Source organism: Canis lupus, chromosome 24, assembly GCF_048164855.1.
Source record: "Canis lupus baileyi chromosome 24, mCanLup2.hap1, whole genome shotgun sequence".
NCBI classification, from domain to species: domain Eukaryota; kingdom Metazoa; phylum Chordata; class Mammalia; order Carnivora; family Canidae; genus Canis; species Canis lupus.
Window position 1 is genome coordinate 3,605,264 of NC_132861.1, and position 121,896 is coordinate 3,727,159.

Below are 121,896 nucleotides of genomic sequence, written 5' to 3' on the forward strand. Positions count from 1 at the left end.
GTCTCTTCTTGAGACAATGGCTAATCTCAGAACTAAAGCACCACAAAAGCAACTTCCTTCTCCCTGCAGTTGTGGATATGTCTGTGGACAAAGAGCAAAATATTAGAAGATGGAAGCAAAGACAAATTCAACATCAAAGAATAGCCTTGTCATTTCTTTAGAACCCATGCCATGACTCAGGTATGCTCAAGGAATGCCTTCATGGAGCTAGCCAAGAAACACCACGACTGAAAGGAGTTGTTGACTCATCAACTTCACAGTTTAGTTTCTCTATCACTGGGTTCTTTATCACACACACACACACACACACACACACACACACACACACTACAATTATTCTTGTTACAAGAATTGTCCCATGAAAAATGAAGTGCTATATTCTTCTGGCACCAATTATTTGTCTGTCACTTTTCTATAAAGTGGTAATATCAAAATGAAAGAGCTTCACCCCCAGAAGTGCTGAAGTTTAAAGAAAGTCTGTGGAGAAGTAGAGGGTGCTGGCATGGGAAAGTGAACTGAATTACCTTGGGGTATTGACTGTGCTTTATGGTTTGACCCTTAGTTGCATAAATCCAGAAATTCAATTTTCAATTCCCCAGAGTTCATCAGGCTCAAGTTGACTTAATCATGTAGGATACTTCATGCTGCAGTATAAGCAGAACGCTAATATATTAATTTATAAAGAGAAATACTGCTGCAGGATGACTCCAAAAGTTTAATTAATGGGATAGCCTAATGATGCATCCCTTTCCACAGCAGGGAAATTCCTTCTAGAGGTTGGATAGGGCAAGTCCATGGGAGGAAGAACTCTGTTCTTTTTTACTAATAGAATTATTAACCATTCTTCTTTTATTCAAGTTTGTATACTTAATTGCTGATTACTTTGCTTCTGTTGTTATAAACTGTCTTTACATTTGTTACTGCCACTTACGCAGGGTAGATGTTCCTTGAGTCTTTTTCTTTCCATATTTTTTCTTGACTTTTTAGTCCCAATGGACATTTCATATTTAAAATACTTTTGCAAATGTTTAATCTGTGGCTTCCAGTTAGTATGACAGATCATTCATCCCAGAGATGCTCTAAAAAAGTGGTCCCACTGTCAAAGGGTTTGGGAAATCCTGTGCTAGGATTAGTAATCACAGTGATCATTAGTAACAGTGAAGGCTCTGACAAACTCTATGCCGTAAGTACATCTATATGAGTTTGTTAACCTAGTGTTACCCAAACTCCCTGTCCAGGGAAATCTTTTGTCTTATAGTATCAATGAATATCTCACAGGAAACACTAATCATACCTGTTGTGAGTTTCCCTAATCAATTAACTCTCAATCAGAGTTTTAGAAATGATATGCTGAAATTTCAATGTATCTACTCTATAGATAGATCAGTATAAATTAGTTTAGGAAACAACAGTCCTGATAAATCCCTAACTTTTCTTTCAAACTCCAAATCCATATCCCCAATTTCAAAATATTATCTATCACCATGTGCTATTTGTTTCCTTCCTAAATATTTATTGAGTTTGGTCCTCCTTTACCCTACAGCCACCGTCTTGTTTTAGACTCTCATTACTTCACAATTTGACCTATTCTGTGCTGTGAACTGAAGGCTTATGTCCCCCAGAATTCAGGTATTAAAGCCTTAATCCTGATCGCTATTAGAAAATTCTAGATGAATTAGAAATTTATCGCTATTAGAAATTCCCATTTTCTAATGGCTTTGGGAGGCCATTAGGTCCTGAGAATGGAGACCTCTTTGTGAATGGGGTTAGCGCCCTTAGAAGAGAAGACACTACAGAGATAATCTCTCTTTCCACCAAATGAGGATGCAGCAAGAAGGTGGCCATCTGCAAACTGGGAAGGAGGCCTTGACCCAGAACTCAACCATGCTGGCATTCTCACCTCAGACTTCCAGGCACCAGAGCTGTGAGAAACAAATTTCTGTTGGTTAAGCCACCCAGTCTCTGTTACAGTAGCCTGAATTGTCAGGCATTCCTTCATCTGACTCTCCCCAAATTTATCCACATTTTTTTTTTTTTTTTACCAAATGATCTCTTAAATTTTCTTTACCATTAAAATATTTTAAATCATTTTAGTTAATTCAGTCAGAACTGATATAGATACAAAGAAATTAAAAATAAACCATTAATTACACCATATAGAGAAAACATGTTAAGGTTTTCTTTTGTGAATTGTTAATTTGTGTCCTCTGTCCGCTATTGGAATGCTAGTGCTTTTCTTAACTGGTTGAAGGCATTACTTTACATATTAATAATATTAACCCATGTATTTTATTTGTTGCAAATATTAGTCTTAGCTTTTATTTGCTTATCCAATATTTTTATTTTTTTCCATTAGGTACTTTGTTATTAATTTTATAATTAATTCTTTTATAGGGAAATAATATACAAAAGTGATCATGTCTTTCCCTCAGGAATAAACCTTCAGTAACTTCCCAAGTGACTCATATGGTGGTATCTTCCTTTCCAGTCCTCTCCATAGCCCTTCCCTCTCTATGTGTGGGGATTTGGCCTCTCCTAACTATGTATAATTTTCTTAAAGTGATCTGCTTCCATTCAGACTGAGTCCTCTCTGCCAAAAAAATGTTCACCCAATTCCCAAACTGGGAAACTATCATTTGTCCTTTAAGACTTGGTTCAAATTGAATGCCCCACTCTCTTTCCATAGCACTCTGCTTCTTTTGTAGTATAGAAGTTAAGGCACTGTATAATAATCACTGCTTATTTCTTTCTCTTTTCTGCTGCTCTAAGACAGCAGGACATGTTCTTATATCTACAGTACCTGACATATAGTAGACTTCAAGAAGCAACTGCAGAATGAACGGATGAGCTAGTGTAGGTATCCAGAAGAAAGTGTGACTAACTCTGCCTGGAGAAATAAAGAGAGGTTTTACAAGAGAAGGTGATATTTGCAGAAGCTTAGTGAAGCAGGAGTGCGAATTTGATAAAAAATTTTAAAAGATGAAGAAAAGACACTTCAAACATAGCCAAAAGTCAGAACCTACCACTTGCTTTTTCACTGAATTAGAAGCAATGCAGAAAAAGATTCTCTTGGATAAATATTTTTAATGCAGATATTTGAGGCCATGGTGCCACTCTACGATGAGAACAATTTTTTTTAAAGAGGCAGAAAAACTGAAAACTACCAACCCCCCAAACGGAAAATATATCTGGATGGGTTAGAGGATCTGAAAGAATTCACTGGAGGTAAATTTAAAAGAATGAAAGATGACAGCCTGGCTGAGTGATCCGACCAAGCTTCTGTCTTAGCCTCTTAAGTAACCACATGTAGCCTTTCCAGAAAGCAGTTTAACATCAAAGGAAAGTTCTCCTTGAAGCAAGATGAGATGAGTCAAGCAAGATTGGAAACAGGTCCAAGAAAAATATTTTAAGGCAATATGAAAATATTTGGGACATTTGTGATAGGATAAAAAAGAATTAATGAACTGTTGATGAACTAAGGGAAAGTCAGTAAAGATATTAAAGGAAATATCCTCGTGAAGTTAATTCTAAAAGTGATGTGATAAGCTATTGAGCATGCTCAGAGAGCAACTGTGTGCTACCAGAGCATGCGACTGAATAATTTAAAGCAATGACTGCATATACATGTGTGTGAGCATTCGCTGGCTGGCAGAAAATAAAGCACATTTGCCTGATCTCTGTTTGATTTACTCCATGAGTTTCCATGATCTGTGATGACCTGATCATGTAAAGAATGCATGACCTCACTGGCCAGAGCTATCCAGACTTTGTAATAGAAATTGTGGTGCACTACCCAGATGCTCCCTATCTCTATAGGAATATAGTCATTCTGGATTCATTACCCCAGCTTCCAAGAGTGTTGGCTTCTGCATTCCTCTGATACTTCAAAGTTGCACCCTCTGCCTGTGTTGATGCAGAACTCAAAGGCCTAGTTCCCGATTCTGAATTTGGACAGTTAAGCATGGCCATCTCAGCTCAGAGCACCCATGTTCTTTGCCTGGATTTAATTTGAATCTGTGTTATAGTTCAGCTTCCCCCTCCACCCAATTTTTGATTCCATCATTTTTATATGTGTTATTTCTGAGTGCAATCTCCAGCAAACTTCCTATACACAAATTTTCTTCTCAGATAGAATCCATTTCCAGGAATTTAAAACACAAAGTGGTGAAGTGGTCCTAGAAAGCAGAATTTAAAGTGAGGTTTTGGAGCTGCTTCACCCCTTGGCCAGATGACAACAAAGACCCTTTTGTGGATAAAGGAGTCCTCTCAGCCCTTGACTTGCTACATGTTATAGCTGTGTAGTTTGTTAAGACTTTCACTGATGGAGAAGTGAAAAGAAATACCAGTAGAAGTAAAGATGCTAGCTGGCATAATATCTCAAGCGTTTGAAAGGTATAAGGGAAGAAGTAATTATAAAGGCTATGAAACTGGATCTAGCTACTAAGTGCTACTGTGCACCGCATAAAGATAATGGAAGGTTGAGAGTGATTGTCCTTGTATCTACTGCTCTATAACAAACCAATCTAAAACTTGGTGGCAACAATGAAAACATTTATCTCATTCACAAATCTGTAACTGGGTAGGGCCCAGGGAAGACATCTCATCTCATCTCCCCTTAGAATCAGATGGAGTGGTTAAAACACTAGAGGTTGGAGTCACCCAGGGGTTTATTCAATCATATGTCTTGTGGTTGATACTACCTACCACACTTACATGTGACCCTTCCAGGCAGTTTCTTGTCTTTTTCATAGCATGGTAGCTGGTTCTCAGGGCAAAAGTGCCAAGAGGGGATAGAGAGGCAGGTGGAAGCCATATTGCTTTTTTTTTTTTTTTTAAGATTTATTTATTTGAGAGAGAGAGACAGAGACAGAGACAAAGAGAAAGACTGAGCACAGAGCTGACATGGGGCTCTATCCTACAACCCTGAGATCACAACCTGATCCAAAACCAAGAGTCTGACACTTAACTGACTGAGACACCCAGTTACCCTGAAGCCATATCGCTTTTTATGGCTTGGCCTCAGAGGTCATGCAGTGTCAATTCAACTACATTCTATTTGTTAGATATGAGTTACATAGACTGTCTAGTAGGCTGTCAAAATTTGCTGATATGTTTAAAACCACCAGAGTGATTAGTCAGTAATATAAGGTGAATTGTAAAAGACTGAAGCCTCATTTATCGTATATAAAAGATACTCATCTCCTTTACCAATAAAGTACAGCAAAAACTGAGGATTAGTTTCAGGACTCCAGAGATTATTAAATCCTCAACTTCAGCAAGCCTGACATGCCACAGTCAGGCAGGGCCTTGATTAGGAAAGATGAAGAAGCTGAAATTTGGAATGGGGATATCTGGGTCAATGTACTCAAGAAGCTTGAAACCTCAGGTCATCCTGAACTCTCTGGGTCTGCAAAAGTGGCCCACTCTCTTCTTTTAAAGGATAGCACTCCTTCCCATCCTTTGAGGACAAAGCAGAGTCATCTGTCTTACAGCACTGACTCAGCTAGATAAGTAATGACTCTATCAAGGGAGGAAACAGACTATGCCCTGAAGAAGCTGTAAGACCAAGTAAATACAGACCACAGGAGCTGAAAGAGTATTGTGGGATCGAACCCAGACAGTGCTGAATCAAGGAAGGCTAAATAATGAAATCATACAAAAAAGAGCTTATCAATGTACAAGTACTCTACTGAGACACAGAATATAAGACCCTGGCAATGTGTGTAAATATGCAAGTAGTATGGCTCTTAAAAGCCAAGAAAACATGATGGCCTACACTAAAGGATGTAGGATGCCAGAATGGTTTTGGCAAATGGTGGTAAGCTCAAAAGGCTCAGAGAAGCAGGCATGTTAGAGAGAACACACCATATAAAAAGCAAACCCCACAAACTCTGTACAGTGGGAGGGCCTGGAGGCAACTGGCCTCACTGAGAAACTCCATGGTGTCTGTCTTTCAAAGGCCAAGCTAATGATAGGAGATGCTGTTAAAGGACTGTGTTTCTGACAGCAATGAAGGTGATAAGATATTGAAATAATGGAGGCCAGTTGATAGTGCTTAACAACCAAAGTCAGTGCATAGAATTGTCATAATAAGTGCCAAGGTCAAGTGGTAACTAGGTGGGGATTGACTAGTGGAGAGCTATGGGGATGGTTAATAGAATTACGGGATCCCTAAGGACAAGATAGATGGACAGCCAACAGCTGTGCCGCCCACGCTATAAAACCAAAAGAAACCAAGGAAAAATATTAGGAGGCAGAAGCAGCTGTCTCCATAAAACATTATGATCCCTTGCCCAGGTTCTGGACCTGAGCCATAGCCAGAAGAAGAAGTAAGGAGGCCCCAACCCCTGTGGCACTGGCTACTATTATATCACTGCTTCTCTTTCAACTCACATCTGTTGCTGCATATGTGGGTCCCCAGCTGACAGAGAAGGAAAAGGCCAAACTTGGTTTAAGAATGAGTTGCCTTGGTATGTAAGTACAGGCCAAAAATAAACTTTTGTTCTCATATAACTCCATGCCTGGGTGGTGTTGAAAGACACAGGTGAAGGAAAATCCTTCCAATTACCAAGGAAGTATCCCTGAGCACACTTTATGGAGAAAGAGAAGTAGTCTGCCATAAATATAAACAGAAAAATATATATAATTGTGAATGGTTTGGATTTTGGTCAGGAGTCTGGAAGGAGACAGCCAGATAGAAAGAAGTCTGGGAAGAAGCATTCGGATGTACCTGTGGAAGCAGGCACAAGGTGTGAAGACCAGTGTGTTGGGGAAGGTCATCCAAAAGACATGACTGCCAGTTGACTCATAAGCTAGACCCCAGGCACTCAGAGGCTCCTCATCCCCTCTCCCACTGTTGGAATGTAGGTTCCACTTACCTTTCCCACTCTCAGGGGCTGCTCCAAAGATATAGCCTTCAAATAATGATACGGTGTTGAGAACACCTATGCGCGATATGTGGCTGAGTCCAGTTAGGGCTTCTTTTTAAACTTTTAAAAGTTGGAGGGTGGGTGTGGGGATTCACTTGTCTTGTTGCCCAAGACAATCTCCTATGTAGGTTCCCTTTGCTTATTAAACCTGCCACCTACCAATCAGGAGGGCCTCCTCTTTCTTCTGTCTCTCCCTACCTTCCACATATGGGGGGTGAACTTCATATTACACCCAGGGAGCTCCCAAGAGGGTTGTGAACCAACACTGTGCCTGGCAAATTAACACCCAGATGAGAGGATCTACCATAGAAGAGGAACCAGACAACCAAGTAGACGGAATGCCTCAATTGGTTGATGTCAGCCAGTGCCTGTCATCAGCAATCCCAGTTTTGGCCCAAGACAGCCATGACATCAGAGAAGAAGGCCGTATATGGTTCCAATGGTATGAGCTCTCACATAAGGTTGATTCGTTTCTGCCTTTCCGAATGACCAAACTGCCAGTGACTTGGATCAACACTGAGTGCCTGATACCTTATTCCTAGAAGGAACTATCCTTAGAAGGAACAGATCAGCCATTTGGCAAATTGACGACATGGGTCTCTTCCATCCAGGAGGGGCAATGGTTTTGACTGTTAATTTTGACTGGAAAATTAACACACTTGAGACATGAGTTTGCCTTTCCTGGTCCCAGGATCCCAGTCACCATGAAGAACTGAAAACTTACAGAATGTTTGATCTGCTGACATGGGTTAATGCACAGCAGCACTTCCTACCAAGAGACCTAACTTCTACCAAAAGAGGTACAGCTGCAGGCAATTGGGATCCGCTGATCCTATTATATACCACACCATCCAGAATCTACCAAGTGCATAAGAATGACGGAATGCCCTTTTATAGATAAAGTCAAAGCACCAATTTGAAGCCAAAACCTTGCAAGAATAGGGTGTTGGCTTTCAGGAAGATGATTATACACAAAGCTAAAAGACCATTACATGGTGCTGTGACTTTAATAGGTATACTATATGGGTCCAAGATCCAAGGGGATTGAAGTAGTAGTGGCCTTGCTCACCAACCTGCCTACTTTGGGACTGGGTACTTCGAGTGAGTCAGTCAGGGAAGGATAGCTTTGTTCTCAGGGGCATGTCTTGAAACGTTGCTCTCAATTTTAACAGTAAATGCGACAGATTCAGCAGTCACAATGTGAGAAAGGCACAATGAGTAGGAGTCCAAAGTCCTCAGGGAGAAGGTAAATATCACACCATACAGAAAGCCACTGAGACCAACAGAGCTGTTAGCCAAGGGTGAAAAGAATATAGAATGGGTAGTAGAAGAAGAGATGATGAGAGTCAGTGGTGACCTCAAAGCCAGTTAGAATGATGGTCTGTAGCTCATCCCACTACCCTTCCTCTTGTGGCTCTACCTAGGAAATGAGACTATTCGGAATCCTAGGGAAGCTGGTTCCAAGTGGGGGCAAACTTACTATAAGAGGCCAATGGTGTAAAGAGGGGATACGGTGGCACTTGGTCCAGATTGCACCCTTCAGACCAACACGATCATTCTTCCAGGTGCCAGGAGTGTTAACTGCTAATGCTTCATAGTTGGATACCCCTCTGAGGGTTTTACCCACCAAAGGGAGTTCCTTACCCGAGTTCACACCCCCTCCCCAGAGCAGCCACAGGAATGAATGATTGCTGAAGGGTGCAAAAACTTGGCTTCTTTGTCATACTTTGTAACAATTTGGAAAGCCCCTCGGGAAGTGCAATAGCTTCCTGTGGCAGGGCTCAGTCTGGTAAAATAGCATCGCCTTGAACTTCTCGGTTTGCCCAGTCCCGCCTCCCTCACTTTCTTACTGGTGACGTTTCTGTGAGCACACTCCCTAATAAAACACCTGCACACAGATCTCTACCTCAGAACCTGTTTCCCAGGGAACTTGCCTTACTACGACTCTAAACTTCATCCCTCACTCAGAATGAAATGCTGGAGAGAAATAAATGAGTTTGCTGTGTTGTTTGCAGATTCTACGGTGGCTCTGTTTAGCTCAATATTTCCAGGAAGCTATCTTCATTCCCATACCCAACCTGCTCTTCCCATTTCCTATCTTTTTGGTTTGTTTTATTCACATTTATTTATTTTTTACTTAGGGATAAACATAGTGAACTAATAACAAGTATGCAATTTGATGATTTTTTATGCATGCGTATATTCCTGTAATCACTAGGCAGGTCAAGATACGGATCATTTCTGGCACCCATAAGTGTCCCTCGAGTCCCTCCCCACTCTGCATCCATCTTCCACGTCCAGAGAGAATTGCTCTTCTGAATTTTACTATCATTGGCATCAAATAGGATTTTTGTGTGTGTGTCTAGATGTTTGAGGTCACTATGTATAAACTGCTCTGAATATAGTCATGCATGTATTTTTGTGGACAAATGTGTTCCATTCTCTTGGTGTGAATTGCTGGATCATGAGATAGGCCCTGTCGGTTTTAGCAGAAATTGTCAGTTTTCCACAGTGCTCGTGCTTTTGACATTCTAGCTGGCAAATTCCCGTTGCTTCACATCCCTGTGCACACTTGGAATTGTCAGACTTTTAAATTGCTGCCCTTCCGACACTTGTGCAGACATCCTTGATTCTGGTTTTAGTCGGCATTCCCCTGCCAACTCAAGAAGGTGCGCATCATTTCCTATGCTTGATGGCATTTGATGTTCTCTTTTGGGCGCTGTGTCTGCCCATGTGTGCCCCGCACTATTGTTCCCTGCTTATTCCCCCTTACTAACATAGGCTTAAAATCACCCTACAATTCTCAAACCACTATCCATAGGTAAAATCACTGCAGAGATGTAAAATACAAACACTGGCTTGAAAATTATTTTCCAAACAACATAATAAAATATCCTTTTAAGATTTGAAGTTCTGGAAGAAGCTGGGAGGTCTAGCCTGCTAATTCTAGGATAGAGCATTATATCCCACTGCTCCCCCATTAGACACGCAGGTTTGGCCTTCCTCTAGCTTCCTGTCAGCTTCTAGAGTTTATTTCTGCTTCAAAGAGCAGCCAGCTCCTTTTCTCCAAATGTTGGCAGGGCAGAGGAAAATCAAATCCACAGCCTTGGTCGGCCTGGCCAGCACTGCGTGCCCCTTAACCTACCTCACGTTGGCCTCCCAGTGTTCTCTGAAACTTGAAAGCTGACAGATTCCGAGGTACATTTCTTTCAAAGTCTGCGTTCCAAATCCAACTGGAAATTTAACAAGTGTCAGCCTTGTCATCTGCCAGGGGGGCGGGGATAAGAAACCCTTAACTATTTATATTCATTTGCCATATTTCTCCTCCTCAGAGGAAAATTTAGAATGAAGACAGATTTATATGCCTGTTCCTAAAAGCAGACATGTTCAGATGGCTTTTCTGGCATAAATTTTTAGAAAGTAAGTAAAAGATTTGATTGTTTGTTAAAAGTGTTCTGTTTAGGAGGGCACCTGGGGAGCTCAGCTGGGCATCCGACTTGATTTTGGTCCAGGCTGTGAATTCAGGGTCATGAGATAGAGCCCTGCCTTGGACTCCACGCTGGGTGTGGAGCTGTGTAAGATTCTCTCTCTCCTGCCCCACACCACCCCCCTCTGCTCTCTCTCTCTCTCTCTCTCTCTCTCCCTCTATCTATCATCTCTAAAAAATAAGATTTGTGTTTAAATCCAAGAAATAGTCTTACTTTTTTACTGGTCATCATCCTGTGCTGTTTTTATACCTGCCAACCTGTCCCACAAGAGAAATGAGTGCTGTTTCTAAAGTACATAGTACTCAGGATAAAAATACTCAATGTTAATGGAAGGACTTTTCTCTCCCTGGGCTTGCTGTGCCCTATGCTCAACCACCCACCTAATCATTCAAGAGGGAAAACCCTATAATTAGACAGATGTGGTTTGTGCATGACATAATAATAACTAATACTGAACCTTGGCTGCATGCCACATACTTTACATAAGACTATTTTATTTAACTGATAGGGGTAGAACTGTTGCTCTTTCCATATGATTGAGAAAGTTGATCCAGGATGGTTAGGTCACTTGCCCAAGTTTTGCCAGCTGGGAAAGGGTGAAGCTCACCTTCCAACACAGACAACCTAATTCTGAAAGGTCAATAACCCATTAGATATCCTGCTTCTTACCCTCCAGTGTCAGTTAATGAAGAGAGTTTTGTAATGTGACTCATTGCAAAAGCAGGGCAAACATCTCTTAGTGTATGGAGTCCTGAGTATTCAGTACAGGCTAGAAGAAAGAAAGAAAGAAAGAAAGAAAGAAAGAAAGAAAGAAAGGAAGGAAGGAAGGAAGGAAGGAAGGAAGGAAGGAAGGAAGAAAGAAAGAAAGAAAGAAAGAAAGAAAGAAAGAAAAGAAAAAAGAAAGGGGGAAAAAAGGAGGAGGGTCCAAAGTTATGTTACAGGCAGACTATGCATTTCTCTGTACACTAGATGAAGTTTTTAGAAGGAAATCGATCTTCACTGTGGTGAGATGCATCTGACTTGGATACTGTGAGAAAGGAGAAGCTGCCACCAGAGGGCAAGGCTTCTTCTTGCAGCCCGTTGGCCCCCTACCCGCCCAGAAAACTAAAAGTCATTTTCCGATTTTTCCCAGGGGCAAGAAGGCACATCTAGCCAGAAACTACCCACATCTCTTTCTGGAGAAGCAGTCATGAGATGGAGGAGAAGCGTAATTACAATCCAACACCACAGGTGGCAAACTGTGTTAAATACAAAGAGAGAGTTGAGTCAGAGAGACCCTGACTCTAGAGGATGGGGATCCAGAGATGATCAGAGATGGGGGCCAGGAGGGCAACAACGTTAAAGGGAGAGTGCTTTACAAGATGGAAAAGAAAGCCACGAGAGGGTAAGGAATCAGAAAGTAAGGAACAAGAGAGTAAGGGACCAGGGAGTAGGAAATGAGAGATGTCCACGGCAGAAGAGCGGGCAGGAGACCTGGGAGCATTTGCATGGGACTCTTGGCAAAAAGCCTAGACAGTAAACCTGTAGCTGTGCCACAAGATAACCGGTAACCAGACCAGGGGCACAAAACCCATATTCTCTCTCCTACCACTCTGACCTACCACTCATTTACCCCTCCCGTAAGCCTTTCAATAAAGAGCTGCTGCACCTTCATGAAGGTCACCGGTATTCTCCTAGGGAAAGGCATGTGGGAAGCTAAGCTGGTCCCAACACAACAGCTCCACAGGGGCATCCACAGATACTCCCTGCGGGGCTCAGAAAAGGAGGGGTTACCATAAGGCTCAAAACTGCAGCCCTGGGGCTCCTGGGTGGCTCAGTGGTTGAGCCTCTGCCTTTGGTTCAGGGCGTGATCCCGGAGTCCTGGGATCAAGTCCCACATCCGGCTCCTCTTGAGAGCCCGCTTCTCCCTCGGCCTGTGTCTCTGCCTCTCTCTGTGTCTCTCATGAATAAATAAATAAAAATCTTATAAAAAAAAAGAAATCCGAAACTACAGACCTCCTTTTCAGTACCACCACCCCACTCCCATTGTCTAAGTAAAACTTAATTTTTTTTAATTGTGAAATTTAGGATAACATTTCAAAGAGTGAACAAACATCTCCATATATGTTAAAGAGTAACAGTAATATGAATATCCATGTAATAATCTCTAGCCAACTTAAAAAAAAACAAAAGATAACCGGTACTTTGGATGCTATTGTTATGGCTCTTATGAGTTCCTTCCCTCACCACCCCCATTCAATCACTGTTCTGATGTTTAATTAATCATTATGCTCTTGTTCTTTGTAGTTTAATCACTCTAATTATCCTTTAACTATATATTGCTGAGTTTTTTTTACTTTAAATAAATGAAGTATATTGTAGGTTTTCTTCTGAAATTACTACTTTCATCCAATGTCTTGCTTTTGAGGGTCATGAATGATGATCTGAGTAACTATAGTTCATTGATTTTTTTCACTAATGTAGAGTATCCCAATAAATAAATACAAACAAACATATTTATCTCTCCTACTATTAAGAAACATTTAAATATTTCCAACTTATATCACAATGTCACTATGGACTTACTAGGTCTTGTCCCCATAAAGAGTTGCTTTGTGTTATAGCCCCAGGAATAAAATGTCTAGCTCAGAATACACGTATTCATTGAATTTTACTAGCCAAGGCTGAACTGTTCTCCAAAAGATTTATTTTCACTGGGACTTAACACACATGTGTGAGAAATCTTTGTTTTTACATTCTTACAGCAACTGTTCTTGTCAGACTCTAATTTTTGCTAATTTGGTGAATACCAAATTGTGTCTAATTTTTTAAACTTCCACTTTACTGAATACATATAACATTAAAGATATTATATTTATAAGCTTTTTATGTTTCTGTGAAATTCTTGCTCATACGTTTGCTCACTTCTCCATTTTTTTCTTACTGATTCATAGGAATTCATTATATATACCAAATAATAGCCCTCTGATGAATATGCATAAAGTAAATATCTTCTTTTAGTTTATGACTTGTTTTGAAATCTCTTGATGATGTCTTCTGATGAATACTAGCCTTAATTTTAATGTCGTTGAATTTTTCCAATATAGTCCATCAACTCATATGTTTGGTTTTGGCAGTTACTTGTCATTGTTTTTGGCTTTACAGCATCTAAGCACCTGCCCTTGACTTTTAACTTGGGAACGAGTGATTCAGAGAGGCAAAGGGTTCTGTCTCACACAGTGGTAAAATTAGTATAAATGAGGAGTGCAGGGTAGCAAGGGAGAAGTACTCATAATGGTGTCCTTTGGCCACTGTCCAAGTTTCAGGGCCAACAACATTGAATGCACAGGATGCATAAGCTAGCAACAAGCTCAGATGCATGCTTTGGGGACTGTGTGTGTATGTGGTATGTGGCTGAGTAACCTCCAAGCCACATTCTCTAGCCCTGTTGCTATTCTGTGAACTACTCAGTGTCTTTTTAATAAATTTCACTTATGTGTGAATCAGTCAGAATAGGTTATCATTTGCTTGTAACAAAGAACTCTGGCCAACATGGTCATTAGAAGACTGTTGCATTACAAGCCATCTTTTTGCTTGGCTTTCCCTTGCCCTATTTCCTGGAAAAGCTCAAGTATAACAACCTCAGTGAGGGAGTAAAATAACTAGAAAAATGGCCAGTAAAAATTGCCATTCTCATTCTTTCTATCTACCCATTTTGTGCAGAACTTTTGTTTCCTTCTTTATTTCTCGACGTTTTCCCTTCCCCAGCCTCTTGTCATCTCCTTACTCCACCACATCCCTGCCTGTATTTTGTGGGTCCCAATTTGAAAGCCTTAATGGGACCCACTCTTCTTCACATTGATGCCTTCGATTCTCCCTTCTCCCCAGTAGATGTTCAGGTTTCTGATAAGCATACTCATATGCTTATCAACATTCATTCATTCAACAAAATTGCTGTGTAAGTTCTATGGCAATAACATTGGTAAATGTGGGAACAGCTAGTGAAAATATTTTAAGGTGACAGATTGATAGCAGCTTTGCAAACAGACTCAGAAATTCTCTCAGACATATTATTCATGCACTGATATTTTTAAAGCACTTCAGTACAGCTTTATTTCAATCCAAGTCTTATAATCAACAGGCATGCAGAATATAGCATGGAAAGAAAGGATTTTTGCAGAAAGCCTTTTATGATCAATTTAATGGATACAACAAATACACTAAAAAATGAGGTGGTTTTGAGGTAAATTGAATCACTTTAGCTCATGATTTAAAGCAACTGTCAGCAATTTTTGAGTTAATCAATTTTACTATTCAGAGTGTTGCTTAATACAATTAACTATCTATTGAACAGGTGCTGAATGGTAAGTGCTAAAAGAGGCCAGGTATGCGATACAAGGCAGCCCGTGGAGGAGCACTGCGTCTTCCCAGAAGTTGAAATGAAGACAAGGAGGAAGGTAAAAAAAGTTGGAGGTGAGGGTGGAGATCTGTCTCAAGTGGAGGGAAAAGCACTAGAAGAGAGAGAGGAGATGGTGTTTGGGTGGTTCGGTGTGGCTGGAGGGAACAGTAGCTACAACAGGAAGGGCTGTAAGTGACAGATACTGGAAACATGAGGAGAGAAGGAACTTTAAGGTCATTGTGTGATTTGTGTACTGTAACTCATGGAGTGAAGGTGAGGTTAGAGTTGAAGTTAGGGGGATTCGTGGAATACCGTGGCTAGATCTGTGCTAAAAGGAAAATACCCTGGCTGCAGTGTGAACAAACCAGGGAACAGGAGTGAAGTCACCAGTGGAAGGGGGCAGTTAAGAGGGTGTTGCAGGAATCCAAGGGAGAGGTGCTGGTCGTTTGAACTAACAGAGGACCTGTGTTTAGAAATAAGGTAGCATATCTGAAAGATACTCGGTAAATAGAATAAATAGGACTGGTTGGTTGGTTGGACATGGTGGTAGAGGAAGACAAAAGATGACACTAAGAAGACAAAAGATGTGTTAGCTTTCTACCATAAACCTAGTAGCTTAAAGCAACACCCAATTATTAGCCCACAGTCCTATAGGCACAAAGGCCAGGTGGGTTCTTCAGGGTTCTCTGTGAGGGGCCTCACAATGCTGGAATTGGGGTGCTGGCCAGTCTGGGCTCTAATCTAGAAGCTCTGGGGAAGAATTTGTTTCTAAAATCATTTGGGTTGTTAGCAGAATCTAGTTCCCTGTGTCACCATCTCCTGGCTGTCTGTCAGCTTAACCAGGACTACTCTCAGCTCCTAGAAGCATTCCTTCAAACCAGCAAGGGCAGGTGAAGTCCTTCCTTATGCTTTCAATCTCTCTTTCTCTCTCTTCCTGGCTGAAGGAAGCCCTGGGCATTTTAAGGGTTCACTTGATTGAGTGAAGGTCACTGGATAATCACATATCTTAAGATCAACTGACCTGGCATTTTAATTACATATGCAAAATCCCTTCACAGCAGCACTCGCTACCTTATTTGTTTGATTAAATAACAGACAGAGATCCTGAGGTCTGCCTTTATAATTCTGTTGACTACCAAGAAGAATCTAGGCTAGAGATAGAATTATCTGCTTATGGATATTTGAAGGTTATTTTTGCCAAGTATGTTAGAACAGATAGATCAATTGATACTTAAATTAATTTCTTAAACTGTAGATATGTTCTGGGTATTCTTACTTACTAATTGATATTTTAACAAAGAAATTGTGTCTGAATTTTTGAGTTTTTTTTCCCTATTTATGGGGGTGGATGTTATCTTGTAAAAATAAAGAGAACTTTTGGTCATATTTTTAAATATTTTTTTTAAAAAATCTTTATCCTAAGGTTCTTTCTAGATTAGAAACTGTGTAAGGTTACCTGAGTCCCATCCTGTCCCTTAGTCACAAGGCAGCAAATGAGTTTGGCATAGAGGGGAGAATGTGGGTTTGGAAATGGGCAGGCCTGGGTGTTGGGACCCCCCTACCTTTTCCCTGTGACCTCTGGGAAGGTTCTTATGCCCCCGGAATAAGGTTCTTATGCCATCTTCAGAATATTAATGGCAATACCTACATCATTAGGCTGTTTTAAGAATGAAGCTAGTTGTAAGTGAAGAGTCTGGCCTATGGCAAACATTTAACACAAATGTTCTCTAGGTTCTGTTTTATGGCCTCTCCTGTCCTGTGATTTCTCTGTGCTGTGTCCCAGAGAAGGTACCAGCCAAGGGAAAGCCACAGGATAAATTGGGACTCGGGTTCTCCATTTTACATTCAGGATGGACACATCCTCTGACACCTTCTCCTTGAGACTGGGGCTCAGCTTGTATACCGCACTCCATCCTTCCCTGGGTCTGGCCATCAGGGCACAATCAGCCACCTGCCACTGCATCTGAACCCCAAGGTTGGCTCTTATATTAGACACCTCTTCCTCATTGGCTGTATCCTCCTGATGTTCAACCTCCTTCTGAGAAGCAGTGGCTGTGTTTTTGCCTCAACTGTTCCTTGATAAACATCAAAAGGGTCTTATAAACAATATCTCTGTGTGCACAAAACACTGTCTTTAATGTATTTACTCACAATACTTGTTACGTCTTTCATATCTCCTCTTCAGAGGTGAGAGACTCAACTGTATATGTATATGTATAGTTATATCTGTACCAAATCGCTCCACCAAGGGAGAAAAAAAGAGATAGTTTTAGGAATGTCTCCCACGAATGGCAAAGCCATGTGTTAGTCAGTGTTTTAGTTTGTAGGAACCAACTCAATTCAGTATAAACAGGAAGATGACATATTGAAAGAACATCAACAGCCTACAGAATTACTGGACAGTGAGGTGAGCTGGGCTGGACAGAGGCCATGCAACCAGAAGTGATGCCAAGATCTCCCCCACTGTGCTAGCACAGTACTCCTGCTCCAGAAATCCACCTTCCTGTAACTCCATTGCTGCTGGAGAGAGTTTTCTACAATCCCAGCATTTTGTATCAGAAATTCCTGACTCAAGTTCCAGGAACTTGAGCACATCCTCATCCACCCAGCACATCCTCATGCCCTCCAGACAAGGGAGACTGGAGAAGTAAGCTGCCGGCATCTGCTTTTTCCAATTACTAGTAGAAAAATCTGTATTCCTTTTCTGTGGTTGTTGTAATAACCATACACCTGGTGACGTAAAACAACAGGATTTTATTGTCTCACCGTGATGGAGACCAAAGTCCAAAATCAAGGTGTCAGCAGGGCTCTGCTCTCTCCTTTCTTGGGGTTAGGTCCCATCTTTGCCATTCCAGCATCTCGTGGCTGCTGGCATTCTTTGCCTTGTGGCTATACAACTCGAACCTCTCTGACTCTATCTTCCCACTGCCTTCTCTGTGGGTGTTGTCAAATCTCCCTCTACCTTCCTCCAATAACATGCAATGACGGATAAGGCCCACCCAGATGATTCAGGATAATCACCTTACCTGGAGATTCTCAATTTTGTTACTTCTGCAAAAACATGATCATATAAGGTAAAATTCACAGATTCCAGGTATTAGGGTCTGATATCTTTTAAGAGCAAGACTCAACAAATTATCCTTATTCTTATAAGAGATATCTGGGCATGCTCTAACATCCCTGGGCCCCTAGAAATTTCATTAGAGTGGCAGTCCCTGAATTCTTGTTCAGATTTATTTCCCACTCTTGGACATACAAATGTCTTATCAAAGTGTCTAGAAAAATTGCTGCCTCTTGCTTGCTTAGATCCAATCACAAAAGAGATAAGGGATTCCTAAACTATAATGAAGTTCAGATGCTAATCACCAATAAGAATGGTCAATGTCTAGTATAATTAATATACAAGATTTATAACATAAGAATCTACAGATGTTTGTTAGAAGCATGCCATAAATGCAAGGTGGTGCAGCCACTCTGGAAGACAGTGTAAAGGTTCCTCAAAGAGTTAAAAATAAAGCTACCCTATGACCCAGCAATTGCAGTACTGGGTATTTACCTCAAAGATACAGATGCAGTGAAACGCTGGGACACCTGCACCCCGATGTTTCTAGCAGCAATGTCCACAATAGCCAAACTGTGGAAGGAGCCTCGGTGTCCATCGAAAGATGAATGGATAAAGATGATGTGGTCTATGTACACATGGGATATTACTCAGCCATGAGAAACAACAAATACTCACCATTTGCTTCAACGTGGATGGAACTGGAGGGCATTATGCTGAGTGAAGTAAGTCAATCAGAGAAGAACAAACATTATATGGTCTCGTTCATTTGGGGAATATAAAAAATAGTGAAAGGGAATAAAGGGGAAAGGAGCAAAAATGAGTGGGAAATATCAGAAAGGGAGACAGAACATGAGAGACTCCTAAATCTGGGAAATGAACTAGGGGTGGTGGAAAGGGAGGTGGGTGGGGGGTGGGGGTGACTGGGTGACAGGCACTGAGGGGGGCCCTTGATGGGATGAGCACTGGGTGTTATTCTATATGTTGGCAAATTGAACACCAATAAAAAATAAATTTATAAAAAAAAAAGAAGCATGCCATAAATTCTGTTAAACTAGATTGTTTTTTAGAAAACAAGATTTAACACCCAGCTTGCTTATCAATTTTGGAATTTTATTTTCCAATAAGTCACATAATGTAACAAAGAGCACATGGATAGCTGCTCAGCTAAAGCCTATAACTTGAGGGCTCCCTCACAGTGAGGTGTGCCTATGTTCTGCTCAGTGGGATGTGCCTAAAGGTGATATGTGGAGTTTGTAGTTTGTGTATTAAAAGGTGCATCCTTTCACTTTCCTGTTTGCCATCTTCCACTCATTGGGTGTATTTTACTGATGGCAACAGATACACTAGGGTTGGATACATGAGATAGCACATATGTAATCTTCTTCACTATCCTCAAGGCCTCCCTTCCCCGGGAAGCTCTACACGTTAGCACTAAACATGCACAGACTTAACCTTACATAGCCTCTCAGCCAGTTCTGACCAAGGTGATCTGTATATCAGCAGGCACCATACCACTGAGGTGGGTATGGACTAAGCCTAATATACAAGGTCTTCTTGCTCTTTGAATCTCTAGTGCATAGCAGAGGGCCTGGAGCCCTGGTTGTCTTTGGTTGACAGGCTATAGGTTACAACTTGTAACCTGGATGCTAGGGAAGCTAGAAAATAGAGTATCTAGCTTCTATGTGTCCTCAGAACCATAAAATTGGGTTGTTGTTGTTGTTTTTAATATGGAAAGAGTGTTCAGTGGTGCTGAATGGCCGAGAAAGAACAAACAATCTGCACTACAATGATAGAATACACAAGCCACCTACTCTATCTAGTAGAGTAGGCCTAAGAGGTGATCAGTACTTAAATGAAGAAATGGATGCTTGCAATGATCAACAATGAGCATCCAGTTTGGTTCCTTGTTAGTACTAAAAATTCTTTGTGAGGCTGAGAGTCTTCTCCAAAGCCTATGTTATGTGACTAAAGCCTTGCCAACTATCCTCTACCTTGCCAGTTCCACTTTCCCAGAGCATAGACTCTTCCTTGGATAATTGTTCTGGTTAGGGACCTGTTCTAACTCAGATTCTACAGAATGGCAATGTTACCTGCTGCCTGACTTCAAGCATCTCCACTGTCTAAAGACCTCTGTGTCAGCTAAAGATGGCCTTCTTAGTTTACCCATGCATCTGTAAACTTCTGGTCACTTTTTTCAAGGTCCAGATCTACAGCTGAGTCTACTGCTAAGTCAGAACCCATGGTCTTTAATCTTGGTCTCTACTTGCCTATTCTGCTAAAGTCCTGGTATATCTTGAAGTCCACCCCATTGGAATTCTGACAGCTATAAGGTGACTCAAAGTTTAGTTTCTAGGAGTTTAGAGTAAATAATTATACTAACATAGCATGAAGGTAGAGTGACATCAGTGTCACACATTTGCTGAGTAGATAACCTGGATTCACTAGGTCCATGGTGGTGCTGGCCAATCTGTATTTCAAAACTCCACAGGTGAGCTTTCGGATACACAGTCCAACTTAAGAGTCATTTTGTTAGAACTGTGTGAGTCCTACTGACCAGCAATCACAGATGTAAAGATGATTCAGGCCAAGAAGGCAGAAGCTCGGGTTTCAGACCAGCTAACCATTTGAAGGTAGCAATGGTTTTCTAGAAAATAAAAGCAATGAGCTTGAAATCATTAAGGTCTCTTCCAACTTGGAGATGATCAGATACAAGATAGAATGCAGAGCTTTTCAGAAGTATTAGGATTCATGGTGAGGCAGGAAAAAACGCAACTTTGGGGTGAAACAGAAAGGAGTGTGAATTCTGACCTAAGTCATCTATTAGGAGTTTGGGCAATAGGGGCAATATGGAGTCTCTCTTAAATTGGTTATAAGTTTGAAAGCAGTAACATAGAGGTAAAAGTGCTTACTTTTGGGAGTTAATGTGAGGATGAGATGGGCAGATATGCATAGAGCAGCAGTTGGAACTGTGCTCGTGAAGCAAATGTTTGTTGCTGTTGTTACTACCCTAGAGAAACTGCATGGAGACTGGCACATATCAAATGCCCAGAAATTTTGGTTCCTTTCTCTGCCAGTCCTCTGGATATTTAATCCACCAAAGGACTTTAAGCAGAAAGGTGCTAAATTCTATGAAGGTATGAAATTGATTTTAACTGGCTGAGTGACTTGGAGCTCTTCTTTTATCTCTTCCAGTTTATTTAAATGACATTTTTTCTCCGTTGCAAGTTCTCTTGACTGTGATAGGGAGCGCAATGAACCTTACACCCCATTTTGTACAGAAAGCTCATTCACTGAGTGTCGTTCATCTGCTATCTTACAAGCTAGGTGCTCTCTGCTGTTTTGTGGGTAGGGTAATCAGGTTGCCTGTGGGAAATGGCAGTCATGAAAGACCAATGAGTATAATGTATGGTCTGAACTAATATCAACCACTGCTGAATTAAGAGTGAAAGCATGAAAACATTTCTCTAGGCACAAACAAAACAGGTTACAGTCTTAATGGCATTGGTAATTAATCTGTGGAGAGTTACAGATGGTTAATGACCCATTGATTTGAGCAGACTCAATTACCTCTGGAATGTGCTCTGCTGGATGTTAGAGCACATGAATGAATTTTCACAATCCTTTCCTGGAAGGCTGATTACAACATGCTACTTCAGCAGAAATGGGACTGAACCTGGATGCAAGTGACAGATGTAAAAATATGAAATCTTGACCAATGGGAACTCATCTGGTCTAACACTCTCATTTTAAAGATGAGGAGACTGAGGTCCACAGAGGTTGGGTGTTTTCATGCCAATAAATTACAAGTATTCTATTTGTGTAAAGGTAGATAATCTAAACTATAGAATAGCTTTTACTGAGACTGAAATGGAAACATTTGATAATTGGAACTTCCATATTCATACACACACATACAAACATTTATTGTCTGTGACAGAAAATGTCTGGAGTACTGGAATTTATTTAGGTGCAATGAGCAGAATGCTTGAAAACAAGATGGCCCGGAAAATCTGGGGTATAGATGATCACCAAAGACCACACATGTCCTTCACCTACTGAGTGGTGAGGTAGCTAAGGAATTAAGCAACTGGACTCTGAATTCAGACTGCTTGAGTCTCATTACACATTCTGTTTCTTACTGGTCGTGTGTCTTGGAAGACATTACTTTTGTTGCTGGTACCTCAGTATATCCACTTTTGTATAATAGGATAATACCAGTTGTGTCTGCCTCATACAGGTAACATTAAATGAATTAATATAAAGTATTTGTAAGGATGCCTATCCATCATATGCAGTATAAAATATTAGCACTATTCTTTATGTTTCAAACCCTCATGATGATATTAACAGAGGAACCCCAGTTCTCAGTTTTAAAGCAGTCAACAGCTGTGTGCTGGTGAAAGAAATTTCAGGGCGTGGGGCTCCAGAAGTGGAGCCCGGTGATAGGGCTTTCCATGCATGGTCTCTGTTTGGAAATAATGGTGCTCCTCTGTTGATCTTTTACATTCATGATTCTATCTTTTTCTTTGAAAAATTCATTTTCTAATTCAATTCTACTATGATCTGTTCTTAACAGTAATCAAAATGATCATTAATGTTTTTGTTGTTTTTGCTGGAGTCATGGGGCCGGCTTCCACTGTAACACATGCTAAATAAAACCAAGCTCATCTTTTGCTCTGAAGTCTCTGTTCCAATATATTCACTGCTTTGTGTCTGTTTTTCTCTCTCACACCCAACTTTTGCCCCCAGACAGCCAGTCTGAATGTACCAATTAACTCTTCCCATATTTCCTGTGTATTTTAAGCATATTATTTTCTTCTATAAGCAAACTATTATTTTAAGCAGCTTTGGGGTTACCTATTTGATAATGACTTAAGTCATGGTCAGATTAAGACCTTTACCAAGCTCTGGTAAGATTGTGGGACACCCCCTCCCCACAACACCCTTCATTCCCCCAAAATATGTAATTCAAAATGAAAAGAGTATTACAACATAAAACTCGTATAGCAAAGTCCAACAAAATTCTATATATTTTTTTGCCATCATGATCATTTTGATGGTATTTTGAAATATCAGGTAGAAAGTTTTTAAAGTATAAATTGTTTCATTTTTGATATACATATCTTCTGGGAAATCCTTAGCCAAATTTCCCTTTACAGACCTAAGACCCTTTAACATTTACCAGACTGGCAATACACTTTCTGTTCTTGAGGGAAATAAGAGAGGTTAGCAAGTGGAGCCTGGTGCCTACTGTACTGAAATAAATCACACAATAAATTCCTACAAAAGATAAAGTTCTTATTATTGCAACAAATGGATTAGACCACGCTTGCAAAATTTCTGTGAGAAATCACTGCAAAAAATCAGACTGGCTTGCTGTTTAATTTTTTTTTTTTTTTAAAGTCCAGAGAGGACTCTGTGGGGCTGTTTTGGCCTTAAAGGAGATAATGAAGTGTTCGTCCAACTTCACCTGTCCAGTCATTTCTACTCCAAGAAAAGTTCTAGAATGGGTCTAAATATCTTCTCCATCCGGAAACAAATGTTTTGTCACAAGTCAGATCACTTGTATATGCAACCTAAATGTTCGGAGGTATGTTCCTTGGGCGTTTGAAACAAAAGGGGAAATCCCACCAGGTAAAGACTGAAATCAATGTGATACCATGACCTTGCTGGGCCCAAGGTCAATGTAATACTGTTTGCAGTAAAAACAAAATGATGTGAACAGTAGTCCTCTGACTGGTGGCTGGTCTGTTGGTGCTCAGAATCTCCTGCTTCATTTACTTTTTTCTTTTTTATATATAGGTAAAAGTCAATTTAGGTCGTCAACAGAAGGCATGACTCTAGTTTGGGCAAGTACCTAAATGGCTCTGATTTACTAGTGCATTGGCAGGCACTTGAGTTGCTTTTTGATGGAATATTGCTTGATACAGGATAAAACAGGAGGAAGACTACAAGATCAGGCAAAGAAGGAGGAAGGGGTGTGGGGAAGGGAGAAGGAGAAAGAAGAGAAGCAAAACTATAGAGAGGGAAGAGAATCTGCTGAGTGTAATTATGTGCTAGATACTACCCAACTCTTCCTAAAGTCTTGATACAGAATGCATTTTTATCCCCAATTTTACCAGAGAGGCACCAGAAGCTGAAAGTTTAATAATTCTCACTGGGTCACACCATGTTCTTCCCAGTGATACTCTTTTCTTTTCTATTTCAGTGAAGTATTCCCTGACCTTCTTAGGTGAATTTCTTGATCTCTCCTTTCTCTATGTCCCCGAATGCTTTGTACAGTTATCCTGCTGCTGCAAGGGGTGGGTTACATTCCTTCCCACTAAGTCTGTGAGCTCTCAGAGGGCAGGAAGAGTCTCATTCATCCTCCATGCTCAGTGCTGAGCAAAGAGTAAATAAATGCAAATATCTCGGGCAAGAATGAAAGAACTAAGAAAAAACTACTAGAACTCTAATGAGGACATAACCTACTCTTTATTTCAAAAGTCCTGCCTATAGTACCCCAAAGAAATAGTTTTGACCATTTAACTTTAGAAAAAAATGTTAGAAAATACTTTTTCCTAAATTCTTAAGATAGTATTTCTGTCTTTTTTAAAAGTTACTTTTACTGGGGATCCCTGGGTGGTTCAGCAGTTTGGCGCCTGCCTTTGGTCCAGGGTGTGGTCCTGGAGTCCTGGGATCGAGTCCCGGCATCAAGTCCCACATTGGGCTCCCTGCATGGAGCTTGCTTCGCCCTCTGCCTGTGTCTCTGCCTCTCTCTCTCCCTCTCTCTGTCTCAAATAAATAAAATCTTTAAAAAAAAAAGTTACTTTTACAATTTTATGTAAACTTAAGTAAATCTACTCCTCTATTGCACTGAACTGTTAATAACTTTCTGGGCAGCCAGTTCAATTAAAGTTGCTGAACCTTATGTGTGGCCTAAAACTCTGTTCTTGTCCCTTTCAAATCCTCCAGAGAAAGATGCTGCTCATGGCTTGGTCACAATCTGTTTAAATAACATGTTTTTGTAAGAGATTTTAGAAAATGCTTGTGTTAATTTCCTGGGCTGCCATAATAAAGAACCACAGACTGGTGCCTTAAACAACAGAAACTTACTTTCTGACAGTTCTGGAGGCTGGAATCCAAGTTCAAGGGGCTGGCAAGGTTGGTTTCTCCTGAGACCCCGCTCCTTGCCTTGTAGATGGTGGTCTTCTACCTGTGTCTTCACGTGCTTTTCCCTCTGTATCTTAATTAGGCCTGTATCCTAATTTCCTTTTTTTTTTTTTTTACATTTTTTAATTTAAATTCAATTTGCCAACATATAGTATAACACTCAGTGCTCATCCCATCAAGTGCCCTCCTCAGTTCCTGTCACCCAGTCACCCTGTCCCCCACCCTCTCTCCTCCTGCAATCCTTTGTTTGTTTCCCAGAGTCAGGAGTCTCTCATGGTCTGTCTCCCTCTCTAGTTTTTCCCACTCAGTTCCCCTCCTTCCCCTTTAATCTCTTTCACTATTTCTTATATTCCCCGTATGAGTGAAGCCATATAATGATTGTCCTTCTCCGACTGACTTACTTCACTCAGCATAATACCCTCCAGGTCCATCCACGTTGAAGCAAATGGTGGGTATTTGTCGTTTCTAATGGCTGAGGAATATTCCATTGTATACATAAACCACATCTTCTTGATACATTCATCTTTCGATGGACACCGAGGCTCCTTCCACAGTTGGCCTATTGTGGACATTGCTGCTACAAACATTGGGGTGCAGGGGTCCCGGGGTTTCACTGCATCTATATCTTTGGGATAAATACCCAGTAGTGCAAATGCTGGGTTGTAGGATAGCTCTATTATTTTTTAAAATTTATTTATTTATTTGAGAAAGAGAAAGAGCATGTGAGTGAGCAGGGAGCGTGGAAGGGGGATGGGAGGGGTAGAGGGAGGGGCAGAGAAAGTCTCCAGCAAATTCTGCGCTGAACAAGCAACCCAATTCAGGGCTCCATCTCACAACCCTGAGATCATGACCTGAGCCAAAATCAAGAGTCAGATGCTTAACCTACTGAGCCATGCAGGTGCCCCCTAATTTCCTCTTCTTATAAGGATACAAATCATATTGAATTAGGATCCATCCTAATGATCTCATTTGAACGTAATCACTTCCTTAAAGACTGTCTCTAAACACGGCTATGTTCTGAGATACGAGGGTTTAAGGACTTCAACATATGAATTTTGCAAGGGACACAGTTTAGGCCATAACTGTGCTTCACATCGTGTCCCTTACTGACATTCCATCTGGAGAACCACTCTCAAAAAGAGGAAGCTATGAAGAGGGGGGAACGTCTCCACCCAGAAGGACAGGCCTAGGGGGCACCATGTATTGGGTGGTCAGGCTGGCCAAGGCCTGCTAAATGAGATGGAATCTAGATGAAACCTCCAAATCTAGCTCTGTACTTCTCGAAAGGAATGCAAGAATTCAGTGCAGTAAAGGATCATGTTCTCTTGTGAGTTGTTCGCCAAACTTCTCCCAGAGCCATGAGCACCAGAGGTTGTGTCTATGAATGCAACAGGCAAAACAGTGCCTAATAAGCCACTCTATCATCTCAGAGCTATGAGAAAATATGAGTTATCTGCTGAGTAATGAGCCATGTCCAGGAACTCTTGGGCAGCAGTAATTGCCATGGGGTTTGGCTTCGGTGCTGACAGATGCAGAGCCTCCCTGCACACACAGGACGACAGTTCTCTGATGACAATAGATTTATGGTGTCACCATAAATTATGGAGGGCCTTCTCTAATTAGTGATCAGAGCCAGTCTGCAGTGTTCTGCATGCCCTGGAAGAGGCCGGCTGTGTAAAACTGTCCCCTGAAATGATGGCACTGTCCCTCTATTTGTGGTATCAGTAACAAGTTAAAATAAAACTCTTTTGACAGGTGTTTTTGCTTCATGACCAAGAGCCAATCGCTTTGTGAATTGCAGCATGTTTTTACAAGCACACATAGCTCCCTGGAATATGTACTGGAGTGCCACTGTCTTCGATGAGGCAACAACCGAGGAGGTGAGACAGACTTCCTTGGCTATAAACACCCTGTTTGCCTAAAACCAAGATGCACTCAAAATGCTCAGAGGGAGAAGACAGACTTGCTCCTCCTGGCTGCCATCTGCCTGTCGGCAGCTGAGATGGAACATGGTAAGAGGAAGACACATTGAAAGTAACACAATCTACTGGAACCTCTTGTCCCAGCTTTTGAAAGAGTGAAACAGCTAATAAAATGATCAAAGGTGCTTTGATATATCTCATTCTGGCTTACACGGCTGACTTCTTTTATAGTTGTTTAGATGATTGGAAGCCAGATCTCTTTTACAGGGAGGTTCTCCAAAGGGAAATAGACTTTGAAAACTTTCTAAAATGGGGCAGCCCTGGTGGCTCAGCGGTTTAGCGCCGCCTTCAGCCCAGGGCTAAAAGACAAATCACAGAAACCAAAAGAGGAGAGAATTTAAAGTAAAGGCTGCAGTTAACCAATTAAGATAAAGGCTGATGGGTATCTACTAGATTCCCAGGAGGTTACTGGAAAACTTGGCAAAAGGATGGTGATGGAAGCCAGACTGAAATAGATTAAAGAATGACCACGAAGAAAAAAGCAGAGGCAATAAATGCAGACTGCTTTCTAGAAGCTCACTGTGAATAAGAGAAGGGCCCACCTCCCATCTGCCCCTCCTGCCTTGGCTCTGCCTTCTGGGTGGCCATTTCCTACTGCTAAAGAGTGTGGTCTTGCCGACACCCAAACTGGCACGGGCTCCTGACTCAGCATGGCAGACTGGCCTGTGTCATGTTCCCTCATCCTTCACAAGACTCCAGTTAAGGAGGGTTAAAGACAGGGATCCCTGGGTGGCACAGCGGTTTAGCGCCTGCCTTTGGCCCAGGGCGCGATCCTGGGGATCCAGGATCGAATCCCACATCGGACTTCCGGTGCATGGAGCCTGCTTCTCCCTCCGCCTGTGTCTCTGCCTCTCTCTCTCTCTGTGTGACTATCATAAATAAATAAAAGTTTAAAAAGAAAAAAAAAGGAGGGTTAAAGACAGAAATGTAAGTGTAAATCAAAATAATCAGAGTCACCGGTCAGTGAGAAACAACACATTTTGGGAAGAAAGAAGGCAAAGGAAGAGTGGCACGACCTAGAGAGGAGGGCTCAAGCACCTGTAGAAGACTGGAATGAATGGTCTGTGATCTACCCTCATGGGACCTTTGGCACCCAAAACATTCAGATGTGTGGTGAGCCAGGAGACGGAAGTGAAGTGTGTGTGCTAGGCATGGAGCCTGCTCCAGACTCTCTCTCTTGCCCTCTCCTTCTTCCCCCTCAAAAAAGAAAAGAAATACTTTTAAATTTTCCATTGTTGTAGATAAAGTCCTCAGCCAACCTTTGTTCCTCTACTTACCCTGAAATGTTAGGCACCTTTTAAATTCTTTTCAGGTGACCTTTTCCTGATGGCAACAATTGTGGGTACAAATGACCTCCTGGCTCTCTCAGCCCAAGTCTCATCACAATACAATTATTTCTGTCCATGTTCACGATTTCTGACCAAAACGTCCTCTTTGCTAGGATAGTGTCTTTCTCAGTCTTGCATTTCTAGAATCTCATGCTGAATGCTCCATAAAAGAAAGAACGAGGGGTGAGAAGGAGTGAGGCGCGCATCTTATTACCTCACTGTAATAAGGATTACCTCTCTGTTCCCAAACAAGGACCCTGCCCTTCCTGTGGTCTGTAGTGGGGGCCCCAGGGCTAGACCTGTGGCTGGACTGGGCTCGTTATTGCCGAGGGCTTCAGACTTCTCTGCTGGAGAGACCTCATCCCTAGGAGACCTGCTGGTCAGGAGCACAACCCCCATCCAGGTAAAATCTGTATCCTGCTGTAGCTTTTCTTCCTTCCCCCAGGGTCTTGATCTTGAATAGTCACTGGAAAAGTCAGTGCCCTGCCTTTCCCTTGTTATCGGGGTGATGTTCCATAGGTGTAAATGAGGAAGTGAGAAAGAAGTGGTGGAAGTGACAGGGCAAGTCTTACTCCTAGTGGCCGTACTTAGATTCTTTTATCTTTCAGGTGAGGCTGTAACTCCTGTTCATCCTAGTGTTATCAGTACAGAGCTCCGCTCACCATCTAGCAATTAAAATCAGAAATGATTAGGCAATTATCACATTATTGTACAGACAGCTCATTCCGGATCTAAGCTCAGAAAATGTCACATTGAAATGAAACTTTACTTGTACCAGTTTTAAGAGCACTTACTGAATCCCCATGATCTTGAATGCCTTAGACTCCAAGACCTATTTTAAGTATCTTCAGATTCCTGGTAACACACATTTGCATTTGCTTAGAGCTGATTTTAGCACATTCTTTATAAAAGGCTGCTAAACTTCTTTCCCAAACACACCAACCCTTTTTAGGATTTTATTTTTTCCATATGTTAAAAAAAGAATCCACTCATGTCTGTTTAAAAGGTCACAAGGCGGTCTTTGAGAAAAGAGTGGGGAAGGTCTGCTCTCAAGATCTGTTCTTGCCCGAGCTCCAGGGGAAGGCTGTGGTTCACTGCAGCCCTGTCCTCGGCAGACATGACTTACACCGCAGGATTGCTAACTCAGCAGGTGCAGACCCAGGCAGGTGCTAATAAAAAACCCGGAGAAGAACAAAGGGAGCATTCTCTGCACTCCTCAGAAAATGCTACACATGGGAAGTAAAGCTTTGTCCGTGAGGCATGTGGGCTCATTACAGCCCACTAAGTGGATGGAACGAGATCAATGCCATTGTCTGAGATGGGCTCAATGCACACTATTGTAGCTGCTGGAATGACTTCAGTGACTTCAGACTTCAGCTGATAAACTCCGGCTGGCTCCTGTACCCTGAAATGACCATAGCATCCGCTGGTTCACCTGCCACTTTCCCTTTCCCACGTCCAAGTCAGAGTCAACCTAAAATCCCCTTGCTTACACTGCCCCGTTTTAAGGATCAGCCAGCTTCTACGATTCTGCTTCTTTTCCAGGATTCTGAGGTTATACCTGCACAGAAATGTGTGAGGAGCTGGGAGTGCAGAAAAGAACAGGTTGCCTTTCCAAAGCCTCACTGATTTAATTCAATTCTAACCTAGTCCCCACCTGCTCCTAACCTATTTGTGGTTATAAATTAATCCAGCTAGAGTTTCAGTGCTTCTCCATCCCCAGGGGCACACAGATTTTGCATGGTCTGTAAGTTTCTTAGGTTAGAAATAAAGAAAATCAGATAAATGCACACGAAGGAGATAGGGATAAATCTGATTTTTTTCTTCCTATGTTTGGAGCAAAATAATTCTTCCTTATATAAGACAGTCCCTCCCTTTGCAAAATACTCAATAATGCTTTTTGCCTCATGTCTGCTATTCCTGTATCCATCCTACTGCACTGTGACAACCCCAGAGTGACCCCTACATCTCCCAACACTGTGGATTAAGATCCACCCCCAGAGACGATCATGCTTCTAATAGTAAGAACAGCTGCGGTGATGCTGGGAATGCCTGTTAGATAACTCAGCCCTGCACTACTGATTTCATCCCTAATCCTCGATAAACTAATCTCTGATGGTAGGATTTCAGGCACCTGATTGGGTGACTATTTGGGAGCAAATGAGACTCCCTGGTCCTACTCCAATCACACAGGAAGAGAAGCTGTTCACGGGTTAGGCCAACCCCTGACTGAGACCCCAGTGAGGTAGTTCCATTTTATCATTGCCAGTTTTGGGAGCAAGAAGGCTTTATCCATATCCATCTATCCATAGATGGTAGTTATTAGGGCCTGCCTGAGGAAATGGTTTTTTGAAACAGAATATAGGTATTTTGTCTGCCATTGCCAAAATTGATAAAATGCCTATCCAGTTTACACCAAGCTTTCCAACTTGAACCGCTAATATGGTATGAATGGGTATAGTACAATTCGGGGTATCTGATGGCCTGCCGTGCCTCCAGCTGGCCTGGCCCACACTGGTTCATGGACAGTACTGCTCTGACAACATGGAGAAAAACTTAACACAAGCTCCGAGCAGCAGCAGTTTGAATTCAAAAAGCCTTGAAGATCAGTTTTAACCTGTGTCAGGAAAGGGGCTGCTGCTGTGTTCAAATGGTGGCTTCTTCTAGGAGTTTTGAGGTTATGGAAACAATAATGAATGTTTACAATGACTGAAAAACCTGGTCATTATGTACATCCACTTTTTACATTAGAATCATTGGTCACATTTTACTCGGAAAAGAAAAAAAAAAGTCTTTCCAACTGTTAGAAATATTTCCAGCCTGCTGTTTAGAATAAGAGTATTTCTTGCTCAGTTTACCAGGTTAGATCTCTGAATAGGGTCCCTGATTGGTTTGAAGGGTAATGTCTGGTTAAGGAAAAAAAAAAAAAAAAAAAAAAAAGGATTCCTATCTATGTCACAATTTTCTTGAAAATTATGGAAAAGATCTCTTCCACTTTATTTTCTAAGCATTCTTTAATGCATATATATTGAAATAGATGCCTCTTCCACCACTTACCTTGTCTTGCAATGTGCACTATAGAAGATCAGATATTTCTAGGTGATAGAATAAAGGTGGGCTGTAGGATAATGGGTATGAATGAGTTGAAGTCCCTAAACTACTCCTGTCAAGGATCTGTTTCTTGGGGTTGTGCAAGAAACATCACGAGCAGCTCCAGAGCTTCCAGTTTCACTTCAGAGACCAATCAGAGAATAATTTTGTAGTCAAAGGGAACAGAATCTCAACATGGCCCTCAGTGTACTAAGGGCCTAAGTAACCCCAAATTTCTTCAATGCAGCATGAAAGGAAGATATACACAATACTAAGTGCCTTGCAAATGACTCAAGGCTATTCAGTAGTTAACAAATTACTAGGTTCTACTTGGAGATATCGATTAGTATTCACTAGTCCGAGGTAGGGAAGGTGAATAGATCCTCTTACCCACAGCCTTGCTAACGAGTGGTATATTATACTGAGAACAAGTCTCCAACCCAGGTGGAGTCAAGCCTTGGCAAGCAGGCACAAAACCAATCACAGCCTATTCTGTAAGCTCAGTGGAGTAGCAGCTCTCTATCTTTTTAGGCACTCCAATAAATACCATATTTGAAAGATTCACTCAGGGCAAAAATCCAAAAGATGAAATCCTTTCTCAGCAGCCACGCAGGAGACAGGTTAGAATCCTAAGCCAAAGTTGCCTTTCTGAAAGGTTTGGTCTACCAAGCTTGCTGGATTCTCATGATACCTTAAAGGACATTTCTGGGCAATCCACATACCTTAGGTGCCACTCATTTTGCCAATGAAAAATTATTTCTAACATGCGTTATGCTAATATTAACTACACATAAAGTCTTCATGTCCATTGAAGATAATTGAGGTTCTTATGATGGCCTCTCTAATGTAGGCCTTTGATTAAGAATCTTTCAAATGTTTATGAATCTCTCATAGGATCTACACTCTGGGTTAGAGCACATCAACTGTAAAACAATTTCCCCTATGTGTAAAGTATGAATCATATGCTTTAAATGAATTATTTGAGATAAATTACAGATAATACAAAAGATGGGTTAGAAAATCACAAAACCATGAAACAGGATAAAGTAGTCCCTAACTGAGGAAGTCAGAGACAGCAAGCATTTTATGGTGCATATTAAGAAAAGCTCCTAAAAAATAAACAATCCAAGAAAATGAGATAGACATACTTTTTTTATTCCTCCTTCTATGTACAGCTACAATTCCTGGGTATTATATAGAAAACAAATATAAGCAGAATCTGAAAGGTAGAGAGAAAAGGGCAGACTGGCTGGGGACTTTCAGACCTAAGGAATGACATTGGTAGTGAATTCTAGGGTTTTTATTCTGCCTCATATATATCCCAGATTGAGTGCTTAGAGAAACCAGCAACTCAAAAATGCCAGTGGGGGACGCCTGGGTGCCTCAGCGGTTGAGTGTCTGTCTTCGGCTCAGGGCGTGATCTCGGAGTCCTAGGATTGAATTCTGCAGGGGGCTCCCTGCAGGGAGCCTGCTTCTCCCTCTGTCTGTGTCTCTGCCTCTCTTCTCTCTGTGTCTTTCATGAGTAAATAAGTAGAATCTTTTTTAAAAATGCCAATGGGTTTAGTTAAAACAACAACAACAACAACAAAATCTTGCTGTCTAGCCAAAGAACCAGGTAAGGGCTACACTAGTAAGACAACATTTTTAGACAATAATCGATTTTACTCCAGCCAAAGAAAACAATGATCCTACCCGGACCCATGGCGGCAAAAGCTGAATGGGAAGTCCAGAGCTTCCTCCTCTCACCAGGCTGCGTTGAGGGCTCCAGCACCCATCACACAATCATCCAAATGGCATCAGAAGAAGCCAAGTAGTGGGCTAGGACAGCCGTGGGGAGATGCCCTACCCCTGTCCACTGAAGTGGTATTAGTAAACAGTCAAGACTTTTACCAATACCTAGTGGTGGTGACGCCACCTCCCTACCCCACCCCCACATGGTGGTGTTGGTGGAGAATTAAAGAGACACTTCTACCACTTCCAGACGAGAAAGTCTCAGCAAAGTGATAGAAGATATAAGGAAGAACCAAGTGGAAATTTTAGGACTGAAAGTAAAACAAGCAAAATTAAAAAAAAAAAATGTGGATGAGTTCAACTGTTAAGGAAAGAATGGGTAAGACAGAAAAATTAAAAAATAGAAATTACCTAACCTGAACAAAAGAGAAAATAAGATTTTCAAAGAATAAGGACAACAGATCTTCAAGGACATATGTCATCAGGCTTCCTGGAGGAGAGGAGAAAGAAGATGGGGCTGAAAAGTACTCAAAGAAATAATGGTCAGAGGCACCTGGGTGGCTTAGTCAATTAATGGCCAACTCTTGATTTCAGTTCAGGTCATGATCTCAGGGTCCTGGGATGGAGCCCCATGTTGGGCTCTACACTCATCGTAGAGTCTGCTTAAGATTCTCTCTCACTCTGTCCCTCCCCCCTCCCTGCAATGCTCTCCCTCTCTCTCTTTCTCTCAAACAAATAAAACCTTTAAGAAAAAAGACAGTATGGATAATCAAAATGAAATTCTTTTTTAAAAGATTTTATTTATTTATACATGAGAGACAGAAAGAGAGGCAGAGACATAGGCAGAGGGAGAAGCAGGCTCTCTGCGGGGAGCCTGAGGTGGGACTCCACCCCAGGACTCCAGATCATGACCTGAGCCAAAGGCAGACCCTTAACTGCTGAGCCACCCAGATGCCCCTCAAAATAAAGTTCTTAAATGAAATGAAAGCCTCTTGGATATTTCATGTTATTCTGGAAAGATGAAGGGGGATGGAACTTAATCCTTAAAGGGATGGTATTTGCTTACAATTAACTAGATTAAATTTCTCTATACACAATGTGGACTTGAAAGAATATTTATATATTTTTTATGAATAACTATATAATTATTATAAGAAGTTATTTAATTTTATATGTTTCCATATACAAATGATATTTTTGTGTTAGGATCCTGAGAAACTCACATGATTTGCATGTTTATTAGTAAAATAGTGGAATGATTGTTTTCTCCTGTGAATTTACAACATTCCTGTAAGTCGCCACCAAGAAGGTAGTATTTAGAACTATTTGATAGAAGCAAAAATTATGTCTCAGAGAGGTTCAATGATTTAGAAACTCATAGATCTAAGATTAAAACCCAATTAATCTTATTTCAAGTACAGTCGTCTTCAGTAAGCGTTAGGCGCCTGAAAGAACAGGTGGTGTTCATTTCACTTCCTGCTTAAATGTCCAAAGCTTTCACTTTGATTATCTTCCTGTCACTGAGAGCCACTGTAACCCAGTTGTTCCACTTTTTCTCACCACTACCAGGGACATTACTTCTTTTTCTCTTCTATTGCCCTGAGTTCCATGGCTTCATTTTTGTCTTTCATGTCCTCAACACTTGTCCTAAGATGCTTTTAGGTATTCATTCAGACGACTGAAAGAAAAACAAAATACTTTAGTACATGATGTTTTTATCTAGAGCAGAATTAATCAACTAAATAACTTATTTTTGATATGATAAAAACAATATACAAATCCTGGAATGAAGACCAGGGTGCTGTGATTCAAGAAGGTTCTCAGAACTGGGCAGACCCCCTTTCCCCACCCCCCAACCCCCGCCCCTGCCACGTCTGTACTATAGTCCAGTCTGGGATTCGGACACAGTCGCTCTTCCTTTATGCTCCCATGGGGAGCCGTATTCTCTCTGGATCACAAGCACAGTATATAAAAAATAGCATTACATTTGGAGTCAGAGAGCCTGAGCTTGATATAGTAGGCATCTGTCGGCTGCTCTAATATTGTGTGTATGGCAATTTAAAATAGTAGAAAAACAGTGAGATGATTGGGCACAAATTTACCATAATCTACAGCATAGTTACTTAGCACTTTAAAGTTCTTCAATCAAGCAAGACTCCACACCCCACTTTGAGAGGGGTTATTCACTTAAAAATATCCTTAGCAACACATACACTAGGGGGTCTATCCACTAGCATATAGGACATTACTGATAAATTGTTAATGGTTAAGTTACTAATGCTCAAATTGGGTGATGTGGATTGGGGCTATTGCAGTCTCTTTCAGGAGCAAAGTATAAAAATCCAGCAGGCCCCCGGGGCATGCCACATGCTTCCTGGAAGACAGGAACAGTGGTTTTGAGATTGTGCCACATGTGCCCTTGGAGGTATAAAGAAATTTTTTGAAAACGTGTTAAGGAAATCTACCTCCAGATCCTTACATTTCTGGTGTACCTCTTTTCTAAAACTAGTTTTCTTGGGAACGTGCCTGCCGCAGGCCACCACTCCTTTCCATCACCATTCTTGCAAGGCTCTTCTATTCAAAAGAAAAGCAGACTTCTCATCCAAAACCAGGGACATAATATGTGGGGCTCAGTGCAAATGAAAATGTGGGGCCACTTGTTCCAAAATTATTAAGGTTATCAAGATACTGACAGTGGAGCATTAAACCTAGCGTGGAACCCTTCTGAGCTGGGCGTCCTGTGCTAGCACCCATGATGGCTGCCTGCTCTCAGCCTTATCACACCTTATTATGGCACATTCTTTGGTGGGAGATGACAGTGTGAAGGCACTGGGCAACAGGCAGCGAAAGAATTCCACATATTGGAATTGGTATGGAACGAGTAAATGAAGAACTTTCACAGGCCAGGTTGTTTTTTACTTATTGTTCTCAACAAAACGGAAAAGGGGATGGAATCAAGTTATCAGATGAAAGGTGATCAAAATTAATTTTGATGAGGGGATCCTGGGTGGCCCAGTTGATTAAGTATCTGCCTTTGGCTCAGGTCCTGATCCCAGGGCCGTGGAAGTGATCCCTGAGGTGGGCTCCCTGTTCAGTGGAGAGCCTGCTTCTCTCTCTCCCTCTGCCCCTCCACCCACTTGTGCTCTCTCTCTATCACAAATAAATAAAATCTTTGAAAAACTTTATTTTGATGATAGATCACTACATGACTTTTGACACATAACTGAGAAGGAGTTCAAAGAATCGAATGGCATTCCTGCAACAAACCTTTGACTCCCATCTACTCATTTATACGAATAGGTGTGCTTTAAAATTTTGTCTATAAAAATGATAATAGGAATAAAATCAGTGCTGAATCTTGTTCCATTTCAGGTGATAAATATACATGAACATATGTGGATATATATAAAAAATGTGTTTTAAATCTCCAACTATCTTATTAAAGGATATAATTGTAATAAAATTTTATTTTCTGTTTGATAATCTCCTGACAAAGTATGTGTAATGTGTTTATGACATTTTTATTAATTTTAATGTAATAATTATAATAACTTAGCTCACAAAAAAACTTCTTGAACTTTGAGGTCATAGAAAATTTTGTAAATTAAAATTTAATTGTATCTACCTATTTTTATCATAATACGTTGATCACTAAAACCCTTTCAAGTATAAAGTATGATAAATTAAAATTAAAGTCTCTTCCCTCTAAGGGAAGTGGAATAAAAGCACAAATTCAAAAAGAAAGATGAATAATATAAAATTTTGTACTATTAAAGAAGTTGTTCCTGTAATTTTTTTAATGGCTGCTGATGTTATAAATTCATGGTATTTAGATTCCATAGACTACATTTTGAAAAATAATGTAATCATTTATTTTTAAATGCCAATATTTTCAATATCCCAGAAATTAAGTCCTAGCAATGACTAAAAATTATGATGAAAAAAATTGTATATATCATTTTTCAAATATGTAAGTTTAATTTTTTTTAAGTGATCAATTTCAGTTAAAGACTGAAGACTGCTGTTTGGGGGTCTGGGGGCACCACATCATGGAAGACCCCATGCCAGCTCTGTCAGGCCAACAAGTCCTACCTTCAGAATATTGTTGGGATTTTCATACGTGTACTGCCCAGAGCAGTAGTTTGTAACTCCTGCTAACACTGTAGAATTACCTTGTGACCTTTAAAACATACCAATGGTTGACAGAATGAACAAATCATGGGAATAAAAGGCACAGCATAAGGAACATAGTCAATGATATTGTAATAACATTATATGGTGACAGATGGTAGCTTCAGTTGTAGTAAGCATAGCATTATACATAAATTTGTTGAATCGCTATGTTGTACGCCTGAAACTAATGTACATTGTGTGTAAACTACACTCAAATAACAAAATTAAAAATAAAAACACTGATGGTTGAGCCTGTCTCCAGAGATTCTGATGTAAATGGTCAGGCATTAGATAGGCAGCAAACCGTCTCTGTTTCCCAGATGATTCTAATGTGCAGCCAAGATAGAAACCATTGGCATATGACAAATATTGGGACTTCCCTGAGCTACAACCTGGCAGTGTGACAGGTTGGTTTTTTTTGTTTGTTTGTTTTTTGTTTTTTTTTGTTTTTTTGTTTTTTTTTGTGCTTGCTTGCTAAATCTATGTTGGATGAGATTTTGTTGGAGACTCACTGTCAGTGTAGCATTCTACCTGGAAGCAACATTAGAGGACTGGGTCAATACTCCCACTTTTAAACACTAGAGGTTTCCAGTATCTACCAAAGAGCACAATATTTGGCACACAAACTGACTTATGTTAAGTTCGCAAAAACTGCCTTTCCCATCCTTTTTTTCCTTCCCAACATACCTCTGAGTTATGTGGGTCCAGGACAGAAGTCCATGACCTGAGCTAAATAAAACAGCCAGGACTGGATTTTGGGATAAGGCATGTGACTTGAGGCTAGAAACAAGATAACTTCAGGAATACTGCCAGCATGTGTTCTCCCTACTGGATATAAAGATGGACATGTATAATCTGGGTTGCTGCTGGCTTATGGGAACTCAATGGAAGCCAGTCTTAGGATGAAGCCAACACTGGGATACAGAGTGCAGAAGGCAAAGGAAATCTGGTGACAGGGCTAAACCACTGGATCAATCCCCATCAGATGTATCACTTAAGCCAATAAATTTCCATTAGTCAGCCAGAGTGAGATAAGACCATGGGCTTTAGAACCAGGCTGCCTGAGTCTAAAGCCCAGTTTCGAAACTCACTAACTGTCATCTTGGCAGCTACCCATAGGTGCTGTGCCTCAGTGTCCTCATGTGTAGGATTAGGCAACTAATGCTTTCATCACAGAGTTGCCACGAACACTAAGTGAGTTAATACTGGGAAATTCCTTAGAACAAAGCAAGAACCACACTATTATTTAAAGTAATTAGCACATAAGTTGGGCTTAGTGCTACAATTGAAAACATCCTGATATATTTGAATTTTGATTCCACAGGTGGCCTCAAGCAAATCCCTTAAATCCCTGGGCCCTGGTTTCCCAATTTATAAAGTAAGAACATTGGTCTTACTTTGGGGAACATGATCCCCAAGGTACATTCCAGCTCCACTTTAGTAAATATGATTAATACGCATTGCATTTCAAGTTGTTTTCTCTCCCAATATGCATTTAGAATGAAAATACCAGAATGCCTCTTTCTTTTATTCATGCATTTGATAAATATTTATTAAGAACCTACCAAGTGTCCTAAGCACTAAGAATATAGTGATGTTCAAAATTAATTTCAAAAATTCCTACTTCATGGAGTTTCTGTTTTAGTGGGTAGACATAAACAAATAAGTATATAAAATATACAGTATGTGAGTCAGTGATGAGTTCCATGGACAAAAGGGGAGCAGGAAAGGAGCAGGGCAGGGCCAATTTTTAACAGGCCTGTTGAAGAAGCTCTTCCTAATAAAGTAACATTCATATCATCAGATGGGAGTATAGATATTGTGCAATTACGAAGAAACTCTCAGCTTCTTGAGGACTGACTGACATAAATTAGCAAATATAAAAATGAGATTAAAGCTAGTGGTCTCAAGAAAGATAATGGTGGTGAGCCTGTGAGCAGAGGCTGATTTAATGTGAAATAAGGGGACACCTGGGTGGCTCAGTGGGCTAACCATCTGACTCCTGATTTTGTCTCAGGTCATGCTCAGGGTGGTGAGATCAAGCCCCAAATTATGCTCCAGACTCAGCACAGAGTCTGCTTGTCCCTCTCCCTTCCCTTCTGTTCCTCTCCTCTGCCTCCTCCAAAAAAAAAAAAAAAATTCAAGGTAAGGAAGCCTAAGTTTCAAAGGTTCTTATGTACACATGCTCTTTTGAGGACCCCATGAAGAGCTCCCAATGAGTTCTCAAGGTACTTGGTGTTTTTTTTACTTGAAAAGGGCACTTCATAAGGTATAAATTTCAGGTCCCACAAAATTTGGATCTTCCTCTTTGTACACATTAAGTGGTGAGGGAGGTGGTGGTATGTATTGTGCTAGGAGCATACAGAGCTCCTGTGATGCCCACTCAGACTTGCTGCTGGATAATTATCTGCCATCTCAAAGCCAGTGGTGGACTGCATTATTTATTATTCTCCACTCTTCACCCCTGCCTTTCTTCACCACCTTAGTCATGGGATTTTACAGTTCATCCCACAAGAGACAGAATTTATTTTCTTCCCTCACTGATATTAGATTCAACTAAGATTCCACTGGCCAATGGAATGTTCTGGATGTGATGAGAATACTTTAAAATATGCCTATGGGCTGGTGCTTTGCCTTTTGTGCTCTTTCCTTTTGTCATGAAAACAGTATGTCCAGCCTAGCCTATTGGCCCTTGAAAAATGACTAACACACAGAGCAGATCTGACCTCAAGCTAAGCCTGAAGCCAAGCCCAGCTAAGCCCAGCCTAGATCAGTTGCACCCCAGCCAACCCACAGACAAGAGTGAGAAATAGATGCTTGTTTTGTACCAAATGAGATTTTGTGGTTTTTAACTATTTGCATAATTCTGGAAATGCAATATTTTAAGCTTAGACTAAATTATGTTGTAGTAATAAAAGACCTCTACATTTCTTGCTTACGTTAGATACCGTCATGAATATCTGAGGCTCTGTTCCTATTTTCCCTCGGGGACCCTCTCTGACAGAAGAGCCTCTGTCTGGACCTACCAGTCTCCTAGTGGAAGATAAAGAGATGGGGACTGTATGTACCAGCTCTTGAAATCTCTGCTCAGAAAGAACACACATGATTTAACTCACATTTACTGGCCAAAATAAATTACACAGCTGTAACTGAGTAGGGCAAGAATATACAACTCTTTTGCATGGAGCAATGTAAAAGGGAGGGGCCCTATAAGAAGGCCTCTACCCCAGACAGAATCAGCAAATTCTTTGAAAAATGATAAAAATCTACCACCACAGTGGTAGAGTACACATGAGTACATTTGAGTACTTGAACATTTTGAGTACACATGATGAGGGAATGGGTTGACTCCAACCTGTGCCACATCTTTTTCTGATTGACTGGAGTACACTGTATCTTGAATCTTCGAAGCATAGGGTGTGTTTGTGTGTTCATGTGGATCTACAGGTAATCATATGTCTCCTCTAGTAGGATATGCCCATCAGTCTTCTAGGACAGACAAACAATGATATAAAGCTTGTAATTTTCCCCCTAATACTATCAACATTGCTCTGCTTTCCAAACGTCAGTGTTTTCCATGGAAAATAAATTCGATATATTACTAAATTTCCAAATAAAGCACAATGGTTGTGTAGCAGAGCCATGACGTTTAGGGGGGACCTTGTTTTCCTTTGTTCTTCTGGAACAGTGAGTTCCCAAATACCTGGACATCAAAAATGATACTGCTGAACTCAGAATTTATCCAATCCCCATTGCCCCCTTTATCACAAAAGCCAAGTTTTATATTTCACCTAGCATGGAAGGAAAATTCTGTACTTTCTTTTACCTGTGAATTACCTTCTAAAGAGCCAGTTAATCAAAGTGTGCATCATTTCCCCCCCACCCTTGAAAAGTCATCTTTATTGTTGCATCATTCTTTCTGGCATTACTATTTTGTACATAAATCAAGATGGTCACCCTCCATAAAGGTGTATACAAAGGATAATTTAACCATCCACCCAGCCATTTGGGCTAGACAGCTACCCATCTCCAAAATCTATCCCACTTTCTCACTTTTTCTCTGCTGCCGTGGTCTTAGTTCAAGCTTTTAGAAACCTTTACTATATTTTTGCCTTGGGTTTCTAATGGCCTCCTGATCTTGAATCTCTTCCCTTTCTATACCCCTAAAAATGCCAGTGAGACTAGAGCTTCTTCTGTGTTTTCTTTTGGTAACTGACATATGGAAGTTTTAGCTGGCTTGTAATCAATCAGAGGTAAGAGACTGATGCCCTCAGATAAATCAGACACCAAATAATGAAACCGTAGCTAATAATTTTGCATTTTCCTTTGATGTCCAATGTCCATTTGGAACCAAAGAAAAAAAAAGCCAAAAGGTAAATAGAATCTGTTTTGAAGTCTTCTTTATCAGCAGAGCTTAGGAATACAAAAGGTCATCTACATTTTGGATGAGGGTAAAATGACAAGGCATATCAAGGGATTTGAGATCTTGATTAAGCATTTGTGAAAAGTGATAGAGTTTTATGAGTCCCTGGCACATGGAAGTCCCTAAATACTTTTGATTTTCCTAAGGAAAAGTAAACAAGCACTTGTATTGAAATTTTAGGGGTTTCCAGAGTATGCATAGATCCACGACTGTAAAGTAGTTGGCCCTGGATAGGATCAAGGAAAAGAACAGTATTTGGATTTGGATCCCAGAAAGGTTTTTAGCCCACCCTATACAGGTCATCATTTTGTGTGTTTCTGGTTTATCCTTCCCAGGTTTTGTTTTGTTTTGTTTGTTTGTTTGTTTTCAGAGAAAGAGAGAAAGTGCAAGCAGGGAGGTGGGAGGAGAGTGAGAGAATCATAAGCAGGTTCCACACCCAGCCTGTAGCCTGACTCAGGGTTTGAGCTCATGACTCTGAGATCATGACCTGAGTCAAAATCAAGAGTCCAATGATTACCTGACTGAGCCACCCAGACGTTCTTCCCAAGTTTCTTTTTGAAAAACTAAGCATGCGTGTGTGTGTGTTTATGCAAAAACATATGTGTGTATATACTTACATTTATATACATGTTACATATATATAATTTACCCTTATTTCTTATACAATATAGCACACTATATGTTCACTTGCATTCTGCTTTTTTTTTTCCACTTGTGAGTATATTATGGAAATAATACTATACCAGTCCATAGATATCTGCCTTAGTATTTGTCACTACTAACTAATAATCTATTCCATGGCTTTCTTATTACTATGGTTTATTTAGCCAGTTTTCAAATGAGCCCTAGTCTTTCTCCGGTATTTTATTTTAAACAATGCTGTAATTAGTAATCTTGTGCGAATGTCATTTCATGTTGATTCATCTTGTGGATGTGTACCTTCACAATACATTCCCAGAAGGGGGATTGTTGGATCATAAGGTAAATGCATATGTAGTATTACTAGATACTGCTAAATTCTCTTATGTCACAGCTGTGATAGTTAGTTTTATGTCCCAACTTCATCGGTGCCCAGATATGTGGTCAAACATTGTTTTGGGTGCTTCTGTAAGGGTGTTCCTGGATGAGATTAACATTTAAATTGGTGGGCTTTGGGGATCCCTGGGTGGCTCAGCGGTTTAGCGCCTGCCTTCGGGGCAGGATGTGATCCTGGAGTCCCAGGATCGAGTCCCATATTGGGCTCCCGGCATGGAGCCTGCTTCTCCCTCTGCCTGTGTCTCTGCCTCTCTCTCTCTCTCTCATGAATAAATAAATAAAATCTTTAAAAAAATAAAAAAATAATAAAGCTTTTAAAAAATAAATAAATAAATTGGTGGGCTTTGAGTAAAGCAGATCATCTTCCAGAATGTGGGTAGGCCATATCCAATAAGTTGAAGACCTATATAGAGCAAAAGACTGATATTCCCTGAGCAAGAAGGCAGTCTTGCCTACCAGCAAAGAGGCTTTGGACTTGAACTGAAGCGTCAGCTTTTCCTGGGTCTCCAGCCTGATGGCCCACCCTGCAGATTTTGGACATGCCACACTCCATAATTCTGTGAGCCAATCCATCAAAATACCTACAAACACATCTACAAACATACACAAACACATACATAACATCCTATTGGTTCTCTATCTCTGGGAAACCCAGGCTAATATAATGGTTATACCATTTTACATTGCTGTCAGTAACATAGGATGAGTGCTTGTTTTCCCACAGCCCCATGATCAGGGTATTGACAAGCATTTGAATGTTTCCCAAACTGATAGGTAAGAAATGGTATCTTCGTTTAGTTTTAATTTGTGTTTCTCCTATTAGGAGGGAAATAGAGTATCTTCTTACATGAAAAAACCATTTGTATATTTTCTCTGGTGAAACACCCTGAGATTTTTAAGACGTGAACATCTCTTGCTATGGATTAAGCTAAACTGCTATTAGAAAGAGACTAGGTCTCCAAGATGAATGTAATCATTTTTTAAATAAGAATATCCATTCCCGGGGGTACCTGAGTGGTTCAGTCGGCTGAAGGGTCTGCCTTCAGCTCAGGTCATGATCTCAGGGTCCTGGGATTGAGCCCCACTTCAGGCTCCCTGCTCAGCAGGGAGTCTGCTTGAGATTCTCCCTCTCTCTCTGTCCCTACCCCCCCACTCTTTCTCTTTCTCTCTCTCTCTTTTTAAGATTTTATTTATTCATGAGAGACACACAGAGAGAGAGAAGCAGAGACATAGGTGGAGGGAGAAACAGGCTCCATGTAGGGAGCCCGATGTGGGACTTGATCCCGGGACTCCAGGATCATACCCTGAGCCAAAGGCAGACACTTAACCGCTGAGCCACCCAGGCGTCCCTCTCTCTCTCTCTCTCTCAAATAAATAAAATCTTAAGAAAATACCCATTCCTTTGTGGAATTCAGAGTACATATATCCTTTATTTCATTATACTTGTATTTCATTTTTACTAATCTGCATTTGATTAGCAAGATGATATATACAGAGAAATTCTTTTTGATTGATAAAATGTGTCCTGATGAGATTCTAGATTTTACAACAGACTTGAGAAAACTCTCCGGTAGAAGAGATGCTTTGTCGGGCACCTGGATTCCTGATCTGGCATCCCTCTATTAAGGTTCTCTTCCTTCTCTCCCCTTTTTACTTACTCCCTATCCTCCAAGTTTTCTGAGGTTTTCTTTGTGCTGATTGAATCAATACAAGTCTGTGCCTTGCCCCTTCTGGAACCAAATGCCTTCTTTTAACACTAGCAAGTATAAATAGCTGCTCAAAAGGTGCCAAGTGAATGCATTTCAGGTTAAATCTGCTTCCAAGGTGTTAACTCCAAAGAAAACTAAAATTTAACATCAGTGGATTGCTTATCCATTAATGATAATCCATTGTCCCCAAACTGCCAGCAGGAAATGAGTTTGATAAGAATGGAAATAGAAGGGAACAGAAAGTAGAAAGCTAGCAGTTTTCCAAGAACGGATGGTTGCAAGCTGGCAACTTATGAGATGAATATGCCTTGCAGATGTTCTATTTCCTTTAAGTTTGAATCAGTTCCATTTATTTAGAAGCTCAGAACATTTATTGAACAATTTCTCTTTGAATAGGTCCGCATTTGTCTCCAATATTACCTTTCAACCGTGTTGTGATAAATGCATGTATTGAAGGCAAATGGTGCCTTCACATGGTGGAGGTGTAGTTCCATGTTAAGTTCCTAGAAAGGGACTTCAAGATTTTTTTTACAAACTCTGAATTTCTGACTCTTTTAAAAAGAGAGAGAGAGAGATCTGGCAATGCTGAACCAATATTCCTCACTAGTTATAATTCATATGGAAGCTGATCCTGAATAGATAGCCAAAGCAATCTTGAGCAAGAAGAAGCTAGAGACATCACACTTTCTGATTTCAAACTATATTATGAAGTTATAGTAATTGAAACAGTATGGTCTGGCATTAAAATATATAGAGAGACCAATGGAAAAGAATAGAGCTCACAAGTACATTCAATGCATTTACATTCAACTCATCTATGGTGAGGGTGCTGAGAATATGTAATGGGGAAAGGATGGTCTCTCCAATAAATGGTGGGAAAACTGGATATCCAACATGAAGAAAAATGAAGTTGGATCCTTCTCTCTCACCACATATAAAAAAACAACTCAAAATAGATTACAGATCTAAACACATGTCTTGAAACTATAAAACTACTAGAAGAAAACATTAGGGAAAAGCTTCCTAACATTTGTCTTGGTAATGATTTTTTTGGATACGATCTCCAAAAAACAGGCAAGGAAAGCAACAATAGACACGGAGGACTGTATAAAACCAAACTTCTGCGCAGCAAAGGAAACAATCAACCTAGTGAATAGATAATGGAATGGGAGAAAATATTTGAAAATCACACATCTGGTAAGAAGTTAATGTCCAAAAAAAACATAAGGAACTCAAATAATTCAGTGACAAAAAACAATCTGATTTGAAAATGAGCAAAGCATATAGACAAAGTCTCAAAAGAAAATATATAGATGGCTTACAGGTAATTAAATGGTATTTAACATCACTACACATCAGGGGAATGCACAGTGATATATCACTTCTTGCTTGTTGAAATTACTATCATCAAAAAGATAAAAGATAACAAGCCTTGGTAAGAATGTAGAGAAAAGGGAAACTTTGAACACTGTTGGTGGAAATGTAAATTAGTACAGACATCATGGAAAGCAGTATGGAGGTTCCTCAAAAAATTAAAAAATAAAACTACAGTATGATCTAGCCATCTTACTTCTTGGTGTATATTCAAAGGGAATAAAACAAGTATCTCAAAGAGATATCTACACTCCTATGTTCATTTTAGCATTATTCACAATAGCCAAGATACAGAAACAACCTAGGTGTCTGTTGATGGATGAATGGATAAAGAAAATGTGGTATAAATATATACAATAGAATATTATTCAGCTTTTAAAAAAGAAGGAAATGCTACCATTTGCGAGGACATGGATGAACATGGCGGACATTATGTTAAGTGCAATAAGCCAGACACAGACGACACTATGTGATATCACTTACATGTGGAATCCAAAAAAATTCAAATCCACAAAAGCAGAGTAGAATACTGGTTGCCAGGGACTGGGGATGAGGAAAATGGGGAGAAATGGGGAAATATTGGTCAAAGGGTACAAAGTTTTAGTTATGCAGGACAAGTTCTGTAGATCTTATACAGCATGGTGACTGGAGTAAATAATAATGTATGTACTCTTGTAATTTGCTAAGAGACTAGATCTTAAGTGTTCTCACCATACACACCCACACAAATGGTAACTATGCAAGACGATGGCAGTGTTAATGGCTTGATTATGGTAGTCATTTCACAATGTATATGTACATCAAAACATCACATTGTACTCCACGAATGCCACTACAATTTGTCAATTATACCTCAGTAAAGCTGGGGCGGGGGGTGGGCAGAAGAGAAACCAAATTCAATGTCAATTTATGCCTGATACCTAGAAAAATTTTCTGTTCCTGCCTCTGGGTTACAAAGCAGTTGCCTGTTTCTTTACTGTAATTCTCATCACATTTATTGTGCCTATGATTATACATCTCTGTACCCCTAGAGACTGAGATTTCCTCAAGGTCAAGGATCTATGTATCTTTGGATCCTCAGCACTTGTCTGACACATGGTTAGATATGATACATGTTTTTTCCTGTGAATAAGTAATCAAATGTCTCTGGGTCTAAAAACAATGTCACACCATGAAGACAGAACAATACTGCTGACAGACCAACACCCAAAACTGGCCCAGGTAACCTGTCTCAGGTAACTTCTTGAGGTCATCTCTTCATTTATCAAAAGCATTACAGGCTTATGGGCTTATTGTGAAAAATACGATAATTTAAATAAAGTGCCCAATATTGCAACTGGCAGGGTGAACACATGCACACTGTACATGATTGATTTGGACTAGTTTCTTCACAATCATATTTGAAAACCTGAAAATAAATGGAGAAATAATACTCTTGATCCAAAGAGATAAATTTTCCATTTTTGATTCAGTCAATCGTACTTATGTAAAGTGAACTAAAGGCATTATTTAAAATTTTCCAGGTGCATAGCACCTGGGTAGCTCAGTCAGTTAAGCTTCTGCTTTTGGCTCAGGTCATGATCTCAGGGTCCTGAGATCAAGCCTCACTTAGGGCTCCTTGCTCAGCGGGGTGTCTGCTTCTCCCCCTCCCTCTACCTCTCCACTCGTGTTTTCTCCCTCTCAAATAAATAAATAAAACCTTATAAAAAGATGAAAATAAAATTTCCCAGGTGCAACATGGCCATCCCAGGGAAGCTGGCATAGTGACCAGTGGCCCACAGGAAGATCATTTACACATGAAAAAAGTTCTCAAAACAAGCCCATAAGAACCAAAGTACACCATCACTTTTGAACACTCCTATTTTTCTTCTTTAGGATTTTCTTAACTTTTTCTTTTGTTTCAAAGATCTTTTCCTCTTTTCTTCTTTCAAGCCAGTTGCCAGCTAAGAGGGAGCAGGGGTTCATGTTTCCTAAAAAGTCTGATGTAGATTGTCATTTGAGATTATATCAGATCTGACAGACATAGTTTTATCTGCCTCAGAGAAACTATACAAATGTTTATAAAACCTTGCTTTTAATAGATGAAAGGCTAATTTCACCATGGAATATGAGAAGTGAACATGAAGAGACGTAGGACAACCATCTCTGGAAGCTTGTGAGTCAGACGTTTCTAATTGAACAAGATTCAGAATTGGTTGCTTTCAGAAGATATTAAACCCGACCCTCTGATCGGACCAGGCCTGTGCTCCTAAGGGATCTTCCAGACTAGAAAGCTACAGACGAAGTAAACATGACAGAAATTGTCATTCCCCTTGTCACTCAGAAGAGCCATCTGCTCCTGAGTTAAAGCCATTTTCTATTAAATTCACCAGCATGCTAATTAAAGAACGACTGGAGGATGGTGAAGCTGCCAGATGCTATGAAGATATATCACTGTCTTTTTATATGGTTAGGCAAACGTTTAATTAAAACTGCAGCTGCTGTGTCTGCTCTGCTCACCAACACAGCTAAATTTCATTTACCTGAGAAAATCATTTCATATTAGTGTCTTTCAAGAGGTAAAACAACTTAAAACAGACTTTACTGAAATATTTAATGCCTTTGTACATGATTTAATTAAATGCATCAGTAATTACATCAGGATAACTTGAAACTGGCTTTCCTTGGGGTTCTCGGTGTGTCTCCTGATAACTGATCAACTGTCTCCTCAATGGTATCCTTACTTGGAGAAGATGACCCAGAGCCCAAGTAGAGGTATGAGTGCTCAGCCTCTATTACATTTTACTTGGGTCTATGAGTTTTAATCCACTTAAAAGCTCTTTTTTTTGGTATTAAAAAAAAAAGGAGAAATTCTGAGAGGAGATGGATATGAAAGGGGTGCCAGGATTTGCCTGTTATGGAACTCTTGCTGATGACTAACATAATTATCAGCCAATGCCCAGAAATATAGACTACTGACCACCCCTTTTTAAAAAAAATTACAGCCATTTTCTCATTTTCAGAGTTTTGTTAAATTTTGAACTTATGCACATTCCTCTCTTTTAATTGAGCAAAATATTTTGATCATCAGTAGATTTTAGCTAGAAAACACACTTCATATTACAAAGTCCAAAAACAAATCCTAACTATGGACAGATGCTAACTTCAGGTCAAAGGAGAGACAGTTTTAAATGAGGATGTTGATGACTGGGTATAGTCTCCTCCACTCATGAGGTTTTAAGTTAATGTTTTAAGGATCAAGGACTGGGCAGCCCTGGTGGCCCAGCAGTTTAGCTCCGCCTTCAGCCCAAGGTGTGATCCTGGAGACCAGGGATGGAGCCCTGCAACGGGCTCCCTGCGTGGAGCCTGCTTCTCCTTCTGCCTGTGTCTCTACCTCTTTCTCTCTGTGTCTCTCATGAATAAATAGATAAAAATCTTTTTAAAAAATTAAGGATCAAGGACAATGGAAAGGGGAAAAAATAAGGTTCAAAAGCCCTAAGTACGCTAAGATTTGAGTCTCAGTTGCAGGTTCCCCAGCTGATCTGCAGGGCACAAAAGCCTCCCCGCAGGCAGCCCGCTTGGTCTTCCTGCTTGGCTGTTCCCTCAATGGTGAAATGCCTTGCCTGAAAGAAGCAGCAGCGGTGGGATGTGGCAGAAAGTGTAAGTGAACCATCATCTGCCTGGACTGAGCTGCAAATTTAACCCAAAGAAATTTGGATTCTATTGGCTCTCCCTTGCCAGTATGCTTGACATCCTAGCAAGCAGTTGCCAAGCATAGTCAGACCATACATTTCCTTCAGATTTTCCAAAACCAAGGCAGTTTCCCTTCCAGAAGAGCTGGGAGAAATGCCCCAGTTACCATTTTGAAGGGTCGGATTCATGATGTGCTGCCATTAGGACAGCACATTGGACTTCATAGTTTTCTTTCTTGCTAAGGACCCTGAAGGGACTCTGCTTAGAGAAAATCTGTGCTATTGTCAGTTCAATGAAGTAAATATTTTATCACTCTGGCAATGCAACAGCTTGGTACCTAACCAACTATCCATGGAAAAATGGCTTCCTCTTTCAAATCACAGTTTCTAAAAGCAAGAGCAGAGAATCCCAGGAAAGCAGTAAAAGAGGCATACAAAGGAGGAATGAAACAGTGAGAGCTTGAGGGTAGAGCACTGTCTTGTGAGCCTGTACCCTGGTGTGAAAAATATATACATATATTTAATATTATTATAATTTTATATAATATATTATATATATTTTATTTATTTGAGAAAGAGAGAGAGAGAGCATGAGCACCAGGAGAAGCAGACTCCCCACTGAGCAGTGAGCCAGATGTGGGGCTCAATCCCAGGACCCTGGGATCATGACCCAAGCTAAGGACAGATGCTCAACCAACTCAGCTACCCAGATGCCCCTGAGTATATTTTCTTAATGAGGCTCCACACAGCATGGAGCCTAACCCAGGGCTTGAACTCACAACCCTGAGATCTAGACCTGAACTGAGATCAAGAGTCAGACACCTTGACCCTGATGTGAATTTTGATCCATTTCGTTATAATAGTGTTGGAGTATATGACTCTGAAATCAGTGGAATCAGCCTTTTCCTTCTTAAGCTTTGTTATTATTGTTGTTTGCTTTTCTTTTTCTTTTTAAGAAGAATATTCACTATTCTATAATCACACCACAACTATGTTTTGATAGCATGAGACACCATCACTAACATGTCAGTCTCCTTCTTAGTTTTCATTTGGGAATAAGCCAGTGCAGAAACTGAGAAGATAAGACACATGGAATCAGAGTGGGATTCCTTATATGCAATTTGATGGGGAGTGTTAGACAATTACTTCCACCTGGTCCGTTTTAGATCGGTCCTCGGAGCATCTTCTCCTCCTTTTTGAATATTAAATTGACTCTCCAAATTAAAAAAAATCAGACAATCAGGAAGTTACAACTTGACTTGGGCCTATCTGGTTTCAAACTTAAATTCTACTGCAGCTGCCCAGTGCATTCTGACACAGATAGAGGCTGGACTTGAAGATCTTAAACCAAAAGCTCTGATTACAAATATGTATGTCACCTGCTGCTCCATCATCAGAATCAACTGACCTAGGTTAATTCTCTTTGGAGAGAAATTTAAAAGTGGAGGAAGTAAATATTCTTATAAGAATCCCCCATTCGGGCAGCCCTGATGGCTCAGCAGTTTGGCGCCGCCTTCAGCCCGGGGTGTGATCCTGGAGACCCGGGATAGAGTCCCGCTTCAGGCTCCCTGCATGGAGCTGCTTTTCCCTCTGCCTGTGTCTCTGCCTCTCTCTGTGTGGATAAATGGATAAATAAATAAAATCTTTAAAAAAAAAAAAAAGAATCCCCCATTCTTCTTAAAACACACAAAGTAAACAGGCTTGGAGTCTTAAAAACCTAATTCATAAAAATTAAATATCCACGAGGACATAATTGAAGAGGAATTCATTTTCCTGTGAGTCAAATAAAGAGGGAAAAAATTAGTTACCAAGAGTCAATTACAGGAAAGTAATGGAAAGTATATCATAACAATATTTTGCTCTTAATTTATAAGCATGGCACTAACAGGCCACTGCTTAGGAGGAAATGGACTTTGGATTGATTTCCCAGCAATGGGGTTATTCAGTTTCACCTTCCTGAGATGACTGGTTGTGGCTAAGGATGTAATTTGTGACTTTGTATTACAACAAGCTTATTGATCTTGGCCTTATTGGCGCCATCTGGAACCAGTTTAAATGCACAGCCAAGATGAAACAATAACTTGTAGAAAAAGTGTAATGTGTATTTTCAGGAAGGTTCCCAATCATGGCTCTTGACAATAGCCACAAGTAGCTAATTCAGATGGGACAGTATATTAATCTGCTAAGGCTGCCATAACAGAATACCACAGACTGGATGGCTTAAACAGCAGAAATTTATTTTCTTATAGTTCGGAAGGCTGGAAGTCTGAGTTCAGGGTACTAGGATGGCTAGATTTTGGTGAGAGCTCTCTTCTTGGTATGCAGACAGTTGCATTCTAGCTGTGTCCTCACAGAAGGGAATGGGACACATGGAGAAGGAGATATTAAAGGGCTCACTTTCATGTCTTTTCTGTTTTTTTTTTTTTTCTGATGTCTCTTCTCATAAGGGCACTAATCCTATGATAAGAGACCCACCCTCATCTAAACCAAATTAATTCCTAATGGCCTTATCTCTAAATACCATCACAATGAAGGTTAGGGCTTCGCCATATGAATTTTTGGGGAATATAATTTAATACATAGCAGTTAGCAAGAGACACAGACTTATAAATGCTCTCCAAACACATTTGTGCTCTTGTTCATTTAGCAATTATACTTGCACACTACTGTGGGCATATAAAGGATGCAAATATGATTAAGACACACATTTCCTGACCTTGGGTAGCTTTTAACCTGGTAAGGAATCTCAAATGGAAATCAGAAATTACAATGGGATGTGGTAATTGTAATAAATGTTTGCAAAAGGCATTACGGCAGGGTTTTATTACAGTGCAGTAGGTTAGTTCATCATCGGTGTCTCTGAATTTATTGAGAACCAACTACAACATGCCAGACAATGGGCTTGGCACTCAGAATATAAAGATACATAAAAACATAGAGTACTGGCTCAGCCTGAAAAATATCCTAGAGAAAATGATGGTATATGCTCAACTTAGATGAGAAAGAATTATCCAGGTTGGCAACAGGGGAATGAGCACCCCTGGCAGTGAGAAGAGAGTGTGCACACACAATGGCATGATGCGCTGGGGCAGTAAACCCAACAGTGTGGGTGGAGCACAGGTGTGAAATACAGGTGTGAGAATGGCTATGCTGGTTGGAGAATGGCTTGTGTTGAATCCACGTGGTAAGGGTGGGAAAGAGGTGGTAAAAAAAATAGCCTGAATTTTATTCTGAATACATGCTGAAGATAGAACTATCCAACTGGATATGTGAGAGAAGAGTCAAAGATGACTCAAAGATTTTTGTGCTGAGAACTGGTAAAATAGACTTATTATTTATATAAATAAAGACGGAACATATGGGTGAGAAGTGGCTTGCTGAGAAACAGGAGTATGGTGACTATGGAGATTCATTTATTTCACACGTTTTTGGGGGGTAGGCTTGGAACTGAAAAAAGATGAAGGTTTAAGAGCTCTTAGGTAGAAATGACAGAACCTGTGGACCAAGTGAAGAAGAAGGAAAGTCTCATATGACCAACTGGCAAATGGGATCGGGAAGTGGACGGGGGGCCTTTCACCATTATGGGGAGAACAGGAGGGAAAGGAATTTTTTGGTGGGGAGGTATCAAGCTCTATTTTTCACATGTTCCATTTAAAGGGCCTGTGATACATCCAAGTGGAGACAGCATTAGAGTCTCTGGAGCTAAAGAAAGGAAAGTGCTAGAAATTGGAGTATCACTCTTTAGTGGTGGAAACTAAAGCTTTGCAATGAACAGAAGAGCATGTAAAGATGGGACAGAATGCAAAAAGCAGTCAATCTGGACCTAACTTTCCTGTTGGAGAAAGATACATATTATCTGTACAGAAGAGTCATGAAAGCCTTAGAGATCAAGTCATATTTTTATAATAATAATAACATAAAGAACTCAGTTTCAAAGATCAAAATGTAAGTGCAATTAAGTTAGTTCATAGAAGCTTTGTTTTTGAAAAATCTAGACTATCTTATTGTGAAAAAGTATTTAAAAATTTTTAATCAAAATATGTCTTCAGAAAAGTACACGTCATAAAAGTAAAATTCAATCACTTTTCATAAAATGAACACATTCTTTTAAGCAGAAAATAAACAGTATATTAACGGCACCTTAAAAGCCCCCCTTTTTGCTTCTATCAAGTCATTACCTGCTATGGTGACAATTATCTCATCTTGTAATGACACAGAGTACTTTAACCAGTTTATATACTTTCTATAAATAAAATCATCCAGTACCTATTCTTTAATTCTGACTTTTTTGCTCAACTCCATGTCTGAGAGATTCATTCATGTATGTGTAGATATACATCATGCATGTATTGCTGTATAGCATTCCACTGAGTGAATATTCCATCATACAATTACCAATATTAAGGTCAATAAGCATTTGGTTAGCTTCCCAGTTTGGGATGTAATAGTGGTGCTATAAATATTCTAAAAAGTGCCTTTTGGTGATTATATATGAGACTGCATTATTGAATAATAAGATATGCCTACATTTGGCTTTACTTTTCCAAAGGGGTAGTACCACTTTACATCATGAAGAGGTGTGCGAGTTCCAGTTGGGGTAAAATTTTTCAAGAGGAAAAATTGTTGCAAAGGGAAGTCTTCAAAAGAAGAAAACGGCCAAATCCCAAGATGAAATATTTTTTCTCATTTCAATTTTTAATGGGCTAAAAGATTAGTGATGGAAATAGGAATTGCTGGAGTACTATATATATATAATTTTCATTGTATCACTAGTGAATTACAACCCAATCCTATCTTCCAACTTAAAACTCACCTTCTCCAAGTCCATCTCAAAAGCTACTAACTCCATCAAGTCTATCCTCTCAATTAGCAGTGACATCATTCATTTAAACTCTCTCACTTTATGTTAAGTTTCAACCTGTATTTCAGATACATTGTATATCTTATCTCCCCTGATTTATTACCAGCTTGAGCTGGTTTGAGGGCAGAGATTGTACCTTTTTTCTTTTCTTCTTTTTTTTAGTATCATTATCTATTCCACATAGACTTTTACCCATGAAGGGAGGAGATTTTCATATGCTCGTTCAGTGAATGCATAATTTTCACATTTATTGGGCTGAGTCTCACTCCTTTATTTCCGGCACCACCATGTGTCACTATCTCCTTGCCCTACAGAACAAACGACTAAAGACTTCATTTCATAAACCTTAAGTTTGAAGCTCATCTCCAACTTGCCCCAGGGAGCAGCGAGTGAGGAGGAGTGTGGAGGGAAGGCAGAAAGCTAAGCAATTTTTATTGTTCAAAGGAATGCGGTGCAATATGCTCTCTTGGAGCTCTGGGGATTTAAATATCAGAGGGATTGCTGGCAGCTTGGGTTTGCATATGCAGCACAGTTTGGGAATGCTCATATGGTGTGTGATTGTGCTGTGCCTAGAACTGACAGTGCCATCTGTTCCTTGCTTTATTGAACAATGGGACTTAGCCTGTCCTCTCCAAATAAGCACACATGCATGTGCGCGCGCACACACACACACACACACACACACACACGCATTAGCTCCAGCTTCTACCCCAGCCTCAACAGAAAACACTTAATTGACTTCCCATGTCAGGTTTTAATCTCAGTAGGAAATTTAGATGAGTCAGTTATCTAAGTCATGAGATCCTCCTCTTTCAGGGAGAACTGAGAAGTCCAAGTGGCTAGGAAACCGGTAATCATCACATGCAAAACCACTCAGTGTAGAAGATGAATTATAATGACAGATGGTAGCAGTTGGAAAAAAAGGAAAAAACTATAGAAAGGAGCATGCTGGTGAAAATGTATCAGCATAGAAGTCAGATGTGGGCAATGTAATAAAATAGCAATACAAGATTATAGAACTTAGTTTTCAAAAAAAGGCTAAGAAGAACTATTCTATTTTGTTAGGTATACCTGTATACCTGTCCATAGTTTAGAAATAGTTATTTCCTTATAGCATCATTATTATCATCATCAAATACAGAAAAACGGAGCTCAGTGTTATCCAGATGCAACAGTCTTGTGAGAGATCATGTGACCTGAACAGAAAGGGAGAAGTTGAGCAACATGATTAATGAGTCATAGGTGCAGAAAACATTGTCTGGTATTTTTCTGTGCTTCTGGTATTTTTCTGTCTCAATTTTATGTAGTTATATTCTTTCCAAAAATATATGATTGAAAGTTTGACTAAACAAAACATAGTTTGATTTTTCCACAATTGTGGATCTTTTCACACACACACACACACAAATCACAAATCAAGAAAAGTCTTTTTTATTTCTTCAGAATAGGAGTCTACTTTGGACTCAGAAAATATAGGCATCATAATGATGGCCTTCAGAATAGAGAGGTATGCGGATGTCAAGGTATGCAGGCAGGTGGAAGCAACAATCATTTTCAGCAACATATTACCATAGTTAACCTGCAAAAAGTCTTTCATTACAAAGCACAATGAAATGCCTGGTAAAATGTAACAAGCATTCTTTTAAGTGTATTAACTGAGCCTGTAAGACAGTAAGAACAATTCTGATTTAAAAAAACAAAACAAAAAAAAAAAGAACAATTCTGTGGGGCCAAAGTGAAAAGGAAATTAAAAATCTATAAGCAGACTCTGGATGACCTCTGTTCTGAGGAAGGTGGAAGTTTCAGTGACCTAAGGGCTAGAGTTCCACACCGACTGAAGACTAGGTAGGTCTTAGGTAGTCTGATGCAAAAGTTCAAGTCCAAATAGGATATTTGCATGGTTTTAGAATGTCTATCCCCAAATATGTAATAATTTAAAAGGGAAAATAGTAAATTTACAGTGGAGCTTCTTGGCAGTCATCATCTTAGCCAAGTGATCATGGTTACCATCTAAGTAATAGCTCTATATTGACATTGTGTGCTGCATTTGGAAAGCCACAGCACTTCTGTGGTATCCTTCCCACTGATGCATGATTTCAGAATAAGCATGAGAAAACATCAAACAAACCCAAAGTGAGGGACATCCTACAAAATAACTGAGCACTACTTTTGCAAAGTATCAAGGTCATGGTATGGGGTACTGTCACAGATCGAGGAGACTAGGGAGTCAGATAAACGTAAGACAAGGACATGTAATGTGAGATCCTGCATTAGGTCCTAGAACAGATGAAAGACACTAATTGGAAACCTGGTAAAAGGTGAGAAATTTTCTACTTTATTTTACTAACTTTAGTAAATAGTGTTGTAACAAGGTTAATGTCTTTGTTTTGATCAATATCCTGTGGTTATGGAAGCTGTTAATATAAGGGTGACAGGTGTATGGGAATGCTATACTGCTTTTGCAATTCTTTAAAGCTAAAATCATTTCCAAAAAATTAAGTGCTAAAACAGGTACCAGTGACCCAGTGACCTCTTTGGGGTTATCAAGGGGATCAAGAAAAAAGGTGAAACAGGAAAAACAAAAGGATCATTAGATCATGACTAGAAGAATTTATTAAATTCAACTCATCATAGGCTGGCGGACTCTTTCTCTTCTTTTTGACTATTATAGACTGTGTGAGGTGTGTGGACAGAAGTCACTGGTTAAGTGACAAGTCACTGCTAATGGAAATGTAAACCTCGAAAGGAAGCCGTCAGACAAGCAGGCACCATCAACATTCCAAGTGGCTTGAAATTTCCTGGAAGCAGCTCCTTCCTCTTTTAATAAAACTTTGCCCTGGGCACTGTAACTTTAATGGAACCATAAAAGTAACAAGGCATTAAACAAATCTCAGACTTAAGAGGCTGGAAAAGTGAGAGGGTGAAGATACTCAAGTTAATCAAATCCACTTAATGATAGCTCCAATGAATGTAAATCAATTACTCCCAGGTTTTACGTTCTTCAATGCTCCTGAGATTTTGTTGTGGTATTCTAAACAGAATATAAGAAAATATCAAGCAAAAACTGATGAAACTTCTGGGAAAATTAACAAATTCATTTTTCTCAATTAAGAGCTCAAGGAGATCAAAAAATATTTACTACAGATAATACAAATAGCAAGCTTTATCTAACTGCAGTAGAGAATACTCATTCTTTTCAAGAATAAATGGAGCTTTTACAAGATCGACTGTATACTTAGCTACAATTCAAGTCTCAATATTCCAGATTATCTATATCACACATACTGCTTTCTCTGTCAATTATGCAGTTAAGTTCAAAATCAGTAACACAATGATGAATAAAATTCCTCATAACTGTAAACTTAAAAACAGACTTCAAAGAAGAATCATTTATGGAATTAAGAAAGTACTTGGAGTGGAATTATATTTTATTTAAATTCAATTAATTAACATACAATGTATTATTGGTTTCAGAGGTAGAAGTCAGTGATTCATCAGTCTTCTACCCGATGCTCATTATATCACGTGTCCATCACCCACTTACCCCCACACCAACCACTGCCTCCCTGCCATCCCCTCCAGAAACTGTTTTCTATGATTAAGAGTCTCTTATGGTTTGTCTCCCTCTCTGATTTCCTCTTGTTTTATTTTTTTCCTCCCTTCCCTTTATGGTCCTCTGTTTTGTTTTTTAAATTCCACATTAGTGTGAGATCATATGTAATTGTCTTTCTCTAATTGACTTATTTCACTTAGCATAATACCCTCCAGTGGAATGGAGTTATAATGAAGATCCTACATATGAGAACTTAAACAGCCCAACAAAAGTGGCACTTAGAGGGAAAACCATAGCATTACACAATAGAAGAAGGATTTAAAATGACGAGCCAACCATACACTTAAGAAGTTAGAAAAAGAACAGAATAAACCCAAAAAAGAATAAAAAGAAAGGATAAGGAGCAAAAGACAAAATCACAGTATTAGAGAGAAAAAACAACAGAGGCAAACCCTGGTTCTTTGAAAAGAAAAATAGATAAGTCCAGCAATATGAATTTTTTTTAAAGAAGGAAATTGCAGATAAGCAAGATTAGGAATGAATAAAATGAGTGGAGTATAGCAGATATTAAAGAAAAAAATGCATGGCATTAGGAAGCTCCTACTTTGGTCCCTCCGGGTTTCAGCTTTTCCTCACTGGCCACTTCTTTTTTGGTTTACTTGATGCAATATGTTGGTCTTCAAAGTTGAATATTCCATTTCTCAGGTATAAGCTCATCTTCTGGTCTATACAGGCTTGTGTCTGTGGAATCTGTACACCTCTTCAGTCAGTAGGGTTGTAGAAAAAGACAGCTGCTGGAAGGCGAGAAAACTCTCACCCAACATGGTGTTCCTTGTGCAGTCAGACTGTTTCCCCACTCACGCTCAGTCCTCGGTGCCCCACTGGCTCATACTCTCATAGCCAGTAAGAAGTTACTTTTTTTTTTTTTTTTTTGAAGTCTGTCTCTGTACTAATCTCTAGGGTATAAGGTGACAGACAACTTAATTCTAGCAGTTTTGGAGCTCTGAGAAAAATAGATTTTTCTTTCACTCTGTGTTTCTGATGAGAGCCCAGGAGCTGGCTATAAAACCAACATAATATAGTTTCTGTTGAAATTCCTGTCCAACTGAAGGGGTTCACATCATTTAATAGGGGAGGTTTACAGAGCTAAGAGACTCCGCCGATATCACAGTTATAAACTCAATCTAGGTCTGTTGGGTCCAAATACTGCCTCTTTTCCTGTTACTACCTTTGAGGTTACATTTTTACTTCCTGTGATGCACTGTTTCTATTTTTATGCACTATTTATGTTTTTTGTGCTTTGTGTGACTGTCCTTACAACCTCCAAAGTGATACCAATGGAGGTGTTTCTGAATAATTTTACACTAAGGAAGGGTGTTATTTCATTATTTATAAAACCCTAAATGCATGGTGCCCTCATCAGGCTCTGCAGGCACATAAAATAAAACTTCCATGCAGAGAGAGCACATTTTTTTTTCCATAGTAACCTGTTTCTTACTTGAAAAATGAAAGATGAAGAATTGAACCAAATATTAATCCTTCCAGCCCTACTTGACTAATAAACTGACAGTATGAGGATAGACTCTGCCCTCCTTCTGAAGTACCTGATTTAATACTCACAAGGATCACAATAAGAGCTACAGTGTCTTGGGAACTGAGAATCACCAATTCTGTAATACCACAGAAATCCTAAGGATGCACTTTAATATAACTGGGTAAACAACAGCTTCAATTCTACCCTATGTTCAAGATCGAGTCCATGCATCTCTGTGTGGTTTGAATGAGAGATTTATACTAATCACCCCTATACTTTTTTTAAGATTATTTATTTATTTGAGAGAGAGAGAGAGAGAGAATGAGTAGTGGGAAGAGCAGAGGGAGAGGGAGAAGCAGACTCCTCAACGAGTAGGGAGCCTGAGCCAGGGCTTAATCCCAGGACCCTGAGATCATGACCTGAGCCCAAAGCAGAAGCTTAACCGACTGAGCCACCCAGACACCCCTGTACTTTTCATTTATAACATTTTCCTGCCACAAAAATCTCTGTGCCTATAAATGTACATATCTTCAAAATGTTGCAAGGAGGATGGGCTCATTGTAGAGAATAAGGTGGGAATTATGGGTAGGGAGGCAGGGGAGAAATCAATGTTTCCCCTTTCCTTTCCTTTATGGTATGCTCTCTCTTACTTTCCCAACTTGGTGGAAGGAGCTCAAAGCATAAGAAAAACTAGAGCAAACCCCACTGCCCATTCTGTGGCCTTCCAACCTGTGTCAACTATCCTTTTCAATTTTTTAAATTCTAGTCTCTTCTCAGCAAGTATGTACAGTTCTCTCCAATCTTAAAACCAGACACATAAATGTATTAAACCGTGGATTCCTCCTAGCTACCACTCTATCCTTCCCCTTTTCTTCTCAGGCAAGCTTCTTGAAAAATTAACACTCTTCATCTGTCCTTCCTCACCTCCAGTTGATTTCTCAACCCACAGCAAACTGGTTCCAATTTTTCCTATTTGCTTAACTGAAATTGCTGTTACCAAAGTTACTAAGAACTTCCTCTTGGCTCAACTCAGTGGTCATGTCATTGACTTGTCTCTAACATGTTTAAGTGCTGACCACACCCTCTTCTTAAAATTATTTTTTCTGTGGCTATAACTTCTGTCATGTTATTCTCCTCTGGATTTCCTCCCGTTTTTCTGGTTGCTCTGTGTCCTTCACTAACTCTTTTCTTTAACTCGCCTCTTAAAACTTGTTGGCTTAAGGCTTTAATTCTCAGTCTTCAGTTACACTTTCTATTCTGAGTGATCTCACCTATTGTCTTAGTTTCCACTTCTGCCTAAACAAAGATGTCTCCCAAATACCCATCTCAGGCCAGACCTTTCTTCAGAGTTCCACCCTGGGATATCCAACTGCCTGTAAGAAATCTAATGTTAAATATACCACAAGCATCTCAACTTTAAACCATGCCCCAAATTATCTTTGCTTTTTCCTCAGAATCTGTTGAGATTCTTTAGTTTCCTTTTCCAAAAACTCCAAGCCAGAAATCCGGAGTCATTCTTAACTCCTTAGTGTCCCTCACTCTCCTCATCCAGTTCCAGGGAATCCCAGTGCCATAGATTCTAAGGTCCTCAGATGAGTCATTTCTATTTCCTCCTTTATACCAGACTGCTGGAGGAAATCTTGAGAGGATGTGGCCACCTGCTGGACCCTTAAGCTGAACCTAGGCAACTGGAAGATGCTCACTTCCTCTCCCATCCTTGGAATGTACATTCTGCCCACCATTCTCATATAGGGAGCTGTCACAGGGATCCAGCTTTGAGAGAGTAATGTGTTATTGAGACCACCTGGGCTGTATACAGGACTGAACCCCATGAAGACCTCTATATAAATTTTTTAAGATTCTGAAGAGCAGTTATGGAGATCTACTCATTCCGTGGCCATCCAAGACAAGCTTCATATATAAGTTCCCTTGCTTATTAAAATAGCTACGGACCAATCTGGATGGTTCTTTGGTCTTTCCCTGCCCTCCATGTACAGGGACCAGCTTCAGATTATACCTGGGACTGCCAAGGTTGTGAACCAACACCAATTGCCTTAGACCCTCTTTATATCTGACCTCTATTACTTCAATGACTTGGAGAATCCCTGTCATTGGTCACCTGTGCCCTTTACCTTTCTTCCCAAATATCCTCCCTAAGGTAACCCCTGTGACTTTCCCAAAACAGTAAATTTCACCTTGATGTTATACTTCTGTTGCATACCTGTCAATGTCTTCCTACTTCAACAGTCCCTAAACATGGGTTCAGGAATCAGTGTTGGGCTGTACTCACTATATTAATTTGAGGAATAGCATGGAGGAGAAGGAGAAATATGCTTTTTAAAAAAAGATTTTGTTTCTTTGAGAGAGAGAGAGAGAGAATATGAGCAGGGGGAGGGTCAGAGGGAGAGAGAGAATCTAAAGCAGACTCCACGCTGAGCAAGGAGACCAATGCAGGGCTGGACCTCAGGACCCTAAGATCATGAGCTGAACTGACTGAGCCACCCAGGCACGCATCCCAAGAAATTGGTTTTTTTTTTTTTAATAAGCTACCACCAGAGTACTCTAATTCACAGCCAAGTTTGAAAATCTCAGAGGCAGAAGCCAACCCAAAATCACATAAGAAAAAGGTGATTAATCATTCTGGATGAGCCACTCAAGTTATCTCGTGCTAATGAGAAAACATGAGCCAAGTAGTACCCTGTATCTCAGGACTGTTGAGATAAAATCAAGTCAAAACTCAGCAGGTACAAAGTGTTCCCTATAACCTGGTCCCTGACTTAATTCTCTTAATTTTCATCCACCCTTTCCAAGAATCCTTGCTATTTATACCACCAAGCTATTTATAACTTCCGGAGGTTTTCATGCTATTTTAGACCTCTATATATCTGCAGATGCTTTTCTCTGGTTCTGGAATGTCTTTCTCCTCCTCTTCCACCAGGAGAACTCCTACTTCCCCTTAGACAGTTTTCAAGCTTTACTGTTAATTGTTCCTAGACTCAAAATGAGAGCAAATCACTTCCTATTTATGCCTATATTCTTCCTTGGACATGTTTCTATTATTGTATTTACACTGCATTTAACTATCTGCTTACATGCCTGTGCTATCCATTGGTCTGTGATATCCTTAAAAACAGAGACAGTATCTTTGACATCTTTGAGTCATCAGCACCCAAAACAATACCTAAATATATTTGTTGAATGAATGAATTCCTTCAAAGGTGTTTCTAAAGTATCATGCCTAAATATTAGAAAATAAAGCTAAATGGCAGGAATTAGCCTTTAATCTAAATTAATTTCAGTAAGTGAAAAGCTTGACCATATCAATCACTAGGGTCTTCTTAGTCTCTAATCTTTACTTTTTGATCTGATGCTATGATTCCTGGGTCATTTGCTAAGGGGTAGAGCAGGGTCTGGAGAGCCTAGTGTTAAGAGTGTTTATTTATACAAGGATGAAACAAACAAAAATTTGTTTATGATTTCCACCAAGGATCAACCATCGTCTCCTGAGGAACCTATTACAATCCAGGCATTGCACCTGCCATTGAATATACAAAAATTAAATACAGTGGAGTTATGCACAAAATCCAATGAGACACAAAACATACTTGATTAACTTCTGCCTGAAAGACTATGCTTATTCAATGAATTAATAGAATGGCCATTTATGGAAGTCAAAAGGTGATTTTTTAGATCATCAATGGTTGTTGTTCACAACAGAACTTGTACAAACAAGATGACACTAATGCATTTGTAATAGCTATTTATGGACTGGAGCCCAAGCCCAAGATGTCAAAAGTGGCTACAGCAGACACTAATGAAGTAACCAGTGGAGCCAGATCTATGTGTAGTTGTTTACTAATATGTTTATTATTATTTTTTTTTAGATCAGGGAGCCCTATGCCTTAATTACATTTAGCAATGGGTAAAAGTATTGACTGAGCCTGGATTCCTGATGTGCAAGTAGAAATCACAATGTCAGTTCTTCATCACTGGGTCATGTCGACTTTAAGGAAGGCAGGATGTCATATAACCTTATTTTCATGGTGGGGAAAAACCCTATTACTTTATACAAAAGGAAACTGAAGTCCCAGAGAGATTTCAATAAATGATTCAAAGTAACATATCAGCAGTCTATTTCATTTCAGACTCCAAGCCCACTCTCTTTCCACTGCACCCCAAACTGGATTACCATAAATAATGGACTAGATTTATAACACAAGTGTAAGTTGTCACTGAATTCACTTAACTGATCCTTTCTGTTCCAAATATGCTGTGGCCCAGAAAATGGTGCACCAATACGAAATGGGTGCATTCCATCAACACTCTAGTGTCTGAAGCTTCTTACTAGATGTAATATATGAGTAACTCAGGAGGAACTATAATTTTTTTCAATAGTACCAGGAGAGGAAAGTTATGGTTTAAAACTTCCGGCAGCTACAAGAGGAGTCAAGTCAGTGAAATTTCTTTTTTTTTTTTTTTTTTTTTTTTTGAAATTTCTCATTATGATTTCTGTCTTCATGTGGTAGAGCTTATGACCCAAAAGATGAAAAAAAATATCAAGAATTTTGTTATGAGGCACATACTGGCCAGTAGTGGGAATAGCCAGGCTCTAGAGGCAGGTAGATCTTGAAACGGGCTGGGTCACTTTCTATTCTTCACACTCAGCTTGATTATATAAATGACAATGCTAACAGCTGCCAGGAGGGTAGCTCTCAGGAGTAAATAACATGTGAAAAGGAACCTGGTATGGGATGTTCTTAGGCTTCATGTCCTCTTTTTGTGTGAGGCCCCTGGATCATTCCTTAGGCTCCAATTGGCTTCTCAGCCCCTCTCTTTTTCCCCAAATCAGAATTAGGAGGAGGTGAGTGAGGTACTCAGCTCAGGCATAAAATTTCAGGGGTTCCCCAAAGCACAGTAATCAAGGTAAAGAATATTTTAATGTGTATTTCTAATTAATATCCTGTAAGACTTGGCCTCAATTGCTTCACCTAATATCGGCTTTGTTGGATTCCATCTTTATTTAAAAGTTTGATATTTTCTTCTTCATGGGCTTTTTTGTGTTTTGCCTTTTTTAATTTTCAAAAATATTTTATCAAAATATGATTCACTCTTGATTATTATTTTGGTGAACTTTAAATTTTATATCCAAGCCAAGTGGCTCACTCACCTTCTGCTAATTCTACACCCAGTTCTTCCCTCTCTTCAGCCTCAGGTCTTAGCAGCCTTTCCACTTCTCTTAGAAGCCAACATTCTAGCCTTAGGGCTCCTTAATTCTAGACTGGTGGTGCAGTGGAGGCAGGTTTTTCAATGCCCCTTTCCTTGCCTCTCAAATGCAAGAAGAAAAAAAAAAGACCGTTTTAGGTCCCACTTTGAAGAAGTGAGGGAGAAAACAAACATAAAGTGAAGCAGGCTATTTTATCTGTCAGGAGTCACTGCATAGAGCCTAGAACCAATTGAGCCTGGCAAGTGCTACAGTAGAAACGGTGAAAGCATGGTGCTAGATCACCTGCATTCTCCAACCCTCAGAGGCTATGTGACCTGGGGAAGGTACTTAATCACTGGCCCTTACTAGCTATGCCAATTAGGGTAACTTATTTGAGTCCTACCACTTACTAGCTATGCCATCTTGGGAAGTTACCTGAGGTCTGCTAGTTATCAGTTGCACCATATTGGACAAATTCCTTTAGCTCTACCCCTTCCTAAATTTGACATCTTTGTCAAGGAACTTTAGTTCTGTCCTTACTAGGTGTGCCATCTTGGGTAATTACTCAAGCTCTACTCATTGTAAGTCATGTCATGTTGGGATGTTACATGAGCCCTTTCCTTACTAGCTATGCCATCTTGGGAAGTTGCTTAGGCTCTCTCTATGCCTTGGTTTTTCTCACCTGTAAAATGGGGCAATGAAGGTAGCTACCTTGTGGTTATCATGAAGATTAAATAAGTTAAGGCATGTAATACTCTTAGGATAATATCTGCTGGGCATTAAGAACTCAATCCATAGGGACGTCTGGGTGGCACAGCCGTTGGGCATCTGCCTTCAGCTCAGGTTGTGATCCCGGGGTCCTGGGATCGAGTCCCATATTGGGCTCCCTGCATGGAGCTTACTTCTCTCTCTGCCGGTGTCTCTCATGAATAAATAATCTTAAAAACAAAAACAAAAACAATACATACAGGCAATTATTTGAAAAATGTTTCAGACCTAAACAAAGTGTTCAAAATGATAAAAGATGTAGCAGTAAAATTATACATATTTTCAAAAATGTTTTAACAATTCCATTTACTTGAGAATATGGCTATAATTTATTTTGTTCAAGGTGATGTGTGTTGCGTTCTTCCAAATAAGAGGCCTGTGGTTCTTTCAAGGTCCTACAACTGACTTGAATATGAGAAAGTTACGAAGTTTGTGAAACCTACAAAGTTCCTACTATCCCAATAGCTGTATCTGTTGAATTTTTTTCACTAACAATAATAATAGCTAGTACTTAGTGGACTGTCTCTATATGCTCTTCAAGTGCAATATTTCAGTGAATCCTCATGACAGTCTAATGAGGCAGGCACCACTGTCATGATCACATTTTAGAGATGGGTCTGGAGAACTTGAATAATTTGCCTGAGATCACAATGCAAGTAGAGGTGGAAAGAGGGTCACCATTCACTCACTGCTTTTCCAAATTATTTTCTTTTAAGGTGTAGGACCCTCTGAGACTATGTTGCGGTTTTCTACACAGAGGTAATCTATTCTGTGGATATACATAGTTAAAATGAAAATATACCCCAAATATGGAGGTACCCATTAGCAAAGGATTTTTCTTATTTAGCAGTGCCTTTAAGGCACTTCCTTTTTTTCTTTTTTAAGATTTATTTATTTGAGAAAGAGTATGCTCGAGTGGGGGGGAGGGGCAGAGGGAGAAGAAGGAGAGAATCTCCAGCAGACTTCCTGCTGAGAGTGGAGCCCAACTCAGGGTTTGATCCTACAACACTGAGATCATGACCTGAGCTGAAACCAAGAGTCGAACGCTTAACCAACTGAGCCGCTCAGGCTCCCCCTTTGGGGCATTTCCTGCTCATATATACCTGTGTGTAGACTGGAAATTTATTTAACATGCATTGAAATTATGAGATCCAAATGTATAGAGGAGTAACTCAGAGGGAGGCAGATGACACATCCGGTAGGACACCACATCTGGGAAGAATTTCCATTTCCTCACTTCACCACTGCATCCCAGGAGTAGTCATTGTACTAGATGGCGGCATTCCAGGTTCTGGAGGTCCACAGATGAAGGAGGACAGAATACATCTGAGAAGCATGTGCTACTGTCAAACCTTGTCAATTCTCTCCTGATGAGAAAGGTTAAAGTTTTTTAACCTTGTATATTCACATAAGGGAAAAAATATTAACCTGTTTAAGGCTTTGTGTTTATTTTTGGGTTTTTTTTTGGCAACAAAGGGCTCCTCTGGGCCTAATAAGTGGTTACTTAGGTTTGGAAGAAGAGAAAGAGCCCTTCCTTCTTCCTGTGCTTGCATCAGCCACTGTGAAAGACTCCCCCTTGATATGCCATTGCTGTTCTTAACTCAGCTCTGATACTGGAAATTCTGCCCTACAGCTCTCGTCCTCTCCACCATTGAAAGATCTTGGATTCCAGGTGTGACTGTATTAATTGAGCATATATCATGTGCATAGCATGGAGCGAGGCATTATGAAAGACATAAAAGTTCCATTCTCTATTATTTTGCAAGCTTGATGGAGGTCAAGACATATAGAAGCAACTCAGAAACTGATAAACATTAGTATTTTAAGAATTGAAAAGGAAGAGGTCAGGGTAAGAGAGAAGTCTTCAAAACCAATTTCAAAAGCTATTAAAAAATTATAGTCACGATTTTGACAGCTGATGTCCTGTCAAATGTCCCAACAAGACTTTTGTTTCAAACTTGCCTTTCCTATGCTCCTAACCAGGAAAAGTAGTGGTTTTTTTTTCCCCCTATTAATTATAAGCTGTTGTTTCTACATAGGTACTTACAGGTCTGACAGAACTAATTGGTGCAGGTAATAATCTTTGTGTGCATTTTTCAAATTAATTTAAGATTCACTTTAATCTCCAGTCATTTCTTGAGGAGTCAGATACTTTATTGATGAGTCGAAATCTCGGTCCTCTTTTTCTTCAGTAGAAATGATCCATCATGTCAGCCCTATCAAGATCCTAGGAGACTAAAGAAATTTTAGTCCATTTTTGTCTACAGTGAACCTGTCTTCTGCCTTTAGGAGTTATAATGTAGAACATGCCCTGCATGCCCACGACACACTGAGGCTTGGGGCATCAAGTAACTCTTGAAAAAAATATGTCATTGAGAGCCATACATTAATGAATGAGGATGTGAAATACTTTACTGTCAAAGCTACAAGTTGGTAAGTTTGATGTCCACTGAGATTATTCCTTACAGAAAGGAGAGGGGCTTTTTCTGAGTCTGTGCCTGGTAGAAGTGTTTTATATTTTCAGCCTTAGCTGCCTGCCATTCAACACTACTTTGGAATGCTCATGTTGCATAATGTATGAACTAATCATAGAAAGTAACCTTTCTTAGTCCAGATCATTCTCACCTTTCACCTTTCCTATCTTTCATACATGTTCAACCTCTTCTTTACTAACCAAGGTTTACCACTCCTACCTCTTCAACTACATAGCCCTACCTACATTGCTTTTCCTAACACTTAACTGTGTTTTAAGTGTTACTTAACAAGTACAGTGTGTACTTAACTAGCCATATGTGCTCTGCCATCCCTAAGCCTTAGTAATGACTACCTGCTGCTTTCTCTAGGCTTCAAATCATGCCTAAAGAAACTAAAGGAAATGGGAATACCTGACATTCAATATTCTTGCTCTCTGGTTTCAGTTTGCAATGAATTCCCTCATTTTGTGTTTCCTGGCATCTGCTATACTATACAACAGCTGTTCACATTCTTTTCAACTTCCTCTTACACCTAATCACTTTCTCTCACTCATCAAATGTACTGGGGGTGGGGGGGGGTCAAGGTTATCGAACAGGTATTCTCTCACTTACCATTCCTCCACTTAAAAGTTCTTTTTTGTTGTTTTCATTCTCCACCTTCCCATTTTCTGTTTTGTTTCTGTTTGGATTCTCCAATCTTCTGTTTTGTTTTTTAATCAAGTCTATTGAGGCTTACTTTAATATTCAATACAACACTCTCATTTTAAGTGTACAGTTTGAGGAACTTTGACAGATACATAATGCCCATGAAACTACCACCAAAATGCAAATATAGTTTTTCCATTATATGAAAAAAGTTGCCTCACACCATTCATAATTCATCACCAACACCCATCATGGCTTCAAACACTGATCTGTTTTATCACTACAGAATTCTTTTGCCTTTTCTAGGATTTCAGATAAATGAAACCAACCGCCTATGTATTCTTTTATTTCTTGCTTTTTGTGTTCAGCATGATCTTTTTCACGTTCATCCACGTCCATGGTTGTGTAATTTTTATAAATAAAGTTTTGTTTAAACTCATTCATCTACACATGTCCATGGCTATTTTCATGCTATAGTGTCAGAGCTGAGTATTTGAAAAGACCGCATGGCCAATAATGCTTAAAATATTTATTGTCTGGCTCTTCACAGGAAAACTCTGCCAACTCTTGATCCAAGTGGCCAAATATTATGGTATAAAATCTTTTGTATTTCTTTACTATTCTCTTAATGTCTATAGGATCTGTATTAATAAAACTACTTCCATTTCTGATATTGGTAATTTGGGTTTTTTTTCTTGATCAGTATAGCTAGAGGTTTGTAAATTTCATTGATCATTTCTAATATGTTTTTATTTCATTAATGTCTGTTGTCTACTTGGTTGATTTCAATTTATTTATTTTCTTCACTAATCTTTGCCTTAATCTGCTATTTCTTTTTAAGGTGAAAACAGAATACTAATTTTAGATTTTCTTCTTTCCTCACACAAAGATTTAAACTTATAAATATATTTCTAAGCACTGCTTTAATATATTTTACATATTTTGACATGTATTTTTACTTAGTATTTTCTTGCTCCTTCTGTGATTTTTTTCTGTGACATAAGTTAAAAAAGTCTAATATTCAATTTTCAAATATTTGATGATTTTTCAGATATATTATTTTTTATTTCTATTTTAATTCTAGTATGGTCAGAAAATATGTTGTCGTGACTCCAAACTGATTAAATTTATTAAGAGTTGTTTTGTGGCCTAGCATGTGGTCTTAATGTCTGTTTCCTGTGCACTTAAAAGGAATGTGTATCCTTGCAGTTGTTGTACATAGTGTTCTACAAATATGGTCAAACTTGATAGCGTTATTCAGGTCATCTCTATCTTTATTTTTGCGTGTGTCTAGTTGTTCTATCAGTTGCTGAGAGATGGATTTTAAAAGTTTTTCCCTTGATGGCAGATTAATCTATATTTCTGTTTTATTGTCAATTTTCCCTTTAATCTATTTCTAAAATATTGCTATTGATCATATATACATTTTAACTTTTGGCTCATCCTGGACATAAAAAGATGTTTTTATCCTTATAAGCTTTCTCTCTTTATCTCTGGTCATATTTATTCTGATGACTACTTGGATAGTAATATAGCAACTTCAACTTTCTTAAAATTACTGTTTATAATGGAATATTTTTTTCATCCTTTCGCTTTTAATTATCCTATATTTATATATAAAGCTTATCACTCGTGCATTTTTTAATTCAGTCTGACAATTGCTGAATATTAACTAGAGTATTTAAGCCATTTACACTTAATTTAGTACTTAATATGACAGGGTTTAAATCTACCATCATGCTGCTTTCTATTAGTCCCATTTCCCTCTTTTTCAGGGTTCTTTTGGGATTGGCTATTTGTATAGCATTTTACCTTTTTCTTTTGGCTATTATATATACATTTGTTTCATTTTTGGTTACAATAGAATTTACAATACTTCTCTTTACATTGTCAAAATCTACTTTCAAATGATATCGTACCACTTCTCATATTCTTAGTATATTTTCATTTTGTCATCTCATCCTTTATATCATCTATGTACTTCTATAAATTATATAAATTCATCAATGCATTGTTATTAGTTTTGCCTTAAGCAGTCAGTTATCTTCAAAAAAATTTTTTTCTAAAAGAAAAACAATGACCTTTATATTTAGCCACAAATTTTCCAATTCAGGCCCTTTTTATTCCTTTGTGTAGATCCAAGTTTTCAAATGGTATCATTTTCTTTCAGACTAAAAATCATCATTTAATATTTCTTGCAGTATAGATTTGATGACAATGAATATTCCAGCTTTTGTTTGCTTGAAATATTTCTTCAATTTTCACAGAAACATTTATTGGATCCAGAATTCTAGACTGACCTTATTTTTTTCCAGCAATGTAAAGATATTCCATTGTTTTATGATTTATAACCATTCTTATGTCTTTTCCCACTATATAATAAATACCCTCTTTCCTCCAGTTTCTAAAAATATGTGCCTCATTTCCTTCTAAACCTTTACCAACAATACCTTTAAAATTCAAATTTTTAACTAACAATCTGTTTACAATATATGCATTCTCTAAGATGATATAGGCTTTCAGCATTGTGCTTAGTTCTTTCTGAGCCCTAACCAGTTGACTTTATTTTTTTATTTATATTTTTAAAAGATTTTATTTATTCATAAGAGACACACACATGGGGGGGGAGGGGGGGAGGGAGAAGCAGGCTCCATGCAGGGAGCCCGATGCGGGACTTGATCCCAGGTTTCCAGGATCACATCCCAGGCCAAAGGCGGCACTAAACCGCTGAGCCACCGGGGCTGCCCCCCAGTTGACTTTAATGTCATACTTCTACCAAGTCTAAAACAATTTAAGCTTTTTATTATCTTACTCTTCAAAATTTTTCCAGCCTCTACCTATTGTCCATTTCTATATTATAGTTTTATATTTTTAAGTATGCTTATCAGCAGGACTCCTTTTCTAGGTATCAAATCTGTATTAGTTTACTGCAGCTGCCGTAGCAAATTATCAGCAACTTAGCGGCCGAAAACAACAGAAATTCACATTCTTTCATAATACTGAAGGCCAAAATCAGTATCACTAGGCCAAAATCAAGACCCAGGCAGGGCTATGTCCCCTCTGGAAGTGCTAGAGAGGAATCCACTTCTTGCCTTATCCAGCTTCTGGTGGCTGTTGGCATTCCTTGGCTTGTGGCTGTATCACTCCAAGCTCTGCTTCACGGTCACACTGACTTCTCTTCTATATATCAAATCTCCCTCTACCTCCCTATTAAAATGAAACATGTGATTACATTAGGGCCCACTGAGATAATCTAGGATAACCACATCTCAAATTCCTAAATGTAGTCACATCTCCAAAGTCTTTGTTTTCTGTGGTAATGCTCACAAGTTCTAGAGATAAGAACCTGGAGATATTGGGGATGTTGATGGGGGGGGGGGGGGAGGCATTATTAAAACAATCTACTTATTTTTTCATGTGAAATGTCATCCCAGTGTCACTGAACGTCAGCTGGACATACAAAATTCATCAGTTGTGAAAAGCTTTCAAAAGTAGATTTATGGGAGAAACTAGAGGGGAGCAGGTTGGAGAGATCTGTATAAAATGTAGTACAGAATACAGAATATCTTTGAAGTTTCTTTGAAAATTCAAACAGTATTTAAATACAGTATTTCAACACCTACGAAAGACAAAAGATTCTTGTATATAATTGGATGAGGGGAGTGCCTGGGTGGCTCAGTGGCTGAGTGTCTGCCTTTGGCTCGGGTCGTGATCCCTGTGTCCTGGGATCGAGTCTCTCATCGGGCTCCCTGCAGGCAGCCTGCTTCTCCCTCTGCCTGTGTCTCTGCCTCTGTCTGTCATGACTAAATAAATAAAATCTTTTTTTAAAAAATAATTGGATGAGGAAGAAGTGAGGGACAGCATAAGAGTCATATCTTTGCAGAGAAAAATAAGCAATAGATAAAGACCGCAATGCTTAAAGTCACCATATGAGGCTGGATATTCCAATGAGGCTCTGAATTCTGAAAAAAGAAACAGATCCAGAATTGGCAGGGGGGTGGGAGTGGAGAATGGTAAAACAGTTGACAAATGAATAAAACCAAGCAAAAAGGAGAGGAAATACGTCTTAAGAAATAGATGAGGGCAAGTGCAGGCTGATAGAAGAATCCTACACACAGGCCTGATATGAAATCCAAGTAGATAAACTATAAGATCATTTGATCTGAGAAGCTTAAGCTAGTTAATGATATACTAAACCATTAATACAAGGTAATGAGTCATTCATTTAATCAACACTTGAGGGATCCCTGGGTGGCGCAGCAGTTTGGCGCCTGCCTTTGGCCCAGGGCGCGATCCTGGAGACCCGGGATCGAATCCCACATCGGGCTCCCAGTGCATGGAGCCTGCTTCTCCCTCTGCCTATGTCTCTGCCTCTCTCTCTTTCTCTCTCTGTGACTATCATAGATAAATAAAAAAAAAAAAAATTAAAAAAAAAATTAAAAAAAAAAAAAAAAAAAACACTTGACAAGTATTTGACCACCTACTATGTTCCAGGCACTTTGGCAATGAACAAAAGCAAAGTCATCCCAGCCTTGCATAAAAGCTTATATTCCACAGAGGGAAACAAGTGATATGCAAGTAAAGAATCAAATGAGCAGTATCAGAGAATTACAAAAACTATAAAGAAAATAAACAAGGTGAGAGAATAGAAAATGACAGGAGTAGATGCTTATTTAGAACAACATTCAGGACGCACCTCTTTAAAGAGGTTGTATTTGAGCAGAACCTGAAAGAGTATACAAATTGAGCCAAATAAAGATCTGGAGTAAGTGTATTCCAGGTAGATGGGAGAGTTGCTCAATAAATAAATGGTGGTACTATCCCATTTGAGAGTGGGAGAAAGGGAATGAGTACATATCTTAAGTCTGTTAAGTCTGAAATAACTGTTACATGTCCAAGTAGAAATGTCAAGGAAGCAATTGGCTATGCAAGCAATAGCAAAGAAAAGTAGTTTGAACCAGAGGTTCAAAGTTACATGACGAATTTACATACCAGCACCTAGAGAAGTCTTGCCACAAAAATAATCCAATCTTAATCTGACACAGTCTCTCGCACTGACCACCAATTTACAGGGTCTAGAGAAGACAAAGTAACATGTTAAACGAATCCAGAAGGTTGAAATCAACAAAGTCCAGATTCTCGGGAAACTAGAACAGATAACTGCTTTCTTCAACAAATATATTACAAGAGAAGAGAAAGCAAGACACAAGGCTGGAGACATAGATAGCAAGAAAAGGAAGAGGAAGACGAAGAAACTACAGTTTAAATATAAGAAACAAATTTAAAAATGGAATTTATTTCAACCCTGGCAAAAAATACATGAGATACTGAGGTAAAATCAGAACAAGGACAATATTTAACAGTATTAAGGGACTACTAATTTTAAGATTTTATTTATTTATTTATGAGACAGTGAGGGAGCAAGAAAGAGAACATGAGCAGGTGTAGGATTGGGGGCGAGGCAGAGGGAGAAGCAGACTCCCAACTGAGCACGGAGCCTGCCATGAGGCTTGATCCTGGGACTCTAGGATACTGACCTGTGCCGAAGGCAAATGCTTAACCAATTGAGCCACTTGGGTGCCCCAAGGGACTACTAATTTTAAAGGTGGTAACATCATGTTCAAAAAAATTATTATTACCTTATAGAAAACATGCTAAGTTAGTTTAAGATAAAATAATATGATGTTGGAGACAATACAAAATAATCTAACAGCATAGGCACACGGTAAGTATGCAAAGATATCAATAAGATGACATGTCTACAAGTTGACAATTGATGAAATATTTCATGATATAAAGTTCAAAAAATGGAAGTAGGATTATTTAGGATTTTATTATCTAAGCTTTAAAATCCAAATAAAGAAGGAAACTAATGCAATCATTACTAAAGATGTAATAATTTGACATCACCAGTAATGAGCCTGTGATTGCATTTTATTGCCTTCCAACCTGATTTTTAGGATGTCTGAAACAATTACTGCGAATACCTCTGTGGGATGCATAAAAAAATCTACAAGAGACAAATTTGCATTTTAACCTGAGCTGTTGTCTGTGAAATGGTTTCTTTTTAGGGAAAAAAAAAAAAAAAAAAAAGATAGAAAAACAGAGCTGTTTTTCTAAACTGTTCCCAGAGGTGAACTGATAAATAAGTATACACATAAACACTTAAAAGTTTTTTAGAACCATTTTCCTTCATTTTTCACAGACTGACTTCGTTTTCATTTGGAAAATATTTTAAAAAGATTCAACAATTTAATGTGTGCATAACTTTTAATCTTTGAGGTGGAATTATTAGAAACACTGTCAAAAGGTCATACTACAGAGAAAGCAAATTATATAAATGAGTAAGAAAATTGAGTAAAAACAAATTATTGGTCACTATCATGAAAACCTAGTCACCTGCCAGGCTGTCCAATACAGTAGCCATTAGTCACATGTAGCAACTTAAATTAATTAAAAATAAAGCTGAAAAAAATTCAGTTTCTTAGACACACGAACAACATTTCAAGTGCTCAATAGTCCATGAGCTAGGGGCTACCATGCTGAACAGCGGAAATTCAGAACACTACCACCATTATTTCAGTCGAACCCTGACCAAGACTGTCCATCCACTCAGTGATGTGTACACCAAATAAGAATAATATTTATGGAGCAACTGGCTTAAAGACGCTATCCCTTCTTCACATCTTCTTTGATTACATTAAAAAAGGTTTCTTTATGTTATAATAAGTTTTTGTTGAAGGCTTGTTGTTTTATTTCACCTATAAATAACCATACAAATGACATATGGGGAAAAAAGTTGTTTCCTGAAGAATGGATCTATTTCATTTCAGCAGATGAAAATGAAATATGCACATTTCCTTCTTTGCTAAGGCTACAATAAAACTCAGAATTAACTTAATGCTTAATTGCCATAACTATTATCCAGGTTTTTTTTTTTTAAGATTTTATTTATATATTTATTCATGAGAGACACAGAGAGAGAGAGAGAGAGAGGCAGAGACACAGGCAGAGGGAGAAACAGGCTCCATGATGCGGGACTCAATCCCAGGACTCCACGATCATGCCCCGAGCCAATGGCAGGCGCTAAACTGCTGAGCCACCCAGGGATCCCCCTATTCAGGTTTTGAATAAATGTATTTTCCTCCCCTCTATGCAATTCTTGACATTAGTCTCTTTTAATGTATTTAAAAATTTTTATTGTAAAGAGGCTCAAATTCCTTTTGGAGATGGTGGAACACAATTGATAAATTCTACACAATGGCACTCTACTGCCCTCTTTCTTTCAAGAATAAAAATTCTAAGCAAGAATTTACCAAGTTTTTCCAACAATAACCCTAAGAAAAAACCTGTACCTTTCATTAATCAACATATTGTACACATCAATGCCAAAAGTCATTACAAAACTAAGTAGTAATTCGTAATAAAATCCCGAGATTTAAAAAAAAAAAACCCTGGCTAAATATAAAAATTACCAAAACTCAATAGCAAACATATTTATTGGGAAAGTACCAATATTTCCATTAAATCAGAAATTATCATTACTATCATTTAACATGTCTTGAACAAGGTAGCTAATGCAATAAATTTCTAAAAATCAAACAAACAATAAATAATTGAAAGACATATAATTACCTTTATTTTCAGAGTGGCATACCTAGAAAATCTGAATATCTATAATAGCTAATTAAAATTAGTAAGAGCTTATTAAGGTGAATAGAAATGACATACATAAAAAGAATTGATGCCTTTTCTCTATGCCACCAAAAACTAATTTGAAATGTGGAAAAAGGAGCTCCTGGGTGGATCAGTTGGTTAAGCACGGACTCTTAATTTTGGCTCAGGCCATGATCTCAGAGACATGAGACTGAGCCCCAGATTGGGTTCTGCACCTGTGTGTGGAGACTGCTCAAGATTCTCTCTCTCCCTCTCCCTCTGTTCCCCACCCCGCACTCTGTGCTCTCTCTCAAAAAAAGGGGGAGGGGAATCCTACTCTAACAGCTACAACTAATAAATGCATAGAATAAATTTGATACAGGTATCTAAAATATGTCTCAAAAGAAATGCATAGAATCTAAATTGAAAAAAAAAAGTAAAATCTTATTATAGGACATAAAATAAGACATAAAAGCAGAGTAACTTATTTTCCTGGATGCAGAATCTGAAAACCATAAAAAATATCCTTTCCAAACTAATGCAGGTTAATTTAATACTGAATTTCTTAGGAATGCTTTTTATCTGTAAAAAGATACCCAACTACTACAGTGGCTTAAGTAACTAAAATGTTTAACTATCTTTCATAAAAAAATCTGGAGAAAGGAATTACCAGGCCAGGACAGTGGTTCCCCAATCGTAAAAACCAGCCTCGTTCTTTCTGCCTTCCTTAAGAATGTTGGTTTTTCACTTGCAGGTGGCTGCTGCAACTCCAGGCAACACTTGAGTGTTCACTCAAGTTCAGGTTGGGGAAGAAGGGAGAAGGCAGTGGTGCTAAGTATACCTATCTTTTTTTTTTTTTTTTTAAATCAAAAAAGCAAATGATTCTTCAGAAATCTCCCAGGAGGTTTCCATTTCTGTTGTACTGGCCAGAACCATATCATGTCATTATGCTTAGATGCTAATAAGCTGAGAAAGCAAGCACCTACCTTCCAGTCTTCAAGGTTGTGTAAGGTAAGGAAGAAGGTTGAGGATGGGTACTTAGCCAACCAAGTGTTAATATTTCACAAATTCTAGTCAGAAGCTCACTTTTTCATTCAAACAGTTCTGTTTTCCAAAGTAGAATGTATACTCCAGAAAAGGAGTCTTTACCTTGCTCACCACCATATTCCTGGTACCTAACACGCAGTCATCTGTTGCATGACTAAATAGCCTTAGTGCCAAATGAAAACATGTTTTTTTAAAAGTGGCCATTCTAAATGATAGATGACTTAGTGTATGACAACTATTATCTTTAGTTTTCAACAATGGGACTAAACACAGAATCATACAATAGGGAAAGTCATCTAGTCTCACCATCTTCCCAGTGTAAGAATTTCTGCCCAAAGGTGGCACGGTTTCCCATCTTTGGCTTACATACTACAAAAAAAGGTGTGGTGAGTGCTTACTGTGTGTCAGGGACTGGGTGTAATGTGCTATATGCACGATCTCATTTCTATTCACAACGGTCCCATGAGGAAAATACTATCATTTTCATTTCACAAAAGAAAAATGGTGCAGTCTCAAAACAACACAGCAAGTAAGTGGCAGGGCCTAGATTAGAACCCCGGTTAACCGACCTCCAGATTTCAAGTTCTGAATCACTGAACTTTACCACTTCCAATATGAACACAGTCTGTTCCATTGCTAAACAGCTTTTTTGCTAGAATGTTCTTATACTAAGCTGGACCATCTGGCCACACTATTATTTCTACTCATTATCTTCATTCTGGAGGAAAGCTCAATAAGTCTCTTCATAATCCTATATGATCACTCTTTGAAGGTCTCAGAATTATTTCCAAACACCATGTTATTTTGGTCAACTGCTTTTGGATTAAAGTCTATCTGTAGGATTCTCTTTTAAATGTAGCATCCAAAAGGAAACTCAACACCACAAACCTGTTTACCAGGGTCAGAGGCTATATTACAGGAGCTAAAAAACAGGTTGCCCCAAGATGAGCCACTTTACCATATATTACATGCAAGCAGAATTAAATCATATCAATATAATTTCACTGTTTACAATGGAAGAAACAAAAGTTTCAAAAAGTGCTATTTTTCATTGCTCAAATTCTCAGTTCTTATATACAAAAGGAATATCTACAGGTCATCAAATGTCTAAGGATTAATTTATAAACTCATGAATTCTATGCCTAAGTGTCTGGTGGAGAAATTATTTAGCCTCTCTAAATTTTTCTTATTTATAAAAGAGTCAGCAACCACAAGACAAAATTGTTTAAAAGAAACAAGAAGGGGGCAACCCAGGTGGCTCAGCGGTTTAGCCCCGCTTCAGCCCAGGGTGTGATCTTGGAGACCTGGGATCAAGTCCCACTTCGGGCTCCCTGCATGGAGCCTGCTTCTCCCTCTGCCTGTGTCTCGCTTCTCTCTCTCTCTCACTGGTCTCTCATGAATAAATGAATAAAATCTTAAAAAAAAAAATCTAGTAAGGAAAAAAGGAATAATTCTCTGTTAATATGAATGCATTTTCTATTGTACTATATTCATATTCAGGTTGTAGTTTAAAATGTATTATTCACTTCTGGCTATTAGACTGGCTTTTATTGGGACGCCTGGGTGGTTCAGTGGTCTTTGGCTCAGGGCGTGATCCTGGAGTCCCGGGATAGAGTCCCACATTGGGCTCCCTGCATGGAGCCTGCTTCTCTCTCTGCCCATGTCTCTGCCTCACTCTGTCTCTCATGAATAAATAAACAAAATCTTAAAAAAAAAAAAAAAAAAAAAAAAGACTGGCTTTTATTGAAAGGCTCTTCTTGGTTTTGTTCTTTTAAACATGAAAATGGCCAATTAAACAGTAAAAATTCCCAGTAACCCTTAGAAAATATGTCACCTATAAGCTAATTTCCTCAAGACATACAAGCTAAAGAAAAAGAAGAAAACTTAAAAGTATGGTTTACCTCAATTTTTAAAAAATTCAAAGTATAAAGAAGGCCCACAGACGGTTTCAAGAAATGCTTATAAGCAGGACTCTACTGCCCTCTTTTGTAGCAAGAATGAAACACAATGCAAGTGCCAAATAGGGCACTTTCTAGGATGAACTGAAAGGAAATACACTTTGGGGCTTGTTTTCCCAGATAGATGGTCAACTACTAGGCAGGGAATACCTGCCTAAATCCCTTCACGAATTTGTTTTGTATGTCTTTGTTGAATAAATCAATCTGACTTATTCTGATTTTTCTAAACGTTTTTTTGATTATTGCTGAAACTTTAGAGTCAAGAGTAAAATGAAGTCATACATTCAGGATACTTTTTTTTTTTAATGATTCTAATGGATTTGGTGAGCCAAAGGAGCAAAAATCTAGACAGTTTCCAGTTGTTGTGTAGGCTATCCAAAATATGCTGCTTTCAAATCCAGTGTTTAAAATGAACAAGGCCTCCGGAAGATGCAGCACTGCTCAAGGCAGGGCGAGATGGACTGGGAGAACACTACGGGCAGCGACAATAGGACACCGAGGCTCCTAGTCAGCCCCACGCCGGCAGGACCTGCACTGTGTGAGCGGTGCGGCCAAGTGCCTCAGTGTCAGAAATGCATAATGAACAACTGCGATCTCACTAAATAAAATAAAATAATATAATATAAAATAAAATAAATAAATAAATAAATAAATAAATAAATAAATAAATAAATAAATAAAATGAACAAGGGTGGGGCAGCTCGGTAGCTCAGGTCATGATCCCAGGGTTCTGGGATGGAGCCCCATACATCTTGCTCCTGCTCCGTGGGGAGTCTGCTTCTCCCTCTGGCCCACCCTCTCCCCCTGCTTGTGCTCTCTTCTCTTTCTCGCAAATAAATAAATAAAATCTTTGAAAAATAATTAAAAATACAACCAACAAAGCCAAAACAAAAATTGGGACTTGAGTGCCTTTATTTAGTGTGACAGTCACATTGTTTGAAGCAGTCTTTTAAGTGATCTAAGCACAAATTATATAGGTCTTCTTAGTTTACCTTCAGATTGCACACAGGTTTTCTCTGAGGACAAACATTCCATTGTAGAAACCCCATGTCACACTGGAAGTCAGGAAGATACCTCCAGGCTTCAGTCTTCTAATTTAGAAGCCATCCCCTCCCCAACAGCCACCTCCACCACCACACACAAACACCCCAATAGATCTAGAAAGCAGACACATAAAAAGGTTCTATTTCCAATGCAAAAACATATGGAGTTAGTTAGTATCACTAGCATTTATACCTACCCCCCATCTCAACACCCAGGCTGTTTTTGGTCTTCTAAGAAACCTCTCACAAAATGTGCTTCAGCCTACACTTTATGTGCCAACGAAGGAGGATATTCTCTCAGCGCCAACCAGGATTGCTGAAATTATTCAGTGGAGTAAGAAGTTAAAAGCTGCTTTTATGGGCAGCCTGGGTAGGCTCAGCGGTTTAGCACTGCCTTCGGCCCGGGGTGTGATCCTGGAGTCCTGGGATCGGGTCCCACGTCAGGCTCCCTGCATGGAGCCTGCTTTTCCCTCTCCCTGTGTCTCTGCCTCTCTCTCTCATGAATAATTAAATAAAACCTTTAGAAAAAAAACCCTGCTTTTATAAACAATAAAATCAAAATTAAACAGAAAGCCAGATAATACTGCCTTTTTCTTTCCAAAAATTTAATTTGTATCTTCAAAATGAAAATACATTTTCTCATTTAACCAATTAATCCAAAGGAGGAAAAATGAAATATTATGAACACAGGAATACTAATAAACACTTCAAGCAAAGTTTATAGTCACAAAATTTTCAGCAAGTTTTATAAGAATCTGTATAAAACGAAGTTAAATATAACACTTTTGAAACAATGAGATCAGTTTACTAACCTGCATTCCTGAGACATTTGTACTTCCTGTCCTGGCTTAAAAACAAAACAAAAACCCTCAAATCACTTTCCTTTATCCAAATAAATTTACTATATTGGCTAAGCTGCATAAAGTTATGAGGATAAGTTTTGAAAAAAGCAATAAGGGCAAAATTAAGGCAAACTTGATAGTTGTTATCAGGTAAATCGCACATTTAGAAGGATCTTTGTTAAGAATTTCTGCCTTTAAAATACTCGAAACTGTATTATTTCAAACAGCACATTGGTATCTGTCATACATCTGATCATAACAGCATTCCTGGAGGAGGAAAGACAATGATGTTCTCATTTCACTAAAAAGAAAAACTAAGATGACTCACTTAGGATCAGAGAGCTTGACCAGCGGCACAAACACACTTATCAAAGGCCTTGGAACAGGGTAAAGTTTCCTGCTGGTTGATTTACCTTCCAAACTGCATCAAGATATGATCCAAGGATCAAAACAGTTTGAATTCCCTGAGGTATATGCAAAACAGACTGCAGCCATAATGGGTGTTGACAAAAGTCAGCTCAAGACTTCTCACATGCTACATGATTTGCAGTACAAGACTAGGATAGGGAGGGAGATGGATATAAGAAAAGGGAGGAATGATCATCCTACAGTCAGGTTCAACTAAAACCCCAAAACAAACTGGAAAGATGGTCTTTTCTGGGAAGCAAATATTAAAACCAAAGGGGTAGAGAGACCTAGAATGTTAAGAAATTATTCATCTTAATAGTGCAAAGTATTCAGTACACATCCCCATATAAATAATTCTAAAGCTCCTTTGAGGTAGAAAGATGTTAGGAATGAACTGAGTTCATGTTTAACAAAAAGAAAAAAAGAGAAAGGAAAGAGGCACTGAAGAGAGGCCCTATTTTTAATGCTACCTTTAATAAAAACTATTGCAGTCTACACTTATAAAGATCCTTTTCAGTAAAGTACTTGAATGCCTATTGTTTTATCTCTACATTTAGAGGTTGAGATTAAGGATCTTACAGCTAAAGGACTCAAGCCAAGCTGGGCTCTTAAAAGAAAGCCTACCAAAGTTCCTAGCAAGCTTATAACTTTTTACAACTTGTCCACTTGGACCCCCTTGTTTTTCCCTCTTCTGTTTCTCAAGCTGGGGCTCAAATTAACTTTACTGGCAAAATCTCCAGAATCCTCTCCATCAGAAGTAATGTTGCTACTTCCAAAAGTCCTGCTACACATAAGCCTTGCTGTCATTGTGTTCCATCAGTGTGCACACTTATCTCCCCACTAAACTAGAAGCTACTGAAAAGGCACACAAAGATAAATCCTGCTTCTTCATCTTTGAATCTTTAGGAGCTAGCATCCTGTGGTACACTTTCATCAAGAGTCCATCTGACTTGATCCCTCAAAATGTACATTTTATAGAAGGTGAACAAACTGGAAGTTTGTAGCTCTTCACGTGGAATTCAATACATCCTGCACAACCAGGTTTTATCCCTTTCCCTCTTCCTCCCAGAGAGAATGAGTTCTACCAGAGGCAAATTACCCAGGTTACAACCTTAGGCCCTTTTTCTGACCCCATTATTTTAGAATTGTATTTCCTTCATTAAAATATCCTTATGTACTTACAAGTAAAACTAAGCCACAAGAATAGCAACAAAACATATAGCTTTTCATGATATACAAATTTCTTCATCACCAGGTCACAGAAAAATAAACATGTTCTTATGCTTGGACATTATTTGTCAGGACTTAACAATGATTTTGAAAATCTGAACTTCCACTTAAAAGATCTCCATGGAAAGAAACATTATGAACCGAATGAAAGAAAATAGCTATTCATAGGGACATATTTTTGTACTTGCTTTGCTCCAATTTCTGCTACATAGATCGCTCCAGTCTTCCCACTGACATCCAAGAGATGAGGTAACACTTGATCTGCTAGTTGGATTGTGCTTATCACAGAACAGTTGCCAATGCTTCCCACTGGGGGTGCTGCCACCAGTAAGAGCCTGCTAAGGTTCAGCTGGCCTATAATCACATACTTTCCATCAGGAGTAAATCTAAAGAGGAAAACGTTTTACAGAATAAATGTATGCAAAACCAATAAAAACGTTGACTTTCTCAACATTTATGTCCCTTATGGCGCTAAACAATAGGCACCTCTACTTGCTGAAGGTTGCTTTCAAGGAGGATTTAAAATCTGTCTAAATCTGCTGATGAGGGAATAGATTTGTGAGGACAGATGTAGCCAAATACCAGCTTAAACAACAAAAATAATAGTATGCGAGTACCACACAAAATGAAACTAACGCAGAGTCAGTGCTAGGCTGACACTGTAGACTCAAGATTTCTATTTTCATTCTGTGTTTAAAAATTCATCACATGTATCTCGAGGGTGAACGCTGTAGGAGGTGCAGCATATGTTATCTCTGTGACCTGGATCCCACAGCGCGCTGGGAGTTTCATTGCTTTTGCTCTGCTTGGGATTTAAAATACTATTATGTGTTCTCTGCATACTTGGTTCTGCCCCCTTTTCACTTGCTGAAAATTAGTAATATTTTAAACTTTCAGCTAGCTCTTCAGAGAAACTAGCATAAACCAAATAAAACAAGCATTTTTTTTTCTTTCAAGATTTTATTTTATTTTTCTTTCAAGATCAAGTACCTGGGTGACTCGGTTGAACGTCTGCCTTCAACTCAAGTCATGATCCCAGGGTCCTGGAATCGAGCCCCACATCAGGCTCACTACTCAGCGGAAAACCTGTCTTTCCCTCTCCCTCTGCCTGCCGCTCCCCCTGCTTATGTCCTTTCTCTCTCTGTGACAAATAAGTAAATTTTTTTTAAGATTTTTTGAAATTACAGTTAGTTAACATGTAGTGTAGTATTAGTTTCTGGGGAGAATTTAGTGATCTATCACTGGCATATAACACCCAGTGCTCATTACAACAAGTGCTTTCCTTAATGACCATTACAAACTAGCCCAGCGCGCGCCCCCCTCCCCGCCACCACCTAATAAAACAATCATTTTAAAAGAAGAAGAAAAAAATTACCTGACTGAAGAAGGTCCCTCTTCTGTGAAACAATTATCCCATGCTCCTAACCACTCCCCGGTGTCTTTATCAAATACTTGAATTCTTTTATTTCCTCGGTCAGCAACCCACACCTGAGAAACCATAAAAATTTTTCTTGGAAAAGATCCACGTCATAATAAGAAAGAAAACAGAAGGGGGAGAGAGGAGGGATGAATGTTTATTTTCATTAGTTTCAGACACATCATCTTAGTACTTAGAGGACCCCAAAGAAGAAGGTATTAAAAGCCCTATCTTCAGACAGGAAATTAAAGTTTGAAGCAAGCTTACAATATGTAGGACAGCCACTTATGGCCACTTCTCTTAACTCAAAGCCCATACACTCGGTCTACTCTAATAAACATCTGAATAACTAAAAAATGAGGGTCTTCCGTTATGATTCAGAAGATTAGCACAGCACTGAGAGGAAACAGAATCCATTCATTCCTCCAGCAAGCATTCTCTATCCCACTGAGTACTGCCAACCTGTCAGTTCTTGGGTTAGGTTAGAAGACAAAAACAAAGAAATGCAACCTTGCTCCTTAGGAGCTCAGGCTAGGTGGAAGCCAGGTGTTCATTCCCATTGCAGGTATCACTAAACATCTCCCTGCTATTTACCAGGTGCCAAGTTACTGAAAGAGGATGCTTAGAAGATTTTAGTAGCATCTAAAGAATATAGGCTAACAACAGGTTTAATTTAGTTTTGCTATAGGCTGAAATGAGTTACTAAGGAAAGCAGACTCACTCTAAGTGACATTCCATGTACCACATTTGATGAATGCAACCTATGGCATATATACAGTGAAATGAGTTTAGGATGTGAGGCTAGGATTGTAGAGGGGTATGTACAAATGGACTGGACATGTGGGCCAGCCCTGCAGACCTTTACCTCCTCCTTTCAGGATCTTTAGATTTCTTGGGTTTGTGGATTCAGGGACTATTTTTTCAAAGCAATCCTGACTATGTATTTGTCAATGCCTGTGAGTTTAAGTAGCCACTAAATTCATCTATAATAAGAAACAAATAAAGACTCACTGTATCACTTCAGAAAAGTTGTTCCCTAAGTAAGGTAATTACTCAAGACCTTTCTCTGGCATGATTCTTTAGTAAGGATGATGGATTTCCTCAAAGATTTTGGGATTACTGTCTTAGATGAGTGATCAAGGAAGAAATACTGTTTAGACGCTACGATTGAATAATATTTTAGACTTAGTATTATCTTTTCTACTGAACATATCTTGATTATGAGAAATCTTGTTTAAGAAACAATAGCAGCGGTGCCTGAATGGCCCATCAGGTTAACCAACTTGAGACTTTGGCTCAGGTCCTGATTTCAGGGTTGTGAATTGAAAACCCCTGGTCGGGCACCACGCTCAACAAAAAGTCTGCTTGAGTCTCTTTCTCCCTCTCCCTCTACCCCTTTCCCAACTTGCACATGCTTATGTGCTCTCAAATAAATAAGTAAATCTTAAAAAAATAACAAGTTCAGCTCTGAAACTAATTAACTTTTCATATAGGGCTGGGGTGATGACTAAATGAGTTAATTAGGTAAAATACGCTGAATGCCATTGACTGTCGTTAAAACACTCGTGTGTGGAAATGAACACCCTCCTTTTTCAACATTCAGTAATGCCAGAGTATCCCCATCAAATGTTCTCCAAGGCTTCTCAAAAGGGCACTTATCACCATGGAGAATTTACCTGGATCCAGGTCTTGCCTGCTCAGAAACTTGATCTTACTCTTATTCCACGAAGGAAATAGTTAACGAGGGTCAGGAGGGTCCTGTGTTCAAAATCAGAATTCGAACTTTCTAGCTCCCCATTTCTAGACAAAATTCCCATGTTATCTTCCTATCTACATGGGAAATACTTGAAGATTTTATGATCGAAACATTCTCATTTTGTCTACATAGGAAGACAAATGACAATCAAAAGGTTGCTTGCTGAAACACAGAATCAAAAGTAGAAATGGATTAAACTTCTAACAATGTGAAGCCAAGATGGTCTGATGCATTGTGCAACAAGACATTTAGGCACTTAACGGTTACATATAAGGTAACTATGTACCAGACACCAAGATATAAAGCAAAAGAGATTCAGTACATGCCCTCATATAGCCTATGCTCTGCTAAGGGAGACAATTAATTGATTGTATTATAGCGTGATAGTTACTATAACAAGGAAATACAGGCTACTCTAGGAAAACAGAAGGAGAAACGAATATAAAACATTTTGGGTGGGGATCATAGGAAAGTAACCCCGAAGAAGTGATATATGTAGGCTTAAAGGCGTATAAAAGCAAGGAAGTAGTAGTGGATAGGGTGGAAAAAAAGAATGGGTTGAAATGGTCAGTTAAAGTTTTCTGTTCACCAGAGTGGAGCTAGTGAGAACAAAGTTGCCTGGCTGGCTCCGGTTTTCAAGCTGCCAAGATTAATCTCTCCCATTTCTCTTTTGATCAACATATTCCAGACTTAATTTAATTCTAAAATTAAAAATAGGATGCCTGGGTGGCTCAAGTGGTTGAGCATCTGCCTTTGGCTCAGGTTCTGATTCCGGGGTCCTGGGATTGAGTCCCACATCAGGCTCCGTGCAGGGAGCCTGATTCTCCCTCTGCCTATGTCTCTGCTTCTCTCTCATGAATAAATAAATAAATAAAATATTTTTTAAAAAATTAAATTAAATTAAAAATATATTCAAACACTCCTAGTAGTTTTCTTAACAGGAAAGCAACTCTTTTCTTTTACAGGTAACTTATATTCTATCCCAGTATTTGTTCCTTCTACCTTAAAGTGACCCAGGAAATCTATTTTGTTCACTTCTAAATATTCGGGAAACTCTCATCATTATAGGACCTAAACATTTACGAGTATGTGGGATACCCAGCCCCAGAGGAATTGCCCAGACACACCCAGACACACATAACATATGCAGATGTCCAGACACACATGTGCACCACGATCCATATATATAACCATACATTCAGACACACAGTCCCAGATACCATGACAGTGTATTTTTACCCGGTCAGTTGAATCAACTGTAACACTGTGAGGTATGTTGAACTTAGCAGGTCCCGTCCCACGTTCTCCATGTAGCCAAAGCACCATGAAGTCTGACAATGGCAAAAATAGTTGGTCAGAGCAACATATAGAATACCTTACATATTTGCATGTTTTTTGTCTTAAGTTGCAAACAAACTATTCAATTATACTCTCAATTGATTATGCTTTCCTGGCTTTCTGTTTATATACCAGTTTGCCTAATTCTTATGCTTTACCAAAACAAAACAAAACAAAACAAAACAAAACACAAAAAAAAAAACCCTCTGTTTTAAGCAATTAATCGACTTCTTCACTATCTCCACTTGGGTTTCTCATCACTCAAAACTCTTTGTGGTTCATGTCAGTGTCTCCCTTCCCATCTATTGTGTTATTTGGTATTACAATTCCTGTGAACTTAAAAATTCACAACGTTTTTATAGTCTGTCTCCCTTCTTATTCCTATTGTAGGCTGAATTGTATCTCTACCCCAAAAGGTATATCCAAGTACAGGTACAAGAATATTCCTGTACCTGTGACTGTGACTTTATTGGTCATAGACTTTTGCAGACATATGAAGTTAGGGATCTTGTGATGAGATGATCCTGGATTCAGGGTGGACGCTAAATCCAATGACTAGTGTTCTCGTAAGAGAAAGGAGAAAGAGATCTGAGGCACAGAGACACAGAAAAAAAGGCCATTTGGAGACAGAGGCAGAGACTGGAGGTATGTTGCCACAAGCCAAGGAAAGTGCGGAACCATGGGAAGCTGGAAGAGGCAAAGAGGGAATGTCCCCTAGTGCCATTAGAGGGAGCAGGGAGGGCCTGCCCGATAGATTTCAGACTTCTGGATTTCAAAACTAGGAGAGGATAAAATTTCTCTTTACGCTATTAAGCTTCTTATAGCAGCCACAAGAAACCAATATACCTATCTATATCCAATCTGTCTCCTGAGTTTGGTTGTTTCCTTCATAGAATTTTTTTGATTCTTGCTTTATCTGCACTTTACCTCCCTTTAACTATCACCAACCAAACTCAGTTACTGAGTAATAAGCTGACTACATATCCTCCATGTATGAGTTTATGCTTTATCCAAATGACAGAGTTTACTGCAAATACATCCCAATACAGTATTTTGTCTTATAAAAACTCTGTAACACCACTTTCCTGCTACAAACCCTCAGACATTTTAAAGGCAAAATTATGGCAATGTGGTTCATGTCAGTGAATTCTTAGATAATCCTTTAAGAACATACCAGATCTTTTTTTTTTTTTTACTATTCCAAAATTACATCCTAAGCTCTTTTCCTACAAGATTTACTAATTACCTGTAGACCTTTGAGTGATAGAGCCTTGTAAATGTTCCTCCCATTCCTCTTCTCCCACCAAAACCCATTTAGTTCAAGATCTACTTCCTTTATGGACGCTTGCCCTATTTCTCCAGTCAACAGTAATTTCTCCTTCTCCTAATTTTACTTTAACAGTCAATACCATAGAGTAGCATTTAACTGCTTCATCTGAAATAGACCTGCACCTAGAATACTACTGAGAACACAGAGTACTAAATACAATGAAACTTTAGCTAATCAAACTGAAGGATATCTCAGCTCTGGGATGTCAAGTTCAGAAACTTCTCTTTCTTAACTGGATAGGATAACCACTTATTTCTTGAGCCCACTATAAATTCCCAAACTGCCTCCAGTTTAATTCAAAGGAAACATCTAAGTTTTGAAGAATAAGCAAGCATATTATCAGAATCATTTATTATTGGTCATCCAAAACATCCCACTTGAGCCTTTTAAACACAGCTTCATATATAATACAATATACAATAGTTATAGAGGGCCTGGGTAGCTCAGTCAGTTAAGTGTCCAACTCTAGATTGTGGCTTAGATCATTGATCTCAAAGGTCATGATATTGAGCCCTGTGTCAGGCTCCCTGGTGGGTGTGGAGCCTGCTGAGGATTCTCTCTCTCCCTCTCCCCCTTCCTTCTCCCTGGATCTCTCCCTTTCTCTGAATAAATAAATAAATAAAATTAAAAATACATATATACACACAGTCTATGGTTATAATATCATACCAAGTATCAAATAAATTTAATACATCCAACTTATTAAATAGCATTTTTAGGATACCATGCAAGCCATGTACCTTGCGACAATTTGATCAATCTGTTATTCAATCCTCCGTCTCCATCCACAATGTAAATATCTCCTGTGTCCTCTACATATAATTCTGCAGGATTATCAAATTGCAGGGGATTCAAACCAGTGCCTTTTTTGCCTGGGGTACCCAAGACTTGAACAAGATCACCAAAGGAATTGTATTTTTTAATAGTATGACCGTAGGATCCTATAAAGATAAATATGCACACTTCACAAATATAACCCCTGTTTAAACATTCATGTTTTTCAAGTAAGCAGAGAGCAAGAATTTAATAGAATTGAAGAGTAATAAAAAGTTAATAGGCTCAGATAAACTAAACGCTGTATTTCACAAGCAATAGAGCTTCTTCATTAGTGACAACCAAATATCATGAATTAAAATTCAGGTACCTCAAAATAAGTAGATTCTAAATTCAAATAAATAAAACCAAAACAACTGGCTCATCATGTTAAATTATAGATACATCATTTTCTTCTGTAATTTTAAGTAAAACCTTGAATAAACTTTCCTTGTAAAAAGAAATCAAGAAGGAACTGGAAAAGGAACTTACGTTTGAAAATCATTATTTCAGCTAATCATGTGCAGATCTCAAATTTTAGTAGATCAACAAAAAAGTTCATTATAATACAGATTTTTTTAAAACTACAATTTCTCCTTACAGAAACAAGTTCAATATTCAACCCATTAGTTTTTTTTCCTAAGAATAAATCTTTCCAAATCATTAGTATCTTCTCATTTATATCAGGACTTGAATTAAAATTATCTTACAAACAAAAATATAAAGTACGGTACTAATAATTAGGAAAAAACATAATGCAGTTAACAGAAACCAGCATGAAGGCATACCAAGGCCAAACTAACTGGTAGGCATGCAAAAGATAAACTGGATACAATGAACTCACTGGAAATAAAATGAAGCAATTTGCATTACAATTCTGGGAGCTTTGTACTGTCACTTTGTATTACTTAATAAACCTTGCTTTGCTGTCCACCAAAAAAAAAAAAAAAAAAAAAAAAAAAAGTATTTATTGTTATACCTTATTTGAATGCTTGAGAGATTTTGTAGCAACAATAAGAGAACAAAATATTATTAAAGGAAGCAACCGGAAAAAAAAAAAAAAAAAAAAGGAAGCAACCTTCAAAGTTTCTAAAGAGTTGGCAAAACACATAAAACACCAGTATATAACATTGTTTTGTTTTGGTTTTGTTTTGTTTTGCTAAGGCTCATTTATAGCTACATTTTTATTTACAGGGGTATTGTTTCTTCAAAAAAAAGAGGAAGGAATATAAAAAATGCCTTCAGATCTGTGCATTAAAAAAGCCCATTAGTGGAAAGAATGAAGAGATCATGTCTGTTCTTTTTATTTCTGGGAACCAATGAAGTATTTTATTTAAAAAACGATCACATGAATGGAATAAATTAAAAAGTAAAGGCCCTTAACAGTGAATACTGGGGAAAAAAAAGAAGTGAAAATAGTCACATTTCATTACAATATTACACGGAACTCAGAGGTAATCAAGATTTTTAGTTTAACAGGAATCATATCACTCAAAATATATCTTGAAATAAATGGATCATTGGCTGAGGCTTAGAAATCTTTTGGGTTCTGAGAACAGATGGTAATGGCACCTCTAACAAAAACTGAGAGTTCATTAATTCCAAAATGGTATCTGAAATAGCCATAAATGAAGAAACAGGATGCCCTTTGAGCCATATATGTAACTGGGCTAAAGAATACTAGAAATACTGCCTTCAAGATCCCATTCATTCCTGAGTTCCTGAGATCATAATGCCAGGTTATCTCTGGTATTGTCTTATCTTGAGCCGCAAGAACATGCAAACAGCTGTCTCTGAAAACATCCAGAGCTATAAATCCAACTATGCTTACTTTGATTTGCAACACATTCTACTAGAAGTATTTGATGAAAAGATTTCAGACATGGTGCAGTAGGTAGGATTTCAGAAACAATAACACCAGCAGTTTCTGCAAATCCTACATTTTTGGCTGCAAAGCAGTCCTAGTTTTCTAGCACAATTTCTCTTGAAAGAGAACTGGTAAAGGAAAACAAGACAAAGACTCCATCCATTAACTTTTAGAGATTGCTATTTTTGGGGCTTTACTGAAGATGTTTAGAAGTTTAACCTGGGAAGAGCAACTGAGGCTTTAACAACTACAGTGATGATCCCTGCAAGGATGGTCTTGCAACTGATGTTTTAAAGAGGAAAAGTTCCTTGACAAGTTAAAGGAAAAATCATAATAATTACAGCCTTCTTTTTAAATGTTTTGACTCTACAGAAGTACACTATAGAGGTTTCCAGAAATGATCTCATAAATCATTAAAGAAGTCAAAATTAGATTTAGCAACTCTTGATTTTAAAGCGTACAAGCAAGAACACGGGCAAAGATATGATTTCTAACAAGATAATTTAATAGATAGTACTACACATACCACTTCCTACATCCGTGATCCAGACAGACTGTTCATGTAGTGTACTGGCTGCAAATATACCATGAGGTGTGTCAACTGTATAATTCCAGGATCGTAGGAAATATCCATCCTCTGTGAACACTAATACCTTTGGGATGTTATCCCCTCTCTGAAGGTATATAAAAATAACTGCTTAGATAGGATCAGTTCTTAGAAAGTAATCTTTATTTTGGTAGAGAGAAACAAAAATCAAAGGTTAATTGCAAAATTTAATGTTTAAAAAACGAGTTTCAAAACCTAACAGTATTAGTATCTACTACATTCAAAACCAAAGTATTTACTTACAACCAATTCCAAAGGAGAAACTTCACCATTAGCGTAACATAAACATATACGGTAACTTGGTACAGCAAAACAAGAAGAAATCGTTTCCTTGGTGTTTTTGTTTTGTTTTGTTTTTGTAAATCCCAATTTTACTAACCTGGGCTACGTAAACCAATCCGCTGAGGGAGTCAATTGCAACACAAAATGTTGTTCCAGTAAAGTATTCTGGACGCTTGGGCCAACCCACATCCAGCCGGTAAAGAATTTCCTTGGTTCTCCAGGAAATTTGAAAAGAAAATTTCCTTAAAACCTTCAAAAAAAAAAAAAAAAAAAAAACAGAAGGTGAAGATTCAGTTTACTCTGTAGGTTAAGAAAAGAAAAAAAAACAAAACAAAAAAAACCAAGTTAATTCTTAAGCACGCCTTGACAACGGACACAGAGCTGCTGAGACTGCTGGACCGAGAGGATTCGGAAGAAACGGATCTCTACGTCCAAAGACCAAAAGCGATCACAATACAAATCTGCAAATTATTTAAAGATTCGCTGGGATCTGGGGGAAAGCAAGCAAACCGGAAAACGGCGACGTATTCTATGCAAACTTTTTAACGCTAAGAGACCAAGCAAGCCGTGGCAGCTCCGCTCCTCTGCGGGTTGCGCACGCAGGCCGGTGCGGGGCCGGGCCGCCACCGCCGCCCGGCAGCCTCTCGACAGCGCCATCCGCAGACCTGACGGGCATTTCCCCGCTGCCCGACTCACCGGGGCGCCCCCAAAACGCGAGTGCAAAACCAGTAGCGCAAGGAAGAAGCCAGCGCCGGCCGCGCAGACCCAGAATCTCGCCATGAGGACCCCGTACGGTCCGCCGGCGACTGGGGGCCACCGACAGCCTTAGGTTCACGCCTTCCTCGTGTACAGGGCGTCGGCCCCACCTCGGAGCCGGAGCTCCTGCCTCCAGCTCCGGCTCCCGGACGCGCGGGGCTCCAGGGCTAAACCCCCGTGAGAGAACACCGGAACTCGGGCGGCGGCGGCGGCGGCGGCGGGAGCGCCGCGGGCCCACGCCCCCAGGTCACGTGGCTCGGGCTGACCCACCGACCGCCCCGCCCCGCCCCTTCCCTTCCCTTCCCTGGGGGCGGTCCACGCGGCGGACTTCTCCGGGCCGCCAAGAATGCGGGCGTCCGTAGATATGCCTCAACCACCCCATGTCCATTTTTTAGAACTTCGGGTTGAAAAACCAAAATAGGGAGCACTCCCCCCAGGGACCTGGAGACACTGTCCTTGCAGAGCGCCGTTCAAGCTCTGAGGACGATTCCAGCGGCGTCCGTTTCCGAGCGCCCAGGCATTCGCTGTGAACATCTACGTTCCCACAGCAGGACCCGTCCGCGGGCTGCCGGGAAACAGAGGCCCGGGGGTCGGCGCCGCGTTGAGTTTACTGGGCCGCGACGGGTTTCGCGGAAGGCCCCCGAAGCCGGCGGGAGCCGCAGGGGTGGCCGGGACGGGCTCTCGACGCCGCGGCCGCCGCGGCGTTCGGGAGTCCCCCTGCCGGGGAGCGTGCCCCCTTCGCCGGGCTCCTGTGCCCCCGGCCGCCGGCGCGCCCCCGGAAGCCGTGGCAGCTGGTAACAAAGAGCCTGCCAGGCCGCCGCCGCCGCCGCCGCCGCCGCCGCCCGGGCTGCGGGACCCAGGAGCCGGCGCAGCTGCCGGGGTGGAGCGCGAGGCGGGCCGTGAGCCCGGGCGCGCGGCGGTGAGGGGCGGCGCCGGCGGCCAGGGCGCTGCTGCGGGCGGGAGGCCGGTGCGCCCTCCTCGCCGCCCGCGGGGCTCGGGGCGCCGTGTGTTCCCCCTCGGGGGAGCGGCTTCGCGACCTGCTCCCGGCGGCGCCTGGTCTGCAGCTGCGGGAGACCGGAGCTCGGCCCCGGCTGCAGACCCTGGATCTCTCTGCGGGACTCAGGGAGCGGCGGGCTCCCCGCTGAAGCTTCGTGTGAGGAAGCTGCGGAAGCCTGACGGTTTTTGCTTTTGATCAAAAAGTTTTCATAAGTGTGGGTTTTTAGAAATTTTTGCAGACTTCGAAGTACCCTCTACCTCTTCGCATCCTTTTTCTTGCTCCTGGACTCTTTCCTTCTCAGCTGGAAACATCTTCACTGCTGGAGCAGACCGGGGATGATCGCTTGGTAATTGAAAGCGTAATTGTTAAGGCCCCGTCGAGACAGTAGTCAAGATGGACAAAAAGTCTTTTGAAACGGTTTTGGATGAAATTAGAAAGGTAATTTCACTTAATTCCTTGAACCAGGCTACGAGCTTGGGATTCTCACGGTTAATTCACGTTGAGGCACGGCGTGCAGATTGTGCAAAATACGGGTTTTGGTATTGCCAAGTTGATTGGAATTAACCTGCAGTGTGAGAGTCTGTGTCTTGGTACTTTTCATTACGCAAATAGAAATTAAGTTGTATTAATGTTAAACTTGACAGTGCAGTATTGTGGAAATTACACTCAGAGAGCTCTCGTTCCCAAGCTGGCTCTACAGATCTCTAAAAGCTCTCTACTTGTGGAAAAGTGGCTTAATGTTTCTGAACTGATCACCTCATCTTTCAGTAACCAGAGCCTGAACGCTGAAGGTAATACGTATAAAATGTTTTTTAGTGGTAGTTATTATAAGCGGGTCTTTCAGACCTAAAGATAGGCAGGGTATGTATTACTTGGACAGACAGAATTAATGTTCAAATGGCATTAGGTTTAAAGTCCTATTCTTAGAAGTGGGCTTCCATAACTTGAATTTCAAAAGTTTTTGCTTCGTATTGAGGCCATCGTATGTAAGCTACCTTCCAGAATGAACCAGACAGCAAAAAACATTTGGAACGTAGCCTTGAGCCCGACAAATACCTCCAGCACCTAAACTCTAGTTCGCCCCCTTAGTACTGGAAGGACTTTCTGTGCCATTCTCATGCTAATACGGGTGCTTTGCTTAGAACGTCTGGGTGATTGTCTTCCTTTTCCAAACCCTTAAGACCCTTGACTGACTGGGAAGGATCTGTTATTTTATGCTCTGGTGATTGATTTATTTCAGCTTATGAAATTGTTAATAAAATTGCCTGGGCATGCCGTTTTTCTACATTCCCTATAAAGCAAAGTGTTGTTTTTCTTCATCCTTCATAAAACTTTTTTTCAAAATCGTATGTTAGGTAAAGTTTACATATTAGATGATAACTGAATGCTCTTTTTGAATAAAATTTCTGCTTTTGCAAATCCAGCTTGTGCAATTAATATTTGCAATAAAATGTCAGCTTGCCAAGTACATGTTTAAAATTTGTAACAATTTGTTCATGAGCTGATACCTAGCTACTGTCTGAGAAAATAATTTGTGTTCAAATAAACCAGTAGATTTCTGCCTTTGGAAATTAGAAGATGCATTTTGTATATATTCTCTCTTCTGTGTTGTGAAAAGATCATATAGTGATACTAGTGAGGGAAGTAGGATATTTTCCAGAGTTGAAAATCATACATGAGATAGCAACTTACGTTCTTATTTAAGTCCTTCTTTCTGGCCTGCAGTCAAAATGTGTCTTTTGCTGTCTATGCCAAATAATTAGGTACATCAACATTGTCTTAGTCTGTTAAGATTGGATAAAAATGTAGGCATATTTAAATGAGAATTTTTTTTTTATTGCTCTCAGACTTTGTAAATGTAGGTTGGTTTAAACCAGGTTATCGAAAAAGTAAATAAATAAATGATTAATTGAAAACAAATAAAAAAATAAACCAGGTTATCACTTCCTGACATTACATCTCAACAGTCGTTTCTAGAATACGTAATCCAGAATGCCATTCTCTCCCCTTCACCTCCCTTTTCAGTGAAAATTAAACTACTGGGCAACCGAGATGTTTCAGTTAACTGGTCGTGGTGTTTTCTCCCAGCAAATTAATATACATGCCAAGTACAAATACTGTTGTGTAGTAAAAGCAAAGAGATTAGTAGATTTTTAATGATTAGTAGTTACCAAATAATGATTGTTTCCACCTCTAAGCTCACCAAGCAGTTGCAAGGAGAGCATACATGATTTTAGCTGGCTCTAGATAGTGCTGGGTCAAGGCCACCATACTTCTCTCTGAATTTCCCATTGATGGGAGGCATGTGAGGAAAGGAACCATAATTTACCTACTACTACTATGCGTTAGATCTTCTATTGACAATTTTAATCTCCACAGTAACTCCAAGGAGGGTAGTGAATGGTGTTCCCCCTTTATGGGGAAAGAGGTGCCTTTCACAGGTCATTCTACCAGTTAGTAGCAGGCACACAGATTGAATTGAGGTCCCTCTTTGACCCCTTGGGCTCTTACCTTCCAGTGGAAATACTGAGAACCTGGACCAGAACTCAAACCCATCTTTCATGGTTTTCTATTACTTAGGACATAATAGCTGCCCAGTAATTGATGGATGAGTAATGCCTTACATAATTAGCCTTAAAAATAACAACTCTAACTTCATGTGTGTGATTAAATTTTTTAGAAAATGACAGTTTGGTTGAATTTGGGATATTCCGAAACTCTAGTTACATTTACAGGAATTCTATTTGTGATTTCTCTTGACATCAGATCTTGTCTATTACAGTTCTGTACCTTTTCCTTGTCAGAGAGAGTAGGGAGGCCCAGGTGGTTTTCCTGCTGTCTCAGTGTATCCCTTACAGCATGGAACCTGTAAAGGTAGAATGACATGTCACCATAGTGACCTTAGCTGCCTCTGTGTTCTGGGCCTGAAGGCTGCCATGTTTGAGATGCTTAGGTAGTTTTGATAATATGTATATAACTGTTTTGCTTATATATATTAATCCTGTTTTTCTGTGTTTTTTTAGGCTGTTCTAACAGAGTACAAATTAAAAGCAATTGAATATGTGCATGGATATTTCTCTAGTGAACAGGTATTTCTATTTGTTTAAGCAAAAAAAAAAAAAAAACAACATTTTTTTTAAACTCTGATATTCTGGTTAATGTCTATTTACCTACCGGTCAAGTTCAGAATTGCTTTTACTTATTAGTTCCTGTATTTATTCAGGGATGTTAGAAACTTTCAATATTGATAGAAAACTTTACAAAATTTATAGTTTGAGTATTTTATAAACGTAGCTACTTTCACTGCAATATCATATGTGAACATGATTTCAGAAATGCCGTGTCCAAGAAAAGCATTTCAAAGTATTTATCTTTCTGGGCACAATATCATAAATTTATAAATTTTTAATGGTAAACATACCTAAATTTGAATAGAATTTATAAGTCAGTAATTACAAAATTCACTACGCATTAAAAAGAAAGCTCAAACAAATGGTGAATTATGGTTCTTCTATGAAGCCATTAAGTAAAGATTTTAGGAATAAGAAAAAATACAGTGTTTAATAAGTAGTTTCTGTCACTGCCAGAAGCATGGTAGTTTAGTGAAAACTCACCCAGCTTCAGGGGGAGTTTGCTAATTAAAAAAAATATGTATGCATACACAGAACAGATTTCTGAAGAGTCCTTAGAAAATACTTGAGAAATAGGGCAGAGAGAGAAATGTGCATCTGTAGATGTAGTTCTGCCAAAGGGTGAGAATGTGGAGAGGGTAGACAGTGGATGAATCTATACAGTGGAGTTAGTAAATGCTCCAACCTTTCATCTGTTTCTCAAGAATTTTAAAACTTGAACTTTGAATAACTTTAAACCTATAGGAGTTCTGACTGCTAAATACTTAAAAGCTACTTTACGATTTGCATGTCTTGCTACCAACTTCATGAGTGTTTTTCAGCTGCCCCATTATTTTTCAAACTCACCTTAGGCTTAATTTAAATGTTTTGAAAAGATCTACAATTTTTTATAGATAATAACTTTCCTTTCCCTCTTTTGAGTGTGTGTGTGTGTGTGTGTGTGTGTGTGTGACATTTTGTAGAAAACTTCCCTCGGTGGTTATTCTACTTTGCTAAAGTCATTGAAAACTTTAAAAAACTAAAAGCTACTTTCTAAGTATGACCTGCTAAGCCTACTTATTATATGGAAGGTTTTTCTTCCTATATCAGACATATGATAGTTGTTAACTTTTTTTGGTTGGTAAAGTGGCAGGTAGCCTTTATTATAAGTAAAACCATTATTTCCATGAAAGTGAGAAAAGTACACATAATACCCATTGGTAACTTATGCATCACTTTACAAGGAGTAAAAAGTATTTTTACTTCATGTACCACTCCAGTCTCTAGCATTAATTTTGCTTTGTAGAATAATTGAAACCTTAACACATTTTCAGGTAGTTACAGTAAAATAATTTATTAACCCAGATTTTATTATCCTCTCTTCTGAGCCTTTTTTTTTTTTTTTTTTTTTTTTTTTGCTTTTGGAGTTCCCTTGGAGGCAGTGAACAGGGTGGTGGTGACTAGGCAGGGACTTCACTGCTGTGACCTTGATGCCCTCCTCACCTCCTGCTAGTGATCTCACAGTATCACCCTCATTCATTTGAAGTTTGCTGGTAGTGGTGGGAGAGCCTTGCTAACTGTGCTCTCAAAATGACCTACTGTTTAGAAGCTCCCGGAGTAATTCATGGTGATTTCATTATTAGGGAGGAGATACGTGGTATAAATACGAGTACTGTGCCCTTCAGATTCGAGGAGAAAAGCAGGAGATAGTGGATCTACACTAAACCACACCACTGAACACCCTTTTTTGATGGATTAAAAGTGTCACTCTGCTAAATTTTTAAAGTTTCCTTTTGTAATAAAGCTACATATTTCTAAAATGACATTTCATCTCCATCTAATGCTTTTTCAGTCTTCCTTTTCTTTAGGTACTTTGTTTTTCCTGTACTTTATACTTTCCATTTATTTCTATAGCAGTGCTGCCCCAGAGACTCTGTGATGATGGAATTGTTCTGTTTCTGCACTATCCATTGTGGTGGCTACCTACTTCTTAAAGCTATTGAGTATTTAAACTGTGGTTGTGCCAGTAAAGAACTGAATAGTATTTTAAAGTTCTGAAACAAATCTTGTAGAAATGTTTGCAAACACATTTCATTAGACCTAAAGTAATTCTTTGTTTTCAGGTGGTTGATTTACTGAGATACTTCTCCTGGGCTGAGCCTCAGTTAAAGGCAATGAAAGCATTACAGCATGTAAGTAACTTATTTTTTCTTCAGAATGTAGAATTTAAGTATTTTGAATTCTCCCCTAGTTTTCTGTAATTGATCTCAAGTTGTAATTTGTTTGCATTAGAAAAACTGATCCTAAATTTTATTATAGTTTGATTAATCAAATAATTGAAAAATTAAAAGTTAAGATTAAAAGTAAAACTAAAAAATTAAAAGTTCCCAAACTGAATTTAAATTTTATGTACTGTACTATTAAATTGTGCACCATAGGGTCCAAAATTGGCAAATTGGAAAAGAAAATATTTATAGGTAAGCAAAGGATAGAATTTGAATTCTTAAGTGTTTTTATATACTTCCTTCTATTTTTTTTTTATATACCTTTATCCTCTTGTATTTAGTTTTAGAACAATAGCCAGGTGACTTTATATTTACATTCTTAAGATGAACACCATCCAAATGAGCTTTTAGTGATGATGGGAACGTTTTATATCTCTGCTATCCAATATGGTAACCACTAGCTACACGTAGCTTTTGAGCACTTAAAAGTGTCTAGTCTGCCTGTGGAACTGTATTTTTAATTTTATTTAATTTTCATTTAAACAAGCACATGTGCTTAGTGGCTACTACATATAGACAGCACAGCTCCAGAGCCTAATTAATAGAAGCATTTAAGTCAAACAGTATATGGCTATATAGGAAGATTTTCCTTGGGTTATCAGGCATGGATAGTTTTAAGAGAATCTGAAGATCCTTAGCCCCCTAAACTAATTTGCTGAAGAAAGTGTCTGGATCTTAGTGCTTCTCCTGTTTAGCAGTTACTTTTTCTCAACTTTACAAAAGAAAGGTTATCATAACCATCCACTCATCATCTGAGGGTGAAAATCTTTTCCCAGAGACCAAAAAGAGACCATGTAATCTGAGCAGAAGAGCAAAGCAAAGGGCTTCTGTAAGAAATACTGATGGGGACTGCTCCTTATTTTGTCAAGACAATAAACTCATGACAAAGCTCTGAGGCCTGCTTGTTTGTCCACCTACTTTAGAATTAAAATTCAGAGGTGAGAAGGCTAGCACGGGCACAACTTACAAGTCAGCTTTTGCTGACAAACTAAGCCTGATTTGGTTGTTTTCACATTGAAGACTAACGTCAATAAGGTTATACTGTTGACGTTTTCGTTGATGAGATGAGTAATTCCAGAGTTTTTACAAATGTATATTAAACTGAATATAAATCAAGTTTTTGTAAATGTTTAAACTTGTAGTATAGTTTTTAGGTGTCAATTTAAAAGCTTATAAAGGGGTATATAGTTTTACCACTTCTTTTGGTGCTATCTGAATAAAATTGAGAATTGCTCTATATTTTAAGAATCTAAAAAAAAAAGCGAAAAAAAATCTATTGGGTATTGCTCTCTATTTTAAGAATCTATTGGGCATTAATTCTAAATGATCTTGCACTGACTTCACTTTTGAATTTCCTCCCCTGTTAACATGAGTCTGTAAATTGACAGAATCTTAAGAAACAGAAATATCTTAGTCAAATTTTATAACATTGTACATAATCTAGGAGTATCACAGTGCATGTTAATATATGACTCTTAAGAAAGTTCTGCAGTAAAAAATCCTGTTTAACTCATTTTTTCCCTACCTGAGGTGACTGTAGTACCCTTTTTAAGTAGCACTCTTCAGCACTATGGACCTCACTTTAGGAAACCCTGGCTCTCTGAGGAATGTAATTTTTTTCTAACTTCTCAAGCAGTATATCTTCCATATTTATAAGTTCCACCTTTTTTATAACATTTATGAGGAAAGTAGTACATGTAAATATTTTCTTCTATAAATACACTGAGAGATGTGGATAAAAAAACAGGGAAATTTAGATCTTCAACTGAAATAGTTATATTGAAAAAGTTTAAGTTTCATTCACGTGGTTATTAGGGCTTACATTCGAATAAGGAGTTTCACTTCAACTATTTCAATATTAAGAACATTTAACTGTGCTTCCCCCCGAAAGAAGGCAATCTCTGGCATGAAAATTTCTCATGTTGAAAATAAAATTATTTTTTATATTAATAGAAAATGGTGGCTGTTCACCCAGCAGAAGTGGTCAATATACTCAATTGTTTCACCTTCAGTAAAGATAAGCTAGTTGCTCTTGAACTGTTAGCTTCGTAAGTATTTCTTTTTTTCTTTCTTTCTTTTTTTTTTTTTTACTTTATTGGAGAAAATTCGAAGACTTTTTAAATCTCTTAAATCATTAGTGTGAATGTCTCAGAATTGTATTAGTAAATGGAACTCTAGTAAAATCTATGAAAGCATAAACTAAATTTTTATATCTAAATACCTTGGGACGCCTGCGTGGCTCAGTCGGTTGGGCATCCAGCTCTTGGATTTTGGCTCAGGTCATGATCTCCGAGTCAAGAGATCGAGCCCCACCTGGGGCTCCACTGTGGTTTTAGAGCCTGCTTAAAGATATTCTCTCTCCATCCTCCCTCTGCCCATGGGTGAACTGCCTCCTCAATTCACCTGTGCTCTTTCTAAGGGAATAATAAATAAATAAGTAAATATCAAGGGTACTTATTGCACATGGCTATAACTTACAAATAATGGGTCATACTGATATTAATTACTTATTTGGTTTGTCTGCATTTCAGTGGCTTCCATTGCCTTCTTAGTCTGAATAGTTTTGTTTGTTTGTTTTTTTTAAGATTTTATTTATTTATTCATGAGAGACTTAAGAGAGAGAGGAGCAGAGATTCAGGCAGAGGGAGAAGCAGGCTCCATGCAGGAAGCCTGATGTGGGACTCAATCCCAGGACCCCAGGATCATGCCCTGAGCCAACGGCAGACACTCAACACTGAGCCAGCCAGGTGCCCGCCTACTCCGAATAGTTTGAAAGTCTCATTGAAAAAGCCATAGGTTTTACAGTTAGTTTCTGCCACAGTCTGATTAACATTTTTGGAGGGCTTAATATGTACTTAATCTTTCTGTACCTTATTTTCCTCCATCGTAAAGATAAGGATCTCACCTATTTATTAGCATATATGAACTTTAAATACTAGAAGATCTGTGAAAGCACTCTCCATAGCATTTAATAAATTATCATAATCTCAGCTCAAAAAAGTAAAAGAGCCTGCTTTTCCTAATGATGGAAGAGTCTGTAGATTGCTGTTTATTTAGAGTACATGTATTTTTAAGTCCCTTGTATGTTTATAGATGTCCACAAAAATACAAAATGAAATCATAAGGTAGAACTTCATTTTTAGATCAATCGTTATTTTTATGCATTTGGCACATGGGTTTTGTTTTGTTTTTGTTTTTTTTTCTATTGCCATAGATCTCTTACCACTCCTTGAGAGGGTGTATTTTCAAGAATCTCAAAATAGTCATTTTTATTTATATAATTATTTTGTTAGTTTTAGGTAACCAGATGAATCTCAGTTCAGTTACATTGATCTTTTTAATATAAATATGATTTATATTCACCAACTAAAGCTAATTCACTTTTCTCCCTTTGTCATTGGGGAAAGGCTTACTCAGGTATAGGTATGGTTGCTTGGTAAACGTTGTTGGCCTTTGTATGTATGTCCAGGTTCTTAAATGAAAAGCTAAATTACATTTCCTTGGTAGAAACATTGTTGATGCACAGAATTCTCGTCCCATTGAAGATTTATTCAGAATAAATATGTCGGAGAAGAAACGGTGCAAGAGAGTACTTGAACAGGTAATTTTCTCAGGATTTCTGAATGTTGAAGAGAAAAAGTGCCAGCCTTGATTCCTGTGTTAACTGTGATGAATAACCTCATGGCTTATGTGCATCCCATGAAGATGGGATCCCTGCAGTCCATGAAGGATGGGAGCTGGGCAAAGGGGGTTCTGGGGAATAAGGAAGTGGCTTGAGAGTGAGAAAGTATGATGCCAGTTGGCTCCTCAGCTTCAACCTCAGCAGGTATTTATTCTTGGTCCCTTGGTCCCTATGTATTTAGGAACATGATGTTTTAAATTCATTTTGTCATCAGTCTTGCATTAATCAGATTTATAAGAGATGGATAATAAAGCAAAATTCCAGTTTATTAATTTAAAATCTCTAAGAATGGGAGGAGTACTTACCTAAACCTACTTGAATTGTCATTTTAAGTTAGTTATTTCTTAGTATTATGATAGCTGAAATTGGAATTAATGATTAGAAACCTGCTTGAGGAAGATGTGTACTGCTCTCCTGGGGTCTTGTAGCCCAAGCGCATTTAATCTTTGCACCCTCTGCTAAGCTCAGGGGCAGCAGAGAACTTGTCCTTCCTCATAAATTATTGTAGGAGAAGCAAAATCTGAGCCCACATTTCTTTACTTTAAAAAATTCTCCTTTGGTTTTCTTGACTAAATTCTTTAAGGCACCATGCTGTTGTTTTCTTTTTTATAAAACATTATGATCATGTCACTTGTCCTTCTCAGTAATAATGTGGGCCTGAGTATTCAGTGGAACAGGCTCTCTGGTCAATGTAACTTGGAACAACTTTTTTGGATGATAGACTTAAAGAGCCTTAAAATGTTCATAAATAAATAGAAATATGCTAATTTGTATGTAAGGGTATTTACTCTGGTACTATTTATAATAACCCAAAATTGAGATAATTTTTAGGGTTGGGTGTTTAGTACAGAGGCTGGGTTATATAGCTGATTTATGTGTTGTGAATGAATATATAAAACCAGTATATCTCTACCACAAAATATGTGACATCATATGTACTTGTAAAATAAAGCTATATATAGCTTCATAGTCTTATAGCATAATATAGGTCTGTTGAAATGTATGTTACCTAGTGGAGTCTTTTTCATTCATTTAATATTTATTGAGTATGAACTCAGCATTTGTTAGTATACCATTATGGGAGCTCAGGATGCAATAATAAATAAGCTAGAACATCCCTCAAGGTGTCTCGTAATTATTAACACTATGTTGAATACAGTATACCTAAATTACTCTTGCTTTTTCAACAGTACAGCTCTTTGGATATCCTGTGTCTCATGTTATCCAGATTTTCCCCATTAAGTTATAAACTTCTTCAGAGCAGAGTCCGTGTCTCTCACCTGTTGCTTTCCTGGCCTTGCCTATAACAGAGGCTTGGTGTTTGTACAGTTGGACCCTATTATTTCTTGGTCAATGGAGAAATGTGACATGCTAAATACCAAATTAACTTGTTTGCACACAATTTGCAAAATCTGTAGAGATTTCTTTGTGTAAGATTCTAGTAGTTGTGGCTAATAGAAAATGTATTAAAATGTTATCACTTTAATAATTCCATTTAAATAAAGAGGTTTTACTTAACAAATTTTGGGCATGTTCTCTACTGTAAGTGCTGATGAATGTATGAACAGATTAATGTGATGCTATTCTTAATTCATATTTTTGAACAGAGCTTCGTAATATCTGGAATATGAGTTTATTTGACTGGTTTTTTTACCACCCTCTTCTTTTTTATGTTACAGGCTTTCAAGGGGGGCTGCAAGGCTCCTCATGCTATGATATCTTCTTGTGGAACAATCCCAGGAAATCCATATCCCAAAGGAAAACCTAGTCGCATAAATGGAATTTTCCCAGTAAGCATATGTTTGTGGCTAACTATGAAATTTAGCATAGTTATGATATTTAAAGAAAATGCCAGTTGATGATGCTTCTACCAAGGAAAGGAATTCTATTATGTCAGCAGCTTAATTCATGGATTCATCATTGATCAAAAAAGTTCATGTATAAACTACATTAAAGTATTTGTGTAAAATGTACAGAAGAACAAGACAAACAGAAAAGAGGATGATTTTGTTTTGTTTTTCAAATATCTTAGAAGCACTGCTTTCTACTTAGTTAAGGAGCATTTCTCAAATTCTCAGTGTTTCTAAGTTTCACGGATGAGTATGCTTGAGAAATTTGTGTGCAGTGTTTCCTTCTTGGACATCATATTGCATGATAAAGGCTCTGAGAAGTCCTGTAGGAAAGAAACCTACCGGTTTATATACACTCCAGTGTTCCCCAAGCGTCTTTGTAAAATAGTCTTTTCTAAGAGTAGAATATTTTTATTGCAGTTTAACAAATAACCCTAAAGCTGAGTGGATTAAAACAATAAACATTATCTTATATGGTTTTTATGAATCCAAAATCTGGGAGTGGCATAGGTTGGTTTTGGTTCATGGTTTCTCATGAGACTACAGTCATTTGAGGGCTTGAGTAGAGCTTGAGACTATGTTCCCAGGGGTACTCAGGCACATGCAGGCAAGTTTTTGTGGTAGTTGGCGGTGGTCTCTGTTCCTCACCATAAGGAGTAAGGACCTGCCTTTAGTGCTGCTTGAATACCACATGACATGGCAGCTGACTTCTACCAGAGCAAATTATCCAGGAGAAGGCATGTGGAGCTGTGTGGTATCTTGTGACTTAGTCTTAGAAGTCAAATGCCATCATCTCTAGAATACCCTATTTATTATGCAGGTCAGCCCTGTTCATTCTGGAAGGGGACTTCACAAGGGAATGTAAGAGGTGAGGATGTCTGGGAGCCATCTTGAAAGTTGTAATAGTGTGTACTATTGAGGCACACACTCTTAGGGGGACACATTGTTATAGTCTGTCAGCCTATTATGATCTGTGAAAAATGGTGGTCTTGAATGAGGTCTCATTTATTCTTATATAAACTACACTTAATGCTTATGAGAATAATTTTTGTCATCTATTTTTGACTGTAATACAGGTCCTCTTTTTGACTCTTTGACCATTATACATACTTGAACATTGGAAGTCTGTTCCTGGTAGCTCCTGTTGAGCAGGGGAAAAAATTGAAACATCCGTTATCCTGCTCTTCTGTCATCCCAATGTGTGTTGTGTACTTGTTTCTGAGTGCCTCTCATCTTGGGAGGGTTCTCTGGCTGAGGAAGGTTGAGGACCTTAGCAGGGGCTTACAGCCAAGACAGGACTGGGTCTGGAATCCAGGTGCTTAAACTCCTACCAAGTCAAGTCCTTTTCTTCAGTGTAATACAGTGAGGGTTTTGTTTAAGTCTTGATTATCTTTATTTATTTAAATAGGGAACCCCCTTGAAAAAAGATGGTGAAGAATGTACTAATGAAGGCAAAGGAATCGCTGCACGGATTCTTGGACCATCCAAGCCGGTATGTTTAGAGAATAAATGATGAAACAGGTCTTAACTCTTACATGTGGTTTTCTGTCTGTTCACAGCACACAGCGTAAGTTCTGTTTTTATGTTGTGAAATTCAGAGTATACTAGAAATTAGGAAAATGAGTAGTCTAGGGAACTATAGCATAATTAGTTAACGATATTAAAGGCCCTCTTGAAGGTTTGTATTTTGTTTTAAAGAGAGACCAAATTGTCTTGTTTTGTTTTTCCCTATCCCTATTCAGCTGTTCCCTTGGAGGGTATGGAGCATGGAGAGTTCACTTTAAGGTTGTGGTTTAGCCAAGTTAGTATTAATACTAGTTAATCAAGAGTGGAGCCAGGAAGTTGGTATTATTTTTAAGGGGTGATTATAATGATTGATTAGGATATAAACCGAACCCAAAGATAGCCCTGTAGGTTGAAGGATTATTCAAATTGAAACAGTAGAGGCCTTTACACAGCCATCCTGCAGTCCCTGCTTCTTTACCGGGCAGAAATTACAGTGACAGTTGTTCATAGCAGAACAGTCACAGATCATAGTCCTTGCACAAGACTAGTGCATCTTACAAGGCCGCCGTCTGTGAGAGCTAGAAAGAATCTAGGTCCTTCACTGCCAGTGGATCCCCTCTGCCTCAGAGTAGGAGTGCAGGCTCCCTGGAGTGGGATCTCTCTCTCACACTCACTCACTGTAGTTAGAAGTACAGCATTTGGCTTGGCTTTAGATACCTCTGATTCTCTACAGACTGATTCTTGGGATGATTTTGTTACTTACATAGTTCTGTCAAGTAAAAATAAAAGATTTGTGGATTTCAAAGGCAAAAAGACTTAAAATACTGAATTCGTAATCCCAATCTACATTCCATTCAAGTTGTCAGAGTATCGAATGGTAAAAAATATAGGACTTTGTTCTTCCAAGGAGAAAAGAGGGTAAGAATGATAGGATGAATCTTTGATGAGTTTTGGAGGATGTTGGCAAGTTCTTGAGTAGCCAAGGTTCCAAAACCTAGCAGATTTCTTGTGTTACAGAGGAGGAGATAAAAATTTTTAGATAAAACTTCAGCTGAGTCAGAGAGGAGTTTGCTGTTTAGGATAAGGTGTGACCCTTCAGTGGAGATGATTTAATACTGAAATAAAAAATACCTCTGCTGCAGTCTTTGGCGGGATCGCCTTTGGAATTTATAGGAACCACATTTTTTAAAGCAAAGAAATTTCCCTTGTTAGTGCTATGTATGTCCAGTAGCACTTGATACACTGGATCATTGTTAGCCTCTTAGGACTAAATATTTCAAAAGATAAGTTGTATTTTGTTTTGCAAGGAAAGTGCTGATTTAGTTTTCTTTTAACTACTCTACTTCCCCCTCATCTAGCCTCCTTCAACGTACAATCCCCATAAGCCTGTTCCTTATCCAATACCTCCATGCCGGCCACACGCAACTATTGCACCAAGTAAGCAGTTCATTCATTTTTAAATTTTTTTTTCTTGCTCTTTATTTACTAAGTTGAAAGAAAATGTTCGTGTGTGTGTGTGTGTGTGTGTGTATACACACACACACACACACACACACATTGGGAAAATTAGAGCACTTACGAAATAGACTATAGGCTCTGCTGAGTTTATTTCTGCCCACAGTAGCCTACACAGTGTCTTGGACTATAGCAGTGCAGCACACAGAGTTTAGTTTAGGGTATTAGCTTTTTAATAAATTCATATAGATTCTTTTTCATTGTTATTATGGGTTTTCACTTTGGTAAATCATCATGAATCCCTTTTCAGTAGTTGGTATTTGAAGGTATCCTCAAGACGTCTTAACTTAAAAAGGTCACCTGTATGTGCTTGACAGAAAAGGCAGATCATTTAAATATGGCAGGATCTCCCTGCCATGCCAGTTACTGAGCTTATGTTTGGAATGAGCATGCAATGGGAAATCAATCTGCAACTGTCTCATTTGATCTTGACTTTGTCCTTACACTAGACCTAAAACTCCATGTAAAATGCAATGTTACATTAGCAATTTTAAAAATCAGATAGCTGTGTTAACATGGTTTGAACTCTTGGCCACAGAATGATACTAAATTCTTTTTTCCTATAATTGTATTTTAGGTGCTTATAACAATGCGGGTCTGGTACCATTAGCCAACGTCATAGCTCCAGGTGTACCCCCTCCACCTCCATATACTCCTAATCCAGTAGGAACAGGTAAAATCATATTATTATAGGATGCTAAAAGTAATAACTAATTCACACACAAATGTATACTTGGAGGGGGCAGTTGTTGGATGTGGTGTGTCCTAACAGGAGAATGAGCTCACAAGCCTGATGATGGATCTGAATATGATATATAGGTTCTACTAGACCGGCCTTGGCCTACCTCTATGAACATGAGCAGGTTGTAGACAGAGGAACCATTTCTCACAAGCAAGAAACTTTGACAGGCTATGGAAAATTACAGTTGACTTGATGAGTTAATTGCCATTAGGGCATGTTACTCCTCTTATGGGGTGGAAAGGCTTATAAGAAGGTGCTCAGAGGGGCCCAAGTTTTCCCCCTGCACTTTTCAGTTTAGCATTTTCCTTTGGGTCTATCGGAAACATAGGATTTAGCTTACATTTCTTTTGTGAGTCTTTTATAAAAACTTAATTTTTATTTCAGTTAAGTACCATTTATTTGACTCTTCTGAGTTTTATACCTTGCTTAGGAAACTCTTCCCCATCCCAGCAGTATGAAAATAGCATCTCTATCCTATAGTTACTTGTATAGGGATTCTTTCTTAGTATGTAGCTTTTAATCCACTCACCATTTATTTCTAGATATATAAAGAGTGGGGAAAGAACTTAATTTTTTTCTGCCCTTCCCAGAGGCTCAGAGTCACATGATAGCATTTATTAACAAATCCTTTTTTACTAGCCAGAATGGTTGTGTTGTTTGCAGCTGGGTACTCTGATGAGAGTTGTTACTTTTCCCCCAAATTATCATTTTATTTCTTAACCCGTGTTTATGATATTGTTAGCCCTTGGAGTTTTACATTTTTGCATAGACAAAGAGAAGCTATGAAAGAAAAGCTGGAACTATATTCTATCTTGTCTCAGTTCTTAACCTTTTACCCTAGGGAGTCCAGGTGACCCAGGTTTTAAAAGACCCTTACTGCATCTGGAATTTATTTTCATATAGAGGTGAAATAGAGATTCATCTGAATTTTTTTCCAAATGGTAGCCTGTCTTGCCAGGACCATTTATTAACTAATCTATTTTCCCCAGTGATTTGAAAAGCCACATTTGTCTTACGTTTTCATATACACACATGGGTTCTTTATTCTGTTCCTATCTGGTTATTTTATGTTATGATGATACATTGATTTGATTAGCAGATTTTTTTTTTAAAAGATTTTATTTATTTATTCATGAGAGACACCGAGAGAGAGGCAGAGACATAGGCAGGGAGAAGCAGGTTCCCTGCGTGGAGCCCGATGTGGGACACGATCCCGGAACTCTGGGATCACGCCCTGAGCCAAAGGCAGACGCTGAACCACTGAGCCACCCAGGGGCCCCAAATTGCTGTTTTATTTTTAACAACTCTTCTCTCCTTGTCCCACCCCAATTTAGAAGCATTGTCTTTACTATTGCTAAGGGTTGCCTTCATATTCTTTTTTCTAAATGGTTGTTGATAGACAAAAACTATAAAAAAGCTGCTCCATACTCCACTGACATCCATTTTCACTCTTCATTTTCTTCAATTTGTGTGTTTTGTTGGAATACTATACATAATTCTTCTGTGCCTCTGAAATTGTGGCTTCTTACTGTTTCCTCTGTTTTTTGATATCCTGTCCTGAGATGCTCATTCTGCCTTTCTTTTAGTAGAAAATTTCTCTAAGTAGTTTTTTTTTTTTTTTAAAGGGCACATATACAGAATTATAGATGAGAAACCTAATTCCAGTTAATTATCTTTTCTTTATTAGAACCTTGGTCTCTTTATATAAGCTTACTAAGAAAATATTCCTTATCTTTGGAGTTCAGAAATCTCTTTAATCCTGGAGTTCGGCTATTTCACCAGGATGTCAGGTGTGGATGTTACCATCAGTCTTTCACAGAATTCTGTAAGCCCTTTGGATATGAAAATTTAAGCCTTTAAAACTTAGGAAAATTTTTTTTTATTATTACTGTGTTAGTTATTGCTTTTTATCTGGTCTTTTTTCCTACTTCTGGTACTTCATTTTGTATTGTTTGCCTTCTGAATCTCTTATCTATTCATTTATTATTTGTACTTTTGCCATTTTAAATGTGATTTTGTTGTTCTTGTTTCTTATTTCCAGCTAAGTAATTTAGCTCTCATAGTGTTATCTCTAATCTTCACCATTCTTTGCATTTTAATTTGGAGTCAGGTTTTTCTATCTTAAGTCTTCATCTTCTCTGTTTTATTTTTTTGCATATTATGTGTTTATTTGCTTTTAATTTGCTTTACAGGTTTTTAAACTTCTTTTGCTTTCATTGAATTGTTGATAGACATCATATGTTCTGGTTATTTATTTGCACCAAGTTCCTTAGATAGGCTATGATCTTTTTTTTGCTCACCATGTCAGGGCTTGTAGATTCTTCACCTTAGACCTGTCCCATTGTTGGTTTCTTGGACAGTCATTGTCAAACCATTAGAGATAATGTTTTCCTATTGTATCTTTGACTAATGGTCTAGTTAGAGAGGTCCCTTCCATGGAGGGTACGGAGGTATGTGCTTTTGCTGTCAGTGTCACAGGCTTTAAGTCAGCCTCCACTGGGTTGATTTTCAGCAGCTCCGAGTGTAGGGCTTTTTCCAGAAAAGAGTGCAACAGGAAGGCAGGGCCCCTTTCTTTCTGTTTGCTTGGGTCATCACATGGCCTGTGAGATTGGGCCCTTAGGTGGTGGTGGATTCTGTGCTTAACGTCTGCCTCCCACCTTCAAGTCTCCCCGCTATTGAACTCCGTGAACTGTCAGTTTAGTCAGTAACGGTGCTCCTTCTCTGCGTTCCACCTGTAGGCTACGCTTTGTCCTAGGCAGCACACTCAGGCCATCCTTTCCAGAAAGTGTTCCTAAATATATCTGTAAAATAACAATGCTTATTTAAAACCTGATAAGTTGGGGCTCCTGGGTGGCTTAGTTGGTTTTGGCTCAGGTCATTATCTATTGGCTCGTGGGATCAAGGCCCACATTGGGCTAGCTTCCTCCTTCTCCTTCTCCCTCTCTGCCTCCTCCCTCACATGCTCTTTCTCTAAAATAAATAAATTTAAAATCTTAAAAAAAATAAAGCCCAGTAAGTTAAGGAGAGGAGGGAGAGTGGGGGGATCAGTTACTCATAATGCTGTCAGTCTTCATATAGTTCCTTCTATTATGTTTATTTCCTTTCTCTTTTCGTAAGCATATATTGTTTTTTCTACTTTAGCATGCATACATACCCTAAGGTTTTCTTTTCTTGATGCCAATCTCTGATTATTATGTTGGTGATTAATTTGAATAAAACTTGAAATCAAACTTCTATTTATTTATTTTCATACAGAAAATGAAGACCTTTCCAATCAGTCAAAACCTATGCAGAATCAAAGTAAGTATCAAATTTGTTCCAAATATAGTTGAAGTCTGTCCTGGTTGTCTGCTTTGTTATTCACTGAGAACAATTTGAATTGAACATACTTAGAATCTATGCTTTGAGGAAAGTTCCTATTTAAGGAATTTAATCAGTACTTGCTAAAAGGGCTGGATAGTGGTACATTATATACACACAACATGAAATGCACGGAAGTGGATTTAAAATTAACAATATGCCTTTGTGTCTTATGTGAAAAACTTGCAATATAAAAACTTGCAATATTTGAGTGCTATATGGCATTATATCCACGTTGACTTTACATTTATATTAGAAGCCTCATTTTTGTTTTGATATAAACAAACAAGATGATACAATCCTTTTTCCTACTATTTCAAATACTAGTTTTAGATTTAATTATTTTCACAAGTATTGGGGAGTAGCATACCTTAATATAAAAAAAACAAAGGGTGCCAAAGCAGAAAGTGGAATTGAAAAAGAAGGATGATGTGCGCCTGGGTAGCTCAGTTTGTTAAATGTCCAACTTGTGATTTCTGCCCAGGACTTGATCTCAGGGTCATGAGTTCAAGCCTTGCATTGGGCTCCATGCCGGACACGGAGCCAACTTAAAAAGAAAAAAAAAGAAAAAGGAAGATGAAAGGTTGCATACAAAATGCCTGCAGATGGCAGCAGTACTGCAACATTTTCTTTTTCTTCTAGTTGAGGATCTTTTTGGTCTGGAAGGAGATGCATGCTTTCTGATAGGAAATAAAACCTGAGCTCAGTTCTTGTATAGCAAAGTAGCACATGAATCTAATCATTATAGTGCATAGTTAGGAGTCTTAGGAATTCTGTTCCCTGAGCAGGGTGCCTTAACAGGACTTTTCTGCTGGTGGTTCCTAAAGGAGGTAGTATAATGGGATGGAAAAAAACACTGAGACGTTAGGACATCATTTTCTTACCCTGGTTCTGGCACTGCCTAGCTTTGTGACCATATCATTTAACTTCTATGAAAAAGAGGTTGAGGACAGCCCGGGTGGCTCAGTGGTTTAGCGCCGCCTTCAGCCCAGGGTGTGATCCTGGAGACCCAGGATCACAGGCTCCCTGCATGGAGCCTTCTTCTCCCTCTGCCTTTTTCTCTGCCTGTGTGTGTGTGTGTGTGTGTGTGTGTGTGTGTGTGTCTCATGAATAAATAAATAAATAAAATCTTTAAAAAAAGAAAAGAAAAGGGTTGAGGAAGCTTGAGCCTTTATGCTCAGCTTCATTAATTTGTTTTTGAAGGGAGCAACAGGGTGTCAAAAAAAAAAAAAACCACCATTAGGCATAGCTAGCATACTTTTGTGTTCCTATGCTGTTATTTATGTTAGCATGATTAAGATTTTATTTTCCTTTTGAACCATATCAAGAAATAAAAAGATAAACTAGTATAGTGGTTAAGGATATGAGTCCATCAGACCAGGGTTCAAATTTTGATCCTACTGCTTAATAACTGCATGACCTTTTTAAAAATTATTATTGTGATAAGATCTCAATGAGATCTAATCTTTTAAATTTTTAAGTATACAATAAAGAATTGTTAACTATAGGCACAATGTCATACAGCAGATCTTTGGAACTTATTTACCTTGCATAACTAAAATGTTATTCCCCTTCACCACCACTGAAGAGCTGCATGATCTTCTAACGAGTTGCTTTAACTACACCCAGCCACCCATTGCCAGTCTGTAAAACAGGTTGTTAGTACCTATCTCAGAGGATTATGTGGGAACAAATGAAATGATAGGCATAAAGTACTTAGCACAGCATCTGACAGATAATGTTTTATGGTTAACAACCAAATTGCATGACAAGAAAGTAGTATTTATTATGGGATGTTTGGGTTTTTTTTTTTTTTCCGATTTATTGTTTTGTTGCATTTTAACTACAGGTACTATGTATGGTTAACAATGCATGACTTTTGCTTTATTATATAGAAAGATCTCCAGCGGAGGCTGCTATAAAGAAAGCTGTGGGACAGTTTGGTCTTACTTGTGATCTGTCATTCACTACATGGTCCTTAGCATATAGTTACATAGGATAGTGAATTCTCAAGTATTTCCCAAACAATACTGACCTAAATAAATTTTTAATACATTATTTACAAACACAAGACTAGGTTTATGTTCCTTGTACTTCTATTCTAGTTCTTATAAAGCAAAGATACAAATCCATTTTGATATATTTTCTAAATTTAAAATATCTCATTATTTTCTTGAAACTAAATTACTGCTAAAGACATGAATATTACCAGACTTCAGGCCTTTTGAGTTTGAAGTTCATGTATTTCTGTATTACTGTTTGTCAATTCTGCCATCTTTCTTTTCTAAACTACCATAAGATTTGTTCAGCCCGGTATAGCATCTTCTGGCCATCTCTTAGTACAAATAGATTATGTATGTGCTATTTTCTTCCACTCTTTTCCTATGGTTCCTTCCCCACCATGATTAACGTAATACATTGCTTGACCGTATCAGCTTCCTTATGCAAAAGTCTTTATAATGCTTACGTTTAGAACCCTAAGTCTTGGCCCATGAAAATAACTTTCAGTTGATTAGCACTGCAAAAGGAATATTCTCTGTTTATAACTAAAACACGTTTTGATATGAGTATGGCAGCAGATCATAGTTGTCATTATAACTTTAGCTCCCTAAGTCATGCTTTCCATTTGACACTTAACAAGATCATCAAAGGGCTAACATTGTCACTAACCTGATCAAGGGAAGAAACACAAATCATCTCCCCAAATACTTAAGTAATTACTTACTGTTTATCAGAGCAAAAATACTGTGGCAAACTCCAGTGGAATTCTTTTTTTTTTTTTTTTTTTTTTTTCCTTTTTTTTTTTTCCAGTGGAATTCTTAAGAATAAGTCCTTGGATGGGTTTTAACTATAGATGAGATCATGGTGATATATCCAAGGCACCAGACATTGAATACACAGGTGCCGTGCACAGGGCTAGGTGCTAAGACTTTAAAGAGGAACTAGTCATGGCTTTTACCCATAAGGGGGCTACTAGGATAGGACAAGGCATATAGCATTTGAGATTATATAGAGGAGTCAGTATGCTTGGGTGAGAAAACTATATGGATTATAAACTGGAATATCAAGTTCAACTCACAGAGTGCTATAGTACTGGAGAAATAGGTATGAATCCTGGGAGGCCTGCAGTGACCTAAAAAGAGAGTGATACCCTGAAAGCTCTTAAGAGGGGGAAACAACTTGTTTTATTACTATAGAGAAGTGGTTTGAAAGAGTGAAACACCAACACTAATCACAATTAAAATTTTTAATTTTTTAAAAATTGGGAAAATATGAAAGGAAAGTTAACTTGCTAACTTCCCAAGGCTTCCTCAGTGTGCATTGGAGGGCTCTTTAGAGCAGAGTCTAGAAGACAGCTGGCTCTACCTGAGACTCTAGTGAAAATCAGGGTCATGGAACCTACCAGTGTACAATGCAGTAGCCTATTACACCTGTCCCTGATTTTATTCATGTTTCTTAAATGTTACAAAAATGTTTACTCATTTCTTTTGAGTTAAAATTTGACATTTCAGCATGGTGATAATCTTGCCTCTTTTTCCCCTCCCCTCCATAGCATTTTCTACCCCATCAAGTCAACTCTTTTCTCCTCATGGTTCCAATCCTTCAACACCTGCTGCGACTCCTGTCCCTACTGCATCTCCAGTCAAGGCAGGAAACCATCCATCAGCATCAGTAACTGCTACTGCTTCCGGCCTGAACATGGCGAATACTGTCCTTCCGGTGTTCCCAGGGCAGGTCTCCTCGGCCATTCATACACCTCAGCCATCTACGCCAAATCCAACGGTTATCAGAACCCCTTCCTTGCCGGCAGCACCTGTCACTTCTGCCCACAGTACAACGTCAGCACCAGTCCCGTCGGTTTTTTCTGGCCTGGTTCCGCTGCCAGGTCCTTCTGCTCCTGTGCCAGCCCCTCAGGCTGCATCCACACCTCGGGCCACTCCTGCTTCCAATGAAACATTTGCTTCCACTTCTGCCCCTTTCATTGGCCTCCCCTTTCCTGCCACTTCAACTGCTGCTTCTGCCAACAGTGCAAATTCTGCATCGCTGTCGTCAGTGTTCGCAGGTCTGCCCTTGCCCTTAACACCGACATCCCAAGGTGTGTCCAACCCGGCTCCCCCTGTAATTGCCAGTGGCTCTGCGCCCAGTGTGGCTTGTCCCCTTGGTGTAAATAACCCGCTTCTGTCTGCTTTAAAAGGCTTTCTGACATCAAATGATACCAACTTAATCAACTCATCTGCTCTGTCCTCTACTGTTACAGGCGGGCTGGCTTCACTGTCTTCTCTTACTAATCAGAATTCTGACTCGCCTGCTTCAGGCCCTAGCAAATGCTATGCCCCCTCAGCCACTCCCGCCCCACAGAGATCTTCCACCCCCGGATTGGCCATGTTCCCCAGCCTGCCATCTACTGTGGCTAACTCAGCTTCCACTCCGTCTACTTTGCCCACACCTTCTCCCCTGGTGACTCCTTCGTCAGCTTCCACTTCGGTGCCAGTCAGCTGTGGCTCCTCAGCTCCCCTCTTGCAGGGCTCTCACCCAAGTAACTCAGAGCTGCTTAGTGCGCCTACCCCTGCTGTCACAACCATCCCTGTCATGATCAAGACCGAGCCCACGAGCCCCACCCCCTCAGCCTTCAAAGGCCCATCTCATTCCGTCAATCCCTCTCATGGCACTTTAGGGCTGCCAGGGACGTTGGGCCGTGCCTACACGTCCACATCAGTGCCCATCAGTTTATCTACTTGCCTTAATCCTGCATTATCAGGTCTCTCCAATTTGACTCCTCCCTTGAATGTGTCCAACCCCCTCTCCTCCATCTCCCTGCCACCACATGCTTCCTCAGCTCCCATCACTCCGGTGTTCACTGCGCTTCCTCCTTTTACTTCTTTGACCAGTAATTTCCCTCTAACTGGTAACCCACCTCTTAACCCATCAGTGTCTCTTCCAGGGTCATTAATAGCCACCTCGTCTGCAGCTGTCACGTCAGCACCTGTCCCTCCTCCAAGTTCCACCGCGGCTGTTCTCTCAGGGCTCTCTGCCTCCGCCCCAGTGTCGGCAGCGGCGCCTTTCCCCCTCAATCTGTCCACCGCTGTCCCCTCCCTCTTCTCCGTCACGCAGGGACCTCTGCCATCTTCAAACCCCTCCTACCCTGGCTTTTCCGTTGCTAACACCCCCAGTGTCGCCCCCGCCCTGCCCTCGTTCCCCGGCCTGCAGGCACCGTCCACGGTGGCGGCGGTCACCCCACTGCCTGTCGCAGCCACGACCCCATCACCGGCTCCCGTCCTCCCAGGATTTGCTTCAGCGTTTAGCTCCAATTTCAACTCTGCTCTCGTTGCACAAGCCGGGTATGTGGATAGTTTGGAGATAGGATATGACCGTTCTTGACCCACCTTGTAGATAGTTTATAGTCTTACTTTTAAATTATTCACATGAGTCTAATCTGATTGTTGGGTGACACTAAATTATTTTTTTCTGGGCTGAAACTTCAGTACTCAAAAAACAGAGCTCTTCAGCCATGTTAAGATTGTTTTAGTATTTGGTAATTTATCTTTGTTATAAAACAAAGTATTCTGTGTAAAACATAGACTTATTAAATTCAGAGTATCATACTTTATAATAGAAAGCAAATTTTATGTTAGTAAAGTGGCTGACTTTTATGTCCTTCCAGCAGAGAAGTTTAAAGTTTGTTTACATGTCAGGGTAGTTTTTGACAAATATAGAAGCAGTAAGTTTTGTCTTATCTGCGTTTTGACCTGTTCTGTCGTTTTAGCTTATCATCTGGCCTTCAAGCTGCAGGCAGTTCTGTTTTTCCAGGCCTTCTGTCCCTCCCAGGTATTCCAGGGTTCTCCCAGAACCCTTCACAGTCCTCCTTACAAGAATTACAGCATAATGCAGCTGCACAGTCGGCATTGTTACAGCAGGTAAGCAGGCAAATGGGGCAGAAATTAAATGGTAACATATGTGCATAGCTTCTGTTGTGGTAACCTTGGAGTACCAATAATGATATCCCAACAGAGGCAAAGGTGGCTCTTAGCAGAATGTCTGGGAATTTTGTGACTAATCTCCCCAAATCTGCAAATTATTGTGTTCTTTCAGAAGGATAACAAGGGTGGTGGAATATATTTGTCTATATAAATGGTTTTTTCTGCTTATAGAACTTTCAAATCTTAGTTTGGAGATTTTACAAATGGAATCTTTATACATGACAGTTATACTTGAGCTTTATTTTTTTACAATTTAAGCTAAAATAACAGACCACTAACTCATGTTTTCTCTAGAAAACCTATTGACCTTTTTGAAATAATATTAACTTTTTTTTTTTTTAAGATTTTATTTATTTATTCATGAGAGACACACAGAGAGAGGCAGAGACACAGGCAGAGGGAGAAGCAGGCTCCCTGCAAGGAGCCTGATGCGGGACTTGATCCTGGGACCCTGGGATCACTGAGTTGAAGGCAGATGCTCAACCACTGAGCCACCCAGGTGCCCCAAGAATATAACTATTTTAATGACATTTTTCTTGAGCTCTACCATCTGAAGAATTTCAAGTGTTTCTTGAAAATTTCAGGAGACTGAGCAGGCTTATCTTGCCCCAACATTTTCCTTTCTTTCCTTTCCTATTCAAAATATCTGTAATGTGGCATAGGCAGAAGGAAGTACCAACTTGATTGGATTTGGCACTCTGCTAACCTGCACGTTCTTCTTTCTACCAGGTCCACTCCGCTTCAGCTCTGGAAAGCTATTCAGCTCAGCCAGATGGGTTTCCTAGTTACCCTTCCACACCAGGAACACCGTTTTCTTTGCAACCAGGCTTGTCCCAAAGTGGGTGGCAGTAAATAGATTTTAATTTGTATTCTCCTTTGGAGCGACATCAGAGATGCCTAAGGACTGCAATGAACAATCTTGACTAATATGAAGTTGGCTAAAAGTCAGAAAATGAGAATGAGAATAATCCTGGGGGAATTGGGATAAGAGTTTAAAATACATGGCGATTGCATTTTTTTAAAGGTTTTAAGTCTGAACAGTCCCCTCTGTAAATATGCTGACAATGAATTGTACAGAGAATAGTATTAAAAAGGTGTTTGGGGACTTTTCACCTCCCACCTATGAAATTTTGAGTCGTATATGTGATCTGTGGAGGAAGAATACTAAAGACGAGATTGAACTCTTTATAGCCGAATACAGCCTTAAATCTGCTTGCATAGCATCCACTGACAGAAGTAATAGTTGTGCCTCAGGCTTCCGGGTTGCATTTGGCCCTGGGGGCATGACTGCCCATGGAATGCACAAGTGGTTCTTGTTAGCATCCTTGGAACTCCGTGCTCTGTATGTATCCACAGAAGGGAATTTGAGATCTACAGTTGTTTCTAATTTCTGACATTTATGCTCATACAAATACTGCTGAATTTAACTTAATATATTTCAGGTAAGTGAAAATGGTGCTTAATATAGTCTTTAGAATGACTTTCAGGTGTTTTCAACTAAAAATATATTCAGAACTACTTTCTTACGGAAATGCAAGTAAGGCTTGTGGTAATTTGCCTTCAAAACTTACTAATCTTCAGCAGTATCCAAATGAGTGAGAAACATTTGACTGACCCTTGGGCCACCTCTATTACTCACTTGTACTCTGGAAGCTCTTGGTGAATGTTTACAATCATGGGATGTAGTATTCCTATTTGTACTTAAAGTCCAATGCTTACCTGAAAGGATGATGTGACAACAAATAGAGAAGACTGGCTACGTTAGTAAACATGCAGTGTGTACTCTATTTAAAGATCTGTGGTAGTATATAACATGATTGAATGTCATTAATTAAGTATAAGAACTGCCACATTCGGGGGGATGGGGAGTAGGGAGAATGATTTTCAATCCTGTGATTAAAAGTGTAAACTATAGAATCTACTGTAGTACATTTCAGCATCTAGAAGTTTTACTTTTATAAAGATGGTGTCTGGAAGATGTTGCTAATGTATTTTCCTTCAACACGGGGAACAAACTTTTTAAGTATATTAATAAATATTCCTGTATGGTTAGTTTTTAACAATTTTTTAAAATAAACTTTATGACAAATGTTTTGTGTTTGATTCAGTGCTTCGACAGGCTTTTTAATTTTTCATATATGCTAATACATAGAACATTTTTGTCCAAGTTCAGTTAAAACTCAGTATATACTACTGATTGCTCATTCTTTTATATAGTATCTTATGTGAAAGTTACAACCAACAGTTGAAACAGACTATGCCTTTAGTTATCTACAAACACAGAATGTAACCACATAGTCCAGTGCCAGTTGCTGGAAGTTGTCATTTGTTCTTATTAAGTCTACACTTATAAAACTTTTTAAAGATTATATTATATATATATGTATTGACAATTCACTCAAGTAAATTTACTCACTGAGTAATCTTTCTATAGTGGTACTACTACACTGCTTAGTTTTATTGTCCTATGACTCCCTGTCGTCATAGCAAAGGAATTGTGTCCTGTTCATCTTTTAGATATATTCCTGGCATCTTGTGCACACCAGACACTTAAAGGTTTATATTAAAATGAAAACATTTTTGGAACACTCGCAATAATTACTGGGGCCTGGTTTTATGTATCTCATAATCCTATGAGATAGGTACTAGCAACTTAATTAACCAGATAAATAAATCAAGGTGTAAGTCCCACAATGAGTAAGTGGTAAATTTGAACCAAGCATTTGGTACCAATACCAGACTACTTGTACTACCAAGTGCTTTGAAAATAAGGAAGGGTGAACATGAGTACCTTTCTGCCTGAGGGAGTCCAGAAAGCCTTCTCGGTGACATTAAAGTCTTAGGATGAGTAAGAAATAACATCCTTTATGGAGGTACAAAGTGTGGCAGACTAGCACAGCAATATAATGTCATAACTGGGTAGTTTGGATAAAGTCTGTAGTTTGGAGGACTCTAAAAAAGCAAGGGACCTGATTGCAAAAGGCCTTTGTAAACCATACTGAGGACTTGGGCATCTGTTTCAGGTCAGCAGTTTAAAATAGAAATTACTTTGCAAAAATCACTTAGGCTACAACTGGAGGTTGGATTAGAGGTAGTACGCTGGATCGTTTTTGCAGAAATCCAAAAATGAAGATGATGAGAATCTGCATTATGGAAAAAGATTAGAAATATACCTCTCCATTCTCTTTCCATAAAACTATTGTCATAAGTATTTGCAAACACTTAATTCATCTAATTGGTTACCTTAATTTTAAGTCTTACCACTTGATTTGCCAGGTGAATTTAGTTTGTGCATTTATAAAATATAGTTCATGTCCCAGAATTTTAGAAAAGACTATTTACTCCAAGCCTCATTCTCGATGAAAGCGGGCACGATTGTTTGTGGTGTCTACAAATGGTTAATATGGCAACACTGAGACAGATAGATTATGCTTCCATTATTGCAAGGGCAAGAATGAGACCTGTAACATTTCTTGTAGGCTCATCAGTTAAATGTGGATGGAACAAAACTTTTCAGTATTAGAAACAAGGAATAATATATTTTTAAATCACTTGACAAAATAACAATCAATGAACTTTCTACAATTTAACTTCTAAGGCCCTAAAATCAATTGCTTAAAGAAATTAGACTCCAAAGATTACAGGTAGGGACTTTTTGAAGTCTACTGTACTCTCACTAATATGGCAAGGCACAAAAAAGTAAAAGGTATAATTGAAAAGGAAGCTATAAAACCATGAGATACACAAATATGTTATATTCAAAAGCCAGTTGCATTTTCAAATGGGAGCAACAGCAGCAAAAAAACCATTCAACAACAGGCAACACCAGGCAGTGGAACACTATCTGGCACTAGAAAAAAAGGAGCTACCAAGTACTGAAAAGATGTGGTGGTACCCTAAGTGCATATTACTAAGTGAAAAGCTTCCACATGATTACAACTCAATGACATTCTGGG

The 121,896-nt window shown here is 39.1% G+C and overlaps 2 protein-coding genes and 1 non-coding gene across 10 annotated transcripts; 2 read left to right on the forward strand and 1 right to left on the reverse strand.

Moving 5' to 3' along the window:
• Positions 1 to 32,550: 32,550 nt before the first annotated feature.
• NHLRC3 (NHL repeat containing 3) lies at positions 32,551 to 93,152 on the reverse strand. 6 transcript variants are annotated; one of them, XR_012017022.1, is made up of 9 exons: positions 92,856 to 93,152; positions 92,257 to 92,409; positions 91,797 to 91,944; positions 89,331 to 89,531; positions 87,162 to 87,253; positions 84,125 to 84,237; positions 82,938 to 83,135; positions 34,703 to 34,820; positions 32,551 to 32,924 (listed from the first exon to the last, which is right to left on the reverse strand). XR_012017022.1 is itself a non-coding variant. In XM_072797279.1 (8 exons), the coding sequence occupies exons 1-8, from the start codon at positions 92,937 to 92,939 to the stop codon at positions 34,790 to 34,792; spliced, it is 1,020 nt and encodes a 339-aa protein (XP_072653380.1). In that variant the 5' UTR covers positions 92,940 to 93,152; the 3' UTR covers positions 32,551 to 34,789. The 6 variants fall into 6 exon arrangements, 4 of the variants coding, with proteins under 4 accessions (XP_072653380.1, XP_072653378.1, XP_072653381.1 ...); XR_012017021.1 differs by having other exon boundaries at positions 33,104 to 34,820; XM_072797279.1 differs by having other exon boundaries at positions 32,551 to 34,820.
• A 363-nt stretch (positions 93,153 to 93,515) lies between these two features.
• On the forward strand, positions 93,516 to 120,029 carry PROSER1 (proline and serine rich 1). Of its 3 annotated transcripts, none has more exons than XM_072797281.1 (13): positions 93,516 to 94,350; positions 96,936 to 97,001; positions 99,146 to 99,214; positions 101,261 to 101,355; positions 102,815 to 102,908; positions 104,669 to 104,779; positions 106,248 to 106,331; positions 107,704 to 107,782; positions 108,438 to 108,533; positions 111,858 to 111,902; positions 115,516 to 117,301; positions 117,727 to 117,877; positions 118,670 to 120,029. In XM_072797281.1, the coding sequence occupies exons 1-13, from the start codon at positions 94,306 to 94,308 to the stop codon at positions 118,790 to 118,792; spliced, it is 2,844 nt and encodes a 947-aa protein (XP_072653382.1). In that variant the 5' UTR covers positions 93,516 to 94,305; the 3' UTR covers positions 118,793 to 120,029. The 3 variants fall into 3 exon arrangements, with proteins under 3 accessions (XP_072653382.1, XP_072653383.1, XP_072653384.1); XM_072797282.1 differs by lacking the exon at positions 93,516 to 94,350 and adding an exon at positions 94,564 to 94,703; XM_072797283.1 differs by lacking the exons at positions 93,516 to 94,350; positions 96,936 to 97,001; positions 99,146 to 99,214 and having other exon boundaries at positions 101,272 to 101,355; positions 102,777 to 102,908.
• A 1,257-nt stretch (positions 120,030 to 121,286) lies between these two features.
• LOC140616696 (small nucleolar RNA SNORA1) lies at positions 121,287 to 121,412 on the forward strand. Its single transcript, XR_012017096.1, has one exon. It is a non-coding gene; the product is annotated as a small nucleolar RNA SNORA1 (small nucleolar RNA).
• Positions 121,413 to 121,896: the final 484 nt, after the last annotated feature.

Coding starts and splice junctions, on each gene's coding strand:
- NHLRC3 (XM_072797277.1), bottom strand. CDS start 92,939: ATGGCGAGATTCTGGGTCTGCGCGGCCGGCGCTGGCTTCTTCCTTGCG. Junction 84,238..87,161: donor CAGTTGATTCAACTGACCGG/GTAAAAATACAC, acceptor ATGGTTTCTCAG/GTGTGGGTTGCTGACCGAGG. Junction 71,773..82,937: donor GTAGCAGAAATTGGAGCAAA/GCAAGTACAAAA, acceptor TCATTTTAATAG/GGAGGTAGAGGGAGATTTGA.
- PROSER1 (XM_072797281.1), top strand. CDS start 94,306: ATGGACAAAAAGTCTTTTGAAACGGTTTTGGATGAAATTAGAAAG. Junction 102,909..104,668: donor GCAAGAGAGTACTTGAACAG/GTAATTTTCTCA, acceptor TTTATGTTACAG/GCTTTCAAGGGGGGCTGCAA. Junction 111,903..115,515: donor AAAACCTATGCAGAATCAAA/GTAAGTATCAAA, acceptor TCCCCTCCATAG/CATTTTCTACCCCATCAAGT.